This window comes from Thalassophryne amazonica, chromosome 20 (genome assembly GCF_902500255.1).
Source record: "Thalassophryne amazonica chromosome 20, fThaAma1.1, whole genome shotgun sequence".
Classification (NCBI taxonomy): Eukaryota; Metazoa; Chordata; class Actinopteri; order Batrachoidiformes; family Batrachoididae; genus Thalassophryne; species Thalassophryne amazonica.
In genome coordinates, this window is record NC_047122.1 from 34,182,866 (window position 1) to 34,291,254 (window position 108,389).

The window sequence follows — 108,389 nt, forward strand, 5'->3', positions numbered from 1 at the left end:
AACTGCAAAGACTTCAGTTACAATGAATGTGCGAACGGCACAAAACGGCTGAGATAGTTTACCTGTAAGGTAAGCAGATAACTCGGCAGAGTTATGGTGTCTCTCCCAGGCTTTTATGGATGAAGAGATGAGGTGATTGATAACAGGTCAATCAATCAATCAATTTTATTTATATAGCGCCAAATCACAACAAACAGTTGCCCCAAGGCAGGTGATGACAGCCCCACGGTGCACCTGCTGGATTCTTCCTGGCTACTGCGCCCTCTAGTGCCTGAAACCTGCCAACAGGCAGGGCGCCCTCTGGTGGTGGGCCAGCAGTACCTCCTCTTCGGCGGCCCACACAATACAATGTCTTGTACATCTTGTACATCGAGGTTAACCACCAACACACTTCATGCTCATCATATGCTCTTTTAATGTGTTTATTGTTTTTAATTTATTTATTGCATACAGAGACCGTTATGGAAGACTTTCCCACTTATAAGCATTTTGTGGTAACCTGTTAACCGTCACAGGGAATTATTACTTTTTTGTTGTTGGAAATTTGCATTTGGACGTTCAATGACATAGTAATGAAGAAATAAATATAAAAAAAACAGATTTGTAATGAGGTTATTGTTGATAGAGGGGAAAAAGGGTAATGGCAGCACAATGAAGTTTCCAGTAACAATGAAGTGATACTTACAAAAGACATTGGGCATTAAATTTTACAAACTACAGGAACACCTGACAGGTGTATTTTTCACTTCTAATAAGCAGTTTTGTATGATAAGGAGGATGTGTTGCCTTGTGTAATATTGTCATCCGCAGTCACAGTTACCAGTACAAAGCATCTGCGCAAACAGCTTGACTTGACTATCCTGTTCCACTATAAGCTATTTCAAAGCCAAGGACATCACCTGGTGCATCGCAAGCAGTAACACAGTAAAAAGTAAAAACACCTCAAAGAAGAGGATTCTGCAGAATGAAACATGTATCTGCAAAAACGTATTGCAAATTAATTTATCATTTTAAATTAAGTGCAAACAAGGGAGCAGCCGTAGGGACTTACTATTATTCAAAGCCTGTATTGGTTACTGATGTGTGTGTGTGTGTGTGTGTGTGTGTGTGTGTGTGTGTGTGTGTGTGTGTGTGTGTGTGTGTGTGTGTGTGTGTGTGTGTGTGTGTGTGTGTTATTTCCTCATTACTTCATTGACAGATCAGCAGATTAAAGAAGCATAAAGGAGACATGAGGGAAGCCACCAAGACAACAATGACAACTCTCAAGATTCATTAGCTGTGACTGGAAAAAGTGCACATCCAACAAGTTTTGCCTGTTGTTTGTTCACTCACAGCATCACCAATCATGGCAAGTGCGGGCTTCAGGCACGAGAGGGTGCTGCCGCCACAGACACAGCCGGGGGTGACAGCTGTCACTCATTATCTCTTGACAGCTGTCACCCATCTACATTTCATCATCCCACTCCATAAAGACCGGACGTCATCTCCACCTCGTTGCCGAGATATCGTCTACCTTAGGAGGTAACCTTCTCAGCCTGCATATCCAGATAAGTGGTTACTCAGACACTGCACGAGTGTGTGTTAGAGGTGGAGGTGGAATTCCCACCGTTGTTGTTACTGGGTGTTCACACACCCACATCTGATTGTCTCTGCTCCTCGCCAGCAGTACCAGATCCGACACGCGGAGACAGTGGCCACCTGGGGTGTTCGGGATTTGGCGGCTCCAGTATTCTCCAGGTTCGGTGGCGGAGGAAATCGTGTGGTTCTGGTTCTTCTCAGGACAGACATCCTCTATCCTCGAGCCTGCCCACACGTCACCTTTGCTAATTGACTATTGTACATATTCTGTAATCTGCTGTGTTTGGTTGTGCATTTCACAACAGTAAAGTGTTCATATTTGACTCTTTCATTGTCCGTTCATTTACGCCCCCTGTTGTGGGTCCGTGTCACTACACTTTCACAACAGGATATCTTGGCCAGCGTCATGGACTCCGAGGGGCGTCACCCAGCCACTGAATGGCCAATGGGAGAGCAGGGTGCACAGGCGTCTGCAGGAGGTGTGATTGGTGAGTTGCAGCATATCCTCACCGCCTTTACGGCTCGGTTGGATCAGATGACCGAGCAAAACATCCTCCTGAACCGCAGGGTGGAGGCTCTCTCCGCACAGGTGGCAGCGAGCGCTCAGGGCGCTGCTGCAGCTCCTCCTCCTGCCGACCCTGTGCAGGATATGAATGTTCCAGTGGTCGTTCAACAACCCCTCCCACCATCCCCTGAAGCATACATAAGCCCCCCAGAGCCGTACGGAGGTTGTGTGGAGACGTGCGCGGACTTTCTCATGCAGTGTTCGCTCGTCTTTGCACAACGTCCCGTCATGTACGCGTCTGATGCTAGTAAAGTAGCTTATGTAATTAATCTGCTTCGAGGAGAGGCACGCGCTTGGGCTACGCCGCTTTGGGAGCAAAATTCACGGCTCCTTCATACATACACTGGGTTTGTGAGGGAGTTCAAAACCGTGTTTGGCCACCCTAACAGGGGAGAGACCACTTCAACTGTGCTGCTGTCAATGAGACAGGGACGCCGGTGCGCAGCCGCTTATGCAGTCGACTTCCGCATTGCGGCTGCGAGGTCCGGCTGGAATAACGCTGCGCTCCGCGCCACCTTCATAAACGGACTGTCGTCGGTCCTGAAGGAGCACCTGGTGGCCAAGGACGAACCGCAGGATTTGGATGGACTTATTGATCTCGTTATACGGTTAGACAATCGGTTAGAGGAACGCCGTCGGGAGCGAGACGAAGGACGTGGCCGGGCACGCGCCGTCCCTCTCCCTTCCGGGTCTGAAAAGGTTCCGCCCTCCCCACGCTCCACAGCCACAGCGCTCCGTGGGGCAACAGCACCCCCTGCTGGTGTTGCTAGGGAAACGCGCAGGGCCAATATAAGATCAAAAGACAGAATGAGGAGGCTGGTCCACGGGGAGTGTTTTTTCTGCAGGAGCATATACAGAGAAACTGCCCCAAACGGCCAAAACGACAACACTCGCCTTTAGAGACTGGGCTAAAGGGGGGGTCATAACATGCACGTGGGACACACACGTATTGCCACACGACTCCCAGTTACAATCCTGAGTGGGGATTTAACCCTTCAAGCCCCAGCACTGGTGGACACGGAGTCAGAAGGGAATCTGCTGGATAGCAGATGGGCTAGGGAAGCAGGGCTCCCTCTGGTGGCGCTTCCTTCACCATTGCAGGTGCGGGCACTAGATGGCACCCTTCTCCCTTTAATCATGCACAAGACACAACCAGTAACTCTGGTAGTGTCTGGGAATCATCGGGAGGAGATCGAGTTTTTTGTGACTCCTTCTACCTCCCGCGTGATTTTGGGCTTCCCTTGGATGTTGAAACACAATCCCCGGATTGATTGGCCGTCTGGGGTGGTGGTTCAGTGGAGCGAAACCTGCCATCGGGTGTGTTTAGGATCCTCGGTTCCTCCCGGTTTACAGGCAAAGGAGGAGGTCAAAATCCCTCCCAATCTGACAGCGGTGCCGGTTGAGTACCATGATCTTGCTGACGTCTTCAGCAAGGATCTGGCGCTCACCCTTCCTCCGCACCGTCCGTACGATTGTGCCATTGATTTGATACCAGGCGTGGAGTTCCCGTCCAGCAGGCTGTACAACCTCTCACGACCTGAACGCGAATCAATGGAGACCTACATCCGGGACTCATTAGCTGCCGGGTTGATCCGAAATTCCACCTCCCCGATGGGTGCAGGTTTCTTTTTTGTGGGCAAGAAAGATGGCGGACTCCGTCCATGCATCGATTACAGGGGGCTGAATGAGATTACGGTTCGCAATCGATACCCGTTGCCCTTGTTGGATTCAGTGTTCACCCCCCTGCATGGAGCCAAAATCTTTACAAAATTGGATCTTCGGAATGCGTATCACCTGGTTCGGGTCCGGAAGGGAGATGAATGGAAGACGGCATTTAACACCCCGTTAGGTCACTTTGAGTACCTGGTCATGCCGTTCGGCCTCACTAACGCCCCCGCAACGTTCCAAGCTTTGGTAAACGATGTCTTGCGGGACTTCCTGCACCGATTCGTCTTCGTATATCTGGACGATATTCTCATCTTTTCCCCGGACCCTGAGACTCATGTCCAGCATGTACGTCAGGTCCTGCAGCGGTTGTTGGAGAACCGGCTGTTTGTGAAGGGCGAGAAGTGTGAGTTTCACCGCACTTCTTTGTCCTTCCTGGGGTTTATCATCTCCTCTAACTCCGTCGCCCCTGATCCGGCCAAGGTTGCGGCGGTGAGAGATTGGCCCCAACCTACAAGCCGGAGGAAGCTGCAACAGTTCCTCGGCTTTGCAAATTTCTACAGGAGGTTCATAAAGGGCTATAGCCAGGTAGTTAGCCCCCTGACAGCCCTGACCTCTCCTAAAGTCCCCTTCACCTGGTCGGATCGGTGCGAAGCCACTTTCAAGGAGTTGAAACGACAGTTCTCGACTGCACCAGTGCTGGTGCAGCCCGACCTTAGCCGCCAGTTTGTGGTCGAAGTGGATGCCTCTGACTCAGGGATAGGAGCCGTGCTATCCCAGAGCGGAGAGACCGATTAGGTCCTTCACCCGTGTGCCTATTTTTCCCGCAGGTTGACCCCAGCTGAACGGAACTATGACGTCGGCAATCGAGAACTCCTTGCGGTGAAAGAGGCTCCTGAGGAGTGGAGACACCTGTTGGAGGGAGAGTCTGTGCCGTTCACGGTTTTCACTGACCATCGGAACCTGGAGTATATCAGGACCGCCAGGCGGCTGAACCCCAGGCAAGCCCCGCTGGTCACTGTTCTTCGGGCGTTTTGACTTCCGGATCACCTACCGCCCCGGGACCAAGAACCAGAGATCAGATGCCTTGTCCCGGGTGCATGAAGATGAAGTCAAGACTGAGCTGTTGGATCCACCGGAGCCCATCATTCCGGAGTCCACTATCGTGGCCACCCTCACCTGGGACGTGGAGAAGACCGTCCGGGAGGCCCTGGCACGGAGCCCGGACCCCGGAACAGGGCCGAAGAACAGACTGTACGTCCCACCAGAGGCAAGAGCTGCTGTCTTGGATTTCTGTCACGGTTCTAAGCTCTCCTGTCATCCGGGGGTGCGAAGGACCGTGGCAGTGGTCCGGCAGCGCTTCTGGTGGGCGTCCCTGGAGGCCGACGTCTGGGAATATATCCAGGCCTGCACCACCTGTGCCAGGGGCAAGGCAGACCACCAGAAGGCACAGGGACTTCTTCAGCCACTTCCTGTGCCTCATCGCCCCTGGTCCCACATCGGTCTGGATTTTGTCATGGGCCTCCCGCCGTCCCAGGGCATGACAACCATCTTCACGATAGTGGACCTATTCTCCAAGGCGGCCCACTTCGTGGCCCTCCCGAAGCTCCCCACGGCCCAGGAGACTGCAAACCTCCTGGTCCACCACGTCGTCCGTCTGCATGGGATACCTACCGACATCGTCTCTGATCGTGGTCCCCAGTTTTCCTCACACGTCTGGAGGAGCTTCTGCCGGGAACTGGGGGCCACTGTGAGCCTCTCGTCCGGGTATCACCCGCAGACCAATGGACAGGCAGAACGGGCCAATCAGGAATTGGAGCAAGCCCTGCGCTGTGTGACGTCTGCCCACCCGACGGCCTGGAGTGAACATCTGGCCTGGATCGAGTACGCACATAACAGCCAGGTGTCCTCTGCCACCAGCCTCTCCCCATTTGAGGTGTGTTTGGGGTATCAGCCCCCGTTGTTTCCCGTGGTGGAGGGAGAGGTCGGTGTGCCCTCGGTCCAGGCCCACCTGCGGAAGTGCCGTCGGGTGTGGCGCTCCGCCCGTTCTGCCTTGTTAAAGGCCCGGACGAGGGCGAAGACCCATGCAGACCGCCGGCGGTCCCCGGCCCCTGCTTACCAGCCCAGGCAGGAGGTGTGGCTATCCACAAAGGACATCCCCCTCCAGGTGGACTCTCCAAAGCTCAAGGACAGGTACATTGGACCGTATGAAATCCTCAAAATCCTCAGTCCTGCCGCAGTGAAGCTCCGACTCCCAGCTTCACTGCGGATCCACCCGGTTTTTCACGTGTCAAGAATCAAACCCCACCACACCTCACCCCTCTGTGCTCCCGGACCGGCGCCGCCTCCTGCCCGGATCATCGACGGGGAGCCGGCTTGGACAGTGCGCCGGCTCCTGGACGTCCGTCGGATGGGCCGGGGGTTCCAGTATTTGGTGGACTGGGAGGGGTATGGACCCGAAGAACGCTCCTGGGTGAAGCGGAGCTTCTTCCTGGACCCGGCCCTCCTGGCCGATTTCTACCGCCGTCACCCGGACAAGCCTGGTCGGGCGCCAGGAGGCGCCCGTTGAGGGGGGGGTCCTGTTGTGTGGGCCGCCAGAAGAGGAGGTACTGCTGGCCCACCACCAGAGGGCGCCCTGCCTGAAGTGCGGGCTTCAGGCACGAGAGGGCGCTGCCGCCACGGACACAGCCGGGGGTGACAGCTGTCAAGAGATAATGAGTGACAGCTGTCACCCATCTACACTTCATCATCCCACTCCATAAAGACCGGACATCATCTCCACCTCGTTGCCGAGATATCGTCTACCTTAGGAGGTAACCTTCTCAGCCTGCATATCCAGATAAGTGGTTACTCAGACACTGCACGAGTGTGTGTTAGAGGTGGAGGTGGAATTCCCACCGTTGTTGTTACTGGGTGTTCACACACCCACATCTGATTGTCTCTGCTCCTCGCCAGCAGTACCAGATCCGACACGCGGAGACAGTGGCCACCTGGGGTGTTCGGGATTTGGCGGCTCCAGTATTCTCCAGGTTCGGTGGCGGAGGAAATCGTGTGGTTCTGGTTCTTCTCAGGACAGACGTCCTCTATCCTCGAGCCTGCCCACACGTCACCTTTGCTAATTGACTATTGTACATATTCTGTAATCTGCTGTGTTTGGTTGTGCTTTTCACAACAGTAAAGTGTTCATATTTGACTCTTTCATTGTCCGTTCATTTACGCCCCCTGTTGTGGGTCCGTGTCACTACACTTTCACAACAAAAGTAGCAGAAAGAAAGACAACCAGATGCAGACAGCAGTTTCCACATTAGTCGCACTACGTGTAAGTAAGTGCTCCAGTGTAGAGAAGCTTGAATCTTCGACTGGACTGGGTTGCTTGACATGAGGACGTTTCGCTTCAAATCACAGAAGCTTCCTCAGCTAAAATTTTTGCTCTGGTAGTCTGACGTCTGTCTTGACTCTTGTAGAGAAGAATAAACCAGAAGCCAACACAAGCTGGAGTTTTTTAACCTAACCAGACCCCTTCCTACCGAGAGGCCGACTGCTATAGGCTAGTGACTAAACAATAACCAGACCCCTCCTACCTATTACCAATACCATTGTTTAGTCACTTGCCTATAGCAGTCGGCCTCTCGGTAGGAGGGGTCTGGTTAGGTTAAAAAATTCCTGCTTTTGTTGGCTTCTGGTTTATTCTTCTCTACAAGAGTCAAGACAGAAGTCAGACTACCAGAGCAAGAATTTTAGCTGAGGAAGCTTCTGTGATTTGAAGCGAAACGTCCTCATGTCAAGCAACCCAGTCCAGTCGAAGATTCAAGCTTCTCTACTATGGAAACCACCTGGACAACTGAGAGTCTACACAGAAATAAGTGCTGCACTACATGTTACGTCATTAAATGCTGCAAAATTCAATCACCCAGAGACTAATCCTTTTCACTTGTTGTCGTTTCCAGGTGAAGTCTTGCAAACTGAGAATACAAGAAAATACACTTGAAAACACATCAACTCTAGACTTTCGTTCCCCAAGTGCTTTTTGGCAAACTGTAGTTGAAATGTCACATCCTCTTTTTTAAAGAAAATCCTTGTTTCCCTTCACTATGAAGCTGTATAACTGGCGATGCAACATGCAAAAGCTCTCCTTGGCAGTTTCTCCAGTTGCAGCCACAGAAGACTATAAATCCTTCACAATTGTCATGAGTGTCTTGGTAGCTTCCCTCACTTAACTCCTTCTTGCGTAGTCACTCTGTTTTTTAGGCCTGCCTACTCCAGGCAGATTTAACACAGTTTATAACCACTTGCCTGGCGTTTCTATAGACAACTGGTTGTGTGTGATTTGTAATAACAAAAATCCTTATTTTTTAGTTTGTCCAATCATTTATGAGCCATGAAAATGAAGGGGCAATGTCTATAATAACGAAATAGTTAATACAATATTTTTGTCAAACTCGTTGTAGCTCACAGTCTACAATACAAGCACATTTTGATGGTTTCATTTCAGCTCAGCAGAGGTGATGCAGAGACAAAATGTGTCTCTTCTGTCCTAATACTTATGGACCAGGCAGTTTGAAGCCATGAGCTGCAGGAAACGGAGGCGCTGAACTTGCAGTACCAGAGAGGAGGGGAAGGAAAGACGAAAAGCAGCTAAAGAAAGGCATCAGCAGCGACTTTAAGAGCTTGAAGGCCACATAATCCAAAATGTTAGAAATGTAACATGCCGCGCTTTTTTTGTTTTTTGTTTTGCTCACAGACAGCCGAAAACCTTTTTGGCCCGTTCGGCTTTCCATAGATTTCCTCGCGCCGAGGGGGTGTGGTTTTCAGCGGAAGATGGGCTTGGCCGCTGAGGGAGGAGTTTCGAAGTAGAAAGTGTAACTTTTAAAAGACTAAAAAAACAAAAACTCGTTCTGCTTGTCTTTTTGTTTTAGTTCACGGGTTTATATACTTTTTTGTCTCTCCGAAAAACGTTGGTAGGTAACAGTGAGAATGAGCGACGAGAATGCTCCAAAAGTTGAACTTTTTGTGAAGGTAAGAAGGGGGTAAGAGGGGAAAAAAGGAGCGCGCGCGACATGTGGTGGTGTGTGTGTGTGTGTTTATGACGTAAGAAGCAGAGGCGTTTACGCTTATCTTATCGCATACATGCTTTTAGAGTATCAGAGAGTTAAAGCGCCTTTCTTTGTGTTCATGATGTTATCTTATATGCTTTAAACTTTAATCAGTAGCTGTATTGTGAACTTAGCCATACTAATATTCATGGCTGCACCTCCTTTGCTGACTCATCAGGCTTACAAACGACTCTAATCTAATTAAGTGCACATTAAGATAAAGTGCATCTGACTTTAACCTATATTTAGATTGTTGGTCAGGCTGGCTAATCTCATTTTGGTCGTGTGAAAAGCAGGCTGTGATCCAGCCCAACATGGCTTTTCTCTTTTTTTCTGCTCGTGGTCCCACACAAGTTTCATAATGATTCCTCTGTGAACACGTGCGCCACCTTCTTTTCAGTTTCCTGCAGAGGTCAAAGCTGCCGTTGTAACTTCTATTCAGACTCCTCAGTCAGACCTGATAGATTGCCTCAATTATCACAGTGTCTGACTAACTGCAGTTTACTGTGAGGTAATAAAGCAGGTCCATATGTATTTGGACAATGACACTTTTGTAATTTTTCCCTCTAGTCTCCTCAGGATGGCTACATGAAAATTCACAAGTCAGTATGTACTTGGCTTTATTCAAGTGAGTCATTAAGAAACACATTGTATATGGCAAATCTCCCTGGAGTAACCCAACTGTCAAAAACTGTTACACTGCAACAGTGTGATTCTTGAGGGAAGCCACCAAGATGCCTGTGACACAACTCAAAACTGATGTTATAGGCTTCTGTGGCTGTGATGGAGGAAACCTTGCATCATGTAATTTTTTGTCTGTTGCATAACCTCTTATACTAAGGTATGTGACAAAAAAAAATTTAAGTCAGATAAACTATAACAGAAATTGTGTGGTTGGAAAGAGCTTAAGGAGACCTCCAAAATGCTGTTCAAATATTTGTTCTATGTCAGATATGAAGAAAGTTATGAGCATTTGAAGTTCGGAAGATCTTATTTACGTCTTTGTTGTTGAAGGAAAAACAACAGAAAGCTGTGACTGGTTTCTCATAATTTACATTTCAAAATGATGGTACTCCATCAAACCTATTTATTATCTCATTTAAACATGTGATTTTCAACCATCCGCTGTTTAAACACTGTTTTCTGACAGTAGTTTACAAGCTGTCTTGCCGACTTGACATCGGCATTGGAGGATAATGAAAATTTGCATGTGAAGGCTTCGATCAACACCAAACTTAATAATTACATAATTACATAAATGTTGAGTATGTTTTGAAACCCAATCTTACTCACCTTCAAGGCAAATGTCTTCGACATTTTCAACACAAAATTTCAATCACGGAATTTTCTAACTTCTACTCATCATAGGAACGTCATTTGAAAATGAGTCTGTGGGGGGGTTCAGCTATGTCATCAAATAGGAGGATTCCCGATTGCCAAAAAATAAACGCATTCTATGAAATGGGAACTCAGCACTACTGCCTGGAAAGTCTCTCAGGCCAGGTACTGCTGATACACCCAGAGCAGCGGATGCCATGTTTGGTCATACACACGTACCTACTTATACAGCTTCATGTTGGGGTGGCACAAAGAAGGCACATGGAAAAATATAAGCTAGATCTGATCTGTTTTCCTCTGATAAAATCCTTCTCTGTGCCGCTCCATCATGAAGTTGTGACTGCTGATGTAACACACAGAAGCTGCACTATGCACATGTTCACCAGTCACACCCATGGAACTCTGTAAGGCCTACAAAGTTGTCGTGGGTGTCTTGATGGCTTCCCTCACTCGTCCAAGACATGTTCAGTGACTTATAAATGTTCATGTATCCAACCCCTGACTTGTCTAAAGAAAAGTGGTTGTAAAAGTGATGATTTGTGTTAAAAAATAATCCTCATGTTTAATTTGTCCAGTTACCCATTTGAAAATGGATAGACTTGTGTATAAATTGACTGTGATTTCTAAATGGTTAATGCAGTATTTTTGGTAATTGCAAGAATATCATGATGTTTTCATGTCAAATCTATTGTGGTGGTGTATACAAGCAAGAAAAAAAACTGTGTCTCTGTTCAAATACTTATGGGCCTGACTGTATAGTATATTTTTGCATTTGAGCGTAAGGTCCACTTGCATATACAAGACATTTTATCTAATCTTTCCCGAATAATGCATAGAAAATGTTGAATGAATTTTCTGTAAAATCATCAGTTGTTAAACTCACCAACAGGAGTGTATCTGTATCGTAATCTTCTTCTTCTGTCAGTGTTTGCCTGTAAATCTCATTTCTGATAAATTTTAAATTGATATGGGTCATATTTCCTACTGTTTTTTCTTTGTTTTTAAATCCCAGGCTGGAAGTGACGGACAGACCATTGGAAACTGTCCCTTCTCTCAGCGACTCTTCATGGTTTTGTGGCTGAAAGGAATCACATTTGATGTCACCACAGTAGATATGAGAAAGTAAAGTGAAGGGGAAAAATAGTTTTTCTGTGTGTGTGTGGGGGGGGGTGTTAGTGTTTTTGCCATGTAGTTCAGAAATATGGGTGGTCGTTCAGTTAATAGGTGTTAAACATATAAAACTACCTTGACATGGATTGGTCATGCACATTTGTTGCAAACCTGAGCTTTTGCAGTGATTTCTAAAGTTTTTTTTTTTTTTTATGTTATTTTCTTCACCAACGTTCTCCTTACTTCTTTTTTTCCCCCTTGGATACCTTTCTGGCTGTTGAACTTTCAGTCTGTTTTACTCTCTAAAGATGCCTTGACACTTGCACGCATTTTGGCTCTGCAGTCTCATGCACTTTGTCATGACAATCCCACCCGCTGTGTTCCCAGCTGAATGCTGCGCTTTGTGCGCTGGATGCTGCGTATATAAAGTAATTATTTCATAGTGGAGTCATCATTTTCTGTCAGAGTCTGGCTGTTGAAAACACCTCTAATTGCTTCCGGAATCACAGAGGACCATTTCAGCTGGAGTCTTTCTCTCTCTCTCTCTCTCTCTCCTGCACTTCATGAGGTGGAGAACGCATTTGGAACAGTTTAAAAGCTAATTATTTGTAATGTTTATATTGTAATGCTTTGGTAAAACACTTGCATGTTCATTCCTTCTTATGAGCAGCTGTAAAATTATGTTTATGATAGATTTAACATCTTGTTATATTCGATCAGATGAGCTGTGCTGTGGTGTGGTGCGTTGATGCAATGACTCACACTCGCATGCAGTGTTTTTTAATTGTGCAACGTTCTTGTGAAGTTCATGTAATTAATGCATGCCAGGGATTTTGAACATTTCAAAATTTTCTTTCTGCAGTTGCACAAAGTCGCACACAGTTTACAACGGTTTACTCTCCTGCACGGCAGAGTGCGTGCAAGTGTGCGGATCAAAGTCGTGCAAGTGTCAAAGCACCTTAACGCTCTTCCCCTCCATCTGGCTGATTCTTGCCTTTTCCATCTACCTGCAGGAAGCCTGAAGTCTTGAATGACTTGGCTCCTGGTGCTCAGCCACCTTTCCTGTTGTACGGTAATGAAGTGAAAACAGATACCAACAAGATTGAGGAGTTCCTGGAGGAACATCTTTCTCCTCCAAAGTAATCATAAATCTTTTTGCACCTTGGATTTTTTTTTTCTTCTTTTCTCATGTAATCGTCATTTTAGACCTGCATTTCTCTGTGTCTGTGTCCTGTTTAGTATTACAACACCACACACACGTATGTTTTATGTGATCATTTACAGCCCCAAATGAGGGGAAAAGTTAGTGTGGAAAATACAAATAAAAAACACGGCAGTGATCCTTGCATTTACTTTGACTTCTGTTTCATGGCAGACAACATAAACCAAAGATATTTAACATTTTGTGTGGTCAACGTCATGTCAGTTTTTTGTTTTACACCCATGCCTGCAAGAAGGCCTTTCGGCTGCTCCCTTGTTTTCACTCAGGGTTGCCACAGCAGCCCCATGGTGGACCTGCGTGTTGATTTTGACACTTTTTTTTTCTTCTTTTTTTTAATGCTGGATGCCCTTCCTGACGCAACTCCACATTATATGGAGAAATGTGGCGGGCTGAGGTTTGAACCAGGACCCTCCACATTGAAACCAACTGCACTTATCACCTGGCCACCACCCCTGCAAGGGGTGCAACACTTTCCAAAAAAAGTTGGCTTGCTAAAGCATTTGTCACTTTTTAATGTTGCCCTTCCTTCTCAAAGGAAGTTTTGGATTTTAAGAAACTAAGCAATGAAGTGTATCAGGTGTTATTAGGTCCCATTCTTCCTGCAAACAGATGTGTGCTAGAGTACAGGGTTGTCACTGCATTTTTTGTTTCAAAAATCTCTACAGATTCTGTATTAGTGACAGGTCAAGACTGCAAGTAGGCCAGTCCAGCATCTGCACCCTCTTCTTCTGCAGCCACGCTGGCTAAATCATCAAGGTGTGACAGGGATGTTTACACCCTTTACACACTGAAATTCCTCCAGATTTCTTGAATTGTTTATTTTGCACTGTAGAGGGAGAAATATGCAAGTCTGTTCCAATCCTTTTTTGGGGAATATTGTTTCTAAACATTTCAATAATTTTTTCATGTGTTTGTTGACAAACTGGAGATCCTCTGGACAGCTTTAGTCCTCAGTGACTCGCCCTTTTGTTTACACTACTTTTGTAACAAATGACTACAGTTGACAGCACCTGTTTGAAATAAAAATCCATCCATCCGTTTTCTTACGCTTTATCCGGAGTCGGGTCGCGGGGGCAGCAGCTCAAGCAAAGCCGCCCAGACCTCCCGATCCACACATAAAAATCATTATTTATTTAACTTTTTTTTTTTTTACCTCATTACTTCCCTGTAATTGCCTCCATCCCAACTTTTTTTTAATGAGTTGCAGGGCTGAAATACAGGAATGGATCTATATTAGCAAACAAGATGAAGTTGACCACATAAAACATGAAATTTCCAGATTCACAGTGTCTGCAATAAAATGGAAGAAAAGTAAACTTAAGAATTATTGCATTTTTTATTTGCATTTTTCATATTGTCTAAACTTTATCTGATTTATGATTGGTGACTGAAATATTGCATATTTCATTCATCTAAGCTTTTATGGGTGGTTCCATCAATTATCCCTAATTTATTTATTTGTATTTTCTGTTGTTTAGGTATCCACATTTGGCTGCTCGTAACCCAGAATCTAACACAGCGGGCAACGATATCTTTGCCAAGTTCTCTGCTTATGTTAAAAACTCAAATCCTCAGTTGAATGAGAGTGAGTAACAGTTAATCCTTCCTGCTATACTGTACAGTGTGTACACTATCAAAATCAAACATTGAAGTACTCATTTCATTAACCCTTTGTGTTTGTAATACTGTTTTATTTTTGGTGGTATTGCCTATAACTAAGTTCCCACTGTCGTTCTTTGAAATCATAGACTTGTAGTTACTTTATGCAGTTACAAATGCTGTCCTCAATTGTAATTGTATCATATCTGTGGATGTGTTTAGATCTGGAGAAGGCTCTGCTGAAAACTTTCAAGAAGCTGGATGACTACCTTGGCTCCCCACTTCCTGATGAGATCGACCAAAATAGTGACGATGAAGTCACTTCCTCATCCCGCCCCTTCCTGGATGGCCAAGAGCTCACTCTAGCTGACTGCAACTTGCTGCCTAAGCTCCACATTGTGAAAGTAAGTATTTAAATTTCAATTTTAAGATCTTGTTCCTCCAAAATGGCATTGGCGCTTCATATGGGCTTCAGCTGATATGTAAAAAATAAAGTTCAGAGTGGAATTGAATGAGCTTTATGTTTCCTGTGTACATTACAAAACATGCTATCGTAGTCAGAATTACTGGTGCCCCTATATTTTATGTACACATTTTATTGTATGGTCAGAAATAAATGCAAACAAAGCAATTTTGTTTAATCAGAATATTTTTAAAAATGTTTAAGAAAAATTATTTGGCTTTGACAAGTCAGGTCATGGATATGTGAACATTTCCAAGTCACTGGTTATGTCTTGGGCTTTACTTACACCAATTATGAAGAAAGACAAACCGTATGGTGCCCTATGGTAAATCTGTGCAGAGCAGACAGTCCTCAAAAACTAAGGGACCATGGAAGGAGACGAGTGATGAAAGCCACCAAGACACCAGACAACCCTAAAACTCCAGGAAAAAAAAAAGTTTCACTCATGGTTTCATTGGCTCAAACAAAACTGATTCTGGAGTTTGACATTAATGGCAACTGTGTAATTTTTACAAAGTGAAAAGAATCGCACATATCTTCTAAAGTAACGAGCTAACGCTGAAGGTTTGCCCGCTAACTGATATTTTCTGAGTTTCCATCTGATCACTCCCCCACCCCACCCCCTGCCAAAACGCATAGAACAACACTGTCATCTACTGGATGGGAGTGTGAATAGTGACCTACATATTTGTGAACCTTTGAGCAGTTTTGTGCTCAGAATGTCTCAATATTGTATAACTCAGCAAAAGGATGAATGCGTGTGATTGGTGATCCACAAATGCTGAATCACACTTCACAAACAGAATTTTTAGTTTTGCAAATAGTTGGGTCATCTGGGGCACTTCTGTGACCGTGGAGACCGAAGGTTCGTTTCTGTGTTTTTGTCTTCTTTGATGAAAATAAATGAAAATAAAATTGGGTGACCCTCTCAAAGTGTGGGCGGAAGTCGTGGGGGGCCAAAATCCTAAATGGCCACCATGAAAATATTCAATGTACAGGAAACTTTTTACTGGTGCATTTTAGACCCTATAAATGTATTACCAATAGATATAAATGTGATACCAAAATGTCAGATAAGCCATTCAAAAAAGCTCTGTGACGTCATAATGACGTCAAATGACGTTATTTTTAAAATGGCCGCCGTATAGATATGCAGTGTAAAGGAAATTTTTTCCTGGTGCATTTTAGAGCCCACAGATGTATTACCAACATATACGAGGTCTGTGATTAAAAAAAAAAAAAAAAAGCGGTCCTTTTTATTTTTTTCAAAAAATAAATGGATTTGATTCATATGTTTTTACGTCAGACAAGCTTGAACCCTCGTGCACATGCGTGAGTTTTGTCATGCCTGTCGGTGACGTCATTCGCCTGTGGGCAGGCTTTAAGTGAGGTGTGGACTCCCCCTCCCATCGGAATCTCTTTGTCTGAGACGCTGCAGGGAGACGGCGCGCGTTGCTTTATTAAATTTTTTCAGGACCGGTGAGGGATATCCGTGTGGAAACTATTCGAGAAATTCAGCTGGTTTTCGGTGTAAAGTTTAACGGCTGATGAGAGATTGTGGAGTTTCTTTCGCTTTAAGCACAGCCCACAAAGCGGATCGGCGCGGCGCGGTCGGAGGTGGCGTCCGTCTGGCTGTTTTGAGCTGAAAACGTCCTAATTTAAAGCTCTGTTCACCCAGGACGTCGTCAGAGAAGTTCAGAAGAAGCCAGCATCAGGAGTTTACCCGGACATTCCACTGTTAAAGGAGATTTTGTAATGAAAGAACGTGCGGACGAATTTGCCGAGTCGGATCCGTGACAACGTGGCAAATCCGTCTGCGCCGCGACAGGAAAAACACCTCCGTGTTGAAAACCATTTGTAAAATTCAGGCGGCTTTTGATGGCTTTCAACAAGTGAGTATCTGAGAAATTGCTTAACAGCTGGGCATGTTCCAACTTGTCCGTTAAGGTTTCCAAAAGAGGTGTTTTTCCTGTGGCGACTCCCCTCGGTCGGGTCCGGCCCAACATGCGAATCTGCCCGCACGTTCTTTCATTACAAAATCTCCTTTAACAGTGGAATGTTTGGATAAAGTCCTGATCCCGAATTCTTCTGAAAGTTCTCTGTTATCTCACGACGTCTTGGGTCCACAGAGCCTGAAATTAGGAAGTTTTCAGCTTGAAACAGCGAGACGACGACGCCTCGGAGCGCAGATCGCCGTCAGGCGCCGTGGGCCGTCCTTACGGCGACAGTAAAACTCCAAAATCTCTCATCAGCCGTTAAAATTTTCACCGAAAACCAGCTGAATTTATCGAATGGTGTCCACTCAGTTGTGCCTTACAGTTTTTGAAAAAATTTTTATCAAACAAAGCAGCAGTCTCTGAGCCATTCCTAAACAATTTAAAAAACGACGAGAGGATGGGCCACTCCTCACTCAGAGACTGCCCACAGGCGAATGACGTAACCGACAGGCGTGAAAAAACTCTCGCATGCCCACGAGGGTTCAAGCATGTCTGATGTAATCACACGTGATTCAAATCCATATGGTTTTTGAAAAAATAAGGTCCGTTACTTTTCTCACAGACCTCGTATAAATGTAATACCATAATGTCAGATAAGCAGCTCAATATTGCTCTGTGATGTCATAATGACGTTTAATGATGTCAAATGACGTTTATTTCAATTATTAATGTCCAAAACTACACAATTAAATTTGTATTTTCAGGTCTTTTGGTCGTCTGCGCAGCTGTTAATGTTAATGAATTACATTTTTATTTCCAGGTGTTTGGTAGGCTGTCCAAGTATTTAATAGAGTGAGGAGCGGGGATCATGTTTAATTATGTTGGGCAGAAATTTAGAATCCCCCATCGAAAGTTCCTTTACATTCAGTTTTACATCTTATGCGGTTAGGATTATGGTTGTGATTTCCATTGGGAATTCTAAATTCCTTCCTTGTGTAATATGCATGTCTATCTGGCGTTTTCATTAACTCTTTTTACGTTTTCAGGTATATGTCTACGCCACTTCAAGTAAAGCTGAGAGAGAAAACAAAAATACGCTTACGTTGACACATCAGAGATATTTGTGATAGACATTTTTGATCGCTGTTTTCCAACCATGGATTATGAATACTTACTCAAATGTGGCAAAGCCTGGCAGTCCACAGATACTATATCCCAAAATAAGTGGGAAAGTTTACAAGTAAAGTCAAAAGCCTGGACAGGACTTGACAGATTTGGTGATATTCATGACACAACTTCATGGGAAAGTGGACCAGCAGGTTATTATGTGCATAAGTCTTGTTATATAACAATCTCATCTTCAAGTTATTTGCAAAAGGCCCAGCAACACAAGCAGAAAGAACAGTACATTGCTCAGTGTTCTAGTCAACCATCAACTTCTAATATGTGTCATCATGTGCCTGAGGAACCTACTCCACCAAAGCGTTTGCGTTCATCATTTAGTGGGCCTCTACATGATAAAACAATGTGCTTTTGGTGCATGAAGGGCGAGGACAAGAAACATCCAAATAGAATGCGGAGTAAGCTCTTCAGACTTAACACACTGTCAGCATGGCGTTCTTTCAGACGTCACCCAGTTCACATAGAAGACGCACAGCTAAGGGATCGTCTTCAGCGACTAGTTAAGTCAACATCAGCGCTCTCGGACCCGTTTGCAAATGACATCATGTACCACCATACCTGTTGGCAGCAGTACACCAACTCACAAGTTACAAATCAGAAATTTGTGTTTGTGGATCGCAAAACACGTGTGCAAATCAAGGAGTATTTGTAGATCACCCTCTGTGCATTTGCAGGTATTAATGAGAAAAATGTAACTCCATAGTCTAAAGCAAACTGGCTGTAAAAGTGATGACTTAAATTCATCAAAAGGTGCCAATAACTGTCCTGCATGCATTTTATGGTAATGTTTGTTTGTTTCACTTAATGAAAGCATTTAGTTTTGTTCTTGTTACCAGATAACTTTTATAACAGTTTTAAAAATATTTTGATTAAACAAATTTACTTTATTTGCATTTATTACTGACCACATATTAAAATGTGTACATAAAATATAAGGGTACAAACAATTTAGTCCACATGTGTAACTTGTGCAAAGGAGTGGCAAACTGGGGTGGTGGTCCCCATATTTAAAAAAGGGGACCAGACAATGTGTGTCAACTACAGGGGCATCACACGACTGAGCCTCCCTGGTAAAGTCTACTTCAGGGTGCTGGAAAGGAGGATTCAGCTGATAGTCAAACCTCTGATTGAAGAGGAACAATGCGTGTTCCATCCTGGTCGTGGAACAACTGACCAGCTCTTCACTCTCACAAGGATCCTGGAGGGGGCCCATCCAGCCTACATGTGTTTTATGGAATTGGAGAAGACGTATAATCAGGTACCCCAGGAGATACTGTGGGAGGTGCTGCGTGCGTATAGAGTAAGGGGGTCTCTTCTCAGAGCCATCCAATCTCTGTACTAACAAAGCGAGAGCTGTGTTCGCGTGCTCAGCAGTAAGTCTGACTCATTTCCGGTGGGGGTTGACCTCCGCCAGGGCTGCGCCTTGTCACCAATCCTGTTTTTGATATTCGTGGACAGGATACTGAGGTGTAGTTGGGAGGAGGAGGGTTTCTAGTTTGGAGGACTCGGGGTTTCGTCACTGCTTTTTGCAGATGATGTGGTCCTGTTGGCTTCATCAGCCTGTGACCTCCAACAATCACTGGATTGGTTTGCAGCTGAGTGTGAAGCGGCTGGATGAGGATCAGCTAAGTCTGAGGCCATGGTGCTCAGTAGGAAATCTATGGACTGCCTCTTCTGGGTAGAAAATCAGGTCTTGCCCCAAGTGAAGGAGTTCAAGTACCTCGAGGTTTTGTTCACAAGTGAGGCGACAGTGGAGCGTGAGATTGGCTGGAGAATCGGCACAGCAGGGGCGGCATTGCATTCGCTCTACTGTACTGTTGTGAAGAAAAAGGCTGAGCCAAAAGGCAAAGCTCTGGAACTATTGGTCAGTCTTTGTTCCTACCTATGGTCATGAGGGTTGGGTCATGACCGAAAGAACTCGATCTTGGGTACAAGCGACCGAAATGGGTTTCTGGCTGGTGTCTCCCTTAGAGATAAGGTGAGAAGCTCGGTCATTCGTGGGGAGCTCAGAGTAGAGTTGCTGCTCTTTCGTGTTGAAAGGAGCCAGCTGAGGTGGTTCGGGCATTTGGTAAGGATGCCTCCTGGACTCCTCCCTAGGGAGTGTTCCAGGCACGTCCAGCTGGGAGGAGACCCCAGGGATGACCCAGGACTAGGTGGAGAGATTATATCTTCTCACTGGCCTGAGAACGCCTCGGGAACCCCCAGTTAGAGGTGGTTAATGTGGTCCAGGAAAGTGGGGTCCCCTGCTGGAGCTGCTGCCCCGTGACTCGATCCCGGGTAAGCTGTTGAAGATGAGTGAGTACTAAATACAACTCATATTTAAAAAAATACCAGAAGAATACGATCACTCGGTTTCAGCATCACTAGCTTCCCCACCACCACCTGCATTGGTACAAACAATATGTACATTTTGGTATAAGTAAAATTTAACATATTTGTCAGAATTTTATCATTCATCACTGGCAGACTTTTGTCCTTTTCAAAGTGTAAGTCCAGACACCATGATAAACTGTGTCCACACAAAAGGAGGTTGAGCCAAACGTGGCCCACAGGCTGCAGATTAGCAATTCTGATTCAGGTGCAGCACAGCGGCTGAGTTAACAACCTGCTATCCAACAAAACCCTCTATCTATAAAGCAAGAAATGTATGTGGCTCGCATATTTCACTGACTTTGTCAGATCAACCTCAGCTTTCAGAAATGGCTTGCACATGGCACGATGACGTGCATCGTTTATTATGAAAATTTTGGGGTATTAATTTTCAAATCCTTTATTTTGATATTGTTAATAAATACCTTAGAAATACATTTGCCATATAATATTATTGATTTCAGACTCTAAACCCATGTTAATATATTGTTGCATTTCTGTTGGGTGTTATGTGAGGTTAAAAGTGATGACTGTCAGCAGGTTTGCACAGTACAGTGCAGACATCAGGAACATATTGACCCAGACCAAGAATACTGTAGAGGAAACATTGATACAACATAACTATAAAGTTTCCCTTTCGCTTTGACACATGCCCTTCTGTCACTGATCCTTCCTCTTTTCTCCACCCACACCAATGTACCTGACCTCTGTTCTTCACCTCTGTACCACAGTCTCAATGACTTTGAGCAGTTAACTCCATTTAACCCCATCTACCCTTGCTTCTTGCAATTGCACCAATCCACCATTGTTCCTCTTATTCATGCAGCTTCTTGCTCCTGCTGATTTTTATTCCTCTTCTCTGCAGTTCACACCTCTATCTCTAAAGCTTCGCCTCAACCTCCTCCCTCCTCTCACTGCAGACCACTGTGTTTCTGTTTTATATATTTTGGTGTGTGTCTTGTATTCAGCAACACTTGATTGTTTTCCCTCTCTCTTAAGTCCTCTTTCATTTATGTCTCTGTCTTAGGTGGTGTGTTTGAAATACCGCAACTTCAGCATCCCTCAGTCGCTAAGCAACTTTTGGAGGTACCTGAATGCAGCATATGCCCGGGAAGAGTTCGCGTCCACTTGTCCAGCTGACAATGAGATCCATTTTGCCTACTCATCTGTAGCTAAAGCACTTAAGTAGGAATAGAACAGGGGTAGAAGCATGAACGTTCCAGTATAAGGAGGCATAAATAAACATGCATGCATTTATAAAGTCTGCAAATAACTTCATGGATCTGTTCTTGCTCTGATTATGAACAATGCAAGGAAGAGTTCCTTGCATTGTTCATTGTCATGTTGTTTGTTGCAGCTGTGTGTGATTCTGTGTACCCCCCCCTTAAGCTGGGCTCCCATTGCAGTTATTTGGCTACAATTTGTATCCCGATTCCAAAAATAAGGAAACTGGGCTCAGTTTATTAAAATAGCGGGTAAAGTTTTTGTTCCTTACTATTATTGGCGACTACAACCGAGTACGGATGACACAAGTGCCTGTGTGCACGAGCTGCACAGTCCTACTGTATTAAGTCGATGTGGTATCCCGCGGTTATTACCACACTATTCTACAAAGCTAACATGTATATTTTAACATCTCAGAATTGTCTTCTGTTGAAGAGTGTGGCATGGTTTTCATGGGATTTACGCTATGGATTTATGTTACAGATGCTTATGCTTTTTCTCACAAAATGATAGGATCTTATCACCTAATGTTGTACCTGCACATCCATTGTTGCCTACTTTTGCCACAAAGGTATCGCACACATGTATGATAGCTATGCTTTTGCCAGAGTGCAGAGCAGTGTGGATTGCACCCAGAGGTGTACTCTCACAGAGCTGCTCACACATGGAGTTGCACTCTCACAGAGTTGTACGCCTCCCCTTGCTCTCCAGCGCACAGTTTATACTGACCATTGCGCTCATGATTACTCTGGGCAGCTTCACACCTTCCATCAAAAACACTCCCCGCTTGCTCCAAGTCAGGAAACAATTGGCATTGTATTTTAATTTTAGCCTAAATTGTAGCCTGGCATCGAAATAAGCCATTGGTAAAATTAAAGTAGGACACATGGTGTATGCTGGTCTGGTACTGGTCCAGTACGCAAAAGTGGAGCAAGATGTGTTTCAGGCTTGACGCTCCAGTTTCTTCGAATATGCTGTTCCACACACTGGCCAAAATGCCCACAGTGTTCTAAAACACTACTTATACCACAGATTACTCCAAATTTCAGGGGCTCCAATTTGTGTGTGTGTGTGTGTGTGTGTGTGTGTGTGTGTATATATATATATATATATATATATATATATATATATATATATATATATATATATATATATATATATATATATATATATATATATATATATATATATATGAGGTCTGTCCATAAAGTATAGGTCCTTTTTATTTTTTTTCAAAAACTATATGGATTTCATTCATATGTTTTTACGTCAGACATGCTTGAACCCTTGTGCGCATGCGTGAGTTTTTCCACGCCTGTCGGTGACGTCATTCGCCTGTGAGCACTCCTTGTGGGAGGAGTCGTCCAGCCCCTCGTCGGAATTCCTTTGTCTGAGAAGCGCTCTCAGACAAAGAGAGAGAGAGACTGGCGCTTTGTTTGATCAAAATTTTTTCTAAACCTGTGAGACACATCGAAGTGGACATGGTTCGAAAAATTAAGCTGGTTTTCGGTAAAAATTTTAACAGCTGATGAGAGATTTTGAGGTGATACTGTCGCATTAAGGACTTCCCACGGTGCGAGACGTCGCGCAGTGCTCTCAGGCGCCGTCGTTAGCCTGTTTCAAGCTGAAAACCTCCACATTTCAGGCTCTATTGATCCAGGACGTCATGAGAGGACAGGGACGTTTCAGAAGAAGTTGGTTTCAGCATTTTATCCGGATATTCCACTGTTAAAGGAGATTTCTTTAATGAAAGACGTGCGGACGGGTCCGCGCGTCGGGACGCAGTCGGCGCAGTGCGGCGGCACAGGAAAAACACCTCCGTGTTGATAACCATTTGTAAAATCCAGGCGGCTTTTGATGGCTTTCAGTGGAGTGAGTATATGAGAAATTGTTTAACAGCTGGACATGTTCCAACTTGTCCTTAAGGCTTCCAACAGAGGTGTTTTTCCTGTGGCGGAGCGTCGCGGCGGCTGCGAGCCGACGCTGCAATCCGTCTGCACGTCTTTCATTAAAAAAAATCTCCTTTAACAGTGGAATATCCGGATAAAATGCTGAAACCGACTTCTTCTGAAACTTCTCTGTTCTCTCACGACGTCCTGGATCAGTAGAGCCTGAAATGTGGAGGTTTTCAGCTTGAAACAGGCTGATGATGGCGCCTGAGAGCGCTGCGCGACGTCTCGCACCGTGGGAAGTCCTTAAAGCGACAGTATCACCTCAAAATCTCTCATCAGACGTTAAAATTTTCACTGAAAACCAGCTTAATTTTTCGAACCATGTCCACTTCGATGTGTCTCACAGGTTTAGAAAAAATTTTGATCAAACAAAGCGCCAGTCTCTCAGCAACTTCTCAGACAAAGGAATTCCGACGAGGGGCTGGACGACTCCTCCCACAAGGAGTGCTCACAGGCGAATGACGTCACCGACAGGTGTGGAAAAACTCACGCAAGCGCACGAGGGTTCAGGCATGTCTGACGTTAAAACATATGAATGAAATCCATATAGTTTTTGAAAAAAATTAAAAGGACCTATACTTTATGGACAGACCTCATATATATATATATATATATATATATATATATATATATATATATATATATGGACAGAATCAGCTGTTAAGTATCGTCAATGGGAGCCCAATTAAATCCACTGAATCAGTATGCAAATAGACTTAAAGCTGCATGACAGATATGTTTGAGTTTATTTGAAATTTTTCTTTTTTTGTTTCCTTGCTGAGGTGATATGCACCAGCTCTGCCTCACCAGCCAATGTGACTTTTCTGGTTTGTCTGTAATCACAGACATACCACATCGATTAGATTAGCAAGAATTATTCTGCCGAGTGGGGGAAAAAATGCCTTTTATAATTAATGATAACAGAGGAAATCAGTTTATTCAAACACTTATTTTTAATCCCTGAGAGAGGCCGGGGTGGTCTGCGGACTTGGGCCTCGCTGTTTAAAGGCAGAGCTGAAAACAGTTACACAGACAGGAAACTATTTCAGTAGACTTGGCTTCCTCTTTTTGTCTTCTCACACCAGGCCTGAAATATTGTCAAGTTCCTTATGATATTATATGTAAAGCCGTCCTGCCATCAAATCATTTTCTTTTGCATTTCTTTGAATGCAGGATCTTTTTGTTGTTGTAATGGAGGATCAGGTTATAAGTGTATTGAATTTTCTGTCTATAAATAAGTGATGTCAGTTTTCAACTATGTAAGTGCTAAAAATACTTCTTTCCTCCAGCAGTACAATATTCTGCAAGGAAAGAATAATAGTTTTGGGTTTTTTTTATCAGCAGTTAGGCAAAACGGTAACATTAAATTGAAGGTTGTTCTTTTCTTCAGTATTTGAAGAGACTGTGCTATTTGTATTAAATTTCTTGAAGAGGAACTTAAAATTGAGCCATTGAGAAGAACTGGAAACAAAAAAATAACTGCAGCTTTTTTAAAGATTTAAGTACCTGCAAGACACTGTTTAAATTAATATTACAAAACTGTTGTCTTTTAATTTTGGAGCCTCGTTATATTATTTTTGTTATTTTGGGGTAAAACTTGTTTAAAAATATGGAACCTAAGTGTAATTTTTCCTAACTAAAAAGACAATCCTGTGCACTGTCCAGTGATAAGTTACATCTATTGTGAAAACTATTGTTGATTATCATTTTAATTAGACAAGAAAACTCCGCTCAAGCTTTGATGTACGCCAGACATGCAATTTTTCACTTGACTGAATTATTGTTCCGTCTGTATTTTATAATCAGCTTTGGGACCAAACTGCAGCTTTAATGTTCTGCAAGTTTGTTTAAAGTGATCGTATTATTCTCTCCAACTGTCTTCGTACATTTTTCAGGGAACATTTACTGTTACAATCCTTAAAATGCTTTTTTAATGATCAAAGTTTATCTTTTTTTTTTTATCTGAAATGTATTTTGTTTGTTGTGCTTTTCATTTCACTTCCTATGCTGTGCTTTTTCACCGAGTATTTTAGCTTTTTATTTCTTTTTTTGCACTTAAAACCCACAAAGTCAACAGTGGTGTGGAAATAAAAGCTTTAAATAACTTTAAATCAGCAATGCAAACAATCAAGCTCACATCAGTTTTATACATTACTGTTGTTCATTTATGATTATTACAATAAAAAAACAAGTAGTAGGTGGAGTGTTTTTATTCTAATTTTATTATTCACTACTGAAGCATTTCAGATTGTAATAGCATTGGGATTGTGAACACACAAATGGTTGGAGTTACTTTTTAAATTCATGAAAAATTGCACCATAAGAAAAAAAAATCTATATTTCTCTAATGTATTTAAAAGCCAGTGTTAGAGTATTATATTTAAAAATGTATAACTGTGTTAAGTGTTGTACTTTTACAGCTCGTATTTGTCCAGCTGTGACTTTTCTTTGTTTTTCCCTGTCATTTCAGGGCAGTAAATTCCTGCAACTATTAGAATAAAAAAAAGTGTCTTAGCTGTTTTTAGTCAGAATTTTTATAAAATATGAGAGGAAAATATTACACACTTACATAATCCTACACAATATCAGTGGAGTGCTAATATTTGCTGTGGCGTGCATGTGATTGTTATTAGAAATGAAGGAATTTTCCGTCCCTGTTAAGCGCGTACAGCTGGAAGTATTCATGTACATTTTTATGCACTTTTTTTTCTTTCCAGGTAATATCTGAGGCTGCTTAGGTCAGCAGCACGAAGTATGCAGGCAGCAGGCAGAGCAACACTCCTCCCCAGTAGAGGGCAGCAGCGGGCACAGCCCTGTTACACAGGTCTGTATCACAGCAGACATTTGTGAAGTTGAAGTAGATGCCTGCAGTGTATTTCTGTCCGCTCACGCCACACTGGGAGGGGATGGCACAACTCTTTTCATACAGCGTCAGCTGCAGTGCACCTAAGAGAGCATAGGAAGGAGCATGCATTAGGTTTCTTTGAGCTTCAGCATTAATGTGCACATAGACACACCCACATAACCCCATCTATTTCTGCTGATGACAGTGGGCTGAGATTGACCTACCAAGTCTTTCTGTCAGATGAGAGTTTTTGTCACAGGTGTTTTCCATGTGAGTAAAAAGCAGATACAAAACTGGTAAATATTTATGAGCTGCTTCCTCAACTCTGTTCCTTCACATTGTTTTATACAATGAGACTTTGTCTGTTAAATTGTGGCCACCAAGCCCTGGATTCTCGGGAAACGACCTAATCTCTGGCGGGGGGGAATCACACACACACTGCATTGCACATTTAGATAGATACAACCCCTGGCAAAAATTATGGAATCACCGGCCTCGGAGGATGTTCATTCAGTTGTTTAATTTTGTAGAAAAAAAGCAGATAACAGACATGACACAAAACTAAAGTAATTTTAAATGGCAACTTTCTGGCTTTAAGAAACACTATAAGAAATCAGGAAAAATAATTGTGGCAGTCAGTAACGGTTACTTTTTTAGACCAAGCAGAGGGAAAAAAAATATGGAATCACTCAATTCTGAGGAAAAAATTATGGAATCATGAAAAACAAAAGAATGCTCCAACACATCACTAGTATTTTGTTGCACCACCTCTGGCTTTTATAACAGCTTGCAGTCTCTGAGGCATGGACTTAATGAGTGACAAACAGTACTCTTCATCAATCTGGCTCCAACTTTCTCTGATTGCTGTTGCCAGATCAGCTTTGCAGGTTGGAGCCTTGTCATGGACCATTTTCTTCAACTTCCACCAAAGATTTTCAATTGGATTAAGATCCGGACTATTTATAGAGTTTTTGCTCTATGGCAAGATGCATTATCATCTTGAAAAATGATTTTTCATCTTCCCCAAACATCCTTTCAATTGATGGGATAAGAAAAGTGTCCAAAATATCAACGTAAACTTGTGCATTTATTGATGATGTAATGACAGCCATCTCCCCAGTGCCTTTACCTGACATGCAGCCCCATATCATCAATGACTGTGGAAATTTACATGTTCTCTTCAGGCAGTCATCTTTATAAATCTCATTGGAACGGCACCAAACAAAAGTTCAGCATCATCACCTTGCCCAATGCAGATTCGAGATTCATCACTGAATATGACTTTCATCCAGTCATCCACAGTCCACAATTGCTTTTCCTTAGCCCATTGTAACCTTGTTTTTTTCTGTTTAGGTGTTAATGATAGCTTTCTTTTTAGCTTTTCTGTATGTAAATCCCATTTCCTTTAGGTGGTTTCTTACAGTTCGGTCACAGACGTTGACTCCACTTTCCTCCCATTCGTTCCTCATTTGTTTTGTTGTGCATTTTCGATTTTTGAGACATATTAAGTTTTCTGTCTTGACGCTTTGATGTCTTCCTTGGTCTACCAGTATGTTTGCCTTTAACAACCTTCCCATGTTGTTTGTATTTGGTCCAGAGTTTAGACACAGCTGACTGAACAACCAACATCTTTTGCAACATTGCGTGATGATTTACCCTCTTTTAAGAGTTTGATAATCCTCTCCTTTGTTTCAATTGACATCTCTCGTGTTGGAGCCATGATTCATGTCAGTCCACTTGGTGCAACAGCTCTCCAAGGTGTGATCACTCCTTTTTAGATGCAGACTAACGAGCAGATCTGATTTGATGCAGGTGTTAGTTTTGGGGATGAAAATTTACAGGGTGATTCCATAATTTATTCCTCAGAATTGAGTGATTCCATATTTTTTTTTTCTCTCTGCTTGGTCTAAAAAAGTAACCGTTACTGACTGCCACAATTATTTTTCCTGATTTCTTATAGTGTTTCTTAAAGCCAGAAAGTTGCCATTTGAAATGATTCTAGTTTTGTGTCATGTCTGTGATCTGCTTTTTTCTACAAAATTAAACAACTGATTGAACATCCTCCGAGGCCGGTGATTCCATAATTATTGCCAGGGGTTAGATAGATCCTTTAATTATCATTATGCTTAAACATAACGAAATTCCTTTCGGAAGCTCTCTGCAATCAGTGTGAAAAAAGGGGGGAACACAGACAAATATGTACAGAAGATGTATATATACAATACAAGTACGAATGCAATACACATTAACAGAGACAAGCAGACAGCCTCACCGCGTGTTCCCGTTGCAGTACTTGACAGGCAGCGCTGCCCAGCGGGACATTCCTGAGGAAACTTCAGACAGTCCAGGGAAGAGATGGCAGGAAACACGCAGGTGTAACAGTGCAGGCAAGCTGAAGGAAATAATTACACATATTATACACATACACATTATATATTATGTCTTTTAAAACTAGAAGGCACTAGAGAGACTTTAATGATGAAATATTTAAATCATGATAAACCAGTTTGTAGGATCACATTTGTGGTTTAAAAAAAAAAAAACATAGAATGTACATCAACCCACTGGATATAAATCCAGATTTCTTCTTAAAAAATGTAAACACTACAATACGGGCAGTGCTTTCTAACCAGTACTCGTCAACCAACACCTCACATAAAGATAAGAACTGAATTTATTTAGTCTGTTGTGTTGGATCCAGTCTGTGGTTCCACACTGTATGTACAGTAGTGTTCAGAATAATAGTAGTGCTATGTGACTAAAAAGATTAATCCAGATTTTGAGTATATTTCTTATTGTTACATGGGAAACAAGGTACTAGTAGATTCAGTAGATTCTCACAAATCCAACAAGACCAAGCATTCATGATATGCACACTCTTAAGGCTATGAAATTGGGCTATTAGTTAAAAAAAAAAGTAGAAAAGGGGGTGTTCACAATAATAGTAGCATCTACTGTTGATGCTACAAACTCAATACTATTATGTTCAAACTGCTTTTTTTAGCAATCCTGTGAATCACTAAACTAGTATTTAGTTGTATAACCACAGTTTTTCATGATTTCTTCACATCTGCGAGGCATTCATTTTGTTGGTTTGGAACCAAGATTTTGCTAGTTTACTAGTGTGCTTGGGGTCATTGTCTTTTGAAACACCCATTTCAAGGGCATGTCCTCTTCAGCATAAGGCAGCATGACCTCGTCAAGTATTTTGACATATCCAAACTGATCCATGATACCTGGTATGCGATATATAGGCCCAGCACCATAGTAGGAGAAACATGCCCATATCATGATGCTTGCACCACCATTCTTCACTGTGAACTGTGGCTTGAATTCAGAGTTTGGGGGTCGTCTCACAAACTGTCTGCGGCCCTTGGACCCAAAAAACAATTTTACTCTCATCAGTCCACAAAATATTCCTCCATTTCTCTTTAGGCCAGTTGATGTGTTCTTTGGCAAATTGTAACCTCTTCTGCATGTCTTTTATTTAACAGAGGGACTCTGTGGGGGATTCTTGCAAATAAATTAGGTTCACACAGGTGTCTTCTGTCACAGCACTTACAGGTAACTCCAGACTGTCTTTGATCATCCTGGAGCTGATCAGTGGGTGAGCCTTTGCCATTCTGGTTATTCGTCTATCCATTTTGATGGTTGTTTTCTGTTTTCTTCAATGCGTCTCTGTTTTTTTTGTCCATTGGAGATCATTGTAGATGAATAGCCTATAATTTTTTGCACCTGCGTATAAGTTTCCCCCTCTCCAATCAACTTTTTAATCAAACTACGCTGTTCTTCTGAACAATTTCTTGAACGTCCCATTTTCCTCAGGCTTTCAAAGAGAAAGCATGTTGAACAGGTGCTGGCTTCATCCTTAAATAGGGTACACCTGATTCACTTCTGTTTGTTCCACAAAATTGATGAACTCACTGACTGAATGCCACACTACTATTATTGTGAACACCCCCTTTTCTACTTTTTGTTACTAATAGCCCAATTTCATAACCTTAAGAGTGTGCATATCATGAATGCTTGGTCTTGTTGGATTTGTGATAATCTACTGAATCTACTGGTACCTTGTTTCCCATGTAACAATAAGAAATATACTCAAAACCTGGATTAATCTTTTTAGTCACATAGCACTACTATTATTCTGAACACTACTGTATTCTTAAATGCTTAAACACAAAATCTAGAACAAGTCTTCATAAAAATTAATATTTCTCACATATAGGCTAAAGCAGAAAAAAAAGACTATTTTACAGAAATAAAAATCCAGAGGATAATTATCCTCTGGGAACGATTTCCTTAAATTGTCATGTTTAGATATTCTGTGCTTCTCTGTTAGGAAATACTCACAGAATTTGATTTTGTAGCTTTTACATACCTGCTAGAGGTAGATAACACACAAATACCAGTAGAATTTGTGAAGGAGACATCGTGCTTCCTGAAAGAAGTCCTGAATCTGTAAATTCTTCACGCTGGTTGCACTCTGGACAGTCCTTTCTGGGATGTCTCCAGTCTCACTGAACCCACAGCTGAAGGTGAGCTAATGCATCAGCCGACTTATTTGCAGATTCAATTACTGGATGTCTTGTCCGACCCTTTGCATTTGACATCCAGACCCACAGCTTTGCTTCTGCTGATGTTTCCACTGTTATTCACTGTGCTGACAGTCAGACCCCATGGATCATTTGGATTTTGAGCCTGTCACTTCAGCTCGGCCGCTCTTCTGGTTTGTTTTCTGGTTTGAATGCGTCGTCTCCGTCATAAGACATTAAACAGTATTTGGTGAGGAGGCGGTGAGGTTAGAGGTTAAGAATGTCATTTGAATTTTGTGTATGAGGTTATTGTTCCGCCTCGTACCACGAGTGGTGACAACGGCTACAAGTGGTTTTTGGTTAAACAAAGACAGCATTGGCCTAGTCGTAGCTAGGTGGGCTGATTTCAGTTTAAGCCCCTCTTGAAATACAGTCAGGTCCACAAATATTTGGATAGTGGCAATTTTGTGATTTTGCCTCTGTGCACCAGCACAATGGACATAAATTGAAACCATCAGTATGTGCTTGTAGAACTGACTTTCAGATTTTAATTCATCAGGTTAAACAAAAATATTATTTACATTCTTTATGTTGGAGTGGAATAGAGAAGGATTATATCATACAAGAAAACTGATCTAATCTAGGCTGAACTCTCCCCCTCGTGCTTTTGGGAAAACTGAAACTGAAATTTTATGTCTCTTTTTAAGAAAATCCATCTCTATGCCACTCCAGCCTGAAATTGTATAACTGGCAAAACTGACATTTTGTAATTACACAAAGATCCAAGTTGTTTGTGGTACTGGCTCTTCCTGTCTTACTCTATGGTTGTGAGACCTGGACACGAATCACTAAACTACACCAACAACTGGATATATTATAAAAAATATAGGAAAGTCTGGCAAAAAAAAAAAATCCACAGTTTAAAATAAAAATTGTGTATTAAAAACAATAACTTGAGGGTCTGTATTCAGTTTCCCAGATTGCCTTAGAATGCAGAAAAAAGGGATTTAGATTTTATAGTTTTGGGAGGGGACATGCCCTCGGACTTGGTTGGGGGAACACCCAACCAAGTCACAACCCCCCTTCATGTGAAGCTAGATCCGCCCCTGCCTGTTGTTATGACATTGTGTCTAATGAAAGGTTACGTGGGGAGACTCAGCTGACGCGCACTACGTGGACCCCAACGATTGGAACAATGAAGGGAAGATTCACATGTCGCCTGGATACATGACTGCTTTTTGCTGGTGGAGGTGGACTGGTGGTCAGGCTGGGTGGCACTCAGACTCACGGCGGTTCCATAAGGTGAACGATGAGTGATGCACAGCATATATCCTGTGATTAAAATTAAACCTGCAGACCTGGAAAGAAGAAATGTATAACAAAAGCAGACGATTCAGCCTGTAATTCTGTCGAGCGCGTCCATTTAAGTGAATTATCCTTCAGGCAGTAATGAGAGACGTGAGGGCAGCACACAGGACAGTCTGCTGACATCAGTCTTGTGATCAGACAAGTCAAATGTTCTCAGACAAAATAGGCTGTTTACCAGCTGATTAATTACACAGCACAGTTAAAAATCTGTCAAAATGCCTTATAAAGTTGTATTTTACACTTCGGTTCATTTACAGATTTGCTTTTTTATTTTCAAAAACAGGTTAATATATTGCAAAGATAAACAACTGCAACAGGAATTTACAAAATAAATGTGACAATTTGTTCAAGAATTGTATTTTAGCTCCTGCATGTTCTGATCATTAATCAGTTTCTCTCCAATTTTAAACTTGCACTCATCAATAAATGGTACCATGTGGTATCTAGAGGTACAGGCAGCATCACCTTAATTTTTGTTTTTTAAGAAATTAAAAGTTTATGAAAATGTATTTGCAACAACAAAAAAAAGGTTGAAAACTTTAAAGGATCTGCTCCTGAATTTACAAATGTTTCTGCAAATAATATTTTTTTACATATAGCAAGTAAAATAAGTAGTGAATGTGTGACCATTTTTCTCAGTAAATACGTAAGATGCTCGACATGAAATTTTCACAAGCTGTCTGTAACAACCCAAGTAATCCACACATACAAAGAACTCAAAACAAAAAAGAACATAAATTATGTGTAATAAAATAGAATGACACAAAGTACTGAACACACTTACTGAAATGTATTTAATACTTCGTACAAAAGCCTTTGTTGGTACAGATAGCTTCAAGACACCTGTATGGAAAATCTAGTCAACTGCATTGCTCATGTGTCCTTTTCAAACAGTCTTCAAATCTTGGGTTACATGGACCTCTTGTACAAACTCTGATCTTTAGTTCTTTCCATAGATTTTCTATTGGATTCAAAGCAGATGTTTGGCTGGGCTATTCTAGCAGCTTTATTTTAATTCTCAAACGAATTGAGAGTTTCCTTGGCTGTTTGGGTTCATTGTCCTGAAATGTCCACCCTCATTTTATCTTCATCATCCTGGTAGATGGCAGCAGAATGTCTGTGTACATTTTTCCATTCATCTAACCTTCAATTATATGATATGCTGAAAAACAGCCCCACACCATGATGTTCCCACCTCCAAATTTCATTGTTGGTATGGTGTTTTTGGGGTGATGTGCAATGCCATTTATGGTGTGTATTATGAAAGCCAAAGAGTTCTATTTTGGTCTCATCTGACCAGACTATATTCTCCCAGTATTTCACAGGCATGTCTAATTGGCAGGGTGGGGTGGACCCAAAAATTAAAATCCCTGTCGAATGCTGTTTCTGAACCCTCTATTCAGCAAAAAAGTGATTCAGCTAGATACATTCATACCAGATCATGATTTGACAAGTTATAGCAAAGGTATTATTACTTTTATAGCCACAGATGTTTCAAATATTCTGTTACTTGTCATCATAATGTCACAGTATCACATTAAAGATTGTACAAGTTCAAATTAATAAAAATAATAACAGAAAAAAAAAACAGGTTATAAAGTTTATTTCCTCTGTGGTGTAATTTTGGTAACATATGCATCCAAATCCAGGAAGTGGCAGCTAAAAATTTTAACATTTCTTGGAGGGTATCCCCCAAGACACCCCCCCCCCCTTAAATCTTTTTGCATCTCCCTTTCTTCAGGTGTTCAATACATTTTACCTTTGTCATTTCACATTATTACACATAATTTATGGACATCTATGGTTTGATTTCCTTGTATGTGTGGATTATTTTGGTTGTTACTGATGTGGTGGAAATTTCATGTCAATACCTTTACAAATGTCACCTTTACAAATATATTTGCTATGAAAAATGGTGACATGTTCAGTACTTATTTTACTTTATATATTTGATATAAAAAGTTAAAATGGTAGTAATATATCTTGTAATGCAATTACATATACAAAAAATAAATAAATGAAATGCTAATAATAGACACAGAAGGCAGCCACATCTGCACCTTACACATTTGACAGTCATGAAAATTAATTAATTGTGAAAGCATAACGTATGTTTGTGTGGTTCTGTGTTTCCTTGAGTTTGACCTTTCAAGGTCATCAACGATCATGTAACCAGTTAAAAAGGAGAATTTTGACTTCACATTAATCTTTAAGAAAGAATTGGGCCAAAGTTTTGACCAAAGACTGTGTGTGACCTTGATTTTGAGGTGTTTCTTCTCTAAATTAAATCACTTTGTCCTTGGCTGACCCTCAATCATTCCACTGTGTTTCTTCCAAATAAGATCAGGAGTCTTGAGTTATTTAATTAATTAATTCATAATTAATTCATGGATGGATACAAAAGGCCAATACCAAAAACAGACCCTCACGTGCTAGTTTTTTTTTTTTTCCTTTAATGAATTCAAATGTTTTGGGGGCAAGACTGCAAAAGCTTGGTCCCTCTTAGTCTTTAATGGCAAATTTGAGATTGAAATTTTACCAAATTCAAATTTATAACTGAAAACATTGTCCTGTATCTCACCCTAACTACAGCATTTATCACCTGTTACTTTTTTTTCCACCTGTGAATTAATTCCCGATCGTGTCAGCTGTAGTCGTCCGGTCGGAATGTGACAATAGCGGTTTTGTAATTTGGGGAAAGCGGGGTGAGGGCTGGGATGAAGCTGGAGATGCCGTGTTTGGTCTGGCTGCAGGGACAGATGGTGCTCTTTAATCCTGTCTGTCCCCACCCTCACCCCATCCCTCCCCCATCACTGCTTCTCTCCAGCCACACTCCGTTTGAGCTCCATTTTTGTTGATCCGTCCCAACTGTTGATGAACTCTGTTGGCTGCAGTGACTCAATCTCTTCAGCAGAAGGGAATGTTGTGCTTCCAGTTTATGTGCATGTACGCTTACACTCCCAGCATCCTGTTACATCATGTACGTGCAGCTACAGGGTGTAGTTTAGGCACAAATCCCTGATTTTCTTTTCCTTATTTTGGAGCTTTGAACCAAATAATGTAATTTTGTGATACATGATGAAAATTAGGAGCAGGTGTGGCTGAAATGACCTTGTTTGTCAGGTTTTTTTTTTTTGTTTTTTCCCGGTATTGCTTGTGACAGTTATTCCCTGCAACAAGCGCAGACATGTTCCGCAGGTGGTAGACAAGCTACATGTAAATTCAACCACGTGCTCCAAAATTGCATCATCCATACAGCATCTACCCACCATCCAGTAGGTGGCAGTGTTCAGCAGATGGAAGACATGACAATGGGAGAGTCCATAATCAAAACAAAGTTGTTTTTCAGCTTGATCTGGTGCATCCACATTAACCAACATCTCATGGGTTTGTCCTCATGCCCTTTTATTTTGATGAGTTACAAGATGGTAACATTTGTTGTTTTTAAGATATTGGTAAACATACTGGAGAGGGTGGACTCATTCTTTTTACATTTCTGTCACAACTGCTTAAAAAGTACAAATGCCATTTTTGAGTAAAATCATTGTTTTTTGAATTCATATGATTATTCATTGCTAACACCACCCACTGCCATGCTGATGCAGGAAGAAGAATATATTTAAATTTGTGTCTGATGAAGCCGTATTTATCCAACAGGCTGAAGGGGATCAAACGTCATTTGTCCCACATTTAAGAAAGCCAGATAACACAACATGTCAGGCTTAATCTGATTTATCTGAACACAAACTAAGGCAAACTGAAGATGACCAATGTGAAACTGATGGCTTTGATTGAGTGTTTTACCCTTTGTTACAATATTAGCAATCATGTAGAAAGCATACAGCTGTCTGTTTAGTTTTTAGTGGTACACAGTTAAAATCAACTTGCTGATCAGTAATCCATCATGGTAAACAATTCTACTGTTGTGTTTGTGTGTTTGTTTTGCCCCAAGCCATGCATTTAATGCTAACTGCAATAAAATATGCACAGTGGTGTGTTCACTTGTTGCAGCGAAGATCCGACAAAAGAGTGTCACATTCAGTTGGTTGAAAAATTCAACATAGTTTTAGCAGAATTCCTCTTTACGAAATAGTCACATTACATTAGCCTTCCTGATATGCTTTCAAGTAGCAGCAACATGATTTTAAAGGACTGGAAGATTTGAATGAGTATTTCTAACTTAGTTTCAATTATACAATTTGAAAATGGCTTCCACTAATGTCATATGTGTGCTTATAATGGTTTTAAATACACAACAATGTGGGAGAAAACAGTCTGATTATGTTAAACAGAAACATCTGATTTTAGATAAAGTGTTAACCTCATAGAAATACTGTAATCTGTCAGCAGTCCCGTAGAAGACATTAATCGACCATAAAAGACTAAGATTAAAAGACTAAATATGTTTAAATATTGGTGTAATTCTAACGTTACTTGGTTAATTTTTAAACATTGAACATAAAATGTGATTATACGTTTTAAAGGATTGTTCCACTTTAACATATCATTAACACGATGATTTTGTGCTGCTGCGCCGTTACTGTGGAAGGAATCTGATTACTCGCTGGTTGTAAATTAAATCCAAGTTGAATTGTGAACGGGACGTGAGTGGGTGGGGGAGCGCAGATGGAGAAGAGCTGCGTCAAGCTAAACGCAAATACGCGTAGAACGAGAAAAATAAAACCGGCGGTTTGTGTAAAACTCGCACTTTCCAAAATATCACTATCTCACGAATATATTTGTTGAGTTGTTAGTCTTTAATTTTCACCATCACAAATGTTGCATGGTATTCTCGACGTTTTACGAGCGCATATATGTTGATTTGGACTTGTGTGAACGGTTTTAGTGATCTTATTGTGAAGGGTATAACCGGAAGCGCGCTTATATACGCTGGGCTGCTCGACGCTGGTGGATCAGAGGGAAAACAGATCGGAGGGTAACGGGACTTGGGTCGGTTTGAGAATTAAAACAAAAACAACGAGGATCCGCAGTCGTGCGTGGACACTTTGAAAAGGTGGGTGGATGCACATTTATAGTGATACTTATTACTCATGCAACTTTTGTACGTGTTAGTGATGGTTTTGAGAACTATTTGCGGGTCTCTGGGCGGTGCACGCCTTCGAAGGTTTTGTAAGAAAGGATGTTCACTTAAAGCAATAAAGGAAAAACAAAAAGTCTATGGGATTCTTAAAAAAAAAAAACGACATCAAAAATGCCTTGAATGTGACACCCTTCCCCCCTGTTTTTGTGCTCTGTTTAATAATAATAATAATAAAAGTAATTTCCAGCACTTGTTGCCTAAGTTCTAAAGCAGATTTAGGAAACATCCTGTGTGGATCAGAACCAAAAGTCCCTCACTGCAGCCTCACGGTGACTGCTGTGATTTAAGGAAAATGATGAAAGGGCAATTGTCCCAAATTTAACCCGAGCCTGGAAAGAATTTGCAAGGCTGTTCCCTTTAATCCGACCTGCAGCAGTGCTCCTTTGTTTACTCTCAAGCTCAAATTTGGTCGTTTTTGCTGTTTGTATTTAAAGGGGTCATATTGTGCTGAATCCATGTTCATGTGTCTCACTGTTAAAATGCTTGCAGTTGCATGTTAAAGTTGTTGATTTCTGTGTGTGTGTGTGGGGGGGACAATGCAGAATTGAGGCCTGAGACAGCTCATTTTAGACTTCTGTGTATGCCAGACTCTGCCACTTAAAATTGTATTTAATGCATATCTGATTCAAATCCGATCTCGGTGACTGCCCACATTATTCAAAACAATTAAGTGACCAGATATGATCTGTGTATCCATGTGGCAATAAAACAGGCATTTGTAAGTAGGTTTTGATAATCAAGCAAACATTCATAAAAATAACTTCTGGATGAACCAGATTTACTTTGGGGTCACTATTGGAGTCAGTTCCTCATACTGTGACAGAGGATTAATTAAAAACCGGTTCACTGAGCCATAATTGCATTTCCATTCATGAGTTTTGTAGTAATTCTTTTTTTATTCCGCTCATTTAAACACAACTTAACAAATTTATATGCAAAAAAAAAAAAAAACACATGGGATTGAGATGATTAAAAGATGGACTGCACGTGATCAGCACCAAGCCCTGAAGATGTTCAACAGGAAGGAAAATCTATTTATGGCATTATGAAGTTAATCATAGAATATTAGAAAATGCTGTTTTGCAATATGGTGATTTGAGTGCAAGGTACTGGAAAAATCCACATCAGTCACTTGCAGAATCTGCAGTTCCACATCTATTATTTTCTTTAAATCTCATTTAATAAACCTGCCTTTGCCCTGAAATATTTCTACTTCTCTTGTACATTAATGTATTCTCTGACGGCCGGGGGAAAAAATGATCCTTGTAGTTTCCACTAAGCATAAAGCAGTTTGTATTTCTTTTGTCTGAGCTTGTTAATGAGTCCATCTCTCTTAGGCTGCAATCATCCAACCCGACCGCCGCTGCCACTGCTTTGCATCTGTAACAGTGGAGATGGAGGGAGTACTTAGTGAAGTCCTGAGATCATAGAAGAACGAAGGTGATCTGGATCTTCTGATGCATCCTCTTTGTTAAATTTCAAACCACAGGGACACTTTTTACAGCTCGCCTTTTGGAAGAACGTCCACGCTCACATTTTCTTTGTCAGGAAAACGCCCACAGTGCAATTACCCATGGCAAATGTGAGCTTGTATGGTCGCTTCACCCATGCTGTGGTTCGGGGCATCCCAGAGACTTTTGGGAAGACGGCTGGAGGTGAGAGTGAGAACGGGGAGATCTCTGTGGACTTGGCGAAGGCTCAGCGTCAGTTTGGTTGCCTAATGGGAGCCCTGCGGCAGAAGGTGGGCCTGCAGTTAATTGAGATCCCACCTGACCCCGAGCTACCAGAAAGCTGGAGGATAGATGACGTGGTGATCATCCAGGGAGACACGGCGCTCATCACAAGACCCTTCAAACAGCAGAGACGCAGTGAGGTAACGCCATGTACTGAAAAAAGTTACCTGCATCACCACTGTTCTCTTACACACATACGAGGGCTGTCAATAAAGTATAGGTCCTTTTTATTTTTTTCAAAAACTATATGGATTTCATTCATATGTTTTTACGTGAGACATGCTTGAACCCTCGTGCGCATGCGTGAGTTTTTCCACGGCTGTCGGTGACGTCATTCGCCTGTGAGCACTCCTTGTGGGAGGAGTCGTCCAGCCCCTCGTCGGAATTCCTTTGTCTGAGAAGTTGCTGAGAGACTGGCGCTTTGTTTGATCAAAACTTTTTTCTAAACCTGTGAGACACATCAAAGTGGACACAGTTCGAAAAATTAAGCTGGTTTTCAGTGAAATTTTTAACGGCTGATGAGAGATTTTAAGGTGATACTGTCGCTTTAAGGACTTCCCACGGTGCGAGACGTCGCGCAGCACTCTCAGGCGCCGTCGTCAGCCTGTTTCAAGCTGAAAACCTCCACATTTCAGGCTCTATTGATCCAGGACGTCGTGAGAGAGCAGAGAAGTTTCAGAAGAAGTCGGTTTCAGCATTTTATCCGGATATTCCACTGTTAAAGGAGATTTTTTTAATGAAAGACGTGCGCACGGGTCCGCGCGTCGGGACGCAGCCGGCGCGGTGCGGCGGCACAGGAAAAACACCTCCGTGTTGATAACCATTTGTAAAATCCAGGCGGCTTTTGATGGCTTTCAGTGGAGTGAGTATATGAGAAATTGTTTAACAGCTGGGCATGTTCCAACTTGTCCTTAAGGCTTCCAACAGAGGTGTTTTTCCTGTGGCGGAGCGTCGCGGCGGCTGCGAGCCGACGCTGCAATCCGTCCGCACGTCTTTCATTAAAAAAATCTCCTTTAACAGTGGAATATCCGGATAAAATGCTGAAACCGACTTCTTCTGAAACTTCTGTTCTCTCACGACGTCCTGGATCAATAGAGCCTGAAATGTGGAGGTTTTCAGCTTGAAACAGGCTGACGACGGCGCCTGGGAGCGCCGCACGACGTCTCGCTCCGTGGGAAGTCCTTAAAGCGACAGTATCACCTCAAAATCTCTCATCAGCCGTTAAAATTTTCACTGAAAACCAGCTTAATTTTTCGAACCGTGTCCACTTCGATGTGTCTCACAGGTTTAGAAAAAATTTTGATCAAACAAAGCGCCAGTCTCTCAGCAACTTCTCAGACAAAGGAATTCCGACGAGGGGCTGGACGACTCCTCCCACAAGGAGTGCTCACAGGTGAATGACGTCACCGACAGGCATGGAAAAACTCATGCATGTGCACGAGGGTTCAAGCATGTCTGACATAAAAACATATGAATGAAATCCATATAGTTTTTGAAAAAAATAAAAAGGACTTATACTTTATTGACAGACCTCGTATATTTAATTAGTTGCATTTGTTGTGGTGCATTCAGGTGATGATGGGAAAATCCAACATCTGAGATTAGAAATTTGGCTGTGAATTGACTTTTTTTTTTTTTTTTTTTTTTGCATGTTGCCACTTAACCTTCTCGGTGCTTAAGCCCTGATTTTACACATTTATACAGCCAATACCTATTTCCTATGCTCAGATTTAGCTGATTAATGGCATCCTAAGCAACACTCCCTCTGTGCTCTCAGCTTTTCTGTTGTATTTACATTCCCGGTCTGCCACCCATGCACATTGAGTTCATGTGCACATTTAGTCACTGCTGATCAACAGTCAAAATAGACATTCCAGATTACCGACAGATTCCCAGGAACATCGTTTCAAATTATACTTTAAAATCTGTCCCATAAACACTTTTTCGATTTTGTCTCCAGGAAGATTTGTGCAGGTTATTAATTGAAGAGCTTAATTAAGAATTTTGGACCTGTTGGAAGAATGCTGCTCTTTAATGAAGCTGAATGTTCTTGTCGTTCATCAGGCTGATGCAGTGAGGAGAGTGATGTTGGAGTTGAAGCTGACTGTGGTGGAAATGGGCACCGAGTTGGGCGACTCTGGTGGCGCCACGCTGGAGGGCAGCGACGTTCTCTTCACAGGGAGGGAATTCTTTGTCGGAATCTCCTCTCACACCAACCACAGGGGAGCAGAGGTGCTGGCAGACACTTTCAGGGTAAGGGCAACATCACAGTGATGAACACATGACTCTACAGTGTGTCAGCTGGAAGCTTTTAATAATGCATTCATCACACATGCACTGTTACATTGTTCCCATTCCAAAATTATTTTTGCATTGATTCGTTCATTTGGAAATGGCGGCCATTTTTATGCCGAAAATGTGCATTTTGCCTTGGGCTTTAATTAAGCCGGTGTCGCAGCTCGAACGGTCCCCCCGATGACGTGGTTCACAGATTAACTCCTCGTTTCTGCTTCAAACTGCACTCCAGTCATCATCTATCTCAACGACAGATATCTGAAGCTTTTGTACAACAATCATTTCCACATAAATTCAGGATTATTTGATCATAAAAAGTGGCAGAAGCAATCAGAGCGCGGCTAAACGAGCTGCTAGCTGATGTGTTCACTGCGCGTCCGACATTTCAAAGCATAACGGAATTTCGCGTTTCTGCTTAAAACAGCCTTGTTTCTGCTTAAAACTGACTTTAAAATGATTTAAGAGGTTTTACCTTTATCATCTGATGGTTAATAATCCCATTAATCCATTTGATTGCTTTGGGTGAAGAGACTCCGTCTCACACGTGCTGCTGTGGTCCAAAATGACCAAGGTTGGGTAGGATTACTTTGAAATGTAATCCAAAAGTAATCAGTTTACAAGTAATCCAAATGTATGTACATACATACATGTAATCCTCATGTATTCTTACCCAACCTTGGAAATGACGGACCATTTGGTCTGCATCACACTGATGTCATCAATCTAACGGTTCCTCCTTAAAAAAAAAAAAAAAAAAATCGTTCTGCCCTGCCTTCACTGCACAATGCACATGCATCATTTCTGAGCATCAGCAGTGATTCGATTATCACCTCATTTCTGCTTCAAACTGCACTCTGCTTGAGTCACAGAAATTTCTCCCACAGCACACACTAAAGTAGTTAACTTTGCCATGCCTTGGTGCACATTCATATTTTGCAGCGCTCTCATATTTACAAGCAATTTTTAATTGATAACTCATTTAATTCATCAAGAAACATTTGTATTCTTCAAAAAGTATTTTGTCAACCCATAGCAAAGATGCACTGGTAGATTTGAGACTGCTTCGATGAAATTATATTGCCGTATCAGCAATCTCCCCCCTTTATGATGTAATTTACACCTGGTTTAAAAAGCTTTACTCTATTAAGAGAAATTTTAGAAACTGGTTTCAAAATGCCGCTGCTGTTTTGGTTGGGAACTTTCTGCTTCCCATTATGAAATAAATTGCCCGCACACAATGCAAGACTGAGTTTGTCACCTTGTGTGTAGGACTTTGCAGTGTCCACCGTCCCAGTTTGTGGAGGCGCTCGACTGAACAACATCTGCTCCATGGGAGGCCCAGATACAATCATCATTGGTGACTCTGACGGCGCAAAGAGGACTCTCCGGGTGAGTTTTGTGATGACGCTAATGCAAAATAGTCAACCAGAACAGTAAAGGTGCCCTGACACGAGCATGTTTTTAAGTCACGCAACAGCACAACCCGTCGTGATGATCCCACCTGGACGGCATTCTTTGTTCTACCGGCTGCCATGCGCTGGATGCTGCATATATAAAAGAATTATTTTGTGGCGGATTAATCATTTTTTTCTGCAAATTGGCCTTTGAACACTGCTGTAATCACTTCCGGAATCAGGCTGCAGTCAGAGCAGTTTGCACACGTGCCTACCAACCTGCAGAATGCATTTTGAGTGGTCTAAAAAGGTAATTATTTGACTTGTTTTACATTATCATGGCTTGATAAAACAGTTGCGTGTTTTTTCCTTCTTGTCTGCAGCTGTTTAAGTATTTATCTTTTATAAGATTTAATTTCTTGTTATAATCCTTTGGATGAGCTGCGCTCTGATGTGACCCGTTGACGTCACCCCTCGCTCTGTTCACTTCATTTGCTCCACTTGATGAGCTGCATGTCCTGTTGGAGATTAGATTGCGCCATATAGCATGACAATTGTGCATGAAAGATTTTTTTGAACATTTCAAAATTCTGTGTGTGCAATAGCACACACCACTGCCCCTCTGGCATCCTGTCTGCACCAAAGGCAAGTTTACTCTCCAGCACGACACAGGTCGTACTGTTGCGTGAATCAAAAACATGCTCGTGACTTTAAATAAAAAGACTGAAAATTCAGGACTGATCAAAGCAGCCCCATAATCCGTTTAGTTTGCATGCATATATGTAACACCCTGACAGCATTAGTGTTTCTGGAGTGACTCGTATGTATTTCTGCAGATGATGGAACAGCTGACTGATCACCACTATGAAGTGCTCACTGTTCCAGAGGACTCTGCAGCAAACTGCATCTACATAAAAGGCCCGTCTAAGCGGGATTTCCTGCTCCACCGACCCACTGAGGAATGTCCTGACAGTATCTCTGTGAGTACAGCTGATGATTCAGAAAGCACAAGATGTCATTTAAGTGCAGTCAATCTGGTGCAGTCTTTCACTGTTTGAACTCTACCTTGTTAATGCTGCATTTTAAAAATATCTGCAAATCCATTCTTCCCTGAACTCTAAAATCACTGGAAAAATAACTTAAGCCTAGAGATGACACCTGTAAACTGCTCTGCTGCACAGAATTCCAGAGTGCATCAATGTTTCCTTGCATTAGCCAGTTCAATCTTTAGGCATGTCCAGGACTTTGTGCCAGCAATGAGCAACTTTTACTGTCTGCAGGCTTTCCACAAGCTCCAGGACTACACCCTCCTGCCCACGGCCTGCAGCGAACCCGCCAAACTCGGAGCGTCTCTCTCCTCTCTCTGCCTCCTCATCAACAGGAAGCACACGTACTTCTGAACCCACTGTTCCATTACAAACGCAGTCGAGTGCTAACAGCTTTTAGGACACGTTAACCACTTAAACAGCTGCTGCAGCGAAACATCCCCTCCGTCTGGCCCAAATGTAGCCGCTTATGCAGCATTCATGTTAATGGACCAAAAAAAACACCGTAAGAGGAATTACTGATTGTAGCAGCAGACCTACATAAGTGATAAGTAAACGATCGTCTTTGCACATTAACACAATGTTGTACCTGATTTCTCTCCATCGTCCCCTAAATGCTAAATTTCCTTCAATTAGTCTATCATTAACAGCTAGTTAGCACATGGTAAGCAAAAGTTTGACTTTGGAGCAGTAGTAAAGTGTCAGCATGTGAATGCAGCATTTAAGTAAATCAGCTTGTAACACTGGCTCCCCCTGTTGACAGCAATCTGCACCACCGACACAAACCAAGCTGACATCTTTAATGCTTCTTTGATTGAAACAATCACTACATTACGGTACATTGTTGTAGCAGTGCACCTGTTCTTAGTACAGTCAAACAGTTCTCTTGCTGACATATGTAGCGGGCAAGTGTAGAAATGCATTTTTGTTTTGGTGTAGCTTTTACATCGGAATTTGTATTGTTCACTGATGCTAATAAAAACTAATTTTGCTTTTCCAGATGCAGAGTGGAGGCTTGTGTTGTAGTAGGACATTAAATTTCAACCAGAAATTTCTTCAAATTTATTGAAAAGGAGGCAAACATTTAACGGTTGGACTTTGCAACTCTCTCCAACTCGTCCTTCTTCTTGATGGCGTATGAGTTAGATGAGCCCTGAGAAGAGGGAGGGAGGAAGGAAAAAATAAGTTTGGACATTCCACAGTTCTTTGTCATTCAGTTGAAAAAGTCAGATTACAAAATGAGGTTTTACTGAATCAAAATATAGATGCATGAAAATAAATGGTACCTTGGCTGCATTGATCAGCTCATCGGCCAAACACTCAGCGATCGTTTTGATGTTCCTGAAAGCAGCTTCTCGCGCTCCTGTGCACAGCAGCCAGATGGCCTGCAAGACAAGAAAAGTGAGGGGTTATTTGGTGCCACAAAACAACAACTAACTTCAGAGGACTCAACAGTGTAATGTGTCTGAGCTGGTGATTGACTGAGCCACAACAAAACTACAGCCAATGAATAAGCACAGACTTTTCCTCTACGAGCACCCTAGCACACAAAAACAACTGACAAATGTCCAAGTGTGACTCTGGCCTCGTTTCATACAACTCATCCGCATTTCAGTATCAGAAAGACCACAGGATCCCACCTCCTCACATCACTGACATTAAACCATTAAAGCTCATGACTGCATTTAATCACCTCATAATGGGTTGTAACACCACACTGGCCATGTGGTTTTTGGAAAGTTTATACTGAAAAGACAATTCAAACTTCCCTGTAAGCACACAGTGTTCCTGTTACCTGGTTGACTCTGCGGAGTGGCGATACATCCACAGCTTGCCTCCTGACGGTACCAGCACGCCCGATACGGGTGGAGTCCTCACGGGGTCCACTGTTAATGATGGCATTTACCAACACCTGCAGAGGATTCTGGGGAATGAAACCAGAGAATTAGGATTTGCTGTAATAAAATAACCACCGCTGAAACTTGACAAAGTTCAGCAACATATCTGGCAACTGTCCAACTGTATTTCGGGTCCCGCTCAAAAATTGCCCATTTTAATCCAACCAGATTTGATACCAAGTTTAAATTTGGTTAAGTTTCCAGCAGCTAATGAGTTTCAAACATCACCTTCCACAGATTATTCATTCACAAATACAGACCCGAGTGGCTGTGGTTTCACATGATAGTAAAGCAACAACATGCACTCAACTGCTCATTATCTGTTGTGTTTTTGGGTGAGATCAGTTGTACCGCCCACTCAATTAGCAAAAAGATAATCAGATATGCACAGAACTGGTGCATGTGTGTGCTAAAAATGAGGTGCTACGGAAAACAGGGAAGTGTTTTTCCTACAATCTATCACTTTCCTCCTGTGACTAAAAATGAACAAAACCACAAATATTTAAAATGGCATGAAGTATTTTGGCTTCAGAGACCATCTCTTAGCAGTGCTGTCCTTGTGTTTGTCTGTTGTGCAGTAGACACTTTTATAGCCTCTTGATCTTCACTGTATTTGAGGTCATATTTCTGAGCAAGCGCAGTACCCTCCAGTGCCAACATATAGGATGGTAAAAGCATGTGGACATTGCATTGTTTGAAATATGTGTACAGGTTTATTGATGTAAATGGGGAAAAATAAACATTTTCATGACATGGAACAAATTTTGACAACATGTACCTACCTCTCCAGTCAGCAAGTGAATGATCTCAAAAGCATGTTTAACAATGCGCACAGTCATCAGCTTCTTGCCATTGTTGCGGCCATGCATCATCATGGAGTTAGTGAGGCGCTCTACAATGGGGCACTGGGCCTTGCGAAAACGCTTGGCGGCATAACGGCCTCCAGAATGTGGAAGGTACTTTGCATACTTCTCTTTCACAGCTATGTAATCCTGGGGGTAGAAAGGAGGGTCATTTCAGAACCATGGTTTTTACTGATATGGGTAAAGCATCTTGTCTATGGAACCAAATGTGTCTGTGATGGTGACTGACTGGGCCACAGTAGACTACAGCCAATAAATAAGCAAAGACAACTTTACTCTGCAAGCGCTCTAGCACACCAGGTCAACAGGACCATGTCCAGGTGTGACTCTAGCCTCGCTTAATAAAAAGATGCCACTCAGCAGATATATATGCATCTAGGAAGTATTCACAGCACTTTACTTTTCCCACAATTTGTTATGTTACAGCCTTATTCCAAAATGGATGAAATTCATTTTTCCACCCTCAAAATTCTTTACACAATAACCCGTAATGACAATGTGAAAATTTTTTTTGGACATGCAAATTTATGAAAAACGAGCAATACGAGATTCATGACGCATGTCAATCCAGATCACCTCCAAATTCAGTGGAGTCTTCCATGCCCTAAACCTATCTGTGGTGCACATTTTGTGAGAATCTATGAAATAGTTTTGACATAATACTTCAAAGCCTATATAAAGTGAAATCTTGATCCAGAAACCGGATCCAGAGCCAGCTCGCCTCCAACATTTAATGCAGACTTCCATGGCCTAATATGTGTTGAAAATTTCATCAAAATCCATGCATTAGCTTTGACATAATCCTGCTAACAGACAGACAAATACATAAATGCCAATGGTTTTATTACATCTTTGGTGGACGTAAAAACAAAAACAAAAACAAAAAAACAACTAAGAAATCCCATGTACGCAAGTATTCACAGCCTTTGCCATAAAGCTCAAAATTGAGCTCAGGTGCATCCTGTTTCTACTGATCATCCTTGACACGCTTCTACAGCTTAACTGGAGTACACCTGGGGTAAACTGAGTTGATTGGACATGATTTGGAAAGGCACAGACCTGTCTACATATAAGGTCCTACAGGTGACAGTAAGTGTCAGAACACAAGCCAAGCATCAAGTCAAAGGAATTGTCTGTAGACTTCTGAGACAGGATTGTATCGAAGCACAAATCTGGGGAAGGGTACAGAAACATTTCTGCTGCTTTAAAGGTCCAAATGAGCACAGTGGCCTCCATCATCTATAAATTGAAATGGATCTACCAAGACTCTTCCTAGAGCTGGCCGCCCAGCTAAACTGAACTGGGGGAGAAGGGTTTTAAGTCAGGGAGATGACCAAGAACCCAATGGTCACTCTGTCAGAGCTCCAGCATTCTTCTGTGGAGAGAGAAGGACAACCATCTCTGCAGGAATCCACCAATCTACCACGCCACTAGTAAAAGGCACAGACCTAAATCCTATTGAAAATCTCTGGAGAGATCTGAAAATGGCTGTGCACCAATACTCCCCATCCAACCTGATGGAGGTTGAGAGGTGCTGCAAGGAAGAATGGGCAAAACTGCACAAAGATAGGTGCACCAAGCTTGTGGCATCATATTCAAGAAGACTTGAGGCTGTAATTGCTGCCAAAGGTACATCAATAAAATATTGAGCAAAGCGTGTGAATGCTTATGTACGTATGATTTTAGTTTTTCCTTAAATACTCCATCGTGGAATAAGGCTGCAACATAAAATGCGGAAACAGTGAAACTCTGCAAATACTTTACAGATACGCCGCACTAAAGGTGCTTACCTGCAGGGAGATGTCATTGATCTGGACATCATCTGTGCTCCACTTTCCAAAAAGCTTGATCTCTGGGGTCTCAGCCACAGCTGGGGCAGTCTCCCAGTCAGTCACTAAAGATAAAGTGGAAAAGCACTCAGCTGCATTATTTTCATTATGAGTTAATCCTGTTGGGCACCATCTGTGACATGGCAGTGTTGGTAGTTGGGCTGATCCATATAAATCATGATACAAATAGGATGCACCACACAATGTTAGCAGCTATCAGTCAGCTGATTATAATGTCTAATGTCACCTAATGTGGACATGTTCCATCCTCTCCCTGCATATGATGAAAGGGTTACAGTAACAATTACAATAACTGGAAGTTAAATGTGATCTCAGTGAATATCTCCTTCCTGGTCCATTGTGCATGGGTGCTAGGGCGGCAACTAATGATTATTTTGATAATCGTAATCATTTTATTGATTAGTCAATCATTTGTTTGATGAAGAGAGAGAGAGAGAGAAAAAAAAAAAAAAAAAAAAACAGAAAAATGACCAATTTTATCCAGGACCCAAGATGACACCTTCAAATGTCTTGTTTTGTCCACAGCCCAAAGACACACTGCGTACTGCCACATAGGAATAAAGCAGCTAGTAAAATAAACCAGAAAATTCACGTCTGAATTCTTTCATAAATGAAAGAATTTGGACTTATTTTTAATTATTCAAAACAGTCAATTACGTATTGCAGCTCCAGTGTGCACTGGTGCCACATCCACAACGGCATGGACATGAGCTGAGTACGATTCTGAATCGACCCAAAATGTCCAAGAATCGATTTTAAAAAGCATTTTTTAAAACATTTTCTTGCTTACTCGCTGCGTGTACTGTTTGTCAGCCAACGGCTTCCGTACTACAGCGTCCCTGCGAGGGGGGTGGTCCGGCGTGCTTCAAACACTCGTGAGCTGCAAGGTTCAGTGGCTGTAGCTTAGCATGGCGGACAAAGAGCTAATTCAGCCAGCACCATCTTTGCTGAAGGCAAATGTTTGAGCGCATTTTGGATTTTATTATTTGCTGCGTAAGGAGGAGCTTGACATGACTTATGCAGTGTGCAAAATCTGCAAAATGAAAGTCAAGTACTTCGGAAACACTTCAAATCCGCAAGCCCACATGCTACATCATCACCCGGAGCTAAAAGAGGGGAGCAGCAGTATCGGCCGACTACTGAGCAGCGCTTCGCTAAACTGCCAGCCAAGTCCGAACGAGCAAAGCAGATAAGTAAATTTTCATCTAGAATCACTTGATTAACCTTGTAAAGCTGGATTTTCTTAAACATTTTTTAAGTAATATAACTATTTCTCAGAGCTCTTTGAATCAAAAATCGATTCTGAATTGAATCGTCACCCCAAGAATCGGAATCGAATTGAACTGTGCAAGAACAAGAGTGAGGAAAGACACCCAGCCAACCCAGAAGACATTACAGGCTTCTCTGGCTGTGTTTAGAGAAATTGTGCACAGTGCATGTTTTGCATTTTGTATCCCGTTATACCGCTTCATGAAAGAATCTCACACACACACACACACACACCCTTCTGGCAAATTGTAGCTGAACTTTCTTGTCTTCTTTTTAAGAAAGTTCTCTATACCACTTCATCACAAAGCGGTGTAACTTGGGATACAAAATGCAAAACATGCACTTTGCACAATTTCTCTAAACAGCCAGAGAAGCCTGTAACAACTTCTGGGTTGTCTGGGTGTCTTTCCTCACTCTTGTTCTTGCACAGTCAGTCAGTTTTTGAGAACTGTTTGCTTGATGCAGATTTACCAGAGTGCCACACATTTGTATTTCTTCTTAACTGATGTAAATAAAGTCAAAGATGCATTCAGTGACTTGGAAGTGTTCATGTATCCACCCACTGACTTGTCTGAAGAAAACTGGCAATAAAATTGACTCTTTACATGTATTATACCAAAGTGTTCCATTACTTATGCAACCTAACATATTGGCTTTTACATTTTAAACTAATTTATATCAAGGTGTAGAGATTTGTTTTCAGTTTGAATATAAGGAAGATAACTTTAGAAATTTGTATTTTTTGTATTTGAAATGGCATAAACAAAATGTGTGAAATACCAATTGTTCCAATACTTTTGGCGACCATTGTATATATTCATGTTTATCATGTTATTTGTTCTTTATTTTATTAGTTTCAACGCTACTATTATTTATTAGATGAACCTTGCGTTTGAAATAAAATGAAAATCTGCCGCAGCCACGTATTATCAAATAGTTTCTCATCCAATCTTACATTTTTCATGGATACGCATCTAGATCCTCCAAATTAAATTTTACAACTTTTTCCCCCAAAGACAAAAATTGATAAGAGTCCCATTTCGCACATTAAAACATGTATTGCATGTCCATCAATAATAAACAAACATTCACACAACGGTTTATGAATGTCAGATCTGAACGTGCAGAATCACACTTACAGAACAGGGCCAAACTCAAATTAGCATTAGCCATCTTAAGCTACGGTAAGCAATAAGATAACGCAAACAAACTTACCGTAATGCCCTCAACAGAGATATTACATATATCATCATCATGAACACTGCATGGTATAATGTGAGACTATATGATTTTTATCAACGTGAAAATTCAACGCTCCGCAACCACATGTATTAGCAAAAAATGCTAATATTTAGCTTCGATGTTGTCGGAGAAGCAAAAAGTACATTTCGACATCGCCAGGTTCATAATCTCCCATTTACCACTGAACCTGGCGCATATCAATTAAAAAAAAAGTTTTTTAAAAAATGTTTTCTAACCCGCATACAGAAGATTATATATTATTATTCCACTCACTTGTGTCAGCCGCTCTGCACCACCGCTCATAGACGGAAAAGGGCCTTTTCACGTCGCTGTAGCCATATATCCGCTGAGCTGCTCTGCTTCCGGTGTGCAATGCATTTCGGAAAATGTTGTTTTTAAAAACAAAACATGAAGAATCAAGCTTTTGATTAAACAAATAGTAAAACATACTAATTAGCCTGAAAGTCAAACTTGGTTTTTAAAAGCGTAAATCTTGACAAAATTTTCGATGTGCTGTGGGAAATTTAAAATATGCTTTTACCACTTTCCCCTCTTTTGAAGAGTTCACGCATTCATTTTTTATACCTGCTTACTCCACTCAAAGATCACAGAGACAGGAGTCTATCCCAAAAATCATAGGGTACGAGGCAGGGTATCCCTTACCAAAAAGTAGTACATGCGAGTACGTTTCAAGTATTCTTCTGCTTTAGTTTTTATATAGTTATCAGTACTATTTTTTGGTAAGGGATACCATGACAAAAATATCAGTCTATACCAGGGCTACTTATACACAGACCAACAACCTCATCTACAGTCAAATTAAAAGTTTCCAATTCACCTACATGCATGTCTTTGGAAGTGGAAGGAAGCAGGGGCACCCTGAGGGAACCCACGCAAGCACAGGAATAACATACAAACTCCTCACAGAACGGACCAGGTGGGAAGTGATCACATGACCTTCTTGCTGTGAGGTAACAGCAAGCAACCACTAAGCCACCATGCTGCTTTTTGGGGAGTTTCTGTATGTAGTTTTAGCTACATGTTGCATTCATTAATTGAATTAAAGATATTTTAAATTTGTAGAAATTAAAATCTTATTAACAGCTGAGAGAAATTAAATCTAATAGGAAAAACCTATACACAAAATGTAAAAACAAACAAATAAACTATACTATTAGAAATATGCATGCATTACAATAAAATAGCATTACACTATTATATTAAATTATACAAGATAAAAAATTTAAGAATCTCTCTATACTTGGATTGGAATTTGATCAAATAAAAACATTTGTAGCAGATAAAGTCAATTAGCAGGGGTGGTGGGCAAGTGGTTAGTGTGCTTGGTTTCAGTGCAGAAGGTTCCAGGTTCAAATCCCACCCCTGCCACATTTCTCCATGTGAAGTGGAGTTGCATCAGGAAGGACATCCGTCGTAAAACCTGTGCCAATTCAACATGCAAATCCACCTTGGATTTGCTGTGGCGACCCCGAGTGCAAACTAGGGAGCAGCCGAAGGGAGTTACTAGACAGAATCTGCACAGTTTCCACTGTAAAGCAAGATTCTTCTCTCTATACCTAGATTGGAATTTGATCAAATAAAAACATTTGTAACAGATAAAGTCAATTAGCATTTTAATACTTAAAAAAAAAAACTGTATTCAGAGGCAAGAGATCATTACAATGAAAGAAAATAGCAAATCAATTGTTGAAAATTGTCTTTAATGATGGATTTAACACATTTATCATTTGAAGACCAGATACTGTAGAAATAGTTGCACAGTGGCAAAATAGTAGCTTTTGTCAGTTTCCCCAACCATATCTACATTTTTTGGCAAGTTGATAACACTTGAGGAGGAGATCCCTTCAATCCATTAATTTAAGCAATTATGTAAAACATATATGATACAAAATAATCTAACACGAAAACAGCACTGCAAAAAAAATTAGTTTAAAACAGAATCATCTCATTTCTTAACAACAGCTCCACATTTCCCTTAACTGTCTAAATTTTGTGCAATAAACATTTTGCATTCCAGACTGGTCTTCAATTGTGTTTTAAAAATGACAACAGAAATTACAGTTCTTCATCTTTGTTAAACAAAAGCAACATAGGCGCTCATGCACATACAGACCCTGCACTGACTGCATCCTTGACAGGTTTCCTGCTTTACATTTTACACATTGAGGGGCAAGAACCATTTTGTTAAGACGTAGTTGCTTAAAGGTGTCCTGTGCAGAGAATGAAGCAATGCTCCCTCTGTGCTCTGAGCTTTTCGCTCCTGTACATTCTTGATTTGGCTGCACATGCAAATTTAATGCATGATTCCCGCATGTGCACATTTCTTGTCCTGTGAAACTGTTACCCCAATTTATAAAGAGTACTCTGATGGCAGACAGCAACAACTTTCTAGTAATAGGTGTATATATATATATATATATATATATATATATATATATATATATATATATATATATATATATATATATATATATATATATATATATATATATATATATATATTAAAAATAAATAAATGATGACATTTTGAGTCTAACATGCCTCTGACTAAGAACATGGCCAGGGTAGAAGCCACATATGTGTTTTTCCCCTCCACATAGAGGTGTCAGACCTGTTAAAAAGCTCCACCTGCTACTATTGTGGTGGATGGAGGTTTAAGGAACAGTGGCTGAGAAGAGACGCTTTATTTATGTGAAGTGTGGTGCTAATGTGACATCTAGTGGAAGCAAAATGATTCATAGCACCTTTAAATCTAAAATTCATCATTTGATATAGATGCACATTCCTGAACAGTCCAGTCGGTGGGGGTGTTCAGCAGATGGCAAATATGTCTGTGGAATTTTAAATAAGCAAAACAAAGTTTCTTGTTGTTTTTTTTTTGTTTGTTTTGTTTTTTTAATCTGGTGGATCAAAATTCACCAGATTTTAAAATCAGGTTGTCTTATATATCTTTTTACTTTGGAGATGTATAAGATGATAATATTATTTATGCTGTAAAACAGAGAGACTACTGTAATGGCCATTTATCTACGTGTCTGTCCATGACAAGATCTTCAAAATGCACAGAGCAATTTCAATTAAACTTGATGAACTATGTTGACCTTACTCTTGCAACACAGGTCATTTAAGTCTAAGGTTAAATCAGAGTTCACTTAAAATACATTATTAACCCCATCTCAAGCAGTAGATGAAGCAATGAAACATTGTTTTCTGCATAGACTTCTATTTTTCTGGGACTACAAATGTGTCAGACCTCAAATGTCTTGCAAAGTTAAAATAAAATGTAGCTGGGCCAGAGAGGCACAGCAATCATCTGGATGCCTTGTTGCTTTTAGCTTATTGCTTACACAAACCTGAACTAGCTCACTATATCTCAAACAGTTAAATTAATCCCTTTTCTGACACTGAAAGACAACAGAGCTGCTGAAATAGTTGATGGACAGATAAATGTTAACATATCACTGTCACTTTCTGTTTCCAGCCCCCTTTTATCTCAGTTTTTAAAACACAGCACTTCAGAATGGAACACTGAGGCATGATGGGTAATGGTCTAAATTTAAGGCTAAGACGATTACAGCTGCAGCATGCAGATGTGCTGCATAATAATAAACATTTATAGCACATATAATTTAGGAAAATAGAAATATGATAGTTTAAAAGGGAATATTTAAAAAGATATAAATAATTGTCTTCAGATGAGCAGTACGGCTGTACATATAGACAAGATGACGGAGCATCACTCAGGCACTGTCGTGTTGTGCGATATACATCCATAATACGCGCAACCACACAAACATACACAAAAATTCTGTGTATGCGGGTTGCACATTTTCAGAAAAAAAAGAAATCTTTACCTCTGCCTACTGCAGTGTTCAAACATTTAATGTCTAACTCTTCTGATCGCTACTTTGTAGTATGAATTCTAAAGAAGTTTTCTCCAGCACATAGACTGTGACATGTTGGATCAGTCTGTTAGCAGTAAAAATAGCTTCTGTTCGAAACCAAGTGGTTAAAATGAGTATAAGTGACAGAGATAACTACATAAAATTTAAAAATAAATAAATATAAATAATAGACTTCAAAATGTGGCAGCGCTGCTTGATTGCCTCATGGGGCCTGAAAATCCTATTACAAAACACCGCCTGCTGACAACGTCTGTAAGAGCAGACCTACACATGGCGACAAGTAAACTTTACATCAGCTGTAAAGTTTTATACTTGGATCCTACTGAACTGTGGAGCCATTGACGTTTGTGTCTGCACTGTTTGCGCTACACCAGCCATTTTTCTATGCACGTGTGAAACACAGTCTCATTAGAGTGCCACCAGACGTGTGCCACACCAGCGACGGTACAAAGGATCAAGTCCTCACGAGCTACCAGGGTCTTCAGCCCAAAAACGTCTCTCAGGAACAACTGGAACCACACAGAAACAACATAAATTCAACATGTTTGACACAGATTCATGCAAATTCATTCTTTGTGATAGTCACGTGATTCTGTGTGACCGACATATCTGATCAATTCCACGAAAAACCACTGAGGCAACAATGCGAACCACTAATCCACTGTATATAGTCCATAAGACTTCATATTGGTGTTTAATATGAACAATGGTCCATCTTTAACAGTTCCTCAAACTATTGGTAGGTATTCTAAATGACTGACTTTTGAAGGTTAAAACTCAAGAGATTAATGGAAAGATGTGATATAACTCATTACTGTATGGCCATGACACTATGCACGCTCTGACTGTCTGATTTCTGGTCTGATATTTTCCCACACCTGTTAGCAAGTTCATGAAGGTGAAACGAACAGGTCTGACTACAAGCCCAAAACCGTATGTAAAAGTTCGGGCACCCCTGATGATTTCCTTGATTTGCCGTTATAAATCACTGTCTGGTATTTACATTTATACAGTGGTATGTAAAAGTTCGGGCACCCCTGATGATTTCCTTGATTTGCCGTTATAAATCACTGGTTGTTTGGATCAGCAATTTCAGTTAAATATGTCATATAGCAGACAAAAACAGTGATATTTGAGAAGTGAAATTAAGTTTATAGGATTTACAGAAAGTGTGCAATAATAGTTGAAGGTATTTTGGACCATTCTTCTTCACAAAACATCTCCAGGTCAGTTAGGTTTGTTGGTTTGCGAGCATGGACAGCCCACTTAAAATCACACCACAGATTTTCAATAATATTCAGGTCTGGGGACTGAGATGGCCATTCCAGAACATTGTACTTGTTTCTCTGCATGAATGCCTTAGTAGATTTTGAGCAGTGTTTAGGGTCATTGTCTTGTTGAAAGATCCAGCCCCAGTGCAACTTCAACTTTGTCACTGATTCATGGACATTGTTCTCAAGAATCTGCTGATACTGAATGGAATCCATGTGACCCTCAACTTTAACAAGATTCCCAGCACCTGCACTGGCTACACAACCCCACAGCATGATGGAACCACCTCCAAATTTTTCTGTAGGTCAATCAATCAATCAATTTTTTTATATAGCACCAAATCACAACAAACAGTTGCCCCAAGGCGCTGTAGGTAGCAAGTGTTTTTCTTGGAATGCTGTGTTCTTTTTCAGCCATCCATACCAGCCCTTGTTATGTCCAAATAACTCAATTTTAGTTTCATCAGTCCACAGCACCTTATTCCAAAATCAAGCTGGCTTGTCCAAATGTGCTTTAGCATACCTCAAGCAACTGATGGTGGCGTGTATGCAGAAAAGGCTTCCTCTGCATTACAGAACCATACAGCATCTCCTTGTGCAAAGTGCGCTGCATAGCTGAACGATGCACAGAGACACTATCTGCAGCAAGATCATGTTGTAGGTCTTTGGAGCAGGTCTGTGGGTTGACTATGACTTTTCTCACCATCCTTCGGTTCATCTTATCTGAGATTTTTCTTGGCCTGCCACTTCGGGGCTTAACTAGTACTGTGCCTGTGGTCTTCCATTTCCTCACTATGTTCCATTTCCTCACTATGTTCCTCACAGTGGAAACACAGCTGAAATCTCTGTGATAGCTTTTTGTATCCTTCCCCTAAACCATGATGTTGAACAATCTTCTTTTTTAAGTTATCTGAGAGTTGTTTAGCGGCTCCCATGTTGCCACTCATTAGAAGAGATACACAGAGGGGAAACATTTGCAACTGGCCACGGTAAAGGGTCAATGAGTGGACCAAACCAATTTTGTGTTCCAATAATTAGTGCTAAATGTTTCAAATCAATAAAATGACAAGGGTGCCAAATTTATGCACCTGGCCATTTTTGTTTAAATAATTATTGCACACTTTCTGTAAATACTAGAAACTTCATTTCACTTCTCAAATATCAGTGTGTTAGTCTACTATATATTTAACTGAAATTTCTAATCCAGACAACCAATGATTTATAAAGGAAAATCATGAAAATTATCAGGGGTGCCCAAACTTTTGCATACAACTGTACTTGCAAACTTTTTCTTTTTTACTTTCACTTTTGATACTCTGTGTGCTTCTTACCCTGTGTGCAGCAATACAGTGCTGCTGGAACCTCAATTTCCCTGAGGGAGTCTTTCCAAGGATCAATAAAGTTTTATCTAATCAAATATTAGACCTCGATCTGATATTTTCCCATACAGACATTGCACTCAGTTAATAATATTACTGCTTTATCGGAACCATCTTTCACCAGTTCCCTGAAAACAGCTGTTCTAAATATGCCCTATATACAGTATAAATATTGGTCCAAATATTTTGACCTTGAATTTTAACAGATTTTACTCCAAATTAAGTCACTTTGTTTTTGGCTGATCTTCAGTCATTCCACCAGGTTTGGTCCAGATCACATCAAAACTGTTCAAGTTATTTTGTTAACACACAGGCAAACACACAGGGTCAAAAACAACACCGCCACATGTGCTACCACTGCATGTACCAAAAATCACAATATAAAAGAGGATAAAAAAAACAAAAAAAAAAACAGTGTCAATTATACTCACATCTTGGTACGGCATCTCAACAACAGTCTCGTTATCGTCATAAAATCCAAACTGACTGGAAAGAAAGGACAGATAATAGCTATGAGCATCAGTCATATGCAGGACCCCCTCCCCAGCAAATGACCTGAGAATAGAAAGTGAAAAGAAAACTGACTCTTGATTTTCAAATTCACACAGTGCAGCACCAGTACACACATCTACTGTGTGAGTTCCACAATCAAACCACAAAATGTGCCAAATTAAAAGCTTTTGCCACCTTCAATTAGGTTTTGGTGACGGTGTGCAAACTGTCAAAGCCTGGACACATGGACAGTCCACATTTCTGCCAAAACATCACAATAATGTAGGAATACTGTGAATATTTCACTGCAACAGATCTGCACTTTGTCTGTCATTGGTTATGTACGACTGGCATGTTAAGTTCTCAAATACTGATCAAAATGTTGGTAATCCCTTAGTCTTCCAAAGAATTATTTTAAAAATAAATAAATACAGAATTCAGATTCTGATTTACACCAAAATGTAATGGCTTTTTTTTTCTTGGTATGATTGATTATTCCACTAGCTTTCATAGAGATTGGTGACACAGAGAAAAAGTTAAATAAAAAAAACTTCTCCTGAGTAATCCAATCATGTCATATAAACAGTATTGCCTAAAACAAGACTTCGACGTTATAGACTGCAACACGAAATTTTATTACAGGTTCAAAAACCATGACCATTAATGCCTTTCTTCTTATTATATCTTTAAAATAATTAAAGAAAAAAAAAAAACAAAGTGGGAGAGAAGACCAAATGACCTTGACTGCCAGGGAGTGATGACACCGTCGTCTGGTCCTCCAATCAAAACCAACTTTTTGATCTTGAGGAAGTTTGTCTTCCAATCTGACATTGAGATGAAAACAGTGTAAACATATACATGACATACTGTGAAAAATTTGTTCAAGTATTTGATTCCAATAATCCTAAACAGCATAATTACTTCAAATAGTGTTTCGATTATTATGCTTTTTATTTATTTATTTATTTTTTTTGGGGGGGGGGGGGGGGGGGCAGGTTTGTGTAGTGTTGCACCATGACACACACGTACAAGCGTACAAATATAGGTCATTGATGCAAAATGTAATACGGACATTTTACTCATCAATTCTAAACATGCAGCAGTGGCCTTGGTGGGCCAGATCGAGGCTTTGGAAGTGAAATAAATTCATAAACAAGCTTGTTTCAGAACAATATATATGTTAAGGGACACAGTGGGAAGGAAAAACATGTCTGTTGTGACTACATTCATGCAAAATCCTTTCCACGGGGTTGTGTGGACTTGTAACCGTGACTGAAAAGAACTCAGAACACATTCGCAGTGTACGCTTCCCTTCCGTTGACCTGTGGTGGTATGACTATGTCATTTGAGTTTTAAATTGTCACTGTTCCAAAACAGAGTTTTTTTTCTCTGATTTTAATATATTTCTGTGCAGAAACTGTCCATCTCTCTAACTGAAAAACACACATCTGCTCCTAATCCAACATCAATCCAGAACCCAATAAACATCCAGCAGGTGGCAGACATGTCTATGTAATATTACACTGATGAAAAAAAAAGTTGCTTTTATGATTAATCTGGTGCATCAAAGTTCATCATATGTCCTCATTTTATTCTCTTTTAATTTGGTGAGTTATTGTATTAACAACATGGCAGGATGGACTCCTTTATCCTTCACAGCATTATATTATATGTCTTTTCAGGTGGCAGACATGTCTATGTAATATTACACTGATGAAAAAAAAAGTTGCTTTTATGATTAATCTGGTGCATCAAAGTTCATCATATGTCCTCATTTTATTCTCTTTTAATTTGGTGAGTTATTGTATTAACAACATGGCAGGATGGACTCCTTTATCCTTCACAGCATTATATTATATGTCTTTTCCTTACATACGTGCATAAATTTGTACGTTTTGTGCACCTTCATTTGAAGCAGATTTAATTATAAAATAACAAGCATGTATTTTAGGCATGGGAAAATGTTTACAGTTGAAAGAACTGATTAATGTTTTTATATAACACTTAAATAGATCCTTGTCATTTGACTGGTGGTTTGTATGTCACGTGATATGGATTATTCATCCCATTTGCCATTGTGTTCCATTCAACATGCAATTTTGGTTCTATTTAGTGTGCAATTTTGGTTCTATTCGTTTTGTGCTATTGCACGCCGACAACAGCGCGCGATCACACTACTGGTGATGGTGTTTAGCTTAAAAACAAACATACTGGGTTTGTTTTTGCATGGCATCAGGTACGGACTACATCGTCAGGATTGTTTTTGAACTATCTGACTGTTTTTGCAAGTTGACTGAGAACAATCGGATTGGATTGCTATTTAAAGTTCATGCTGGACTGTTGGACTGATCTCAAAGGAACAGTGATGCACACCGAAATGTTTGTAAATTAATAAAATATCAAAAGACAAGAATCTATTTTAGGCATTATATAAAACTTTTTTTTTCCCCCATTCATGCAATAGTAAGAATATGCCATTCGGTGAGATGAGTTGAATGGAACATTCCATCTTTCACCGAATGAAATATTCTTACCATTGCACTCGTAAACATTCATTATTTGTAAAACATGTCAGTCATAGCAGAAGCGTTTCCTACTTCCTGATACCACTTTGTGACATCATGTCACCTCTGGCTAACGTTTAGTTAAAAGTGACAGATAAAAGTTGGGAGGGAATTTGCTGACCTGTTGAATTTGGATCAGGCCTCTCGCCGTTGAGCAGAGCCAAATAGTCACTGCTGTTCACATACAGGTCTCTGTGGTGGGGGTCTGGAGCAGGGGGGCAAGAAAGGCCAAACAACGACAATGTCAATGCATTTGAGACGGCCAGATAGCTGAGAACTATAGATGAATTTTCTAACTTCAAATCTTACACTTTCTCTGTGCTAACCGTACAAGTTGTATTCTGACCGTTCCAGTAGTTGCAGATGGAGATTCTCTGGCCAAATGCAGTGTAACACACATGGTAGAGGTTGGACTTCACAAAATTAGGGAAGAGGTACTTCAGGTAGTCTGTGTCTGAGATGAAACAAAACAGCAACATCAAACTCAACAGTGGAAATAATGACAAGAAAAACAATGAGCACAAGCATTTTGTCCCTTGAAGTCTTTCAACTCTAAAACACAATCGCACATTTGCTCCCTGAAAGTGAACACACCTCCGTACTGCCCGGCCTGTGGCGCAGACAAAGAAATGAAAGAGTGGACGTTGTGGTCAGAGAGCGTGGAGAGAATTCCTCTGCAAACTAGCCCACCTGCAACAAACAAACAAACACATTCAATCATTCCATCGCTGCCCATTTCAGTGTACCATGAGAAGTCAATCGAGCTAATTTAGAGAGACACTGGTTACAACAGGTTTTTAAATTTGCTAGAAAACTTAAAACAGGTTAAAAACACTTAAAAATGGGTTAATATCAGATATCCATTTTGAAACTTGTTTTTAACAGCTCTAAACCAATAATACAATGGTTAAACTCAAATGGGCAAATCTGGCAAGTTAATGGATCTGTGTACAGTCCCCAAATCTCCCTGAACTTAAGTAGGAAGGTGAACTTCAGCATATTTCTAGTACAATTTACCTTTATTTCATTTAATAGTTGTTTTCAATTAGGTTATCAGTATGTTATGGGTCCAGGCAGAGTGCATGCGAGTTTTGAACCCATCTGTGTAAGGCCTATCTGACCAATGCGCCACATATATACCAGAATTATATTGTGCTCATCTTTAGACGAGGTTTTTAGTGTTCTATGGTGCAATCACTCTCTGCTGCCTCACAACAGCAATGACCAGATCTCATCTTCAGACTGCACAGATGGGCACAAGTGTACAAAACGTGGGTACTGTCATCTTTAAAAAGAATGCCACTATGAATAAGAAATCTATCTACACATTTTATGATCTTAAATAACTAAAGAGCAGCTTTCCTTTCAAACAGACAAGCAAAAAGACCTTGAGAGTAGCAGATAAAGTGGACTCCATTGACAGCGTTTTGCATTATGGGGTAAATGGCGGCCTTAAAACCTTCCACCTGCTTCCACAGCGGCTGCAGGCTGGCACCTCTGTCAAACAAGTCAATGACTGTCACGTTGGTTCCAGGATGAGACTGCAAGAGGAAGAAGAACATCATTAGCCTGAAAGGGAAGTGGAAAGAGGCTATTCTAACGCCCATATCTGACCGTTTGTTTGCAGTAGGCTCTCCAAACCGGAAAGAACTGTTTGAATCAGACTTGGTGGATTAATTCAGTGCACAGTGCTCTTGTACTTTGTCAAGGTCATAGATCTAAAGGTTAAATGTAAAAATCAGAGGTCATAATCAAACATAAATCACCATATCTGAGAAACTAGATGGTTTTCTGCAGACATTTGCTCCAGGGGCTAAAGGTGCCATGATACTTACACGACTTTGATCCGCACACTTGCACACACATTGTCGTGACGTTCCCACCCACTGTGTTCCCAGCTGGACACTGCATTTTGTTCCACTGGCTGCAACGCGCTGTGTGCTGGATGCTGCGTCTGTAAAATAATCGCTTCCAGAATCACAGAGCGCTCCAGCCGCAGCTGTTTACGGGTGCGCTGAACGACGTGGAGAAAGCATTTTCAGCCGTCTAAAAAGGTACCGTATTTTCTGCACCATAAGGCACACCGGATTATAAGGTGCGCCCTCAACTGGAGGGTATTTAACCCTGACAAAAGGCGCACGCTAAAACATATAGTCTACAAAAAAGGGTCATGGAAGCAAAACGGTGAGTGTATTTTAACTTTTTAACAACTTTGAACTATTCAACAATATGGTACTCGCATTATTTTTTTATTATGGTTCTGTCACAAATCCATCGAAGTCCTCATCTTCTGTGTCTGAATTGAACAGCTGGGCAATTTCGCCATCAAACACGCCAGGTTCCCGCTCATCTTTCCTCTCATCATTGCTGTCCTTTTTGCCTTCAGCCGAATGGTGACTGTAGAGACGCTTCTCCCGGCTGTTCTTTGTTCAATGACCCATTGCTCGAGTTGGTCTTCTAGCTGTGGCCAACTTTGTTTCCGCGGAAACTCCGTTTGGTCCTTTTAACTTGGCGCAGTTCATTTTCTTGTTTCCTCTCGCAGCTGCTCTATTCCCATGAACAACCGCGTAACTGATAGCCTGCAGTTTGAATTGTGCCTCGTAAGCATGTCTCTTCGCTGACGCCATTTTCGGGGGTCCTTAGACAAACAAATGTTGTTTTGCAGGATACCTGTAGTATACAGTGAGTGGCGGAGGTAAGTGTACGTACCACGGACTCACGGACTCTTCTCTGATTGGTTTATTGTTGGCAGCGTACGTACTCTACACTACCAGCGTACGTACTTTACGTATTACGTAATGTTCTCCGATTGGTTTATCGCTGCCAGGGTACGTACTCTACGCTGCCAGCGTACGTACTTTACGTATTACGTCCCTGTGTCAGCGAGAAATGGTCCGATAGTCCGACGGTCAAAGACAACGTCGGTCGTTTTTACAGATTTTGGAATTCAGTGCGCACATAAGGCACACCGGATTATAGGGCGCACGGCCTAGATTTTTGTGAAAATTTAAGGCTTTTAGGTGCGCCTTATGGTGCGGAAAATACGGTAATTGTCATGACTTGGTAAAATAGTTGCATGTTCTTTCCTTCTTGTGTGTAGCTGTAAAAGTATGTTTGTGATAGATTTAACATCTCCTTATAATCGTTCAGACGAGCTGGGCTCTGATGCGGTGCGCTGATGCAATCACTCGCACTGCTCACTTCTTTACTCGACTTAAACTGCGCAGAGTGTTGGCGAGTAGATCACGTAACATTGCATTTATGCGTGAAAGATTTTTTGAACATTTCAAAATTCTTTTTGCGCAACTACACATGCCGGTGCCTCTCTCACGTTCAGTCTACACCAGTTAACGACGAGTTTACTCTCCTGCACGACAAAGGGCGTGCAAGTGCGTGCATCAAAGTCTTGCAAGTGTCAAGGCCCCCTGACACTTGCAAGACTGATTCACGCACCCATACGTAGTGTGTCCTACTGGTAAATAAACTTGCTGTGAATCAGTGTAGAATGTACGTGAGATGTGCGTCGCCGCATGCAAGTGCGCAAAGAGAATTTTTAAATGTTAAAAAATCTCATGCATCAAAGTCGTGCAACAAACGTGAAATGTCTGTGATCGTTGCACGATCTACTCGCCAATACTACGCTTTGGATGCACGTTGATGCTTGATGGCATGTGCAGCTTGTCGAGTAAAGAAGTAAGTGAACAGTGTGAGTGATTGTGTCACCACACCAAATCACAGCACAGCTCGTCTGAATGATTAGAACGAGATGTTAAATCTATCATAAACATACATTACAGCTGCACACAAAAGGGAAAGAAGATGCAACCGTTTTACCAAGCCATTACAATGTAAACATGACAAATAATTGCCTTTTTGGACGGCTCCAAATGCTTTCACCAACTCATTCATTAATTAATTGTTATGTAAATTACTCATCAGAAACAATCCACCTGGCGTGAACCAACTTCTCTCTCCTGTCCCTGCCAAATAAAGTGGCATCCAAAACACAAATGTGGGTTTTGATGGGTATTTTATTTCTCATCATTATTATGTCAGCAGCAAAAGAAGAAATTTGCAACTTCAAGTACACGAAGTGAAACCTGATCGAGCTACACATGTGCTCCAAATATCCAACACACGTGATAGATTCCCTCCAGCTGGCAGAACTATAAACGAAATAAACTTGCTTTTTTATTTAGTGATCTGGTGCAATATCTAATCAGTTTATCCTCATTATGTCACTTTAATCTGATGGGTTACAAGAAGATGATATTTACTGCTTCTGAGTTACATTTTACAGAGTACATGAAGAATGCAACTCGTAATTCCATGAATTCAGACACTCCAGCACCCAGAATCAGCTTCCCATTACTAAAGTAGAAGTTCTTGACTTTCACTGTGTGGTCTGCGGTCACTCACCTCGTTGATGAAGTACTGTAAATGTTTAAAATCTCCTGAGCTGTCGAATAATCCATGCACGATGATCACCGGCTTGTACGCGATCCCTGCAGCCCACAGACACGCACCGAGCAGCGGACACAGCAGCCCGCGCGCCCCGCTGATCCTCCTCTGGCTCCACATCTTCCAGCCGCTCATAACAGCCACGAACAAAAAAAAAAAACTCCTCAACTAAAGCTCCAAAGTTCCGCGATATTAAAGCTTAGAAACATGAAACTGTGTCATGTTACGGTCTCGTCCCTGAGCCCACATTCCCCTCCTCAATCCCCAAGGCAAATTTTAACCAGCAGCGTCACGTCAATAATCCACTTTTACATCTCATTTATTTGCGCAGCAACATAAAAAAAAAAAAAAACTCAAAAGCAGCTCCATCAGCTGCGCTTGTTTTGTTGCTTTGTTTGTTCCGGTGTCGTGGTCTGAGTTTGCGCCGGTCTCATTTTACGACGCGCATGCTCAAATCGATTTTTTTTTTCGCGGTCAACTTCCGGGAGATCTAGAATTACGATTTCTTGCGGCGATCTTCAACCGAGCAGACGTATTTTGAAATAACTGCATTTTCCACACACTTTTGATTCAGAAAACTTGAAGTGGGACATAAATTCAGACTTGCAGGCTGGAAATTTCAGACTAGCTAGGTAACTAGTAACCAGAATTAGAATGGTTAAATCAATAAGCATCAATAGAAAGTGACAGGATTTACTTGTGGTTCCAGTTAAAAAAAAATATTTAATATATTTGCTTGGCAAATTTGGACCAGGGTCAATAACACACAAGTCTCAATAGACCAAGATGATAAAATCAGACTGGTGGTAATCTCAGACCGTGACACCGGGTTTGAAGAAACGTGGTCCGGCCGCAGATGACGTCATTTCCCTTTTCTAAAGGTGCCCTGACACTAGTCACTAGTTTTTATATTTATTTATTTTGTTTTTCTTTATTCGTTGACCCCTGGCATACCTTTGTACTTTGTGTAATTGTTTATCTTTAATCTTTAAAAAAAAAGGCACTGTGTTGCGCAACTTCTCATTCCAAAAAAAGGCTTCAAATGTAAAGAAAGTGTGAAGCGAAAACGAACAGTTTTGAACACAAAATGCTGACACTTTCTCCATAAGGAACTTTTTTTTTATTTTTTGTGTATATCTCCTTGACCTTGTGTTTTGTTCATTTGTTTGTTATTGTATTTGTTGAAATAAAGTTTGGGTTGAAAAAAAAAGACACTAGTCCCCATATGAAGACTCTTGATATTCTAAATTACTTTAAGTGCTGACAGGTTATCTTTATATATATATATATATATATATATATATATATATATATATATATATATATATATATATATATATTATGTTTTTCTTTATTCGTTGCCCCCTGGTATACCTTTGTACTTTGTGTAATTGTTTATCTTTAATCTTTAAAACAAACCCAAAAAAAATGCACTGTTGCACAACTTCTCAATAAAAAAAGTTACAAATGTAAAGAAAGTGTGAAAGTGAAAACGAACAATTTTGTTGAACACAGAAAAAATGACACCTTCTCCACAAGGAACTTGATCTTTTTTATTTTTCTTATATATCTCTTTGACCTTGTGTTTTGTTCGTTATTGTACAGTATTTGTTGAAATAAAGTTTTGGAAAAAAAAGACACTAGCCCCCACCCACCCTGCTCAGAGTGCCGCTTTCATTGGACAGACATCTCTGCTATTATGGAACTGTGGGATACCTCGCGCCCACAAATTGAGCTCGCCGGACTATAGTAGAGAAGCTTGAATCTGGACTGGGTTGCTTGACGTGAGGATGTTTCGCTTCAAATCACAGAAGCTTCCTCAGCTAAAATTCTTGCTCAGGTAGTCTGACTTCTGACTCGCCGGACTACTTTCGCCACCCTGCTCAGCGTGTCACTCTCATTGGAGCGACAACGCACAGAATGTGTCTCTTCCCAGATAGATCTCTTTCAGTGCAGCTTCTTGTTCTGACTTTAACACGAAGTTAACACCCACGTCTTTCATCGCCAACTGTAAATGGTAATCAAACCATTCCAATTGTATCTTTCTGAACTCTTCCGCATCAAACTCCATCGTGGCAGTGTTTACAATGTGCTTATAAACTTTAAGTTTCTTAAATATTTATTACGGCCACTCTTAAAACTTCAGTTATCTTCGTGTTATTACTAGTAAATTTTAGAATTAATGTAGATGAGACATACTCATTATCAATTATCTGGGAACTACTTTTTGCGCAGAAATTCATCAAGCACGTCGGCCGCGGGCGTGTACTTAAACAGAATACTCGGAAACTGGAAAGTTGTTCGGCCATAACGAGAGCGTCCGCTTTTCTACCCCCATAGACATCCGGTGTGGCCTCTCTCTCCTAGCTTGTGATTGGTTGGCGGCCGTGACACTGACGTCATCCCATGCCTCCCCCTCACGTTGATGTGGCGCGAGCACTGCTTTCCTATTCGTCGTTTAGGAGAGGGAATTCCAGCGCTGCTCTCCTATTGGTCATTTAGGAGGGGGAAATCTCACTCTAAAATGGAGGCCAGTATCGGACACTTGCACGACTTTGATGCACAGTGTCGTGCAGGAGAGTAAATTCATCTTTAACTGGTGTAGACTGAACCTGAAAGGGGCGCCGGCGTGTGCAGTGGTGCAAAGAGAATTTTGAAATGTTCAAAAAAAATCTTTCACGCATAAATGTCATGCAAAGTGGCGCAATCTGCTCACTGACGACGTGCAGCTCAAGTGAGTAAAGAAGCGAATAGAGCAAGTGATTGTGTCAGCGCACCACATCAGAGGGCAGCTTGTCTAATCGATTATAACAAGATGTTAAACTCTCTCATAAACATACCTTTACAGCTGCACACAAGAAGGAAAGAACACGGAACTGTTACCAAGCCATGACAATGTAAATATGACAATTACTCTTGCTTGCCTCTACTGGTGGTTGGCTCTCACTGCGGTATTGTATCACTTCCTGTTCCGGAGCACAGCGGTGTTTTCTGTATCTGTTAGCTGTTTAATCTGCGCAGTTAGATTGATCTAGTTATCTAGATTACGATTTGTTTCCCAGTGTAATCTTTACGTGCCTTAACTAAAGCACTCCTTCTGCTGAATCACCTCTAAATTATTTACACATTATTCACTTTGCGTGTTTTTAGGAATCCGCTAGCTTAGCGCAGCTACTAGCTCTTAGCCGATTTAGCATGGCGGCTTCTCCTGTCTCTCCCGCACTTTTCTGCTCTGGGTGTGAAATGTTTAGTTATTCCTCGGCCTCCTTTAGCAGTAACGGTACTTGTAATAAGTGCAGCTTATTCGTAGCTTTGGAGGCCAGGCTGGGCGAATTGGAGACTCGGCTCCGCACCGTGGAAAATTCTACAGCTAGCCAGGCCCCTGTAGTCGGTGCAGACCAAGGTAGCTTAGCCGCCGCTAGTTCCCCCCTGGCAGATCCCGGGCAGTCGGGAAAGCAGGCCAACTGGGTGACTGTGAGGAGGAAGCGTAGCCCTAAACAGAAGCCCCGTGTACACCGTCAACCCGTTCACATCTCTAACCGTTTTTCCCCACTCGACGACACACCCGCCGAGGATCAAACTCTGGTTATTGGCGACTCTGTTTTGCGAAATGTGAAGTTAGCGACACCAGCAACCATAGTCAATTGTCTTCCGGGGGCCAGAGCAGGCAACATTGAAGGAAATTTGAAACTGCTGGCTAAGGCTAAGCGTAAATTTGGTAAGATTGTAATTCACGTCGGCAGTAATGACACCCGGTTACGCCAATCGGAGGTCACTAAAATTAACATTAAATCGGTGTGTAACTTTGCAAAAACAATGTCGGACTCTGTAGTTTTCTCTGGGCCCCTCCCCAATCGGACCGGGAGTGACATGTTTAGCCGCATGTTCTCCTTGAATTGCTGGCTGTCTGAGTGGTGTCCAAAAAATGAGGTGGGCTTCATAGATAATTGGCAAAGCTTCTGGGGAAAACCTGGTCTTGTTAGGAGAGACGGCATTCATCCCACTTTGGATGGAGCAGCTCTCATTTCTAGAAATCTGGCCAATTTCCTTAAATCCTCCAAACCGTGACTATCCAGGGTTGGGACCAGGAAGCAGAGTTGTAGTCTTACACACCTCTCTGCAGCTTCTCTCATTACCCCATCCCCGTAGAGACGGTGCCTGCTCCCAGACTACCAATAACCAGCAAAAATCTATTTAAGCATAAAAATTCAAAAAGAAAAAATAATATAGCACCTTCAACTGCACCACAGACTAAAACAGTTAAATGTGGTCTATTAAACATTAGGTCTCTCTCTTCTAAGTCCCTGTTAGTAAATGATATAATAATTGATCAACATATTGATTTATTCTGCCTTACAGAAACCTGGTTACAGCAGGATGAATATGTTAGTTTAAATGAGTCAACACCCCCGAGTCACACTAACTGTCAGAACGCTCGTAGCACGGGCCGGGGCGGAGGATTAGCAGCAATCTTCCATTCCAGCTTATTAATTAATCAAAAACCCAGACAGAGCTTTAATTCATTTGAAAGCTTGACTCTTAGTCTTGTCCATCCAAATTGGAAGTCCCAAAAACCAGTTTTATTTGTTATTATCTATCGTCCACCTGGTCGTTACTGTGAGTTTCTCTGTGAATTTTCAGACCTTTTGTCTGACTTAGTGCTTAGCTCAGATAAGATAATTATAGTGGGCGATTTTAACATCCACACAGATGCTGAGAATGACAGCCTCAACACTGCATTTAATCTATTATTAGACTCTATTGGCTTTGCTCAAAAAGTAAATGAGTCCACCCACCACTTTAATCATATCTTAGATCTTGTTCTGACTTATGGTATGGAAATAGAAGACTTAACAGTATTCCCTGAAAACTCCCTTCTGTCTGATCATTTCTTAATAACATTTACATTTACTCTGATGGACTACCCAGCAGTGGGGAATAAGTTTCATTACACTAGAAGTCTTTCAGAAAGCACTGTAACTAGGTTTAAGGATATGATTCCTTCTTTATGTTCTCTAATGCCATATACCAACACAGTGCAGAGTAGCTACCTAAACTCTGTAAGTGAGATAGAGTATCTTGTCAATAGTTTTACATCCTCATTGAAGACAACTTTGGATGCTGTAGCTCCTCTAAAAAAGAGAGCTTTAAATCAGAAGTGCCTGACTCCGTGGTATAACTCTCAAACTCGTAGCTTAAAGCAGATAACCCGTAAGTTGGAGAGGAAATGGCGTCTCACTAATTTAGAAGATCTTCACTTAGCCTGGAAAAAGAGTCTGTTGCTCTATAAAAAAAGCCCTCCGTAAAGCTAGGACATCTTTCTACTCATCACTAATTGAAGAAAATAAGAACAACCCCAGGTTTCTTTTCAGCACTGTAGCCAGGCTGACAAAGAGTCAGAGCTCTATTGAGCTGAGTATTCCATTAACTTTAACTAGTAATGACTTCATGACTTTCTTTGCTAACAAAATTTTAACTATTAGAGAAAAAATTACTCATAACCATCCCAAAGACGTATCGTTATCTTTGGCTGCTTTCAGTGATGCCGGTATTTGGTTAGACTCTTTCTCTCCGATTGTTCTGTCTGAGTTATTTTCATTAGTTACTTCATCCAAACCATCAACATGTTTATTAGACCCCATTCCTACCAGGCTGCTCAAGGAAGCCCTACCATTATTTAATGCTTCGATCTTAAATATGATCAATCTATCTTTGTTAGTTGGCTATGTACCACAGGCTTTTAAGGTGGCAGTAATTAAACCATTACTTAAAAAGCCATCACTTGACCCAGCTATCTTAGCTAATTATAGGCCAATCTCCAACCTTCCTTTTCTCTCAAAAATTCTTGAAAGGGTAGTTGTAAAACAGCTAACTGATCATCTGCAGAGGAATGGTCTATTTGAAGAGTTTCAGTCAGGTTTTAGAATTCATCATAGTACAGAAACAGCATTAGTGAAGGTTACAAATGATCTTCTTATGGCCTCGGACAGTGGACTCATCTCTGTGCTTGTTCTGTTAGACCTCAGTGCTGCTTTTGATACTGTTGACCATAAAATTTTATTACAGAGATTAGAGCATGCCATAGGTATTAAAGGTGGTTTGAATCATATTTGTCTAATATATTACAATTTGTTCATGTAAATGGGGAATCTTCTTCACAGACTAAAGTTAATTATGGAGTTCCACAAGGTTCTGTGCTAGGACCAATTTTATTCACTTTATACATGCTTCCCTTAGGCAGTATTAGACGGTATTGCTTAAATTTTCATTGTTACGCAGATGATACCCAGCTTTATCTATCCATGAAGCCAGAGGACACACACCAATTAGCTAAACTGCAGGATTGTCTTACAGACATAAAGACATGGATGACCTAATTTCCTGCTTTTAAACTCAGATAAAACTGAAGTTATTGTACTTGGCCCCACAAATCTTAGAAACATGGTGTCTAACCAGATCCTTACTCTGGATGGCATTACCCTGACCTCTAGTAATACTGTGAGAAATCTTGGAGTCATTTTTGATCAGGATATGTCATTCAAAGCGCATATTAAATATGTAGGACTGCTTTTTTGCATTTACGCAATATCTCTAAAATCAGAAAGGTCTTGTCTCAGAGTGATGCTGAAAAACTAATTCATGCATTTATTTCCTCTAGGCTGGACTATTGTAATTCATTATTATCAGGTTGTCCTAAAAGTTCCCTAAAAAGCCTTCAGTTAATTCAAAATGCTGCAGCTAGAGTACTGACGGGGACTAGAAGGAGAGAGCATATCTCACCCATATTGGCCTCTCTTCATTGGCTTCCTGTTAATTCTAGAATAGAATTTAAAATTCTTCTTCTTACTTATAAGGTTTTGAATAATCAGGTCCCATCTTATCTTAGGGACCTCGTAGTACCATATCACCCCAATAGAGCGCTTCGCTCTCAGACTGCAGGCTTACTTGTAGTTCCTAGGGTTTGTAAGAGTAGAATGGGAGGCAGAGCCTTCAGCTTTCAGGCTCCTCTCCTGTGGAACCAGCTCCCAATTCAGATCAGGGAGACAGACACCCTCTCTACTTTTAAGATTAGGCTTAAAACTTTCCTTTTTGCTAAAGCTTATAGTTAGGGCTGGATCAGGTGACCCTGAACCATCCCTTAGTTATGCTGCTATAGACGTAGACTGCTGGGGGGTTCCCATGATGCACTGTTTCTTTCTCTTTTTGCTCTGTATGCACCACTCTGCATTTAATCATTAGTGATCGATCTCTGCTCCCCTCCACAGCATGTCTTTTTCCTGGTTCTCTCCCTCAGCCCCAACCAGTCCCAGCCGAAGACTGCCCCTCCCTGAGCCTGGTTCTGCTGGAGGTTTCTTCCTGTTAAAAGGGAGTTTTTCCTTCCCACTGTAGCCAAGTGCTTGCTCACAGGGGGTCGTTTTGACCGTTGGGGTTTTACATAATTATTGTATGGCCTTGCCTTACAATATAAAGCGCCTTGGGGCAACTGTTTGTTGTGATTTGGCGCTATATAAAAAAATTGATTGATTGATTACTTTTTTAGATGGCTCCAAAGGCTTTCTCCAGCTCGTTAAGCGCGCTTAACAGCTCAAACTAGAGCGGCCCCCTGTGATTCAGGAAGTGATTACAGCCGTTTTCAGCAACCAACTTGGAGAGAAAATGATTATTCCTCTACAAAATAATTATTTTATATACACAGCATCCAGCGCACAGTGCATGGCAGCCGGTGGAATAAAGTGCTGCATCCAGCTGGGAACACAATGGGTGGGATTGTCAAAGCGACGTGCGTACAAGTGCACGGATCAAAGTCATGCAAGTGTCAGAGCACCTTAACTGTGCACGCTCCTTTATTGAAATGCATTTTTTGATTTGGTAACATATTTTAAACAGTTTTTTGTGCTAAAATTGACATTGTTGTTCTATTTTGGTCTATAAAATCTATTTAAAATATCATTAATTAGACAGATTGATATAAACAGGTATCATGTTGAAAGTCTGCAAAAAAACAAACAAAAACAAAACAAGCACATAATGAGACAAAACTGACATTTTTGTGAACTTTTTTGACATGTCTGCCATGTGATATGGATGGTGGAAATTAGGAGCAGGGATGGGAGGACTAGTTGTAACAGTCGACTATGACTAGCTAACATCCGACTAGTCGACTACTTTTTTTAAATAAGTCAACCAGTTGAAAGGCATTTATTAAGTCAGCTCAAACAGGTAGTCTAGTAAATGAATGCAGGTAGTCTTCATGCTAATGCTGTTTTGCAATTGTGAGTTTATGCTTACATTTGTTAAAATAAATGTCACATTTGATTTTCACCACAAAAATTCAAAATCAGCTTAATTCTTTCAATGTCAAATTTAGTCGCTGACTAGTTGATGACTAATGGTATCCGACTAGTCGACTAATGATTATTAGTCGTTCCAACCCTAATTGCACGTGCACATGGCTCGTCTGCCAAGTGCTGGACAGGTATGAGACTGTTGCTGAGAATAATCGTATCATGGATGGTGGGAATTAGGAGCAGGTGTGGCTGAAGTTACCTGTCGTTTAAAATGAGATTTCGACTTTTATTTCCAATGGCTAGGTCTGGCTACCAAACCACCAGCAATTGCAAAAATACGTTACACCAACCCCCCCAAAAAAAACACACACACACACACAGCTAAAAACAAAAAAGTACACTGTACCTCATTACAGTAACTTGAACAATTTATCAAAAGGCACTGATTTTGAATCTGTTTGTTATCCCAAGATGAAATCGTTTTTTGTTGGGGGGGGCTAATCCGAGTTCTATGACATTATGAGCGTCGTAAATCATCATTGAAACTGGTGGTTAGCCTACAACCAAATTACCATTCATGAAGGATTTTCTTAAAATGGCAATTATTAAAATGATCTCGAATCAAATTATAAAAATACGGTACTTGTGGACATCTGTTTGTTTGCTAAATAAAATATAAAATGAAAAATGGTTACTCTTAGTACATGAAATAAGATATGAAATTGACTGCAAAATGAATAATGTTGCAGGGGCAGTGGAAACTAATGGTGGCAGACAAACTGAGAAGTCATCTCCAGCTGAAATAATATTTGGCACTCAGGCTCAATCAGACACAACAGGAATGTGGCCTAGTCACAGGTGTCAGCAGAGAAAAGCAGCCTATTGTTTCTTTGGAATGTGCCAATTAACACTTGAATGCCCAGACAGTTTCACTTGAGCTGCATGTTAATTCCTCTCCATGAGTTAGCATATTGGGGAGGAAGTAACAGGTTTTGCAAAGAGGATAGGGCAGGTAGCAGAAAAAAAATCTCTGGGCCTTCAGGTGTTAAACAAAGCCATGACACACCCAAACCCTAAAGGCCCCCGACACGAGCATGAATTTAGGGGCTTTCACAGTGGTGTATTCGTAGAGCTGCTCATTGTGGCGTTGTGTTTCATTTAAATACGCCCGAAATGCACACGTATTCAGCCTTTAACAGTGTTCATTCATACTTGCAGCTGCGTGTGTTCACGTTTTAATGTGTGCACACAGTCACGTGTGCCATGCCGCACCAGTTTCAGTGCTATTTTCTGCCTCTGTGGAAGTGCACTCTGTTCTCTACTGCATGGTGTGGTGTGGCTCAAAAACAGTCATTTAACATTATTATTACTATTTTTTTTATGCAGAGTGCGCGTTTATTTTAGAGTCACAGCTCTTTTTAGCTTTAATCAGACTGATTGATCAGGGCGTTTGATGATCGCACCAACATGCAGCGAGTGCGCATTTATTTTAAAGTCACAGCTCTGATTAGACACACACACACAGAGAGAGAGAAGAGAGAGAGACAGAGGTTTTATTTTAAGGAGACTCAGACTCCTCAAAATAAAACCTCGCTCTCTCTCTGTAACAGAGAGAGAGAGAGTGCGTGCGCGCGAGAAAGCACTTTTATGAAACGATGCGACACAGTGAAACAATCCTCATATAATTAGTCCAGTATGATAAAGTGAAGCAACGATCTTGCAGTATTTATAGCTCCAGAAGAACAACAGGGAGATGTGAAGTGGCGCACAGTACCGTGTTGAAGCGCGGGCTCACAATAGCAGACAGTAGCACGGCGCTGCGTGTACTCGCGTGAAGATTCCATGCTGTGCTGTACGCTGAAGAAAATTAAACTGGTTTAATTTCTTCCATCCTACGCACGTAGCCCTCAACATACTGCTGCGTATTGAGAAAAAACTCATGAAGTGGGTGGAGAGCAGCTCATTACAGCGTAGATGATACGCTGTAATGAGCAGCTCTACGAATACGCCACTGTGACAGGCCCTTTTGACTCACACACTAGCATGAGCTGTGTTGTGCTGGAGAGTAAACTCATCTTTAACTGGTGCAGACAAGACGCGAGAGGGGTGCATGCTATTGCGAACAGAGAATTTTGAAATGTTAAAAAAAAAATCTTTCACACATAAATATCGTGCTACGTGGTGAGATCTAATCGCCAACACAATGTGCAGCTTGTCAAGTGGAATAAAGAAGTGAACAGAGCGAGTGGTGACGTCAAGCGGATCGCATCAGAGCGCCGCTTGTCTGAACCATTATAACAAGTTAAATCTGTCATAAACATAGTTTAACAGCGGCACACAAGAAGGAAAGAACACACAACTGTTTTACCAAGCCATGGCAATGTAAACATGACAAATAATTGCTTTTTTAGACGGCTCAAAATGCTTTCTGCAGCTTGTTAGATGCACGTGTGCATGCACGAATGACTGAAGCTAGAGTGGTCCTCTGTGATTCAGGAAGTGATTACAGCCGTTTTCAACGGTCAATTTGCAGAAAAAAAATGATTAATCTGACACAAAATAATTATTTTATATACACAGCGTCCAGCGCAGAGCGCGTGGCAGCCGGTAGAACACAGAACGGCGTCCAGCTGTGAACACAGCGGATGGGGTTGTCACGACGATGTGCGGGTACTGCGTGAATCAAAGACATACTCGTGTCAGGGGGGCTTAACTTTCACCCAAAACCAAATCTGTACATTCAAAGTGATTTAACAAAGAGCTTTTTGTGGAAACCAACTTGACTGCAAACACAATTTTAACCCTCAAGGGTGAAGAAGACAAGTGCACCAACGCAGCATATAAACAAACAGGTTTTATTAAACAGTCCTGCAAGTCGCCGGCAGCACTCCTCACCGAAGGAGCAAAGACACCTCACCAAAAAAAAAAAAAGAAAAAAGAAAAAGAACCCTTCTTTGCACCTGCACTGATAGTAATATCTGCATGGTGGCATTTGGTCCTTTTCATACAGATTGGTGACAATTTACCAAAAAATGGGTTGAACAACTTTTGCAAAACTTGAAAGAGCGAAGGGTCGAGGAGCTGGTGTAAAAAGAGTGCAGTTTACACAGAACTGCTTTGACTTGTGATTAATGCTGGAGTGTGAGATCGGCTTTCAGAAGACGGGCCTCCACGGCCCCGCAGCAGCAAATGAGCTTTTGATCGGACAGAATTTATTATTTTTTAAATGATTTTAGAGCTCATCAAAGCGTTAGCACCTCAGAGCCAATGACTTCAGTCATAAATGCTCTATCAAAATGACCTGCTATAGTGAAGCGTCACCAATGCCAAGCAGAGGAAAGCATTCACCCCCCTCGCCCCCAAAACACCCTCAAAAAACACCAAGCCTCCTTGGAAGGATCTACACTGAAGAGAAAAAAAAAAAATCAGGTTTAAGAAAATAAAATGCTATTATTGTTTGTTCTTGTGGGGAGACTTGTTGCAGCAGTTCTACACGGTAGGCTGCAGCAAATCCTTTAAGTCGCACAGGGTGTTCTTCAGCGTCAGGGCCAGCGTTTCTGCATGCGTCTCCTCACAGCAGTTGAAGGCCGTTATCGAAAAGTGGACATGGTCAGACTGGGGGTTGTAACATATGGCATAACCATCTGGAACAAGGGGTCCAAAACACATCACGCTGTCCGTGTTTGCAGGAACCTGGAACGATTCAACATGAACATTAGTAACAGATACAATGTTTTTGCTTGGGTTGCAGTTACAACGTTTTTGGTAGTTCCAACGTTTGTTGCTTGGTTTGCGGTTCCAACGTTTTTTGCTTGGTTTGCGGTTCCAACGCTATTGCTTGGTTTGCAGTTACAATGTTTTTGCATGGTTTCCCAGTTTCCATCAAATACAGCACGAACACTAAGACTTGCACATGTGTTTCGTCTTTCATGCAGTCTGCAAAACCTCAGAGTGAACTCACTAGATTGGCAATGAAATCCCCTCCCTCCCTACCACCAGCAATAAAATTTAAGGTGTAATTTTGTGATATGCCACAGCAACAACTTTTAGGTACAGCTATTAATAAATGAAACAAACAAATGAGTGAATCATCACATTAAAAAGCAAAATAAGCATACAGCAGGTGGACTGACTATAATAATGCAATTTCACAAAAACACACGTGACACGGATTTACAGGCTATAAAGTCATGGTGTGTTAAAAGTATCGAGGACACAGTTATGGCCAAATGAGCTGGTGACTTTACAGCAACATCCAGAGGCACAAATGTGTTGAATTTCAATGATTTATAGAAAAGAAGAACAACTTGTTTAGTGGTAACTCCCAAAATGCATGAAAGGTCATAAATGTCCAACACTAAGAGGACATCACACACTTTAACTGATAAAAAAAAATCCCTCTCATAAGTACATCATCATTTAAAAATAAACAATAAAAAAGTCCCACTTCCTCTTGGGATACAGTACAGCGAAGTAAAGGTATTTAATCAACAAACACACCTGTCCTGTTCGCATTTTTAAGTGAGTTGCCAGGCCATAAGCTGTATCCATGAAGATCTTGGGAATGCTCAGTCCCTCCTCGATGGCTTGGAGCTTAAGTCCCAGCAAGTGGCGGTCAATACCGTGCCCTTCAAGAACCTGGACGCAGCAGAGATGTGTGATAGTGGAAAGGCAGAGCAAGAAGAAAAGTATTTTGTGATTCTTAAAAGATGGTAATTCACCTTAGCTGTCAAAGCACTGTAGGTGTCTACAGCTTCTCGGAACAGTTGGAGTTTGACTTCCCGCTGCAGCACACAAAACACACGTACAGCACAAAATAACATTAATTTACCTGAAATCAAGTGAGACACATTCATTCCTATTAATCACAAACGATTCGCCAGAAACTTGTGTGTCTCACCGAAACAGATGGATCATCGAATGCCAATACGAACTTGAGAGTCTGAATCCTCGGCGAGCGGATGTATTCCGTGCGTCCGCCTCGAAACATCCGTTGGGAAGCAATGTCACAGGCAGGGCACACCTCATGGTGAACTCTACAAGTAATGAAATGACAATGATGTGAACAAGCACACAGAGGGCGATAAGCCACGCCCTGGGCAAACGTTAATAAGCTGCCCACTGACAAGTGACACTCTTGTACAGACGGCTTTTACAAAGTACAGGTCAGTGAGTATGACCTCTGAGCCCCCAAAATCAATAGGATACTTGAGGTCACCATGCCTAACAGACATACCATGTTTGGAGACAAGCTGGTAGTAGGAAAGAAGTTAGACCTCAAGGGTTTTACAGAGTATGCCGCAATAACCTTGACATTTGACCTTTTGAGCCCAAATTGGCTCCTTGGCCTCACCAGGCATAATGCATATACCAAATTTGGCAACAATGGGGCCAGTACAACTAAAGTAAACTCACTCACCAGTGAAATGTCACTTGACATTTCACAGTAACTTTGAGACAAAATTTCATGTAACGTGAATTACACAAAAACAATGTTTCCAAAATTAACCTCAGTAAAATTATTTGTCAATTTGGTGTATGAAAAGTTTTAATTTTTAATAGTGATATACATGGTTTTCATAAGCACAATTTCCAGAAGTGATAAACTGATCACAAATTATGGACATATTTATTCACATTTGTACATTCGTCTTCACAAATTTTCACTTCCATGTCTAAGTAACACTTCTCTAAAATACTGCTTAACCTTTAAATACAATTTAAATAGAAGAAGTTGCACAGTTGAACTCTGAAGTATTTAGCAAAGTAAACACTGTTCAAAATTGCCTCAGCTAGCACATTAGCTACCTATGATACAAAAGCCCTGTCACAGTGGCGTATTCGTAGAGCTGCTCATTACAGCGCATCGTCTACGCTGTAATGAGCAGCTCTCCGCCCACTTCACAAGTTTTTTCTCAATACGCAGCAGTATGTTGAGGGGTACGCGCACAGGATGGAAGAAATTAAACATATTTAATTTTCTTCGGCGTACAGAACAGCATGGAGCCTTCACACGAGTACACGCAGCACCGTGCTACTGTCCGCTATTGTGAGCCCGCCCACTCTTCAACACGCTTCTGTGCGCCACTTTACATCTCCCTGTTGTTCTTCTGGAGCTATAAATACTGTAAGATCATTGCTTCACTTTATCATACTGGACTTATTATGAGGACTGTTTCACTGTGTGGCATCGTTTCATAAAAGCGCTCTCTCGCACGCGTGCTCTCTCTCTCTGTGTGTCTAATCAGAGCTGTGACTCTTTAAAATAAACTCGCACTCGCTGCATGTCGGTGCGCTCAAACGCCCTGAACGATCAGTCTGATCAAAGCTGAAAAGAGCTGTGACTCTAAAATAAATATGCACTCGCTGCATAAAAAAATGAATAAAATAATAATAATAATGTTAAATGACTCTGTTTTTGAGCCGCACCACACCTTGCAGTAGAGAACAGAGCGCACTTCCACAGAGGCAGAAAATAGCACTGAAACTGGTGCGGCATGTCACACGCGACTGTGTGCACATATTAAAACATAAACACACGCAGCTGCAAGTATGAACGAACACTGTTAAAGGCTGCACACACGCGTATTTCGGGCATATTTAAATGAAACACAACGCTGCAATGAGCAGCTCTATGAATACGCCACTGTGACATGGGCTTTTATCAGATTTTATAAAATTCATACCTAACCAAGTATAAACTGCTAAAAATTGATAGAGAGACTTTGCAGTCAATTGTAACACAACACGAAATAGTCCAAATGCCCCCCTTCATATAATTGTTAATTTATTAGTGGTTATGGAAATGCTACATGCTAATTAACTATCCATGGGATACGCACTACAGTGCTTTCCATGGTAGCTCGTGGCAGCAGCAGTCATATTAGCGCATAATCATACATTATTTATTTATTACATTATTTCATCCTCAAGCTGAAGGGTTTTAGCCATGCTAATGCTCTCCAGAACCATTTTCTGAAGTGAATTTACAAGGAGAGATAGGAAGGATGGAGGCAGTTGTTTATCCAACTCTTTACAAACTGGACAAAACTGGTCTTCATATGACACCAACTTCTGTGCTGTGTGACAGGGTCTTCTCCACAACTGGAGAGAAGAAGCACAGACTCAAACCTAACACCACTGAAATGATCTTGTTTTTAAATAAAAACCTTTGAAGCCCCCAAATCCCCTTCATTTTGTACAACTATGGTCATATCAGCCACTAGTTGCACAAACATTTCACAATTTATATATCTATTACATACAGTATTTTATGATGGCAAGTGCTGTGTCACACTGCGGGCAGCACTGACTGTACCAAGTCATCGCTGCAATATGGGCTTGAGGGAAGGCTCCCAGACTACTTGCGAGGTTTCACGGATGTAAACAAGAAGACATCCAACATGGCGTGAAGCCACACGCATGCATCAGGGGAAGAGGGGAAGTACACACTGCTCCACTCTGAATGTGCCAGTCGTGGATGGATGAGTGACAACGGAACATAAACGTGAGGCCCAGTAAAATTTAATTCTGCTTCTTCATGAGTGCTGAAATTATTCATTTTGTGCCTCAGAAAATATTTTCTGGACTTATTCCTTGCTATATTTGATATATTTATATATTTTTAAATCAAAATACACTTTTTGTTGTGGGATTACTTTAGGTGTAGTGATCTCTCTGATGAGGTAAGAGCGCGGATGTGCACAGAATATTAAAAATATTAATAGTGGTTCGGCTCAGAGAGACCACTGAGCAGTGGAGAGTGGTAGAGGATGGTGCTATGTTAAAGATTGGCCAGCAGATGTCGCCATATTTAATTATATCAGATACTTCAAACACTGAACCATTTCAACACAACTGCTTCAGTAGTTCAAAATGCTTCGGTTTCTCCGCCGCTGATAATTATCAATAAAATCATCAGCGACCACACGTTTTCAGCACATGTGCACAAATAGACTTACAATCATGCATATTTGCTAACCAGGACATTAAATAATGTACGACATGTCCTTTCAATTACCCAGTTGGCAACTAGTTTAAGTCTGTAGCCTACTGTCTCAACACACAATTAGACTGATTAGGCTATATCTGTAGTGACAAGGGACCCAATTTTATTAGACAATAGATTATTCAATTTGTTAGGCTATTTATCGGCTTACTTTATCATACAAAACTTTCTATCACGCATCAGTGGCAGACTCAGAACCAAGCTCTGAAGCTATGCTCGAACTTTCTCTAAACTCTTCATGTACAGCTGAGGTATCCGGTGCAAGGTTTTCAGTCAATCAACAATCAGAAAATACTGCAGTCAGAACACTGTAAGCAGATGTTAACAGCTGTTTCGGGTGTGCCCCTTAAACTCCTATCATTAAGAAACAATGCACCGTGGTCTAATCTAATCATCAACAGAAAATTAATGGGAGAAATTTTTATTTTGGCATGACATTTCTTACTTGTGGATGAGAGCGTGAGATTGATGCTGAAATTGTGACTTCACGCCAGATGCGTGAGAGGTGGCAACCCTGGTAATTGTTCATTTGTTATATGCTTGGTGTCTAACCAGATCCTTACTCTGGATGGCATTACCCTGACCTCTAGTAATACTGTGAGAAATCTTGGAGTCATTTTTGATCAGGATATGTCATTCAAAGCGCATATTAAACAAATATGTAGGACTGCTTTTTTGCATTTACGCAATATCTCTAAAATCAGAAAGGTCTTGTCTCAGAGTGATGCTGAAAAACTAATTCATGCATTTATTTCCTCTAGGCTGGACTATTGTAATTCATTATTATCAGGTTGTCCTAAAAGTTCCCTAAAAAGCCTTCAGTTAATTCAAAATGCTGCAGCTAGAGTACTGACGGGGACTAGAAGGACAGAGCATATCTCACCCATATTGGCCTCTCTTCATTGGCTTCCTGTTAATTCTAGAATAGAATTTAAAATTCTTCTTCTTACTTATAAGGTTTTGAATAATCAGGTCCCATCTTATCTTAGGGACCTCGTAGTACCATATCACCCCAATAGAGCGCTTCGCTCTCAGACTGCAGGCTTACTTGTAGTTCCTAGGGTCAGCTTTCAGGCTCCTCTCCTGTGGAACCAGCTCCCAATTCAGATCAGGGAGACAGACACCCTCTCTACTTTTAAGATTAGGCTTAAAACTTTCCTTTTTGCTAAAGCTTATAGTTAGGGCTGGATCAGGTGACCCTAAACCATCCCTTGGTTATGCTGCTATAGACGTAGACTGCTGAGGGGGCTCCCATGATGCACTGTTTCTTTCTCTTTTTGCTCTGTATGCACCACTCTGCATTTAATCATTAGTGATCGATCTCTGCTCCCCTCCACAGCATGTCTTTTTCCTGGTTCTCTCCCTCAGCCCCAACCAGTCCCAGCAGAAGACTGCCCCTCCCTGAGCCTGGTTCTGCTGGAGGTTTCTTCCTGTTAAAAGGGAGTTTTTCCTTCCCACTGTAGCCAAGTGCTTGCTCACAGGGGGTCGTTTTGACCGTTGGGGTTTTACATAATTATTGTATGGCCTTGCCTTACAATATAAAGCGCCTTGGGGCAACTGTTTGTTGTGATTTGGCGCTATATAAAAAAATTGATTGATTGGTGGCCATACTAGCGAGCTAAATTAGCATGCAGCTGGCTCATAAATAAACCTGTTAGGGTTTTTAGCAAACAAATAATGTATTTTGCTAATATGTGCTCATTGTAGAATGTCAGGCTGCTACCTAGTTAATAATAATAAATAATATTAAATATTTGTTGTAGTAGTCATATTACATATTCTTGTGTTAATGGCTCCAAATTAGCTGCAGCACAAAACTTGCAGCCCTTCTAAATTTAACAGACAGAGAAAATAAAATCTGTATTTTAAAACCTTCATGTGAATGCAACACTAACACTAAAGGAATGTTGTTGGAAGTTGAGGAATTCTCGAGGTCGACGCCACGTCACATCGGCGGAGTGGCCAATCCGAAGGTGAGATTTTGTACTTCCGTGACTGGCTGCTTGGTGAAAACACGCTTGGGCTGTATGCTGTTCTGACCTGAAATGAATCACTGTACATTAAAAAAATTTATTGACAAGTCTGACCCCTCTGACCAAATTACATGCATTTGTATTGAGTTCAGCGATGTTTTCACTGACAAAACACACCCCTAGAGGTTAAATGCCTGGATGACCGACCTAGAGAATATGTAAGAAAGCACAATAGCTTCAGATTTGTGTTTTCCCCATTCTCGCAGTTGGACATCTGGGAACTTCCTAGCCGGAAGCGAGCTGCCATCTTAGTTTGTGGGAATTAAGCGACTTCGGTAACATTGAAAGCAGCACGAAAATGCCCAAAAGCTGTGTTCCAGGTTGTACAGCCAACCAAGAGTTATCCCAAACGGCTAGATATATTCTATTCTAGCAGTTCTATATTATACCACCTGAGAAATACAGGCGTGAGAAATGGCTCGCTGCAATCAACAGGGCCGCTGTAAACACCAATGGGAGTACCAACAAAAAGAAACGATGGAGTCCCAAGTCTGGTCACTGCTATGTGTGTTCTACCCATTTCATCTCGTAAGTACTTTTTGTGTTAATATTGATGATTTCTGAACTCAGACTCACTTTATTGTCACTCGACCCTTACAGGCAGAAGGAAATGCAGTTTCTCCAGGACTTGGTGTAGTTAACTGGGACAATTTAATAATTTAATAACAAATAAGAAAAACACTAAGTGACTTGGAGTTAGGTGAGTTAAATTACACATAACGTCAGGTGTGCATTACACAACAAACACTGATGACAACAAACGCATGACAGCATTCAACGCTGGACTGTTTTTGTTCTTCTTATGCAAACATAAACAATTTTGTGTGTGTGTGTGTGTGTGTGTGTGTCATATTAGTGTCCTGACCTGTAATAGGCCAGCTGCAGGGCGACCTGGATGAAGGAGTTTGGACTCAGTTTGTGCTGCTTGGGCAGGTCCTTACCAAAAGTTTTGAAGTTGAACACGTTCACATCAAGGTCGTTGATCAATCTGCAGAAAATATTCATCTTGGTCTCCATTGGCTGTGCAACACATTAGGACATTTTTACAGCCTTTCCAAGTGCAGAAAATTCTGAAATGCGCTTTAGAAATGCTGAGGTATGTAACCAGTAAAATGCAGTGAGTGACTAGATGAATGGGCACATCCTCTCCAGGCTTTAACATATCTCAAAAACAATAAACTATCATTTTGCACGTTTACAAATTAAACGGGCATACAATGAGGACAAACTCATTGTGAACCGATAAACGTTGATACACCAAATCAACACAAAAGGCAACACTGCTTTGCTCATGTAAAATCCTATGGACGTGTCTGCCATCTGCTGGATGGTTAGCGGATGCTGAATTGATGGTGGATTAGAAGCAGGTGTAGTCCTCATTGGGAGGCAGCCTTTACAGCTAGTAATCAAGTGAACAGTCACTCTCTGATTGTTACACAGGAGTTACTTTTGGAAACTCAAATAGCAGTCACACTGATACACAACCCTGCTGAAAGGATTTAACATGAATTTAGCTGCTAAAGAAAGTGGGGAAGATGGTCGGGTGAGGTACGGTGTGAATGTGGCCTGCGTGACAGAGAGAGGCCGTTTCAGCATATAAATGTACTAAATAAGAGAAACAATCAGCTAATTTCTCATTGATTAACAGTGGTTATGTTCAAGTTTTCTTGTTGTTTAATGCTGACAAATTATACTGTATTTCCTGTCTTTCTGATGCCTGATTCTGTTTTTTCCTCTCTGTTTAAGGTGCAGCTCCATCCAGAGATGGGTGTGGTATTTGTGCTGGAGACCCTCCTGTCCTGTGCACCAACAGCCTTTCTTGTATATTCGTTTAGTGAATTGTTCTGTAATTTATGTTTGTAGCATGGCCCAAGCAGAGGGTCACCCCTTTGACTCTGGTCTACTTGAGGTTTCTTCCTCAGAGGGAGTTTTTCCTTACCACTGTTGCTCTGGGGGTTGGTAAGGTTAGACCTTACTTGTGTGAAGCACCTTGAGGCAGCTCTGTTGTGATTTGGCGCTATATAAATGACAATAAATTGAAAAAAAATTCTGTTTTGCCAAATCACACATTTCGCTTCCACTGAGCACCGAGTTTGATTCTCTTTTCATCTTGATGTCTTTTCTGCACAAAAACTCCACCCTGTTCACTATGAGCACTTACATGTCGAGGTTCTGCTTGGCATGCTCTATGTCAATCTTGATCTCTCTGTCTATGTGAAAGTAAAGCTTCTTGGGCATCGGCAGGGGGACCAGTGGTGCTCTCTTTGGGTCGGGCTTCTTGCTGTAATCGTGAAAAACAAAAAGTCACATATGAGGATGTAAGATACTGAACATGTTTAGAGATTAATCACAGCTTAGCTTTAAAAAGGAGACAGACAAACTAACAGTGTGTTTAACAGGATGTCCGAGTCCAAAATTAACTCAGGAGCGTTGCCAGTGGCTATAACATAAATACATCACAAGGGATGCAACAGCTTATGGAAACAGGAAGACACTTTACTTACTGAAGCAGGTACATTTTCTTTCTGATCTGAAGAGTTCATTTGCATACGCAAACACCATTCATTCTGTCATTTGCATATGCAAACACCATTCATTCTGTCATACTACTTAAACGTGCCATCAGTGACATCTGAAAGATTAATAAAGCAGCCAACAACTATTTTCTTTGGAACAATGAAGCGCTGCAATATGTCCTGTACAAAGAATGAAGAAACGCTCACTCTGTGTGTGTTCAAATCAGAGCTTTTTTATTCCTTGTTTTGACAGTTGGACCAGTCACATGTGCACGTGTAGCACATGTGTGAGTCCCGCACTCCGAAGTCATTGCCCTTCCCTGCATTTCCACAGAGCCCATCATGTTCTCATACATACTGTGAAATCACCGGCAGGTTTTCGGGATGCATCAACCTTGTGCTTAAATTAAAGGAACCTTCACACGTAACACGATTGAAGCCGACTAGAGCACGAAGGAGGAATTGCATGTCTCATACGCCTGTCCCTACAACCATTCGCGCACATCGGCGGCCAAAAGACAGAGGGTGCCCATTCGATCCCTCTCTCAGCAGGTGTTGGCCAAATTCCAGGTGTCACACACAAAAATCCACTACCACTCGCGGAGCACTTAGGAAATGTGGTGCCATTCACGCAGTCAGCATGACAACAGAGTGTGGGCGACTACTTTCGAACTGGCTGTGAAATCTGTCTTAAGTGCCCCACGAGTGTGGCATCGACAAGCAACACACATGGTGTGCCAGTGTCGGCTCTGCCCGCAACACGTGGCGCGCGTGTTGTGCCTCACCCCCCCGAGCAACACATGTGGCATGCATGTCTTTTGTGCATCCCGCTCCCGCCCCCCGCAACGCACGTGGCGTGCGTGTCTCCCACCCCCCGCAACACATGTGGCGTGCGTGCCTTTTGCGCTCCCCCAGCCCTCGCCCGCAACACATGTGGCGTGCGGGGGCACATTTGTATGAAATGCTGATATGTATGTACAGGTGGGGAGCGGCCAGCCACGTCTGAGCGCACACAGCACGGCAAGCCGACTCCCAGCTGATGGCCGGCCACAGACTCACTGACAGCTGGAAATGACTGGTCAGTGCACACGACGTATCACATCAAAAACACAGAGACCACAGGCAGGACAGGTACATCAATAAGTACAATAATAACTACATACACAATTACATAACAAATAACTAAAATTAATGACCACATGACACAGAATCTCTGGTCCTGGATGTCACAGCTCGGGAACACATGCCGTGTTTTGAAGGATATGACCTTACAACCTACACACACGTGACATGCGTGTGTGTTTGCTGTCTTCACGTGGCTTTTGCGACTGGCTGGAGGGAGCGTACAGCGTGCACATTGGCAGGTTGTTCCAGGTGAAACAGAACGTCAGATCATGTGAACACACAGCAGGCGATCGGAATGTCACGTCACCCGCGTGAACTCTGTTCCATATGACGCAGTGTGTGTCCTGTGGTGCGCCGCTCACGGGACATGCGAGTCGGGCCCACACACGTGTAGGGCCGGACACGCCGGGCCAACAGATGTGGCCATGATAAGAGTGTACTGCTTCATTTATGTAATTTCATGACTGTACATCTATGACCATGGGTCATCTACAGAGGAATAGAAGGGTCATACTTGTATTGTTCTCTAGATAAGAGGGATTCAATAAATTGTGTTTTTTTTGTTGTTTTTATTTTTTTTCCCCCACAGCAGCGACAAGGGGGTGTGTCCGCCTGCGTCCTGCAGCTGTTCAGATATCTTTGCTCGCAACGCACAGCAGGGGAACACCTGTAGTGCCTAGTAGAATGTGACATCACACAACTACCCCGTGAAACGCCGACGTCAGCATGCTGTCCTCACATGGAAATAAATTAAAACATATCGCTTCAGCAGACCACACCGCTGGTGAATATCGCGCCATGATGAGAATCACACAGAGGCACGTGTAACTGCGGGATTTCCCCACATTGTAATAATTAAAACACATATCACATTTGCAACGTGGTCATCAGAGGATCACTGCACGCTTGAAACCCCATCTCGACTGATGGGTTCATGACACGAGAGCTGGCTCTTCATGAGATGAGAGCCCAGCGCATCAGGTAATTCATGTAAAACATAAAAGGGAGACCAGTAATCCACGTCATTTCATTACTTCCTGGTGTACGTCTAGGCAGAAGCTAACTCTTCTCTTTATAACAGGAATTAAGTATTACAGATTGTGGTGTTTTATAAATTTTTTTGCTCCGCTGCTGTGTGGGTGACTTTCCACATGCTCACACTTTGTTCATGCGAGCATGCACGAAACCATCGCCGCGGTATCGTGCACGCCTATTCCAACACTGCGTCCCTCTCAACAGCAGGTGGAATGTTTCGCGGTTCCCCATATTGTTTTTGGTTCGCAGATTTTCTTCCGGTTTCTCTGTCTTTCGCCCAACGTCGTGTTATGTGTGAAGGGGCCCTAAGGCCTGCTACAGTTGGTTTTTCAGACAACACATGCCAACAAACCACTTGCAAGATCACATTTGTGGGCAAACGTGATCTTCACACGCCAGATTGTCATGGTGACAGACTTCCTAGGATGCACATTCCCAGCAAAGGCTGATACCCATTTGCAGATGTTAAAAAGTAAACTCAAGATAACTACAGCCTGAGAACGAAGGGAACTACCGAAAACAAAAATACACTGTCAACACCTGTGCAACTCACCATTGCAAATGCTTTGCCCAAATGCTAATTTGTCTCCTGAGCAGTGATGCCGGTAACGTATTACTTAGTAACGTGTTACTCTAATTTGACCACTTTTTCAGTAACAAGTAATTTAATGCGCTAATCTTTCCAAATCAGTAATCAGATGAAAGTTCTCCAAGTCACTATACATTACTATTATTTTTGTATTCTGGGTCAATCACAGCATTAAAACCGGCCCGTGAGCAAGGGGGAGGTTGGGGTTCGACTGAATTGCCCACTTCACCGACTTTCAGCGAGCTTTTTATCAGCTGTGCAGTAGCTCTGAGTTAAAAACCAGTTGTCACCCAAAGCGTGGTGATGCTCAGAGCTATGCTCAGAGCAGACATTTTTATGCATTTTTTTTTCTTTAAAACTCTTCAAAACTCTGATGCGTTACCAACAAATATTAACTTTTTTCCCCACCCAAATGCCCCTAAAGTCTCTTTTTGAGGAAGACATAAATAAATGTTAATATAAATAAATGTTATCCATTCTTCTGCTCAAACAGAAAGCCAGGGGCGAATCGACATGGGAAGGAGGTGTGGAGGGCTCTCCGCAACAGCCCTAGATTAAAGGTCCACTTTTGAAGGCATTTTTTCCATACTATTACTACTACTAATATCATTTGTAACAATAATAATTTCAACAACTAAAATGTTTAAAAATAATTTAAATGTTAGAAAAATGTTATAAAGAACTTAAAAGTTACATTTATAAACAGTGTAGGTTAGAAATGGTAAGTTTTACCATTACAGTGCTGTCAACAGTTAAATATGAGGTCCAGAAAGATGTCTTTATTTTATTTTTTATAAAACATTTATGTTCATTGAAGTCAAGAACAGGTGACTATGAAGTGAGTATTGGCAAAACAGGTAATCATTTTCATGTTGAGGTAGCAGGGTGGCGTTGTCAGCAGCTGCTGAAAAATAATTACAACCCCAATTCCAATGAAGTTGGGACATTATGTGAAATGTAAATAAAAACAGAATACAATGATTTGCAAATCCTCTTCAATCTATATTCAATTGGATACACCACAAAGACAAAGACTGCTTCTGCTGCCCTGCCCGGGCTAAATCAGGTTGAGGCTGGGAGGATTAACCTTGAGTGCTTTAGTATGATTCCCGCACCCTTTCTGACACAGAACTCTTATAAGAACTCCTCTGCAGATGGCAGAAACTCAGTGTGGAATCTGTAACATTTCAGTGTCTACAGCTCTGTGAGTGTTTTCCATGTGTTAGTCTGGACTGAGGTCATGTATTTATCCCACACAAAACTTTGAATAAATAAAATGTAAACAGACCCTAATCTGTCTATTAAGATTAAAGTATAGTACAACCACAATTCCAATGAAGTTGGGATGTTGTGTAAAATGTAAATAAAAACAGAATACAATGATTTGCAAATCCTCTTCAATCTATATTCAGTTGGATACACCACAAAGACAAGATATTTAATGTTTAAACTGATAAACTTGATTGTTTTTGTGCAAATATTTGCTCATTATGAATTGGATGCCTGCAAAACGTTTCAAAAAAGCTGGGACAGGATAACAAAAGACTGAGAAAGTTGATGAATGCTTAAAGAACACCTGTTTGGAACATTCCACAGGTGAACAGGTTAATTGGAAACAAGTAAGTGTCATGATTGGGTATAAAAGGAGCATCCCCAAAAAGGTTCAGCTGTTCACAAGCAAAGAAAGAGCGAGGATCACCACTTTGTGAACAACTGCGTGAAAAAAAAAAGTCCAACAGTTTAACAACAACGTTTCTCAATTGCAAGGAATTTAGGGATTCCATTATCTACAGTCCATAATATAATCAGAAGATTCAGAGAATCCGGTGAACTTTCTACTTGTAAGAGGCAAAATCGAAAACCAACACTGTATGCCCGTGACCTTCGATCCCTCAGGTGGCACTGCATTAAAAACCTGACATCATTGTGTAAAGGATCTTACCCAGTGGGCTCAGGAACACTTCAGAAAACCATTGTCAGTTAACACAGTTCATCGCTACATCTACAAGTGCAAGTGAAAACTCTACCATGCGAAGCGAAAGTCATACATCAACATCCAGAAATCCCACCACCTTCTCTGGGCCCGAGCTCATTTGAAATGGACAGACGCAAAGTGGAAAAGTGTGCTGTGGTCTGATGAGTCCACATTTCAAATTGGTTTTGGAAATCATGGACGTCGTGTCCTCCGGACAAAAGAGGAAAAAGACCATCCAGATTGTTACCAGCGCAAAGTTCAAAAGCCAGCATCTGTGGTGGTATGAGGGTGTGTTAGTGCCCATGTCATGGGCAACTTACACATCTGTGACGGCACCATCAATGCTGAAAGGTACATCCAGGTTTTGGAGCAACACATGCTGCCATCCAAGCAATGTCTTTTTCAGGGACGTCCCTGCTTATTTCAGCAAGACAATGCCAAGCCACATTCTGCACGTGTTACAACAGCATGGCTTCGTAGTAAAAGAGTGCGGGTACTAGAATGGCCTGCCTACAGTCCAGACCTGTCGCCCATTGAAAATGTGTGGCACATTATGAAGCGCAAAATACAACAATGGAGACCCCGGACTGTTGAACAACTGAAGTCGTACATCAAGCAAGAATGGGAAAGAATTCCACCTACAAAGCTTCAACAGTTAGTGTCCTCAGTTCCCAAATGCTTATTGAGTGTTGTTAGAAGGAAAGGTGATGTAACACAGCAGTAAACATACCACTGTCCCAACTTTTTTGAAACATGTTGCAGGCATCCATTTCAAAATTTTGCACAAAAACAATAAAGTTTATCAGTTTGAACATTAAATATCTTGTCTTTGTGGTGTATTCAATTGAATATAGGATGAAGATGATTTGCAAATCATTGTATTCTGTTTTTATTTACATTTTACACAACGTCCCAACTTCACTGGAATTGGGGTTGTAATAAGGTAACTACTAATCTAACTTAGTTACTTTTAAAATTGAGCAATCAGTAAAGTAGCTAAGTTACCTTTTCAAGGAGTAATCAAGAATTGGATTAGTTTTTCAAAGTAACTGTGGCAACACTGCTCCTGAGACATATCAGTTTCTGTGGTGACCATGAAGGCGTTTGTTTGGTGCTTAGTGGTAATGTGACACCCAGCAATTTTAATACAATAAACTACCAACACAATCTATCCTTGTCTCCAGTAACCCGATATCTCACCAGTACTCCAGGATGTAATCCAGCAGTGTTGCTACAGGTGGACCCTCCGCAGTGGCTTGTTCATATAAAAGACCCCATGAGCCGTCCTCACCCACCACAAACTATAAAACACACAAACATACAATGAGGCCTCGAGAGCCAACCCAAAAGCCGCATCAGCCATTCTGTTCTTGAATACTGACCTGCAGAGTTTTGTCAAACCACCGGTTACCACTATTGGAGAAGGTCCCGCCCCCGTGCAGCACTTGAGCCGCTTTACGGCTGGCATACCTGGAAACAAACGTAAGTGACCCACTGAAATGCTAAAATCTTCATCACAAGTTTCCAAAACTAGTACTTTGACATTCCAAGGTTCCAGGCATTTCTCAAATACAAACTGCATGAGAATATGCGTTTGCAAGAAGTGACAAATCTATACGGTTACTCAAGACTGTTAAGAGAACAACGATATCTGAGCAGACACACACAGAGGCTTATCCAACAAATACATTAATCAGAAAAACAACTGAGTGTAAACTATGTGATGCTGAGGAGAATAAAAGAGGGAGAACAGAATGAGTGTGCATGTGTGCACACATACTTCTCATCTGATATTTTCATAACTGCAGAGTCCAGACAAACGGTGAAAAGTCCCGTCTCTATCAGCCGCACCGATTCCTTGTTCAGCTTATCTGAGTCACACAAAAAAGAGTGCAAACAGACCAAAACACAGAAATTCAACATCAAATTCAAGACCTTATTTTTGCAATAACTTGTCTTTGCTGCCACACACACACACATGCACGCACACAAAAACTGACATTTTTCACCCTTACCAATAAATTATTGTAAAGGTCTGTTGGTTTCTTCTCTGAGTGTTAATATATTACATTTATGCTTTTATTGATTAAAAAAAAGATTTCTGCCTTTTATGTCTGTATTTCAAATTACTGTTAATTGTCCAAAGCATGCCGTTTAGTTTAAACACTGATTTAAAAAATCAATTAATTTCTGGTTTTAGATCGCCCCAGCACAAAATAAGACCTTTCAAAAGAGTAATCCATAACATCTTTCGGGAAAATTTGTAATAATCCAGGGATTCTTCAGGATGATTTGAAAAAGTGTTTCTTGTTTGTGCATATTATAAGTCACACATGAAAGAAGTCAAATACAATTTACAACCCTCTACCCAACACTATAGTCCCTTAATTGAGAGAATAGCGTCAACTCAGAACATGGATTAGGCTTTATTATGGATTAATTTGACCCTCAACAAGCTTTTCTTTCTACAATCATCACCTCAGTGGTAAACTGTATAATTTCATCTTTTTCCAACTCCGTGTTGTAAAGTTACAGACTTTTCTCCCAAATGTATGTGATTGCGAAATATAATCAGCGTTATGCACTGCAAAAACTATTAAAATACGATGGCAGACGAAGGAGAGAAAGCAGAAAAGTGTCAAAATCCAGCATTTTGTGTCTGATTTAACAGGTGCACGTCCAGGTTGTGGATCCAAGTCTGAGCACGGTTTGAAAAAAATAAACTGTCAGTCTTTTAGTCTGTGAAATGAATCTGGTCCCACTTTACTCAAATCGCAAGTACCAGCGCTGAACTATAATCAAGAAAAATGCATTTTCTTAACTTTTTTGATCAGAACTCCTAAACAGTACATCACACAATCAACGTTCACACATCCACAAATTCTTTTGGAGTGTGACAAATCTTATGATATAGCCTACGCCCATTTCTATTTTTCCATTTTGACATGGTATTGTAAAATATGTAAAACCTTTCAAATCGATCCCGTCAATCTATCTTGCATATATCAGAAGATTTTGCATATATTCCCAACATTATTTGAGATAAACATGAAACATGAAGCCCGATGGGGCTTGGACCCCTTTTATAGCTGCTTGCAGGTGTAGTTATTTTTTATTTTTGTCTATGTGATTTCCACTTTGCAGACATTACGTGATTCACCTCTCAGCAGGCGGTTGTAGGCCTCCCCCCAGGTATGACGGTGCTCGCTGGTCAGAATCCCCATGGGCTCTTTGTCTGTCTTCCACGACTGAGACCTGATCCTCAGCAGCTGACCATGGATCTGGCTCTCCGTCATTCGCGAACCATCGCTGTTGTACACGTCCAGCTGGAAGAACTAGCAGGAAAAAAAAGTGTCCTTAATTCTGCCTGTTTGTAACTCCTCCTATTGTCAGAAGCTGTAACAACAACGCTATTAGTGTAAAATTTGTGCCCATAGTACCCATAATTTCTCTCATCCCAGCCACAGAAGCCTGTAATTCCTTCAGTGTTTTTTGGATGTCTTGGTGGCTTCCCTCACTCGGCTCCTTCTTGTATAGTCACTCAGTTTTTGAGAACTCCCTACTGCACAAATTGATCATAAAGTACCTTACTGTCTGTACTCCTTATGGACTGATGCAAGTGAAAAAACAAAGACCAAAGACATCCAATCCCAAGGACGTGAGGCGGTTCCGTGGTGGGATGGATGCAGTGATGCACAAAATCTGCCCATGCACCTAAATATGACTTGGCAGAGATGACATCCAAGACACATACAGTGTTTTGGAAATGTTCATGTATCCATCCCCTGACTTATCTAAAAAGAAAGAAAAGGCAAGGTTCCTATTATTACACTGAGGGTTCTTTGGCACCGTCCAGAAACAAGTCTGGACGTAACTGAAATGCTGTACAACTTGAAATCCCAACAACATGAGAACTGATCCCAAGGCACACGTGAGGGGAAAATATAAAAAGCAATCTAAAGCAAACATCACCCCCTGCTGTCCTGCTGACAAAGCCCACCTGATAGTTCCTGACCACGGTGATGTGCGTGGGCGTGTGGCGAGCGCGTCCGTGGTGGGCTACGTAGTCGTGTTTGGGACCGGGGATCCTGCAGGAGGAGAAGAGGAGCGGATAGAGCTCCATGCACAGAGGTTTGCCTCGCATGTACTCTGTTGGCAGCTGGCCGCTGACAGGAGAAAATGCACAGGAGGAAAAATTAAATTCTGCATTTAAATTCAAAAGCATCACACAGGTATTAAGTAGAAATCTGGGTGGAAATATCAACAAATATGTTGCATTAACAAAAAAATTCCTGTTGAAAATGTCAGAGCTATTATTAACCTTTCATGCACATCTTCATATGGTTTCAAGTTTCACTGAAATCCACCAAATGTTTTGAAAGGATTTGCATTCAAGACTCGGACAGATGGACATCTAACTGCTGGAACCCCCCACCCCATTCAAATTTTTGTTTGCAGGGGGGAGGAAAAGTTTCTTTTGCTGCTTCTATGTGGACTTGGAGGTAAAGACTGTAAAAACAACATGTTTCCATTGAGGAAAAAGCTGCAAACAATTTTTAAGGGAAAAAAAAAAAAAAAAAACAACCCTTGACAACTTGTAATTTTTCTGCCATATTTCAAAGTACACAAAGTCCTACTGCAATCAAAAGCACTGCAAACAGCACCGGCACATAATGTGAGCTCACAATGATATTAACTTCACACAGAAGAGAAACAGAGGGAGGAGCCAATCAGGGAAAAGGTCAAAGCACTAAAATAGCCGTTAGCAAAAGCAGCTGTAGAGTCCTTCAGTGGACTCAAGTACATCAGCAGTCGTTCTGATTCATGTTTTCTGCCGCCGAGATATCAGTCTGCACCATAACACTTGACACGGTTTGGCAAACAGAGTCAAAATACTCGGTCGTACCAAAGAAATATAACTCCATAGACTTGTGTACACACTAGACCAACCCTCCATCATGTCACCCATAGACTTTTCTGAACAGCTAGTTTTAAATGGCTCTAGATGACGCCATCTTGCCAGTGCGCGACTCTGAATTATTAAAGGTCAAGGCCATTAGGGCCAAATATCAGTATTTCACCAGGCAGTGAACTGTATTGTTTAATCAGGAAACTTGACTTTATACAAGGAGACTAAATCCTTGTGTGAGCTATGCTCACCGCACCTACTTGCCACAGCCCTCCATAGTCTTTGTGTTCACGGGTACCAACCATTATCTAGTAAATCTAAGATGGGCTGTTTCAGGCCTACATTTTCCTTACAGCATTACTACACAAGCAAACAAATATCTGGAACTTTGAGGATGTTCAACATGAAATCTGCTGTACGTTCAATCATAAAAGAAGCCATATGAAGTATTTCATGCATAGGCAAGTATCACATGAATTTAAATGGCACATTTAACTGTAGTAGCAGGGGCAGATCTAGGATTTTGTAAAGGGGGGGGGGTAGATTTGCAAATGAGTAAGGTATGACTAAGGGAGCAGGGGGTCTGGAGAAGATCCCCCCCACCAGAATTTTATTGAAATTTGTGCCATTTCTTGCACTTTGGCACATATTTTACCACAAAATATACCACAGAGAAAAGAAACTTTACAACCAGGTTTTTATTCATTTGAACTTGTATTGTACAATCTTGAATATGTGATGCTGTGATGTTACAATGACAAGTAACAGAGAACATTTAAAATGTCTGTGGCTGAAAAAAGTGAACATCTTTGCTGAATCGTGATTTGGTATAAATGTATCTAGCTGAGTCACTTGTTGTTGAGTAGAGGGTTCAGAAACAGCATTCAGCAGGGATTTTTATTTTTTTGTTCCATGAAGGGGGCACGGGGTGGAGGGGGTGCTGGATCTGCCCCGAGTAGTATTTGTGCAGCTTGTACGTTAAAGTGGGACTTACGTTTTCATTTTCGCCTTGAAATCCAGTACGGCTGCTATCAGTTTGGAAGCAAACCTATAGCAGAAGAAGCAAACAAAGATGATTTGGTCAGTGTTTGATTGTAAGAATTCAGATTATGCTGTTTTTTTAAATACAGAAAAAAAAATGTGTGCGATATGGGGACTAGTCTGGTCAACTTCAGTTCAGTTCAACTCTCAGAGATTAAAATGCATAATAAAAAGTGTATAAACAGCAACGTTCACTGTGTATCTAACTGAATTTATTATTTATTCAGGCCTTGGTGAGATTATTCGGCTCCATTCTTATCTCAACCCACAAAGACAATAACTGACTTACACATGGACTGAAGCATGCTCCAGTTTCTCCTTTTACCTCTCTTCCTGCCCCCCCCCCCCCCCCCCCCCCCCCCCGTTCTTCCCAAGCTGGCAGGCAGCGCGACTTCAGTTGCAGCAGCTACCAACACACTCACATTGCCTTAATTTGGAAACGGACTGTTTCAAGCTTAGTGCACATAAACAATGTCAAATGTATATGTGTTGTTCTAATTGTGATCTGTGCCATTATTACGGTAAACAAGTAATAATTGTGGATTAATTGCTGTTTGTATGTGGAATGTGAGTGCGGAGATCTCGTTGTTGTAATGACAATGATAATAAAATCTATCTATCTGTCAACCAAAGACAGACCCATTTATGAATTCACAACTGTGACTGATTTTAAACTGAATGGTGCAAGAAATTGTAGAATTTCAAACAAAGTCACAATTAATATTTGGACAACAATGTCACACCAAATGCACATTCGCAACTGCAAAATAAACATCATTTCAGTCTGTGAAGACGATCATATTTGGTGTTTTACTCAATTACAGTATTTTCTTGAGCATAATTCAAGTTTTTATTTATTTATTTTTAGGTAGGTCTTGCAACCTCTATTCAGGTTGCGAAAAAATACACAATACACGCACCTTCGTCTTATAGTGTTTCTACACACGAGGCTCTGATGTCCGTTATGCTGAACATACCACCCGTCTCCACCTGACCCTGTGCTCTATCCACACAGGCCAAAAATACACCTAATTTGTTGTCTGATCCACATGTTTATTTTTATTACATAAAAACCCCACAGTTTCTTGTGAAATGTGTTTCAAAAATAAATGCCACACACTCCTGTGCAACTTATATACTTTTTTTTGTTGTCATCAACAATCAGGTGTGACTTATACTCCAGAAAATAAGACCCTCCATTTATTGGGGACACCAGTCTCTGGTGTGATGTAACCTGTGTCACTCAGCGGGCACACACTTACACTATCTGGCCCCTCCAATCGGAGAAATCCCTGTGGGGCAGCGAGATGGCCGGGCTGGAGTGCACAGGCAGCGGCTGTCTGCTCTCCAGGTACGCCCACTGCACCCACCAGTCTGTGATCTGCAGGGACGAGGACACACACGCACACACACAGTCAAACCTTTAGGTGCGCTCAAAATAAACACAGCATTCAAACTGCAGATGTAGAGCAGATGTGGCAGGTAAAGTCCAAAGTGGTCCCAGTGGTAATAGGAACACTAGGAGCTGTAACCCCCAGATTGGAAGAGTGGCTCCAGCAGATTCCAGACACAACATCAGAGGTCTCTGTCCATAGGAGTGCAATTGTAGGAACATCTAAGATACGGCATCGAACCCTCATACTTCCATGCCTCTGGTAGAGGAATGGGGGGGGGGGGGAGATGAGGTTTATTTAATATAATAGACCTCTAATATATGTCTCATATATGTCTTTTTTGGAGAAAGCAGTGTACAACTACCACCGCAGTTGAAGATGACTGTGTGATTAATGCTGCATGCGTTGTGGAATGTGCAGAATGGTCTACTCTTAGTGAAGCTCCTGAATTGATAAATGGCTGATTTGATTATATTGTTGGTGTGCTGTGTGCAGTTCAAATATGTGTCAAAAACAACTACAAGATTTCTGGCTTCCCATTTGCGGTGTAGCCTTCAGCAAGGCTAAAACCTGCTCAGTGTGTTTCCTGTATTATACAGGCCCTGATCATGACAATACGCAGCTTATTAAATTCTGGCACTATATTATGGTATGTATATGTATATATATATATATATATATATATATATATATATATATATATATATATATATATATATATATATATATATATATATATATATATATATATATATATATATATATATATATATATATATATATATATATATATATATATATATATATATATACAGACTTATTCCAAAATGGAGTAAATTAATTTTGTCCCTCAAAATTCTACTCACAACACCCCATAACGACAACATGAAAAAAGTATTTTAGTTTTGTTTTTTGCAAATTTATTAAAAGTAAAAAAAAAAAAAAAAAAAAAAAAAAAAAACAAGGAAATCACATGTGCATAAGTTTTCACACAATTTGCTCAATACTTTGTCAATGCACCTTTGGCAGCAATTACAGCCTAAGCTCTTCTTGAATATGATGCCACAAGATTGGTGCACCTATCTTTGGGCAGTTTTGCCTATTCCTTTATGCAGCACCTCTCAAGTTCCATCAGGTTGGATGGAGAGCATCGGTGCACACCCATTTTCAGATCTCTCCAGATAGTACAGCAGATCACTGTAAGATTCGTTCAAATCCGGTTACAAGCACCAAAATTTGACTGTATATACCTTTTGGTACATATTTTAGAAAAGTAAATTAGCCATTTGAATTTTCAATAGGGGGCCAAGTAGGGGTCAATTGAGGAAATGCACAGGGGTCAAAATAAAAAAATGTTCCAATCATATTGAAAGCTATAACACATTATGTCTCTGATCACAAAGATTCCCAAAAGGTATAGTTTGGACTATCTATGACTGAATATTATGGAGTAATGGGGTAAAAACTTTAATAATGGTGAAAAATGTCAGTTTCAGTTTGTACAGAGGTCAAAAGTTAAAGTTGTTCCAATTTTGGTAAAAAAGTGGTGCAAATTATTGGTTGAACTAATATGATTAACAAATGGAATAGTTTTGACTGTGTTAAATACATGGTTTGCAAGGTAATGGTTAAACAATGTCGACGTCCATTGGATTCTATGACATGTGACATATGTTACCCCTAGAATGACAACTAAATATCCTTTTTAAAACCCGATTAATGCAAAATATTACAATATTTTATTTCAAGTAATTATTTATGCACAATGAACACCATAAATCTCTCAAATCTGGTTCAGTACACAGAACCACAATCATGAGGAAGATTGTCCAGAAGACACTCATGGACATGGTCCACACAGAGGTTAAGCCACAGAAGGTCATTCCTGAAAACTCTGGTTATTCAGAGCTCTGAATCAAAGCATAGTCATGGAAAGCTGACTGGAGGGGAAAGTGTGGTTGGAAAAGATGTACAAAGCAACAGGGATGAGCCTTGAGAAGATTGTAAAGCAAAGCCAAGTCAAGAACTTCGGGGTGCTTCACAAGGAGTGGACTAAGGCTAGCATTAGTGCCTAAAGAGCCAACATGCACAGATGGGCTAAATGTGTTATATTCCTAGTGTCAAGCTATTCCTGAACCAGAGACAATGTTAGAAGCATCTTACCTGGGCTAAAGAGAAAAAGGACTGGACTGTTGCTCAGTAATCCAAAGTCCTCTTTTCAGATGAAAGTAAATTTGGTATTTCATTTGGAAATCAAGGTCCCAGAGTCTGGAGAAGGAGCGGAGAGAAACAGAATCCAAGCTGCATGAAGTTCAGTGTGAAGGTTCCACAGTCAGTGATGATTTGGAGTCATGTCATCTGCTGGTGTTGGTCCACTGTGTTTTATCACATCCAACGTCAACCCAGGAGGTTTTAGAGCACATCACGCTTCCATCTGCTGACAAACCTTACGGAGACATTGATTTCCTTTTGCAGCAGGACATGGTACCTGCCCATAGTGCAAAAAGGACGGCAATAGCTCAGTTGGTACAGCGAGCCGTCTTATGACTGAAGGGTCGACTGTTCGAATCTGGCTCCCAACCAGTCAAAAATCTGCATATTGGGAAAGACACTTAACCCGTCTTGCCTGTGTATGAATGAGGTGGTGGTGGGAGAATGGCAACTAAAGGCCTCCATCAGTTTGCCTCAGGGCAGCTGTGGCTGCACTAGTAGCTTACCACCACCAATGCGTGTGAATGAATCATGCAACTTGTAAAGTGCTTTGGGTGTCTTGAAAAGCGCTCTATAAATCCAAGTCAATATGATTGGTTTGCTGACTATGGTGTTACTGTACTTGATTGTCCCCATAGACGATCCCTCATAGATTCTCTATGGAGTATTGTAAAGAGGAACATAAGATAAACCAGATCCAAGAATCCAGATGACCTGAAGGCTGCTATCAAAGCAACCTGGACCTCCAGAACACCCTCAGCAGCGTCACAGGCTGAACGCCTCCACACACCGCATTGATGTAGGAATTCATTCAAAAGGAGCCGCAACAAAATACTGAGTACATAAATGAACATACTTTTCAAAATTTAGATATTTAAATCCTTTTTTAAACTGATCTTCTAAAATATTCAAATATTTTAAAATATACATCCATCCATCCATCCATTTTCTTCCGCTTTATCCGGAGTCGGGTCGCAGGGGCAGCAGCTCAAGCAAAGCCGCCCAGACCTCCCGATCCACACACACCTCCCCCAGCTCCTCCGGGGGAACCCCAAGGCATTCCCAAGCCAGCCAAGAGATGTAGTCCCTCCAGTGTGTCCTGGGTCTTCCCCTGGGCCTCCTCCCAATGGGACGTGCCCGGAACACCTCTCCAGCGAGGCGTCCAGGGGGCTTCCGGAAAAGATGCCCGAGACACCTCAACTGACTCCTTTCAACGTGGAGGAGCAGTGGCTCGACTCCAAGCTCCTCCCGAGTGACCGAGCTCCTCATCCTATCTCTACGGGAGCGCCCAGCCACAATGCGGAGGAAACTCATCTCGGCCGCTTGTACTCGCGATCTCGTTCTTTCGGTCATGAGCCAAATCTCATGACCATAGGCGAGGATCGGAATGTAGATCGATCGGTAAATCGAGAGCTTTGCCCCCCTACTCAGCTCTCTCTTCACCACGACGGCCCGATACAGCGACTGCATCACTGCAGATGCTGCACCGATCCGTCTATCGATCTCACGCTCCATCCGTCCCTCACTCGTAAACAAGACCCCGAGATACTTAAACTCCTCCACTTGAGGCAAGGACACTCCACCAACCTGAAGAGGGCAAAGGACCTTTTTCCGGTTGAGAACCATGGCCTCGGATTTGGAGGTGCTGATTTTTTTTGGAGCTGTAATTATCAAAATTAAATTTAAAAATGATTGAAATGTTTTAGTTTCTATGTACTGAAACTAGAATATGTAAAATTTTCACTTTCTGAAATACGTAAAAAAGACCTTATTCACAATATTGAATTTTTTTTTTTAGATGCACCTGTATATGTAAATACGCTTCCTTAGTGCTATTTTCTCTATCAATGATTTTTCTGTCTCCAACCTGCAGTTCAGTCAAAGGGTCGCTGAATATTTGGCATCTGACTGTTAGTCCAAACCGACTCCTTCAACACTTCCATGTTAACAGAAAGTGGATCAAACAAACTGTTTATTTTTGGCAAATTCTTTCAATGAGAATTGTAGAATAAAATGATTATAATAAAATAACAAGAGTTTAAGCTTTGCTTTGGTTATTTTTCTTGACAGGAGCATTCAGTACATATGGTTAGTTCACAGGTTGTTGGGAATTTGAAAATCTAAATTTCTGCTTTTCCAGTTTCTGGCAGTTACAAATGGTGTAATTTTGGCTTTTTTTCCCCTTTCAAACATCCCTACGGGTTGTGAGACTCAGACAGTTAAAAAAATATATATATTGTGACATGGATTTATGGGTATACAGTCAACTGCTACTTTGTCGTAATTGTACCAACTTTGATATACTACGTAACGCAAAACTGAAATATATTTTAATCAACCAGATATCCACATCACTCAAGAGCCCATATAGTTACAATAAATTTGTAAATACTATCAGAAAGCCTCGCACACCACGGAAAGAAATGTTCATTAAGTCCAAAAAATAATTACTAATTCAGTGCAATAAATCCCAAAAGAGTGTGAAAAATGTTTGAATTTTCCCACGTAAAAAAGACACCTGGTATTCATCCCTAATGAAGAACAGTGGCACAAAAAAAGACAGCAACTTTGGCAAAGTTGCTATGATAAATTAGCTAATAACTTTATGAGATCCTTTTAAAACAGAGATAAAACATAACCTGAAATTACTAATGCAAACATAAAGCAGAGGAAGCACTCGGAGAGTACATACAAAAGACAAATTATGCATCTCTGCTCAATTTTATGTTTTACTTATTCACATCTGGATCCTGATCACGATCCGCATCAAACGTCACCTGTTTATTGTCTGTTATAGAACATGTACAACTGACAGTTTTAATAAAGTGGATTCATTTTTACAAAATTAACTGAAATGAGTAAAAAGGTTCTACAATTAAACCTGCTAATTTTATAGAGAATTGTTTTGTTAGATTTTTGTATCAATAGGGGTGAGATTGTGTTTTGTGTCAGAAAAAAAGGGGGACAAAGTGTTGGTGTGATGTAACCAACACAGTGCGGTGCTTTAAAACAGGCCTGTGATGCCTTTTCACTAACACCTGCCAAACCTCCCACACCGATCGGACAGAGACCGACCCAGTTCTTGTGCAGTCTGGCTCTCTTCTCCAGACCCTCCTGCAGCCTTGCACCCAGGCCACCCGGTCTGCCAAACTCCTGCACCATCCTGCGTGTGTGGGCGAGCTCCTCCGGTGGCAGCAGCGGCTCCAAAATCCTCAGGTAACCATGCAGGGTCTGGGCCAGAGGCGGCACCGGCTGGGGGGGCACAGAAGAGGAGAAAGACAGCTCCTGCCTCATTGACACCTGGAAGAGAGTGTTTAAATGAAGCTTAATCCACTGCTGTGGACTGCATGTGCTGTAATCAAGATAAATTACAAACCTTTGATACCATATAGTTTGCATGCACAGAAGTGGTGAAAGGGGTTGACCCCCCCGAAACAGTGATGCAGATTTAAAAAAAAGCTTTCGATACTTCAAAATAAAACAATTTCTTCACACACTGAATCACTGATTCAAAATAATAGAGTCAAATGCACCAAACACTGAAAGAAACACTTTATTGTGAAAGGGATTACTGCTTTGAAAACACTCAAAACACTGCAGTGGTGCCATCTAGTGGACAGCGGGGAATCCTTGGTTCCAACAACAATTTGCCATTTCAAAGTCTCAAAAACTAAATAAATCAATTTACTCTGATCATAATTAACACTTTCAAAATGTCCCTAAACAATGACTAAAATAATTACTGTAAGAATGATTTATTGTTTCAGAAATGCTAAAAAAAACTCAGACAACATTTAGTGCATAGTGGGGATTCTTTAGTCGTAGAAATAATTCAGTGTTTCAAAAGGCTCAAAAAGCTAAATGAATCAGGTGTTTGTGAAAAGGATTCGCTCCTTGAAAATACTCTCAACACTACCTGATTCATCTACTTTGAAAACACTTTTAAAAGTACTTAAAATGCTAAATTAACTCCTAAAAAAAGAGATAAAATGATTCCCTTAAAAACTGCTTGAAACACTCAAAGAAAGAACTGCTTTAGGAAATGAGTTACCATTTCAAAAATGCTTGCAACACTGCAATGGTGACACATATTGGACTGTTGGGAATCCTTGATTATGAAACAAATTTGAAAAAAAATTCATTTTAGAAAATACTCTCAACAGTAACTGAAACAACTGCCCTACAAAGAGAGTCACTTTTTTAAATGCTCATACACATGGATATATATATATATATATATATATATATATATATATATATACACACACACACACGTGGTCTGTCCATAAAGTAACGGTCCTTTTTATTTTTTTTAAAAACTATATGGATTTCATTCATATGTTTTTACGTCAGACATGCTTGAACCCTCGTGCGCAAGCGTGAGTTTTTCCACGCCTGTCGGTGACGTCATTCGCCTCGCGGCTTTCCATGACAAAATCTCTTGTTAAAAGTGAAATCTGCCGGAAAATGGCTGATGTCCAACTCTTGTGATAACCAGAGAAAGAGCACACGACGGTCTCGTATCCACAGAGCGATCAGCTTAGAAATGATCCAGTGGTTTGTGCCGCGACGTCGCAGCTCGGAGCGCGGCGCACCGACCGTCATTAAAGGGGTCCTTAAAGCTGTAGTTAAAGTCCTTATTCTCTGTGAAGCCTGTAAAATTTTCACCAAAAGCCAGATAAATTTTTCGACTGGTTTCCAGGTGCCAGTCTCTAACAGCTTCTAAAAAAATTCTGATGGAAAAATTGTCCTTTTCATTCTGCCATTTCCAGACAATGAAAATCCGACAAGGGGGCGGGACCTCTCCTTCCACAAGGCGTGGTCACAGGTGAATGACGTCACCAACAGGCGTGGAAAAACTCACGCATGCGCACGAGGGTTCAAGCATATCTGACATAAAACATATGAATGAAATCCATATAGTTTAAAAAAATAAAAAATAAAAAGGACCGTTACTTTATGGACACACCATGTATATATATATATATATATATATATATATATATATATATGGAATTTCTTTGGTTATAAAAATAATAAGATAATTCATAGTTTTAAGTGTGCATCTGCAGAACCAAACATAAAGACAATTAAATAAAATGGTGTCACAAAATGTTTGATAAATTTAACCTGTTATCTATGGAAAACTGGCTCAATTTTGAATTCCATAATGTAGACATTGATCAAGGAAAACCAATGTTGTAAATACCTTGCACACATATTGTTGTTTATGTGACCAGAAACTGGAAAACAGCTAACTTAGTGTTTTGAAAGGTTAAACAAATAAATAAATAAATAAATAAATAAGCAAGCAAGCCCTAAATGGAACGGACATCTGAAGGGCTTAAAAATCTGAACAGTAAATATACTTCAGACAAAGATTGTTTCAAAACGTACCAAGCCCCCTTCCCCGTGGATACATGGCTACGCCCCTGTTCGATGGTCTCCACCAACTAATATGCACTCAATTGTTGAGAGCAGATAGTTGGTGGAAACCAAATAATGTGGGCGTATCGAAACAGGAAGTGTAAAAGATATGTGGAAATGCAAGCTGCAGCTTTTTAGCATGGCTCTGTAACGTGGCCTATGTTTCACCACCATGGCGAGCTTCACAAAAAGAAAAGAAAAAAAACAAAAAAAACAACAACAACTCACCCGAGAGAACCAAACTCTGCAGGCCCCTGGCTGAATCTTCATCAGAATCATGTTTCTTCCCCTCTCAGTGCGTCACTCGCCGTTGCATCTGTGTCAGACTTGTTCAAAAAGCGGCTTTACAGGGTTTGGATCGAGTCCACGGTGGAGGTCAGTTCGACACACACAAACAAAAAAGAAACACGCCCTGTCCTCCTACTTTCTATTTTGTGCATCTGAGCGTTCGATAGATCCCAGTCTGAATGTGCTGCGGTCATGTGGTTAAAGCCCCTCGATAAGCTCTTCCTTCGAACATGCAAAGATTCACGTACTGCTGGTCTTGGACTGAAACAACAAGCCTGTACACGTGCTGACGTAAAGCGTTTCCGTAAACAGCAACGTGCTGCTACATTACCGCTTTTCACCGCTGGATGTCACTGTTACACCTCATTTTGGCGCCAAGAGGACCTGCTGCTTCCGGGGAAAAACAAGCTAAGCTAACTTACTGACTCACAGCCAGCTAACAGCAAGAAGAAAACATAAAAAACGTGTCAATATTGTCAGCTTTGTATATTTTGAACTAGTCTGTATGGATGATGAGCGCTTCCTGAAAGAGATAAAATGCTGGAAAGTTCGAAAGCTAGAGCTTTTTGTGGAAAAGCAGACTGAAAGCAGATTATTTATCTCTGTTGTTCTTGCAGTCAGTGCATTTTCAGCAGATCATCTTATTTGTTTTTCAGTTTTATAAATAAAATTTATAGTTATTTGCAGTGTTTTTCCATATGTCACTGTTATCCTACTTTATATAAGCCTCGGTAATGCACTGCATTGTGGGAGAGGTCAGAGTTCACTAGTACCAAACACAGCCAATGCGTGTGAGCGGCTATTTAAAGCCAAGTAATTCCTCTCTCTGTTTATCAGTATTTGTGTCTGTCTGGTGCCAACAGCCATGATAATTCTAGCTCTAATAGCATATCTTATAGTTCTTGCAGTTAAAAAGCTTGTAGTTGGATCTCGGAATCGAGGTGCTTTCTGTCCCAGCCCCTGCCTCTTGGCACCCCCTTGATTCTCTTAGCTGAGTGTCCCACGGGGTCTGAAGCATTTACTTTGAAAAAATTAGAGTGTACAAAGCAGGCCCGGTAGGACTCCGGTTCCATTTTGTGGGTTTTCTTCTCTGAACTGGGGCCAATTAAGAGGGACATCCGAGGGCATTCGTACTGTGCTGCTAGAAGTGAAATTCGTGGACTGGCACAAGATGGACAAAAGTGAAAGCATTTTCCAAGAATGTTTTCATTAATCTAGAATGAAAGTCGGAGGTTCGAAGATGATCAGATACCGTTCGAAGTTCCAACCATAAACGATGGCAACTAGCGATCCGGTGGCGTTATTCCCATGGCCCGCTGGGCAGCGTCTGGGAAACCAAAGTCTCTGGGTTCCGGGGGGGAGACAGAAGGGAACCACCGGGAGTGGAGCCTGCGGCTTAATTTGACTCAACACGGGGAACCTCACCTGATCCAGACACAGGAAACACTGACAGATTGATAGCTCTTTGGCTCCCACCGGTTCCTGTGGGTGTTTAGTCTCACCGTTCTTAGTTGGTGATTTGTCTGGTTAATTCCAATAAGGAACAACACTCCAGCACGCTAACTAGCTACGCAGTCCCATGCGGTCAGCATCAACTTGTTAGAGGGACAAGTGGTGTTGAGACTGAGCAACAACATCGCCAATTGTAACAGTACTGAAGAAGAAAGTAGACATGCAAACTCCAGCCGTATTGTTTGAGCTTACAGCAAACCATGTTTGGTACTCGTGACCATTGGCGCGGGTTTGCCCAGACGTGTACTTGTAACCGCGAGATGGCTTATAGAATAGTTGAAAATAAAAATGTGTTTACTGAACACTGCCTACATGAACAAATTTAAAATATAGAATACCCTATCATGAAAAAAAAAGAAAATAATTATATTAACCCACTGCATGATTTAGTTTGGTTTTTTATGTTTAAGGTGATGAAAACTGCATATTTACTGCACAGGCCAAAGAGCTAATTAGCTGCTAATGCTGAATAATTTAAGGATTTTCTTGAGAAGGGAGAAAAGGGAGATTGCAGCTACGGTTTACCAAAAGGTACGGAGAGTTAATGATATATAAACATAAAAGCATATTTGAGACCTCCAATATCCAATGTACCTTAGACAAACACACACATAAAACATAAATGCTCAAGAAAGCAAGCATAGCTGTCAAAATATTTATTTTCTTCTTTCTTGAAGCCAGCTTCATCAACTGTAATAAAAATAAGATTGTAAAGCATTTGAACTTATTCGCACAATCACACCGCTAATTAAAATACTAATTTACAACCAAGAAATATATTGTCTTTGCAATACACAGCAACAAATTTACTTAGCAGCTGTATTAAGACTCATCTTTTTATCAACTCAGTCCATCTTCTCAAGGATTTAGTCACAGAACTCAGTTTCCACAAAAGTGAGAGAGAGAGAGAGAGAGAGAGAGAAATGATAATAGTTTTATTTAAATCTATACAGAAATAGTGAACTCTGGTTCAGTGTGAACAGTATGTTCAGGCTTATATAAGTTAGGCTCATCTAAATGTGACCTATAATTACTGTCAGGCACACGCGCTTCACACATTGCACCCACCCATGTTCCTGCAATGTTTATAGGAAAAAAATAAGAATCAAATCAAATATCCTGAAGTGATCTTTGTACCATCTGTATGGACAAACCCAGCAGGCACGTGAAAACAGATGATATAAACATCGCTGAGTCTTTATTTGTGT

At 41.2% G+C, this 108,389-nt stretch overlaps 6 protein-coding genes and 2 non-coding genes across 8 annotated transcripts; 2 read left to right on the top strand and 6 right to left on the bottom strand.

Moving 5' to 3' along the window:
• Positions 1-8,592: 8,592 nt before the first annotated feature.
• On the top strand, positions 8,593-22,198 carry clic1 (chloride intracellular channel 1). Its single transcript, XM_034161105.1, has 6 exons — positions 8,593-8,824; positions 11,252-11,361; positions 12,363-12,488; positions 14,050-14,156; positions 14,393-14,574; positions 21,150-22,198. Exons 1-6 carry the CDS (start codon positions 8,783-8,785, stop codon positions 21,309-21,311), a joined length of 729 nt encoding a protein of 242 aa, XP_034016996.1. The 5' UTR covers positions 8,593-8,782; the 3' UTR covers positions 21,312-22,198.
• Positions 22,199-24,634: 2,436 nt separating this feature from the next.
• On the bottom strand, positions 24,635-30,924 carry lypc (ly6 domain containing, pigment cell). Its single transcript, XM_034160956.1, has 3 exons — positions 30,525-30,924; positions 28,416-28,535; positions 24,635-26,244 (listed from the first exon to the last, which is right to left on the bottom strand). Exons 1-3 carry the CDS (start codon positions 30,574-30,576, stop codon positions 26,033-26,035), a joined length of 384 nt encoding a protein of 127 aa, XP_034016847.1. The 5' UTR covers positions 30,577-30,924; the 3' UTR covers positions 24,635-26,032.
• Positions 30,925-36,924: 6,000 nt separating this feature from the next.
• Positions 36,925-44,614, top strand: ddah2 (dimethylarginine dimethylaminohydrolase 2). Its single transcript, XM_034160267.1, has 6 exons — positions 36,925-37,060; positions 38,485-39,020; positions 40,945-41,133; positions 42,445-42,564; positions 43,406-43,549; positions 43,850-44,614. Exons 2-6 carry the CDS (start codon positions 38,721-38,723, stop codon positions 43,967-43,969), a joined length of 873 nt encoding a protein of 290 aa, XP_034016158.1. The 5' UTR covers positions 36,925-37,060; positions 38,485-38,720; the 3' UTR covers positions 43,970-44,614.
• Positions 44,615-44,662: 48 nt separating this feature from the next.
• On the bottom strand, positions 44,663-51,099 carry rps5 (ribosomal protein S5). Its single transcript, XM_034160268.1, has 6 exons — positions 51,011-51,099; positions 48,167-48,270; positions 46,296-46,505; positions 45,411-45,539; positions 44,902-45,000; positions 44,663-44,768 (listed from the first exon to the last, which is right to left on the bottom strand). Coding segments are annotated over exons 1-6 (612 nt in total). The 5' UTR covers positions 51,012-51,099; the 3' UTR covers positions 44,663-44,699.
• Positions 45,073-45,206, bottom strand: LOC117502516. The gene has a single exon (XR_004558324.1). It is a non-coding gene; the product is annotated as a small nucleolar RNA SNORA3/SNORA45 family (small nucleolar RNA).
• Positions 46,581-46,715, bottom strand: LOC117502517. The gene has a single exon (XR_004558325.1). It is a non-coding gene; the product is annotated as a small nucleolar RNA SNORA3/SNORA45 family (small nucleolar RNA).
• Positions 51,100-53,574: 2,475 nt separating the features above from the next.
• On the bottom strand, positions 53,575-65,217 carry ppt2b (palmitoyl-protein thioesterase 2b). The gene is made up of 8 exons (XM_034160266.1): positions 64,789-65,217; positions 61,757-61,910; positions 60,964-61,059; positions 60,716-60,823; positions 60,491-60,574; positions 58,545-58,629; positions 57,745-57,799; positions 53,575-55,172 (listed from the first exon to the last, which is right to left on the bottom strand). Exons 1-8 carry the CDS (start codon positions 64,963-64,965, stop codon positions 55,029-55,031), a joined length of 903 nt encoding a protein of 300 aa, XP_034016157.1. The 5' UTR covers positions 64,966-65,217; the 3' UTR covers positions 53,575-55,028.
• Positions 65,218-75,955: 10,738 nt separating this feature from the next.
• Positions 75,956-106,002, bottom strand: cratb (carnitine O-acetyltransferase b). The gene is made up of 15 exons (XM_034160837.1): positions 105,610-106,002; positions 103,030-103,254; positions 97,612-97,730; positions 96,303-96,356; positions 94,400-94,565; positions 93,560-93,734; positions 92,180-92,270; positions 91,782-91,869; positions 91,600-91,700; positions 85,321-85,440; positions 84,025-84,147; positions 78,019-78,154; positions 77,840-77,902; positions 77,619-77,756; positions 75,956-76,811 (listed from the first exon to the last, which is right to left on the bottom strand). Exons 1-15 carry the CDS (start codon positions 105,658-105,660, stop codon positions 76,608-76,610), a joined length of 1,854 nt encoding a protein of 617 aa, XP_034016728.1. The 5' UTR covers positions 105,661-106,002; the 3' UTR covers positions 75,956-76,607.
• Between the last annotated feature and the right edge of the window lie 2,387 nt (positions 106,003-108,389).

What these genes read in the sequence shown, in the direction of transcription:
- clic1 (XM_034161105.1), top strand. Translation starts at nt 8,783, where the DNA reads ATGAGCGACGAGAATGCTCCAAAAGTTGAACTTTTTGTGAAG. An exon ending in AAGTTGAACTTTTTGTGAAG is followed by an intron (nt 8,825 to 11,251) that starts GTAAGAAGGGGG and finishes TTTAAATCCCAG; the next exon opens with GCTGGAAGTGACGGACAGAC. An exon ending in CTAAGCTCCACATTGTGAAA is followed by an intron (nt 14,575 to 21,149) that starts GTAAGTATTTAA and finishes TCTCTGTCTTAG; the next exon opens with GTGGTGTGTTTGAAATACCG.
- lypc (XM_034160956.1), bottom strand. Translation starts at nt 30,576, where the DNA reads ATGTCTCCTTCACAAATTCTACTGGTATTTGTGTGTTATCTACCTCTA. An exon ending in GTGTTATCTACCTCTAGCAG is followed by an intron (nt 28,536 to 30,524) that starts GTATGTAAAAGC and finishes TATTTCCTTCAG; the next exon opens with CTTGCCTGCACTGTTACACC. An exon ending in TACTGCAACGGGAACACGCG is followed by an intron (nt 26,245 to 28,415) that starts GTGAGGCTGTCT and finishes ATGCTCTCTTAG; the next exon opens with GTGCACTGCAGCTGACGCTG.
- ddah2 (XM_034160267.1), top strand. Translation starts at nt 38,721, where the DNA reads ATGGCAAATGTGAGCTTGTATGGTCGCTTCACCCATGCTGTGGTTCGG. An exon ending in TGCTGGCAGACACTTTCAGG is followed by an intron (nt 41,134 to 42,444) that starts GTAAGGGCAACA and finishes CCTTGTGTGTAG; the next exon opens with GACTTTGCAGTGTCCACCGT. An exon ending in GCGCAAAGAGGACTCTCCGG is followed by an intron (nt 42,565 to 43,405) that starts GTGAGTTTTGTG and finishes GTATTTCTGCAG; the next exon opens with ATGATGGAACAGCTGACTGA.
- rps5 (XM_034160268.1), bottom strand. An exon ending in TTCACTTGCTGACTGGAGAG is followed by an intron (nt 45,540 to 46,295) that starts GTAGGTACATGT and finishes TTCATTCCCCAG; the next exon opens with AATCCTCTGCAGGTGTTGGT. An exon ending in AGCTGATCAATGCAGCCAAG is followed by an intron (nt 44,769 to 44,901) that starts GTACCATTTATT and finishes CCCTCTTCTCAG; the next exon opens with GGCTCATCTAACTCATACGC.
- ppt2b (XM_034160266.1), bottom strand. Translation starts at nt 64,965, where the DNA reads ATGAGCGGCTGGAAGATGTGGAGCCAGAGGAGGATCAGCGGGGCGCGC. An exon ending in ATCACTCCCTGGCAGTCAAG is followed by an intron (nt 57,800 to 58,544) that starts GTCATTTGGTCT and finishes CTTTCTTTCCAG; the next exon opens with TCAGTTTGGATTTTATGACG. An exon ending in TTGAGATGCCGTACCAAGAT is followed by an intron (nt 55,173 to 57,744) that starts GTGAGTATAATT and finishes GTGTGGTTCCAG; the next exon opens with TTGTTCCTGAGAGACGTTTT.
- cratb (XM_034160837.1), bottom strand. Translation starts at nt 105,660, where the DNA reads ATGATTCTGATGAAGATTCAGCCAGGGGCCTGCAGAGTTTGGTTCTCT. An exon ending in GGTTTGACAAAACTCTGCAG is followed by an intron (nt 91,701 to 91,781) that starts GTCAGTATTCAA and finishes TGTGTTTTATAG; the next exon opens with TTTGTGGTGGGTGAGGACGG. An exon ending in GCCAAGCAGAACCTCGACAT is followed by an intron (nt 84,148 to 85,320) that starts GTAAGTGCTCAT and finishes TATTTTCTGCAG; the next exon opens with ATTGATCAACGACCTTGATG.